Below are 128,241 nucleotides of genomic sequence, written 5' to 3'. Positions count from 1 at the left end.
TGTTTTAATTTTAACTCTCATGTCTCCAGACACACGGCCGGCAGATTGCTCAAGAACGTTGAGCTCCCACAGTAACTGGCGGCAAAATCTTTCCCAGAAATGTCATTTCTCATAAAGCATCAGAGGTATAAAACCAGGGATGCTAAAAAGTCTCACTCTCCCCATTGCATAAGCAATGCTGAGTTCATGCCCTTCTCCTAAGTGCAGAAAATCAGCTCATCCAAAACTGTCAGCAGGGAAACTTTTACAAAATGAGGGATATTCTGCCTAAACTCATGGGTTTTGGCCCAGTTATCATAATCAGTGGCAAGATGCTGGGGTAGCATGGGCATTCGCTTCTTTAGTGGCATGGGAACACTTGGTGCTGGTGGGAGCTGGAGCAGCAGCATGACTGGCATGGCTGGAATGAAGCCTTCCCTGCTGATTTTCTTGCCCAGCTCCCTCCCCGTGGCCATGCAAAGCACCCAGGTTGGGAAAACCTGAGAAAACTTGGGGAAAACCTTCTCTTGCCTTAGCTTTGGACTGTTTCCTCCCCTACCCAGCACCCCTTTTCTGGAGCAAAATAGGAAACAAGAGGGGAAAAGGAATGAGTCTGAAAATCCCAAAGCTTCCTCATAAAAGCTGTTATCTAGGCAGAGAGCCATGAGCTCACAAAATCTGCTGAAGGAAGAGGATTTAAACAGTTTTTTTCCCAAACTCCAGTTAAAATCAATGTTTCCAATACTGGACCTGGCACATCACAGATGAGCATCCCAGATGAGCTGTCAGGAGGATTGTTCCTTGTCTGTCCAGTGGCATGGCACAGGGGAGGAGAGTGGGAAGCAGATGGGAGAAGTATGTCGAGTTTGCAGCAGGCAAGGAATGGGGAGGTGATGAGTATGAGGCAGAGGATGGATTGTCCTGAGGGACACCCTTGAACTGTACATTCCAGCAAGGGACCAAGCTGAGCTCCCTCTTGAGCTTTCATCCCTGGCAACCTCTCCTCAGCTAATCCATGGATGCCCCTGCTGCATCCCTGGCTGATGAGGACACAGGAGATTTGCCCCACACAAAATCCCCACTGGCAGCAAACAGGAAGAGCAGCTCCAGCGGGGCTGGGGACCAGTGGGACATGGGTTCTCACGGCCATGGGAGTGGCTCCAGCCCATGAGCCCTGCATCTCTCCCACGCCCACTGCTTCTGCGCCAGGCGCTGCAGCCAAGAGCCTGGTGGGGAGAAACCAAAACAAATGATTCACTGCTGCTAAACTGCTCCCGGGATCACAGGGGCCAGAAGCAGGTGTTAACTGAGGCTTGCAAAACCTCACCTGCCTCCCAAAGCTGGGAGCTAACCCTATTTAGATCCCAATCCCGCTCAACCTGATATTCTGGCGTTTGGGTGCGGACCCATGGCTGCATGGAAGAGGGCAGCCAGCCCGAGTGAGGGCAGTGCTGCGAGCACACCTGGTCAGCTCTGGATGGCTTGGGTCATCCCTATTACCCCTATTTTCCCCAGGGGAAATTAAGCTGGGAGAGCCAGGGCAATGCTGTAATGGTCAGGCAGGCAGAACAAAGCAGCCTCGTCTCTAAGCTCCATCTACCAGATGTGAATCTATTGTCTCAGCCCCAGGGCCATCACACCCCCCTCTCCGTCACAGCCATCATGAGCTGAGCAAAAATTACACAGCAAGTTGCTTATGGCTAAAGGAAAACACTCTGTTTCAGGTAAAGCACTTAAAAAATAATTCACCCCACTCGGGTTTTTCCTCTCTCCCGGATTTCAGGCACATCCAAAGATGGATTGCATCCCAGCTACGTGTTTCAAATGCAAGTTATGCTTGTACACGTAATAGTTCTTGCTAAAATGTTTTCCAGGCCCCCTAATTGCCATGGCAGGCCAAGTGCAGAAGAGTGCAGCAGAGGCTTCTGCATGCATCCTGCAGGGATTAAAACTGGAACCTGATCACGAAGGAAACTTAAACTAGGAAAAAGGAATTCCTGCCAAACCAACTTTCTTATCCATCAAAAAGGAGAGACTTTTGTCAACTTGCAATTTCTTTAAATGAATCAAGTAATATTTTTTTAACCTATCCTAGTTATTTAGATGCAGTTGCTTGCACCACTGGCTGTGCCAGTATCCCGTCGCCCTCGCTCAGTGGGGCTGGCTGTGGCACAAGACACTGCATTCCCATTGCACAGGGTATTGGCACCTCAAAACTGTGCTGATAGCTGAGGCCAGAGTCAGCCCTGGAGCTGGCATGGCTCTGCTTCTTCCAGGCTTGGTTGGTTCCACCCGTGCTTGCCTGTCACCCTTGCTGTGACATCCTGGAGTGGGGCACAGTGGGGTGCTGGAGGAAGGGGCTTGTCAGGCTTTGTATCACCTTGTTCTGTTCCGTAAAGAAATGTATTGACTGTGGTGAACTCCACATCGACTTTGACATCACTCCCTTCTTTGGTGCCTGCCCATGTTCTCCCCAGCTCTCCCACCTCATGGCTGGGATGGACGCACACCACTTTCTTCCTGCAAAGCCCACTCAGTGAAGAGAGCTGACATGCTTGAGCAGGCAAAAGACACTTACAGCATCACCAGGCAGGTGTGTTGCTCACACAGGGGCTGCCCTGGATCTGTCTCCATTTTGCTGATAGGAGTATCTGCCTGTGTGCTGTGAGGCTCGGCCCTCACAGTGTGCAGGGCTGTGTGTGCACGGCGCAGGAGCAGTTCCTGTGCAATTAATCGCAGAAGGAGCAGGCTGGAGGGCTGCGTGCTGTGCCATTCAGCTCAGCACATGCTGCAGAAGCATTCATTCTGTAGCTCTGACTGTGCCACAAGGCACTCCTGCCAAAGGGGAAAAGGAAAGGTAAATCATCATACAGTGAATAAAGTCCCTCTGATTCCCTCTGGCCTGGACATACTGGAGGAAAGCTGGGCAGGAACATGGAGATGTGCCAAACACGGGGCATGGCTGCTGCATGCTGGCACGATGGGTCAAAGTCAGGGATGGGAGGGTGGAGGAGCAGGACCTTTGCACTGGCATGAGGCTATCGCAACAGAGGAACTGAGGCTGGCAGCAGCAGCCAAGCTGCACAGAGGCTGGAAGTGTTCCTGCTCCTTTACCCCCACTGCTGAAATGGAGTGCCATGTTGGCACACATTAAGACTTGCCATTGGTAGTGAGGGTAGGCACGGGGCTTAGATGTGCTTAGAAGCTGTCCGGGGTCATATTCACTTCTTTGAAGGCAGAGGGGAAAGGACAAGAGAGAGGATAGGGGTAGGGGAATCGGAGAGAAACCAAATGGTTTCATTTTAATATATCCAAGTCCTAAAAAATAATCACTGCCCAGTGCTCTGGGACAAGGCATAGTCGTTTTTCTTTGTGAGTTGGAGACGGGAAAAACATTACCCTGGGCCAGAAGGCAGCATGGAGCTAGGCTCCATACAAGGATTTGTCAGGTCCAGACCCTTTCTCTGTACCCTTGTGCTGGTTTTTCTTAGGCTGCTCACCAGTTGCTAGGGTTTTTTTTGTTTTGCTTCAATCATTTTCACTGATGAGAGCATCTGCTGCCATCTGCCTCCCCCTCCTCCCCCCAGCAGGACTGCACACCGCCGTGGTCTGCCTGCAGAGCCAGGCGCTCTTCAGTGTCCAACCTGCACACAGATGAGGGGATGGAGAGGAGGGAAGAGGCAGCTCCCTCGGTGTCCAGCTCTCCCCCAGTGTTTGCCAACTGTAGCTGGGCTCTCCTGCAATTGTACCCATCACAGGACACCCACAGTGCCAAGGTCCCAGAACTTGGAGGCTCTGAGCAAGGCTGCAGTTCTGCCTTTGAGAAACCCTTAGACAGTGTTGGAGGGGAAAACAGAGATGAAAGGGCCTTGGTAAGGTCACTCAGGACATCAGCACATGACTGGGAAGGGAGGTGAGAGTTGCTACTTGCTGGCAGCGTGACTCTGCCTCCTGGCCCATGGAGTACCTGGGAAGCAGGACTGTGATGCTACAGCATAGTCGGCTTTGCTGGAGGATTACACACCTCAGAGCAGAATAGAGGTTGCCATTTGCATCTCTCTCTGACAGTTAATTTGGGTATCCAAGCTGATGGCTGCTCCAGGCCTGACTCACCATGCTCTGCCTGGCAGCTCATCCCAGGCAGGGGAACCGGTGGATGTCAGCACTGGCCCGGGAGGTCCTTACCTGAATGAGCTCCATCACATGTTTATTACTGTCGGCCCATAGATAAAGGAGAACTGTGGAGTCGTGTTTACCAGCGAAACCCAAACCACTTCACCCCAGCTTGGACTCGATGGGCTGCTCGATGTGTTGGTGGCACTTGTGCAAAGGAGGTATCCCCGATCCCGGCGTGGCGGTGGGGACAGAGGCTCGGCCGGGCACTGAGACTTGCGTAAGCACGGCAGGGTTTGCTCACGCACTGCCTGGCTCCCAGCCACCTTTCCCTGCCAGCGTGGAGAGTAAATGTGCCCCACTGCCCGGGCCTGACACACACCACCTCCCGGCTGGCACGGAGGGGCACATCCCTGCCGAGTGATGGGAACCCGCTCCTGGCTGGTTTGGGGAGCCATCCTCACTTCACAGCCGCTTCCTGCACAAGCCAGCGCTTGCTCGGTGCTGGGGCTGTTGGCGGGGGTCCCGGAGAAGCGTGGATGGACCTGTGCTCCTTGCTAGGGGCAAGGCGCCCCAGCTGCCGGCTCCAGGAGGCCGCGGCGATGGGCGGTACGCTGCCTGCTGCGTGCAGCGGTGAGAGAGAGCCCTCTGCCTGCCTGCCGCAGCCCAGCAGCTCCAGCGGGCTCCGACACCCCGCTCCCTGCCTCCGGGACCTCCTCCTGGCTGCTGGCACTGCCCTCAGGCCGGAACGAGCCCCGTCATGAAGCATCTCCTCTCCGGACGAGGGTGACCCTCACCAGCCTCGGTGGCCTTTCCCCAGGCTCACCCCGAACGCCTTTCAGCTACCAGAGACACAAAATCGGCACAGGTGTTTTAGGCACAATTGCACGATGTCGCCTGACAGGGAACAATCGCTCCTCCCGAGCTAAACAAAAATCAAAAAGCAATCCTCATCAAGCTGTCAGGCTCAGTTTCCCGATGGAATACAATTAAATCTTTAAATGGCAACGTGACCATCAGTTCTTCCCCATCTCAAAAGATGCTTCTCAAGCTGCGTTCGGCTGTTCCTCTCTTCCACCCCCTCCTCACAGTTTTCCTTCCCGCCGCGGAGTGCAACAGAGGCTGCGGCTTCGCAGCCAAAAAAAAGTGCGATTTGGAGAGCGCGGCGCGACGTTGTGAGTGGCAGAAGTGAAAAGGCAGAGAAGCAACTCCTGAAAGCCTGCCTTCTGCCGCGGCGGGTGTCAGCCTTGGCAAAACCCGAACTTCCAGAATTTTCTTGCAAAATTAAAAGGGAAAAAAAAAAAAAAGCAATTAGAGGACCTGTCGGATTTGGCTGCTGCTTTTCTTTCCCTTGTTCCCTCAAAATCAAAAAAGTCTTTCTTTTGCTTAACAGCACAGTTGGTGCAATCTGGGATGTACTTGCGCGACAGTATATGGGGATGTAGTTTTGCTGTCTCAATTTGGGGTTCCCTGACATTGACAAGATGAGAAATGAATGCTGAATACCTTGATGTTGCTTCACTTGGAAGACCCATGCAATCTTTTTCTCCCCAGAAAGATTGGAAATCTACAGGTCCCCCTTATTTCCCCCATTTTGGAGGTGCTTTCCTTCTGCTGTGGGTTTGGAGTGACTCCATTAAAGGGGAGACACTAAGAGAGAGGAAGGGTTAGCACAGGAATTTTGCTGCCCCACAGCCCAGAGCCGCAGGTGGAGCCTGTGGTGGAGCTGAGTGTGCTGCTGAGCATCCTTCTTGCTACCCTGTTCTTGTCCATGGTGGGTCTGGGTAGACCTCCAAGCTGCTGCAGCAATTTCACCTCCTACAACAAGGGTAACAAACAATAAATATGATGGCTACTAATAGTAACCCTCCCATAGTATCCCCCATGGGTTATAGATGTAAAAAATGCTGCTGAGTCAGTTCAGTGTTCCCCCTAGTTCATTAAGCCAGCATCCATTTTCCTGCAGATAAGACAGTCCGTCAGGGGAAGGGATGATGATAACTCATTTGTCACACTTGTTAAGTGTAGAATAGGCTGGCTTTGGGTCACTTCCAGTATTGTGTCAGCTCTGCCTTTATCTGAACAGCCCCATGCCTGCACGCCAAGCAGGGCGGCTCTCTCCTGTGTAGCACAAGAGATGGGGACAGTGGCATTGTCCCTGCAAGATTTCCTAGAGCTGGGGGTGGTCTCTGAGTGCAAAAGCACTTGCAATGTGGCTGACATGAGTCCCAGCTCATAGAAAGGAATGCACTCATTATTGCTGGAGATGCCACTGGTCCCACGGGGATCTAAACCTGCAGCTTGGAACCCCTGGCACTACACACAGGGTGACCCTGCCTGAGTCAGCCCCCGAGCCCACCCAGCTGTGATTGTGTTTGAGCTCAAAAACTTGAGAGGTGTGATGGAGAACGATACCAGGCCAAGGCCTCAGACTTAGCCAATGTGAGCTTGGTGCAGGTACAGGGGGAGGGAAAAGGGGATGCAACTTCAGCTCTGTGCCCCTCCTCACCTCGGAGGATCCTGGGATGACTGGTCTGGGTCTTGCCTAAGGTAGCACTGTCCCAGTGGATATAATTTGCCAGTTGAGGGTGGCTGCAATGTGAGTCATTTTGGCTGTACCCTCTTTGGGGGCATTGCCATTGTGACAGGCCACCTCCTTCCTCAGCCTGGGATGAGGACTGGCTACAGCCCCTACATATGGAAATGCCTACGGCCATGACCCCTCAGGTCTTGCTTCAAGGAAAGGAGCAAGAAGTACCCAAGAGAGGTTGGGAAGAGTATTGACCTCTGAATGAGTGATTATAGAGCTGTTCATGGCTGAGATACTTTCAGGGCATCATACACTGCACTGCCAACTGAAACTTTGCTGCAAAACAGACCCCTGATCTGGTCTGGTATGGAAATGCTCTCCAGTCAGTGGGGGCAGGGAGGACTGCAGGCCTTTCTGCCCACAGCTCCCCTGATAAGTGAAGCCTGCGACAGGATGAAGGTGTGGAGACCTGGGCAGGAAGGAGGTGACAACTCATGATGCTTTCAGGGAAGCATCTTCATGATCTGTCCACACATCTCACTATGGCACATCCCTCACTAAGCACAGCTCGGAGACAGCCTGCTGATTAAATCATGCATTCAGCAGATGATGAAGCGTCCCATGACAGCCTGTCTGCATTCCCCATCTTCACCTCTGCTTTCAGGGTGGGTGCAAAGGTGTATCCTGATGCCTTCTCCCAGCTCCATGGCTGGTCTGCAGTGATTAGTGCCCCTTGGCATGAGGTCATCTTACAGCTGGAAAAAGATGAGGCAGCTATGGCATATGAGATGAGATGAAGGGTCAGAGGGACTGATAGGCTGTAATTTAGTCCTGGTCTTGTCATTCATTTATGTGTGTTTTCAAGTCAGGGTGTGTTGATTTGCAGCATGACAGGCAGCTGCAGGCAGCTATTGGGCAGGGCTCTGAGCTCCTGCCTGTTTCAGTGGCAAACACACGTCGTCTCCAAAATCCACCTCTTCATAATGACCCTGGGAAGTGCTGCCGTAGCAGCAGGTTCAGACTGCTGCCATTTATTTCCCTCTTCATCGTTGGTCCTAGCAGGGGAGGGAGCCCTGCCCACTGGGCTGCCTTTGCCTGCTTGCCATAGATCTTCCAGCAAGGAGTCACTGAGGTCTCTGCTCTTAAATCTGGGTCTGCGCTCTCCTTCACGGCTGCGTGCGGCCCCGACCTGCAGCAGCATCCCTCACTCCTGCTTTAAATCTCTCCCAGCAGCTGCTGGGGACATAAGCATTTTCTCTAGCCAGCCCATAGAGACCAGCCCTGCTAAGGAAGGAATTAACCCAGCAGCATCACATATCAGAGGTATCTTTTTATTGACTCTTTACAGAAATACAGTAGCACTCTGATTAGGTGGCTTAGGCGAGTTCTCCAGAAGGTGCCGTCCTTCTCAGCACTGCTGGGAGATCCCAAGGAGAAACCTGCCCTTTAACACTTCGGGGTTTCTATGGAGGCTTTGGGGCTCCCCAGCAGAAACTTCCTAACACCTTCAGCTCTCCAGGGGTCGGGAGTTGTTTGAACCAGTGGATGAAATTCAAGAGAAAAAAAAAGGAAAAGAAACCCCCACAAGCTGGGGGTGGTGGGGCGGTCTGAACACACCTGATATGTTGTAAGCCAGTCCTGCCATGATCCCCATCCTTCACTGTGTGTGTCTCCAGCTCCACAGGACCCCACTGCTTCCTAGAGCTCAGCTGTCTGCCACTACGTGTGTGTAGCTCTGGGCTTCGCACGCCCTTTTCACACAGTTTCTTGGACATAAAACAAATATTTCTTGGTCTGTTTTTCTTCCTGTACATGTGTAAGAGTGAGACCCTTTCCTTCTGCTGTTCACATACCATTTCAGGGCAAAATAGGTATGCTCAGCTGGGCTGATAAACTAATTTAACATTTATTTATGTATTTAATTGACTTTTTTTTTTTGGCAATCAAGGTGTAGTGGTTGGCTTGTTTTGTGTGTCCTTGCTACAAGAAACTGCAGACACTTCTGGCATAGAGGCATTTTGGCGGCAGCAGCTGCTGTTGGCCTCACTCAGTAGTCAGTGAGAGGGTATCGCAGGAAGATGAAGATAAGGATGATACAGAAGGTGGCAAGGGCTGAGCTGGTGATGTTAAAAAGCCGGGCTGTCTTGGCATCTTCAACTGCTCCATTCAAGTCATTGAGGAGTTTCTTATCCCGGACCTGAGACAAAAAGATTATTAAATAAATTAATTGTAACATGTATGAAAGACATAACTTGTTTCAAGCAACAGCCACAAAACCCAGTGCACCTGTACATGGTTACCTGTACAGGTGCATTGTGAAGGCTGGGCTGGGCCTCTGTGTTTGAGCACTTGGGGTGCCATAAAACACCCTGAGGTAAGGTTTGCACCCCATCTCTGCTATGGGTTGAGCCTGTGAAGCCAAGCACTGTAATACTTGTGGGTTGGAAATTCTTGGAAGCAGAGAAGACCTGAAAGAGTGACTCGTTGCTATTACCAGCCAGGCAAACCCGAGCCCCGCGGTCCCCAGAGTGGGGCAGTGTCATTTGGAGCCTGAAGGTGCACAAAGGAACTGAGATGCCATTGTACACCGCAGACACACAGGCACTAAAGCACACTTCCCACCGTGTCACAGCGCTCTGGCCCCGCAGTGCCAGGTTGGGCTCACCCAGCCCACAAGGGAGAAGGCTGCAGGTCTGGTGTGCATCCCTGTGCCTCCATCCGCACTGAGGGGCCGAGCGGGTGAAAGCTGGCACGGCATCCTACTGCAGCTCCAGGGCTGTGCACGAGCCTCCAGCATATTAAGTAGTCCTGGGTTAATGAGTTCCCTTCCTTTTGCAGGTCTTATGCGGATTGTGTAGCATCTCTGCCACAGGCAGTTTTCCATTCTGACAGCACAGTCTGCTCTCTTCATTATCCTGCAGGCTTTATGGGACTTTATGGGCTTTCCTTGGGACAGCTCTGCAGTGGGTGATGAGTGTGCATGTCCATGTCACTGTCCTGTCCCCACCTCTTCCAGGCTGCCAGGCAGTGCACCGTACTCCCAGCAGCAATGCCACTAGCGGGCATTGCTGATGCACTAGCGACAGCATTACCAGGCAGCAGATGGCACTGCAAGGCAGCAGATGACACTGCCAGGCAGCAATGGCATTACCAGGCAGCATGTGGCATTACCAGGCAGTGGATGGCACTGCCAGGCAGCAGAAGGCATAGCCAGGCAGCACATGGCACTGTAAGGACACGATGGCATTGCACGGCAGCAGATGGCCCAGCCAGGCAATGATGCTACCAGCAGGCAGAGATGGCACTACAAGGCAGTGGATGGCACAGCCAAGCAGCGAAAGCACAGCCAGGCAGGCAGTGATGGCACAGCCAGGCAGCTGATGGCACTGTCCACCAGCAGCAGCTCTGCAGTAGGATCCCAGCAGAGGAGGGGTCAGACTCCACTGCTTCCTAGCAGAGATATGTTCCTGTCCCCAGGCTGCCCCTTCAGCCAGCACTCAGCAGATTCAGGCAGCTGGAGCCACAAGGATGAACAAAAGGACCTGGACAAAAGGACCAGGACACTTGACCCCTCATCCATCTCCCATATCCAAGCAGGGTGCCCAAGGTGTGGCAGGGCCTGCCCCACTGCCCTCTCTTGGGTGGGGGTTGTGGAGACTGGGGCTGCAAGCCCTTGGCCTGCCCTGCTGCCAGCAGTGAGAGCCCCACTGGACACTGCTGGCTGGACACCAGATGTGGGTGGCAAGCTGCAAAAACCAGCACCAGAGGCAGACCGAGGAATATTAAAAGGCTTTTATCGATTAGGAAAAGGCACTGCAACAGATTCAGACCACATCTTACAGACTTTTCTCTCTTCCTCCTGCAGTGCTTACCTGCAGGGCTGTCCTGAAAGCCTTCTGCTGGACATGGGGAAGGGCTGCTACACCCCTTGTTCTCACTGACCTGTGCTGGTTCACAGGTCCTCCAAAACTGCATTTCAGACCCTCAAGCAACATTCTTCCTCTCCATGACACCACTGAGGACCTCTCTGCACAAGCAACCCGTGATCTTCTGTACTGTGGGTAGGGAAGCTGCTGTTGGCATGAGACCCACAGGATCTGGTGCTGGCAGGCACATAGGCAAGAATGAGCCTATTTTTCATACTTGTATTAAATCAAACTGTGCCATGTCCTCGGCCTCTGATGTGCTCTGCTCGTTGGAGCCTGGAGCTGAAGCTGGGGCCATGGCCCTGCTGTGGAGTGCTCAGCTCAGCATCCTTCTGGGACTGGGAAGAGGGACAGTCTCAAACTGCATGTGTCTTTGGGGCACACTTGGCTGGAGCTCTCAGCAGAGGAGATGATCTCTGGGAAAGCATCAAGCCGGCAGCTTGGGAGCCCACATGCCTTTCTGTGTCAGCTGAATGTCCGGGATGACTCACATTTGAAATTATTCAGTAAGTTTAACATCCTCCCAAAAACCCCTGGGTTCAGCAGCACCAGACATTTGGCACCTCCTCACGCACTGGTGAGAAGCCCCAGAGGTGCTGGATTCAGGCCAGAAATCCCGCTTGCTGCTCCCAGCAGACTCTTTGAAGCTCTCACACACTTTCCTCTTCCCAGTGGTGGGGCTGCCTCAGGCAAAAGCGACATGGAGCACATGCCTTTTGCCCCTTCCTGCACTGTAACCCGCTGCTCTCTGCCGCAGGCAAGCTGGTGTTTGCTGTCAGCGTTTGCTGTCAGCCAGAGCTTTCTCCAGCAGACCGGCACGGCCGGCACACCGAGCTCTGCAACCCTCCCGCAGCCAAGCCGCTTTACCTTTGTGAGCCCAGTTCCTCTTGGCCCCAGGAGCTGTCTCCTACTCCTCACCTCCTGCTCCTCCTCTCCCTGGGGCGCCCCACGAGCCTAATTTCCATGCTCAGCCTTCTCCAGTGCTCCCAGCAGCCTCTCCCAACAGCATTCCCACCTGGCAGCAGCTCACACTCGTGACTGGTGCCTTAGCCCATTCCCACGACACACTTCAGCAGAACCTCTCCTTGACTTTCCCATGGCTCTCCCTTTGGCCCTGCTCCTGTCATGCTGCTGCTGCTGTGGCGAGGGGTGCCTAAGGCTGCCCTCTCCCTAGTGACACCATTTCCCCACAGTTCCTTTTTTTTTATCCCTTCCATCTCTTCTCTTTCCTGTTGTTTGAGTCCAAACAGTGGCCGCCTTTGACTCCTACCAAAAGGTACCCAGCTGCCTCCTCTCCCTGCACCTCCAGCTGGTTCCACCCACACACTCCTGCTAATCCCTGTGGCTTCAGTGGTCACCCTCATGAAAATCATCCTGATTGCCCATAATCATTTACACTGAAATGGAGCCTCTAAGCACCAGACAAGTACAAGGACCCCCATGGCATGAAAGTGCAATGAAAAGGAGTTTCTCCTTACAACACCACTCACAGCTCCAACCTCCCACATCTCTGCAGGGCAGCCTTGCTTCCTCCTGCATGGCTTTGCACCCCCAGATGCTTCCAGATGTCTCTCTTTAATGTCCTGCTGTGGCAACTGAGTCAGGCTTTGGAGGAGCTCTCCTGGAGAGCAGATAAATGTTTCAGCTCCTTCCCTGTTTTGTCCTTAAGGAGATGCTGGTGTCTTATAGCCCAGCTTCAGCTTTTCCTATTTTCATGCTCCTGTGGTCACCATCATCATAATGTGCTGGCAGCTGGTGCATGAGCTTCTAGGAGCCCTGGAAGCTGATTCTTTCTATAGCCAGAGAGATGAACATAGTGAGGGACAGGTCCTCAAGGTCACAAGGCTGAACCCCCACCCAGACCAAGGTGTGGTGTTTTCTTAGCCACAGGCTTTTCTCATCATCCCTTTGACCCTTCTCACCTTTCCTAAAACTAGATGGGGACTTTTGGCCCTGCTTTGCACTGAGATGACTGGAGTATGAGGATAATTACATCTGCTGACTGGGGTTTCCCTGGGCACCTCCAAGCACTATGTGGTGGCATCTTTGGAAATCCCTCCATGAACAAGGCAGAGCTCACCTCTGATCCAGGCTGGGAATTTACACAATTTCTTTCTTCTTCCATGCCTATCCTTACGTGGAACACAGCCAGCTTTCGTGCTCTAACATGCAAGCCTTCCTTCTCTCCTTTCACACCAACAAAAGGTGGTGTGGCCTTTCCATCCATCCATCCATCCATCCATCCATCCATCCATCCATCCATCCATCCATCCATCCATCCATCCATCCATCCATCCATCCATCCATCCATCCATCCATCCATCCATCCATCCATCCATCCATCCATCCATCCATCCATCCATCCATCCATCCATCCATCCATCCATCCATCCATCCATCCCTATTTGCCTGTCACCTCCCTGCTGCTCACCTTGTTTTCCAATATCTCCATCTCACTGTGTCCTCCCACACCTCCAGCGTGTCAGTGCCCAAGGGTTCTTTCTCTCCTCCCTCTCCTCACCATTCTCTGCCCTTTGTTTCCTTGGGGTTTTACATTCTGCTTCCTCTCCAAGTTCTCCCCTTGGCTCCTACCAGCCCCAGCAGTCACTTCCCCTCTCTCAGCCCCTCTCATTTTTGGGAGCAGCAAACTTGCTGCTCTAGTAAAAAGTGCTGCCTCAGCTTGCAGAAGGAGACAAATGGTTTGTTGATAACGAGTCTAATGAGGCTGTTTTTAAGGCAGCCTGGAAGCCCACAGCTGGTTGTCAGTAAACCCATTTCTATTCAGAGCTCCATGTCCCTGCACAGAAGGAGCTCTGGAGGCGATCCTTGGATTTATTTGCTCTGTGAATTGCTCAAGAGCTCTCCAGCCCACGTGCCTCCACCACACCGGCACTGGCATCACGGGACTGTCACCCCTGCATTTCACCCACGTCCATAAACCATTGCTCCTTCCACAAAGCAGGAGGAGAGCCTGCCTGAGAGGCTGGGTGCGGCAGCCTCTCAGGTTAATAAATAGCTGTGGATTTGTGCAGGTCTGCTTCCACTCGAAACAAGGAAGATCAACAAGTGGCAAGAGAGGAGGGCAAACAGTTGTGCCCACAGCTGTGTGCTAAGGGCTGGGCAGAGAGCGGGCAAGAGAGCTTGGCATATTTCCATGACCTCAAGGGGCAAGAAAACTCTGCAAGCAATGCTGCGGGCTGCTGGTGAGGCTTAAAAAGCCAGCAAGGCTGCTTGGCATCTTCATCTCTGTAGAGCCACAGCGAGGCATCCATACTGCAGCTCATCTCAGATCCCAGCTCCTCTGATCTACTGCCTCATGGCACAATGGGTACAGAGGACTTGGCTCACCCCAGCAGTCTCCAGAGATGAGGCTCTGAACAACTGAAGTGAGATCTCCTGCCACCAGGCACTGATGCATCATTCATTACCACTTGGAGCTGGGAAAGGGGAAGGGAGGGAGCTGCTGAATATCAGACCACAACATTTGCTTCTGATCAAAATCAACTGAATCCAGAGCGTTGCTGTTGGAGTGATACTTTTATCTCTACTGGGCTGGGGTTAGGGTTACTTTAGGGTTTTTCTAACTTCCCTGGTCCTGGTGTTGATCTCTCCTCCCCCAGCGTCCAGCACATATGATTAGATTCAAGTGCCTTGCTTGCACTCTGGGAGGCTGACCTTGAGAAGCCTGACATGCTAGAAATGACCCCTGGAGGGATCCATGAGTTGTGTGATCCCGCTGTAGCCCAGCAAGCTGTGTTTGCCAAGGATCTGCTATGGGGGTAAATAAAGATGAGGCATGCTGCCACACTCCTGTTCAGAGTACTTGGCTGTGACATCTGTCACACATAGAACCTGCCTTGTATGTCACAGTTTCAGCCCTCACCTGAAAACATGTGTTTCTTTCTTCACAAATTCTTTGGTGCTGGGGTGAGAGTTTTGGACATTTTTTAGTAAATGGTTATCACCACAAAATAGCATTTCTCTGCAGAAAGAAACTTAGAAGGCTGTAGCTAGCATGCAAAAGGCCAGGCAGACATGCCTGTTTTCCCAGATGTGGCTGAAAGCAATAAAATAGGGCATGAGGAAGGAGACAGCTTCACAGTAATATTCAAGTGTACCAAGGATACAGCTGTCTTCCAGTGTGGGCATTATGCTGCTGAAACCAGAGGAAATGCTAGGGTGTGCTAAGATATATACTGAAACATCTCATGGACCCGGGTCACCAAGGAGATACTGCTTTATTAACATCATGAATCTGTCAGAAGCAGATGACCTTTATGACAGGGAATTGAAAATGCTATTTCTGATAATGAAAACGATAATTCCTGAAGTTGCTAGAGGTTTCAGTTATTTAAAGGAAGTGTAAAAGCTATAACCCAGGAACCACTTAATGGTATCAGTGCACTGATGGCTCTTGAGGAAACCTGTGTTCTGGCTCTTGAGGAAACCTGAGGGCTCTGCTGTCAGGGGTCCCAGAAGAGGCTCAGAGAGAAGAAGGTGCAGCTTCATTCTTCTTCATGCTACCCCTTAGTCAGTCCCTTCAGAGCACAGACATCCTAGAAAGGCCAGACTGAAGTGCCTACTGCTCAAATGTCCTTACATTTAATTGCAGAAGAACAAGAGAAGTCTGTTTAAAGGGATATCTGTTCCCAGGGCATTTCTTGCCCCTGTTTTCTCTGAACTTCTGGGAAAAACATTATTGACAGTAAAAGAGAAGAAAAAGTGTTTCTGGAGAAATAACCATAACACCCAGCCTGGCTAGGGTGTTGTGAAGATTCCTGCAACAGCTGTGGGTAAGGAACACTGCTGCCTTTCTGAACATCCCAGTCTTCCCCAGGACACACCTGCTACTGCCCCAGCATCTGCATTGCCTCTCACCACCCACCCCAACAGCAGCTCATGAGAGCACTCGGCATCCCTTCAGCCACTTGCTAGCTCTGTCCTCTTCCTCTGAGGGACATTTTGTTTCTATTTTCCCTCTGCCACAGAGTCACAGCCACTGGGGAGCTCCAAAACCAGAACAGAGTTATTTCTACCCGCTCAGCGTTACCTCTGTTTGGGTACCGCAGTTACATCCCATCAGCTACCGCCTTCTCAGCCCGAAAGCCAAGGCTGGTTTTTGACAGCCATCTTCCTTTCTCCTTTCTCTGATTTGGAGCAAATTTGCCCATTTGCCTTCTCTCACCACTGCCTCCTTTTTTCATGCTTGAGTTTGTGTCTTTTAGGTCTCTGCAGACAGATGCCGAGCCCACGCCTCTGTCCCGGTGCAAGACCCCTGGTTACTTCTGGGCTTTGCCCTTCCTTCCATCCCATGTCAAGGATAGGGAAGGGTCCAGCCTCTAAAAACTCTATGGGGGGCAGACACTACTCTACCTTGTCACCAGGGGATGGGTCAGCCCTCTTCTCAGGCTGTCCTGCCCTCACTGCTGCAGCAGCAAGGAGCCACATGTACCCTGACACCCATGGTAGCCTCTTCCACGGGAAAGATGTCAATTGTTAAAGGCAAATACAGACAAGGAAAGGCTTAAAAAAACAAGGAGGAAGCCAGTTTTTTCTTTCTTCCCTTGCTGGATCAAGGTGTAGGGGGTGTTAAGGGACTTGCTCCCCCACTCATACTAGCCTGCTGCTGACTGGATTTGCCCTTTGCTTGTGGTGATGCTTCTCACCCGGATGATTTAGGTTATTAAGTGCCTCACCCAGGCAGCAGCAGAGCCTTCTGCACAGGCAATGGATGAGAGCTCACCTCCCATCCTGGGGAATGAGAAACTGAGGCAGGCACCACCAGGCCAGTGAGCCCAAGACAGGGGGCTGCAGACTTCTCCCTGAGCCTTTCTGATGAGCCTGACTGTGTTGGGAGCAGCCTCCTTGCAGTGCTGGGTGCTCACAGTCCAGCTCACAGGAGCTGTATGGGGTTAATTGATCTGCTTCTGTGACGAAGCCTGTCTGCACCCTGGCCTTCCTCTAAATGCTGCCTGCCAAAACAAATCAGCCAGCTCCTCTCCGGGCCACCCAGCCGCCCCGGGCTCTCTGCACATCCATTCAGTTAGTTTTGCATCTGGCAGGCAGGGAAGGGGAGGGCAGCCCAGGCCCCTCTCTCCTGGCAGCTGCCAAGGTGCTGCCTGTTTGCCAGCCACCATCCCTGCCGGGCTGCTCTCCCCTGCAGCTATCAGGAATAATAACCTGGTCCCATTCCCATAATGGGCTGTGCTCCACGCCATCACCCTCTCCAACAACACAGCTCTCTATCCCCCCAGCCCTACACTGTGGGAAGCCCCCTGCACTCTCTTCCACCTTCCCACCATTCCCATGATGCTGGCAGGTCTCCAGGCCCTGTTTTGGGATTTATAGGACTTGGGCTGGGGGAAGCTGGCCACAAGCTCTGATGTTTTAATTATGGAGAGGGCAAGAAAGAAACAGGCAGGATTGCCCTGCACTTTGTAAGCTTCTTACCCCCTGCAACTTGCCAGCTGATGGCTTATCCTGGCTGGCTGCTTCTTACCGTTCCTGCCTCACCATCCAGTGCTGCTGGGTCCTATCCTGATGATCTCTAACAGCCAGGATCCCGAATAAAGGACCGAGTGCCGGCGTGCCTGCAGGTGCAGCGTGAGCCAAAGCAGCCCGGTGTTGCCTGCCTGTCACCCTGCACCGCGGTAGAGACGAGCCTCTGAGGGTACTTGGAGCAAGTGAAAGCACCTCTTCCTCACCTGAGTAACATGCCTGGCTCCTCAGCTCTTCCCATCCCCATCCCCATCCCCATCCCCATTGTCTGCAGCCTCTCCTTTGGGTGGCAAAGTGGGATTTCACACCAGCACAACCCCCGAACGCTTCCCCCCTGCCTGGTCACCCCGCAGCCCGAGCCCCACGCTCAGTACTCACTTTCAATGAATAGGCCAAGGCGATGAAGCCGAGGCAGCAGAAGTTGAGGTATACAAAGTTGAAGATGGACCAGAGATAGTAGTCGTTCACCTCGGTGGTGTCGGGGTAGATTTCGATGACAGTGGTGGGGTTGGTCATCGTCTTTTTCTCCACCGAGTGCTTGCACGGGACCGCCGGCCGCAGGCTGTCCCCTTTGCAGCTCTTGCTCTCCATGAGATAAACGGCAGAAGAAGGAGACAGGACGGGCGAAGCTTGCCGGAGAGCTGGGGGCTTGGCGATGCAGGCGAAGCAGCCCTGCGGCGGGCCTTGCGGGGGTCTCGGGGTCCAGGCCACCCCCTCAAAGGGGCATGGCGGGCCCAAGGGGGGGTCCTGTGTCCTCTCCGTGGTGGCTGCCGCGGCGTCACCGCGCTCTGCCCTGGCAAAGCGAAAAGCCCCCCCGTCAAAAATGGGGGTGAGGGGATGGAAAGGCCGGGGGCAGGGGGAAAAGAGAAAGGGGGGAAGGAGCAGAGAAGGGCAGACGTGGGGAGAAGGCAGGAGAGACAGGAGAGGGACCGGGAGACCGAGGAGAGAGCAGGGAGAGGAGTGAGGGAGTGGGCAGAGGAGAGAGGGAGGAGAGTAGGGCAGGCAGGAGAGGGAGGAGGGAGCACCGCTACACCCGGGGACCACGACGCCGCCGCCTCGGCGCGGAGCTGCCGCCGGCCCCGGCCCCGCGGCGGGGGCAGAGGCGCGGGCAGGGCGGGCAGCATCCCTCCCCCCTGCCACGGCCTCCCCCCGCCGCTGCCCGCTGGCCTGCGTGACCCGCCTTCCAGGCACCGCTGGGAAAATCATCTCTTTTTAAAAAAGGAGACAAATAAAAGCAGAAAGAAACACTTGGGAGGCGCCGGGGGGCTGCGAGGGAGTTGCCACCCGGCCGCGCTGCAGCCCCCCGCAGCCCTCCCCTCCCGTCTGTCTGTCTGTCGGTCTGTCGGGGCCTTCCCCTTTCTGTCCCATGCCGGGATGGGAGCCGGTGGCTCAGCTGCGGGCGGAGCGGGTCTCCCGGTGCGGCAGAGCAGCCCGCCCCTCCGCCCTGCTTCCCTCCCTCCCTCCCTCCCTCCTTCCTTAGGGGGGTGGGCATTTTGGGGGGATTTTTTTCCCTGAGTCCTAGTCTGTACGGTGATTCCATTTCCAGGTTCCTTCCACCTGCCAGCAGGTCTCCCATACCCCCCTCCCTCCACCTTTTTTTTTTTTTTTTAAGGGTATCATGCCTGAGGAGGTGGAGGAAGAGGAGGAGGGGAAGAGGGGATGAAGACAGAGGATGGGGAAGGGGATATTAGAAGTAGTTCCCCTCCACCCTAGCTTTGCAAATAGGAAAGACTAGTCCACCTCTGGCTGCCCGTCCGTTCCTCCATCGGTCTCCTCCGAAGGCATCAGGAGGAGCGAGGGATACTCACAAGGAGGGATGCGGGGAGTCGCTGCATATCCGGCTCAGCACAGCCTCCGGCTCGGCTTCCTCGGCGCTGGAGTTGAAGGAGGAGGGGAGGGCGGGGAGGGGGGCACCCATGGACTAGGAATGGGCAGGGAGGGAGTTAGAGGATGGGAAGGTCAACCTGCAGCCCCCCGTCTTCCCCCGAACATGCTTCACGCAGGAGAGCTCCTCTGTGTCTCAGCCCTTCTCCTCGTGTCCCCCCCACTGGGACGTCACCTCCTGCTTGGAGCATCCTGGTAGCGCCCCGCTGGAGAAGGGCACCTCCTGGGCCCCGGCCGAGCGGCTTCCCCGAGCAGCAGAAGGGGATGCTCGGCCCTGCTCTCCCCAGTGTCACCCGCAGAGACATTTGCAGCGGGGACTCGCTGCAGCCTTGTTTGCGGGTTCTCCGCTATGGACCTGGGTGAAAAACTAAAATAAGTGTGGCAGGAGTGCGTGGGGACGAACGGAATTAACGAGGGGAGGTGGTGGTGATGCAATGCTGTGGGGAAAAACGGGCTCTGGTGGTGAGGGGATGAATGGAAAGGGGATAAATCCTGTGTGTGAGGTAAGAGATCCTGCTGGCATGGAGCAAATCCCAGCGCAGGGAGGGGTGGGAGCACTCCGGCAGCAGGATGCACGGCATGTGGCTGCTTTAGGGGAGGGGGGTGGGGGTGTCACGAAGGCTGGTCAAGCCCGGGAGGATTTGGCTGTGCCCAGGCTTAGCACAGGATCAGGGATGTGCTTGCTGCCACCCATTGCTAACACTCTGGAAGCTGCACTGAATCCCAGCTCTAGGGTGCTGCGGTAGAGTACCCCCAGGGACATGATGATGGAGAGCAGCTGGTGGCGTGCAGGGACAGCTTGCAGGTCATTCAGAAGGATGCACAGGGAGGGTGAGGACACAAGAACACGCTGTGTCACCCCATGGTGACATAGCCTGGTGCAGGTGGCCTTGTTGCAGCAGGCAGTTCAGCTGCGGCGCTGGGGAAGGGGAGCAGAGAAATCCCCAGAATACTGAAAACGGGGTGGGTAGAACAAAAGTTCATGTGAGCAGAAACTGCAAGGGAAGGGAAATCCTCTGGAAAAGCCTTAAGCCTACACACAAAGTGCTGAGCTAAGAAATAAGGATGGTAATTCACTCAGCTCTTCACAGGCAGGTTTGGCTTCAGTGTAGGGGCACCCACCCTGTGTTCATCCCTGTGGGCTGGTCTGATGTGGGGGAACTTCTTGCACATCCACAGGTCTCTGAGACTGGAGGAAGTCCAGTTTCCATGAGACCAACTTAATCCTTCTGAAGCCTGCATTGGTTAAAAAAGGACAAATTGCCCTCTGGTTCAGGATTTATCACTGCTGGAGCAGTGTTGGGTCCTGCCAAAGTAAAGAAGGTTTTATTACTGCTACAGCTGCCCGTGATGAGATCCAGATCTCTCTCCAAGAAGCTGCTAAGAAACAGAGGCAGTGCTAGGGTGAGAGTGATGCTCCTGTGGGATTAAGAGGTTTGCAGGAGAGGCAGAGCCATGGCCAGCTGTCGTCAGCTTTTCTAGAGGGCTTGGACAAACTGAGCTGTGCAGAGCATCCTCCCTGCAGGCTCAGGAGGAACAATGAAACCCCGTGGGTGCAGACTGGAGCTATGGATGAGCCTGCTGTTTGTTTGTCTGGGAAAAGTTGTGTGGGTAAGGCTGCTCCTCTTAATGTCAGGCAGGGATGGAGGGTTAGCAGAGAAAAAGGTCAGAGGAGCTTTGGAGCAGGCAAAAGGAGGCAGCAGGGTGGTGTAGGGGAATGTGAGATCAACAGAGAGAGTCACATTCCCTGGTATGAATAGGACTGAAAGGTCAGGGAGGTTGAATGGTTGCTTTTCCTCTTCTCCAGGTACCAGGTCATCACTACAGTTTGCAGAACACTTTTTGGTCTTTGGGTGAGTGATTCATCATCTTCCTCAATGTTAAGTGCGAGTGGTGAGAGGTTTATTACGTGGACCACAGTGGCATATATGCAGCATCACTGGTTCAACAACCATTCATGTGACCCCAGGGAACTGACATAAAAAATGGAAGGAATAAGACCCCTCAATATTCTACATTATTTTAACCCTCCTCCAATTTTCTGGGCATCTTCAAAGGTCATGCATGCACACCCTCAACCATATGGTCTAGGACTACCTTCCTTTCAAATAAAAGGTGGGGTGAGTATGAATAATTGCCTGCATTACTGTGGCCAGCATCAAGGCTGGCTTCCCCTTGTGCTAAGCACAGGACAAACAGAACAGAAGGATGCTTGCTGCCCCAAAGCAATTCTCCCATAATCACATTAGAGACATGTGGGCTGTAGCATCATCAAGTGCTGTAAGACCTGTGAGAAAATCTTCTGTCTCAAATCCTACTCAAGCTCTTCAGAAACCATTAGCAGAACCTGACCCTTTTTTTTTTTTTTCATTTCTGAAGAACAAAGTCCACAGCCTCCTGAATGCTCCTTTCCTATTACCCCTACAAAATTGCTCAGTGGATTGCTATATTCCATAAGCAGTAAGGCAGCCTGAGATTTGGAGGGGTAAATCCAATCTTCCCACTCTCCCTTGATCTCTGTCTCCTATTCTCTGAGCTTTCATTCTGCACTCTGCTTCCCTTCCCTCCCAAAGAAACCTAAAAATAAATAAATCCAAAAAAGAGCGGAAAAAGGAAAAGCCATCAGCCCCCAAAATGATCTGCTTAGTCATTCAGGGTGAGTAAAAATAGTTTCCCAAATGAACAAATTGCTGAGCCAACCAGATGAGCAAGTCATCTCCATAAATGAGGGGTCTCATTTTCCCTCTCCTTGGGCAGGAGAAGAAAGCCACTGGTTTAATGGGCTTTTGGTAAAGCCCTAAGCTGAACTGGAGAAGGATCTAGCCCATGAAGACAGCCCTAGGGGTCAGTGCCAAGCCCCCTACTACTTAAGGGGACATGTAATGAAAAATTTGATGGTTTTTTGCACCAATGGAGACATTTAATGAAGAGTGAAATACCAAATTGTCATGTGCATGAAATTCTACAGAGATGGTGCAGTAAACAGGGGAGGCTGAAGTAAACCTGAGGACTTTCTGGGAAGATAGTGTAGGGCTGCATTCAGGCTGCTCCTAGAGCAGGAGGTGTGCTTTGCTCCCTGCTGGAAAACCATGGGTGGGCAATTCCAGCTCTTGGCTTCTCCTGCTCTTGGCCAAGATCAAGGCTGTGATTGTTCCCACTGGGATGTAATGTTCTGTACACAAGGCACGATTGAAGACTTAGGCAGAATCCCCCCAGCAGAAATAGGGCCCTCATATTCCTGTCAATAAGTATTTGGCAGCAGATGACTTGTTCTCCCCTTGGGCTATTGAGGAACAGTGGGCTGCATGATTGGTTTTCAGGATCCAGCCAGCTCTTTTGGGTTAAATCCATCTCTTTAACATAGGGGAACAGCTGATTGGGGAATTTAGGCATCCTGGGGGAACAGAGGCTCAGGACTTGCCAAAAGGGAAATCAGCTAAGCTGTGTGCTTAGATCTGTGCTCAGAAGATGGGATGGGACTTGGCTGCATCCATCTTGCTTATGTAGATGATGTTTTTCTCAAAGTAGGGATTAGCTCTTATCTTCCACCTGGCACATGGGGCCTTCATTCTGCTTGAGAGTCTCCAGCTCCCATACAGCAGAGGTAGGACTAAAAATTAACACAGCTAGGCAAGAGGGATGGATTTTTCCTACATTGTTGAAAAAACCCTACACCATGTTCATCACTGGGCTACATGCCTTCCCCAGAGTTCACACCTTAGTTGATTTTAGGCCAGACTTAGAAACTGAAGTTCCACTTTGGCTGCTACAGGACCACTCCAAATCCTAAGCAGGAACTTGTTCTAATCCTAAGCTTGTTCTAACGGGTCCAGATGACCAGAGGACAACCTGAGGTCCCTGTTAATGGACTAGCCTTGGCAATACTCAGCTGGGGAGGTGTGGCCCCAGGAGAAGGCTGTAGGCTAGCAGGGACGCTGGGAGTGCCTGCCACCCTGGTGGGGATGGGTCAGGCATTGTCACATCACCTTGCAGAGGCTGAGTTGTGTTTTAATCCATTGAAAAAGACAAATCCAACAGGGTCCTAGCATGTTTCCTTATCAGAGAGAAGGGGAGAAGCCCTTCTGAAACACACAGGAGTCCACACAAGAGGAAGAGAGGATGACCAGATGTCCAGGGACAATACCTCAGGGAGACACAGTCTCTGCACACCCACCCAGTCTGGCATCTCAAACTGCAAAAGGAATGACCACTCTCAGAGTTAATGGGGAAAATACTGTATTTTTTTTCCAATTTTCTATGAAGAGACAATTAATTCTGACAGCAAAATAATTTTAAAAAACCAGTCACACGATTAGAGATGGGTTTAAAAACGTAAGTAACAGAACAGGGGGAGGAGACCTATTTAGGGAAGACTGCAGTGAACTGGTCCTCCAGCCTATCCTACAGTGTGTCACTCAGGGCATCACTCTGGGCCATGCTCTCCCAGGCAGCTGCCTCCTGCCTGCTGACAGACCCCAGCCCCCCTGGAGTCACGCTCAGCACAAGGGCTCCATCTGGGGCTCTGCTGCACATCCCACTTCAATCTGATGCTGAAGATGTTCAAAAGCCACTGCCAGGTCCATGTCAAGCTTCCACCTCACATCAGGTCTGTTCAGGAGGTACCCAAGAGGCCAACTCTGTCTTCCCATGCTGAAGAAATCCTGCAGCTGGGAAAGGATGTAGCAGAACTTGGAGTAGCTCGGGGAACTTAACTGGTGTGAAACTGAAGATCTCTGGAGAGGTGCTGAATATTTGCTAATTTTGGAGCAGCTACTGAAATTTTTTTTTGGTAACATGCTACTGTTCTCTGACCAGTCTAAAACAGATGTCCTTTGGTGTTCAGATGCAGAGCTCCAGGTGAAGATTATGAGGAGGCAGAAGCAAGCTTTGGGGAGCAGCATTTGTCACATCTGGGGTTGTAGGGGACAATGCATGTCCCATGTGTGCCTATGCCTGTCCCCACTGTCCATGCCAGACCCCTCAAAGGTGAAGCATGGTTATAATGCCAAACTTATTCCACTGGGCAAAACTGTCTATTCTCTCACTGCCCAAAGACCTTTCTCAAAAAATTTATTGGCCCCACTGCTACTGCTGGCAGGGTAATCAACTATTTTGGGTAGCCTGGATTTTGCCATCTGTTTAGCCTGGTTTGAGGTCATGGCCGCCACTGATCTTATCTTTTTGCCACTCCAAGCTTTGTTCCTTATCTGCTGCCACTCCCTTAACTTCAAGACCTGATCCAGCACACTGGGAAAATGAAGAAAGTCTTTTACTCCCAGCACAGGGGCTGGGATTCTTGGCAGGCTCTCTTCTGCTTTCCAGTACTGCTTAAAACTAATTTTATCATCCTCCCAGCTCCACCAGTGTTTGCCTACCAGTGCCAGCCCAGCAAGTGGCTCCACATGCGCAGATCCCGACTTTCTGGGAGGATCTGTGTGCACAGCTAAAGCAGCTAAATACGAAGCAGGATTGTGCCTCACTCTCTCTGCAACACAGCTGGACATGAACAGACCTCACCAGTGTTAGTGAAGTGGAAAGCAGGTACAGAGGGTGTTAAAGGCAGCTGGATTTTGGGACAGGGCAGCAGGGAAAGTGAATATAAGTCCAGCAGCTACCACGGCATCCCTCTGCCCAGGAGGCTTGCTGGCTCGGCCAACTGTCTCTTGAGTTTTGGGCAGTTCAAAATGCTGTGAATCATGTTTCCAAAAGCTCTTATGTGGCTGACAAACACAGATTTTACCAGTATGATTTCAGCTTGTAGATCACTTAGTTGCTTCAGGAAACACTATTCTCAACTCACTGGCTGTGGTTGAAGCTGGGAAGATTTGCTGTTTGGGGAACCTGGGAGAAGGTCACTAAACTCAAGCGAACTTGTGCCACATGACTTTGCTCAGCAGAAGGCTGGACCTTCATGGCCCTGAATTCAAGTAACCTCTATTTTAACCTATCTTGACCCTCTTAATATTCATACTGACTGAAAAGCCCCACTGCCTAGAGCCCCCCTATAAACCTATGTCCCATTATGTCAGGGATGTGATACCATGCCTCCCAGCTCTCTCATTAATGCCATCACTAAACAAAACACACCACACCACAGCCCTTAGGCTCTGAAACTCATCCTCTGGGCACATTACCATGCTTTCCCATTGCTGCAGCCCAGGACATGCTCTCCTAGGACCAAGCCCCAACAAAATCCTTGAGAAATGACCTACTGGTTACTGCTTCTACCAGCCATGGAGAATCTGTCATAAAGACAGATTCTCCCAGGCTATCCACTCCCCCACCTGATGAGTGAAAAAGCAGTAAGAACTAATGTGCAGGACAGCCTTCCCTTGTCCCTCTCCCCCAGCACAAAAGACCAAACCCAAGAGCTGTAGCACAGCCTCTCTGCACGAACAGACGTGCCAGAGGCTGGCTTCAGCCAGCTGCCCCCCTCCCCCCAGGAAGGACACCAGTGCTGGGAGATGTGAGAGGGCCTTGTTCAGCTCTGAGAATCATTCTCAAAAAGAAATACTGGAAGACCTAGCAGTAAAGCAAGGGACTACTCCAGCTGGAGTTGTCAGCTAGAGACCTCCCAGCACCACTTACTCAGAGTGGAAAAAGTAGCTAGCAGGGCACTAATGACTATTTTCCATATAATTTTAAATCTAGTCACATTTCTTTTTCCTTTTTTTTTTTTCTTTTCTCCTTTCCACTCACTGGATTTCTAATACTGGTAACCTTTCTCTACGGCTCCCGTGTGTGTGTGTTTAGGTGTGTGTGTGGCAGAGGCAGTGGGGGGCAGCTGTTTAGGCACTTGTGGCAAAGCCAACACGGTTGTTATCACGGTCAAAGGCAGAGTAGTAGGGTCCAATAAAGACATCTCCCAGGATCCAGAGTGGGCCCCCGGGGGGTGGGATGTCCAGGCCTGAAAAGCCGCTCATGCAGATAGTCTCTCCTTGGGCACCAATCTAGAAAGAAGAGTTAGAGCTTCAATTTAAGCAGGCCATTCCCTTTCCTCAACCTTGCAGTCTTGGCAAGAACACCTGCAAAGCTGCCTTTGCTTCAGCCTCTCCCAGAGAGATCCACAGATTGCCAAAGTGACTCCCAACCCACCGCTTCTCTGCCTGCAAACCCAGCTGCCCCTCCCTTAAGCACTAAAGCATCAAGCAAAGCTGCACATGGCCATAAACCTCCCAGCCCACACAGCTCTGAATTAGAGCCACTGGTGAAGGTCTGTACAAGATGGTCTTTGCGAGTTGATTCTGACGGCTTAAATGACAGGCTGGTGGCCTCTGCTATAATAAGGCTGGCCACATGGCACCAGAATGTAGCAGAAAAGAGCTACATGTTTGTTGAAAGTGATGCAACAGCTTGCCTCCCCTTCCTTAACCATCCTTCTATCCCTCACGAGCACTATGCAGGGGGTCTTATTCCTGTGAGACTTTGATGAGGTTACCTGGATCCATCTGCAGTGCCACCACCCTGACATCCCAACCTTTCAGATTTCTTCCTGAGCACCAGCTCCAGCACTGCTTTGGCTGCTCTCATGTTTTGTTGCAGTGGAAGCAAAAGCCAGGCCTTGGGGAAGAAGCATAGGCTGGAAAAATCTGCTTGGACGTACCTTGAGGATATACTGGTCTCCTGTGAGGTTGAAGGACTTCCCTCCTAATTTCATTGAGATGACAGGCAGCGTTGGCACTTTTTCACAGGGGACCATGTACTGAAATTGCAACAGTAAAGGCTTTAGATTGGACCTCCCACAATCTCCCACAGTCTTCCTTGAGCACAGTCACATCTTTGCCGTGGCTTTCCCTAAAACCAGCTCAGCTCAGAGTGCAGAAGCTTGAGCTGGGATAAGTAGGCTGCTCCCTGCCTAGGGCTCCAAGCTGAGGGGAAAGAGGGCTTTATGGATAGGCATGGAGCCAAAGGATGTTGGATTCAGTTTTTGGCTGTGCTGAGTCTCAGGGTGCCACAGCTGATGTGGCATGGCTGGGGGCTTTTACCAGAGGAGAGGCAGCTGCGGCTCAGTACACAGACAAAGCCACTTTCATTAGCAATGGCAAGTCTTGGGGATGATGGCAGGTCTAAGCTAACTGTTGCTGCAGCTTGGGGTCTCTGACCCTGCAGAAAAGCCCAACAAATGCTCATGGCTCTGATTTGGGAGGGCTTTCAGAGGTGGCAATTTTTTTCTTAAAGAAAAGATTATAAAGACAGGGTCTTTATAATCTTTATAAAATTCTTCCACAATTTTAGGGAGGGAAGAGAGTCTTGTGAGATTAGCTTTAATGGCTGAAAACTTTCATGCAAAGGGTTGCCATTTGCATGAAATATACTTTTATTAAAGTGTCTCTGGACTCAAATTAATGTGAATCCTTCATCTCAGCTGCAACTCAGATCCCTTCTCTTCCACCTTCCAGAGATGGGTGGCAGAGGTGACTCTAAGTTTGCCAAAGTTCATGGGACCTGGGTTTTCTACCGTGAGCATGAGTAGGGTAGTGAATGCTGCCCAGAGTGAAAAGATGAAGAGGTCCCTGCTGTGCCAGTGGCTTTTCCAGGAGCACAGGCTGGGAACAAAGATGAGAGGGAGCAGAAGACTAGAGTCTCAACAAGCATTTGGGTACAAAGTAGGGTGCAAGCATAAGTGCTGTGATGGCCATAGACCCCCACATTTTCAGCCCAGCCTCACCTCGCCTTTTATGAGTGGTTTTGCACCAATGGCCTGCTGTATCTTCTTCACTTCTTTGGTGGGGCCAGTGATGAGTGAAGTTCCTGTGTCCACAATGGCTTCACAGCCCCCCTCACACACACTTGGCCCGTCGGCAACATCCACCCTGGGGAGAGATGCCCAGACATTAGACAACCCTTAAAGGCCTCCCAGAGAAGGCTGCAGGAAGCAGTATGCAGGCAGGCAAGGGAGGGCTGTAACAGACACCCAGGAAGGACAGATGTTCAGAAACACTGATGCAGCACCAACTCAATGCACAGACCCCCTGGCTCTCTGTTGTCTGCTTGTGACTGAGCAGGTGCTTTGAAATGTAACTGCGTTTCTGCAGAGAGCCTGGATGCTGCCTGCATACCCTGCCTGCTACCTGCACTCCAGAGCTAGAGTGCCACAGCTAATGGACATGGGAAACAGCTAAGGACAATGAATTATGGACTTTTATGGCCTGTGCTACTGCAGAAAAAAGGGTTAAAGGAGTGGTGTGACAGCTATGGGCAAGGGAAGGGTTCCTGTGCAGAGAAAAGGCAAGCCAGGAGCTGCTTGGCCTCCTTGTCTGCATTGCATTTCACAGCAGTGCAGAAAGACAAAGCCTACACAAGGGTCTGCCATACTTTGCCAACGCTGCAGCTCTGGGGGAAAATGAGAACTGAAATACCGCGCTGGGGAGGGATGCAATTCCCAGGAAAAGGACACACTCTGATCACAGGGCACTTTTAAGTTCCCATCACGTGGGAGAGCTCAGAATAGACCGTGGGGCTGGCGGCCGTCAGCTCAGCCTGCTCTCCTCCCCTCTGCCTCCAACAATGCACGCTGATTGCTGCGCCGTGCCCTTCAGTCAAGGGCTGGCTTCCTGAGGCCTCATCCTGCTCCTCCAGAGCTGTGTGCAGGACAGCCATGCAGCTCAGGCCTCGCTGAGAGCTCAGCACAACTGGGGTTTAACCTATCGGACTCGCCTTGACTGCCAGGAGGACATACTGGCATTCTTCTCCGCTTCACAGGGATGCAGTAGGCATCCTTTCAAAGGTCAAGGGTCAAGCCACAAACAAGAGGAAAGAATTTTGCAGAACATCTCCTTATGGCTTCTGCCTTTTGTCTCCTTCCAGCGACAAACAGCCCAGCGCTAGGGTCGGATTTAATCTGCTTTGTTTGGTGTGGATGTGTTGCAGGGATGATTCCTTTTCGAGGAGGGTCTCACTGAAGCCTCAGGCATGTGCTGTCAGCACATATGACCCCATGCATGTAGTCAGGTGGATGGGGAACTTACGAGTCCATGTGGATCTGCCAGTAGGCCTTGCGTGTCACATTAAACCAGCTGAACTCGCCCTTGTAATACTTGGGGTCGGTCCCTCCCAGGACCATCTCACCGCCAGGGACACCAGAGGGATCTCTGAAAAACAATAACCAAACCTGTGAACATCAAGGGCAGGGCGAGAACAACCTGCTTCAAGTGCCTCCCAAAACACATGCTGGGGTGCTTGGAGGTGAAGCACAGAATTAACAGTACTAGAGACAGATAACTTATGCTATGTTCTATCAATATAAGGACAGCTACTGCGAAATAGGCTGGGATGGGGCAATGGGGATATTTTGTCCCAGCCAAAGCATCCTGCAGCTTTTCACCTGGTACTTTCTCACAGAAACCCGAAGAAACTCATGGCAGGGAAGGGGGATGGCAAAGGGGAACTAAGGACTGACACAGGGACTTCCTAAATCAGCTTGTAAAAAGTGACTGTGCAGGGCTGGACACAGCTGATTCAGGGCTAGGTTATCTGCACTCGACTCTGCCAACCAGCAGCCTTGAAGTGAATCCTCAAGGTTACCATCAGATAAGAGCTCACTGCTGAGCAGATGGAAAGAAATATGGTGATGGGGGAGGGCTGATGCTTGAATGGCCAGCAGCAGCCCTCTCTGCCCTACCTGCTCTTGGCATGCTACTTTTTGGGCTGAAGTAGTTCAGAGTGACTGCTATGGTGCCAGAAAAGTGATGGGGTGTTCTGCAGGGAGCAGCAGTGGGTGGGAAGGTGCTGGCAGCTGCAGAGGAGGATTTCCCAGGGTGGTGAGAGAGCACTGCCCCCCTCATTAGTGATGATTGATGGGGGGCACCTTTGCCAGAGAGGCGACATGGTGGTGACCACATGGCTTACAGATTTTGGCAGCAGTCCAGGGCTGTTTACTTCTCTAAAGGGGACAGCACTAATATCAATCTCATGAACCCTGTTTATTTTTATTTCTCTTTCCTCTGGAAACATCCTCTGTCTATTCATCAGTTAAGAAATCTGGTCACAGATCCACCCAGCTTTTTATCAGTAAAAGAACTGCATTTCTACTTCCCTTCTCTTTACTTCAGATCAGCAAATGTAAGAGATTTTGGCCTGACTGCTCCTGCAAGCAGAACTTGCTGTGACTTCCCCAACTGGGAAGTGCTGCCCAGAGTGTAAAACAGCAGATGACAAGAGGTGCTGCTGGAAAACAGAGAAAAGCCCACTGGGCTTGCCCTCGCAACCAGGGATGTGCCACCAAACCCAACACTACCTGTTTAGGTAGAAAGAGAACATATTTTTGTCAACCAGCTTCTGTTTCATGACGTTATCGAAGAAAGGCTCGGCACCCTCCACAGAGATCCTTGGGAATGCCAGGCCCAGGATGCCATCAAACTTGGCAGCGATGAATGTCATGCCTGGCTGCTTCGTGGCCTCCCCAAAGGTCTGATCCAGGATTTTCAAGTCACCAAGCTGCGAGGAGATGGGGAGGGAAGGGAAAACCAGATTGTAAAGAAAACTGACTCAGGGGACCTGGGTGGTAACAGACTCTCACGGAACATAGGCTGTAGCACATCCCTCAATATGCTGCCACACTCCTTCCTGCTTCCACCATTGCATTTGTAGGCAGCTGCAGAAACCAGATACCCTGGTGCCACTCTTGTCAGGGGAAGAGACTGGAAACTCTGGCACAGTGGAACCTCCCAAGTCCCTGCAAAGCCCAGCATACTTTAAGGGCAGGAGAATCCCTTTAGCTTTTTGCAGCATCCCAACACTGGCTTTGCTGTTCTGCAGCCCCTCCTCTTTGCACAGAGGACCCATATCCATTTGTCCCTCCTCCATTTCCTCCTCTATCACCTACTTCATAATTTCCTCTCAGTTTGAAAAGCTCTTGTGCTGTTCCTTTTTTCCTCTTCTCCACTCTGGACATCTTCTAAGTCATCTGTGTATCCTACCTCCTTGGGTATCCTACCTCCTGTGTATCCTACCTCCTCCTGGCTGCTGCACCCATCCTCGGATGGGAGCACAAATCCCTCCCACCTCTGCCCACAACCTCTGTGATCTCCCCTACATAAGAAACATCCCTGGGATATTGCTGAATCTCTTGGAAGAGCCACCAGCCTGCAGAGACCTCCCGTGAAAGCAGAGAAGACCTAGCCAAGAAAGTGAGGTTGAGCACGAAGCACGAAAATAGCAAGCAGAGTACTGAGAATTCAAAGGTCACCTCCCTTGCCAGCCATGAGAAGGACTGGCATTCCCCACTGGAAAGCTGAAACGCCTCCCAAGGGCAGATCCCCAGAAAGAAGATGATCAGAGAAAGGAGGATAGCTCTGCTGATGGGGAGCAGGGTACATCTGCTGGCTTCTGGCTCTAGCAGTTCAGGAGGCTTGTGAGCTTCTGGCTGACCACAGGCAATTTTAGCATCCACACTAGGACAATTTCAGCCTCTCAGCCTGCAGCTAGCAGCCCTGTAGTGAGCCAGGCTGGACTGACAAGCTGGCCTCTCCTACCTGATGGCAGATAACGATCCCTGTAAATTACTAATATCCCCCCAGGGTTAGACAGCGCAAGGCTGGGACAGCAGTGCTGCCTTTAATGGTATTGGAGGACTGCACTAGGAAAGGGCGATCGAGCCTTGCGAAAGATGAAAGCCACAGGGCAGGATGTGGGGGAAAGCGCGCACAGCAACGCATCCGCTCGCCAGCGCCTGCCCCACTTGTGCACTCCAGGTTTACAAAAGCCACCCTTGGCACCTCTGATCCTCAGCGGCTAAGGAAGTTCAGTGAAGCTTCTACTTAAAAAAAAAGTAAAACACAATGGACTGATAACACCGAGTGTCAGGTTTGTTTGAATATTGCTCTGCTTGCACATCCCAAGGGGGAGGCAGATTTCTGCCCAGTCATGGATTCGCAACAGACCCTGCCTGCACTTGGTCCACAGCAGGGCTGAAACACGAGATCATCTTTAGCTGAGTGCTCCTGCCAGGTCACAGATCCTTTGTCTCTGTCTCTTGGCTGGCTCTTGCCTGACACTGAGCAACCAAAAATCATGACCAGTGGATGGCTGTGTGGTGGCCACCCTCCAGCACTTTGCAGACGGGCGCCAGCACTCCTCAGCTCGCCTGGCCTCCTTGTTAGGAGCCTCAACCAGCAGTAAAGCACTGGATGGCAAAGGCAGACCAAGAGGTGAGGGCCTCTAAGGCACAGCTTGGCACCAGGACTTGGGACGTAGAGGCACAAGGAACAGGCAAGGTAAGTAATCTCCTGTGCAGTGTATCTGCACTGCAGTCACAGGAGAGACACTGTGCCCCATGGCCAGCTAAGTTTCTCTGCTGTTCTTGAAGGACATCCCAAGGTTGGGCTGTGATAAAGAGATGAGATGTCTGAGCAGCAGAGAGCTGGCTGAACCTGCTGCTCTTTGGAGAGCAAGCATCTCTGCAGAGTGCAGAGCTACAGGGCACTGCTCCTCCACAGAACGAGAGATGATGTTTGACATGAGCCCATCACATTCTCAAAAAACCATTAGGGCTGAGGGACTCTGGACTACCTGCCAACAAGCATCCTTTGGTCACATGTCAGTGCTACCAGAGGTTGCTGTGGCTGCTTCCACCCACCAGAATGGCTGGAGCCAAGAGGGCCACCCTGAAGGTTATTTCAATGTCTTTCTTTCAAGACTATACTGACTGGGAGCTTGCCCACAACATTTTGTGCATCAGAGGATGCATCCTTGTGTCCAAGCTGAAAGTCCCTGACCTTCAGTCACCCCTGGTCCTGCCTACTACAAGTGGGACATTGCTCAACTCCATGGAAGAGGTTTCCCTTCTTGTAGACAGAAACCAAACAGTACAAGCTGTGCTATCTGACAAGAGCCATCCCCATGTCCCGAACAAACTGAGGCACAAAATCTTTCCTCTTAGCTGCTGGGAAATGGAGAACTAATCAGCAAACAGGCATTAGGGTGACAATTACAAACCAAAAAAAGGGAAAAATGGCAATTTTCTTTCTGACTCATTTCAGCCCTTGCATTAAGCCCACACTTTCTAAGGACAATGAAGTTTGCCATTTGCCTTACTGCATCTCTGGATGCAGCACAGAGGCAACAGCTGATGCTTCCAGGCTAGCCTGAAATCTTCATGCTGTAAGGATGGGCTAAAGAGCGCATCCTGCAAGAGTCACGCACTTTAAGCTTTTCCTGGATACTTTTTGATTCTGATGAAATTGGTAAGCCAATACTTTTCAGCTGAACCTAAACAGAAACCTCCAAATCCCCAGATTTATGTGCTTATTCAAAACTTTTGCTTTGTTTCTCCCCCCCTGCAAAGCAAACATATGCTCTTATCCCTGCCAGGAGAGCAAGTAATCTGAGAGCACATGCACCCCTGACGTTTGGCAGCTGGCAAACTCTCCCGAGCATCTGTACCTGGGAGGAAGTCATGAAAGGCACTTGTCCTTCACAGGACAGAAAGCTCAGGCTTTGCTTGTGAAAAGCAAACTGTGAAGCAACCACCACAAGCTAACTCAAGCTGCACACTGAATACCCCCAGGGTGTTACCCAGCCTTTATAAGCATAAGCACCAGTTTGTGACGTGAGACTAGGACAGGGCAGTAAAGAGACCTTTTCTGGTCTGTGTTTGGGCAGCTGCCCAAGTGGGCACCCACTAATGTATGGATATTGGCCAAGAACAAGCTGGGTACCACCAGCAGTCTGTGCAGTGGTGTTGGCATATATTGAACTGGTAAATTTTTGGGATCACCAGGAAAAGGGTTGGAGGGATGGCTAGAGACCATGTCTGCAGGGGCACCGTGTGAGCAGTCCCCACTCCCAGCCTGCTGACCTGCAGATTAATACCTTCTCTCTTCTCATTCTGCCATGGTTATTGCTACCTTAACAGTCATCATTACCATGTCATTTCAAAGGACTTGGAAACACAGCACTGAAGGATGTTCTATATGAGTAGGACACTCAAGAAAGGAGATCCATTGAAATCTTACAGCTCCAAGCACTCTACTGAAAGCAGTCTGGGGCAGTTGTGACTCACCGTGACTACGTCTTGGCTGAGGAACCCGGAAAGGCTCCCTGTCCCATAGCGGATGGCAAACTTGGTGCCGTTCTTCACATAGGTGCTGGATTTGGCAGAGTCATACTTGTGGTGCACCACTGCAGTTGGGAAAGGGGACACAAGGGGACACATACCATTAGTGCTCCTTTATACCTACGGTTCCCCAAAATCTAACCCCACACCATCCAGTTTATCCAGACAAATGGACATTCAATGATGTGAAGGTGGGCCTGAACCCAGGGTTTGCCAAGCCCAGATTGCTTAATAAAGCATTTCCAGTGTCTGGGGAATTAGGTGGGCAGATCCAATTCAGGCTGTTAAATCCGATTTGGCCACTGAGTATTAAAAGCCTAGAGGTTATGTGGTTGGTGTGGTGTGTTAGTCAGCAGAGCAAAACATATCCCTCCACATGCCATGGAGAGCCACGGTGGCTTTAAATAGTCTGCTCTGGGCAGGAACGTTTTCACCTCGTGGACTTACCTGCTTCTTTTACTAGAAGTAGCTGAAAATTTTTCAAAAATTGTTTTTAGTACAGAAAGAACTCAAAATATTCCTTTATTTGCAGAGGAGAAGGGCTTTCCCCTAGCCTAAGCTGCTTTTCCCCTTGGCTGGGTTGGAAGCTGTAGGATATCCCCGGGTTTATGGGCAGGCAGATTCCTCCTCCCGAGACTCCTCCCGAGTCACGAGCTGGCCAGCGCAGTCCCATGGCTGGCTGCTGAGTGGTGCAGACAGCAGCTGAGGATGAACCAGCTGAGCCCTGCACAAAGTGACAGAGCTACACAAGGAGTTTCCCAGCTCGGCTGTCTGGGTCCCAGTTTGGATTCCTGTCTGGCAGGAAGTTAAGCTCCTTGTATATTCATAAAATGAGCCCTTTGGTCCCAGCACCTCCCGAGGCACTGCCTTGAGAAACCATCTCCCTGCTACAAATCAGGAACCCGCTAGGCATACCAGGTCGGAACCTCATCACCCTGTCAGTGTCCTAAATCTCGTTTCACATATGCAAAGAGAAGGTGTCTGCACAAGAAGTCCAAATTTCCACTCCACTCCCAATGAGCACTGTGGAATGTCTTTCATGGTTGCATTTGTTGACTCCACAGGTTTCTCCACTTTGCTAAAGCAGCACAACCAGCGGCTTCTGAATGGCATTTTGCCGTAGCCTGGTTTGACATCTTCAGCTGTGGAAGTTTATTGCATAGGAATGCCACAGAATTACAAAAAAAAAACAACTTGTAGTCCCTAAGACATTCTCATTTCATTGTGCCTACCTGGCTCTCGTTAATTATAACTCCATAAACATGCACACACATGCTCTGTGCAGCAATAAACCAGAAACTAGGACAGTTTGTATCAGATCTGGCAAGAAGCTGACTTAAAAAAAGTCAGCCTTGCGCAATGGGATAACAGCAGCATTGGTCTATAATTTGGGGAGAAACATCACAGCCGATGATGCTGCTCCCCTGCTGTAGGGCTGAAGCTGTTGGAGAAGATTTGGCCCTGTATAGAGGTTATTGGAAAAGAAAAAACCCAGGAAAGGACTAATTAAGGATGAATGCAGGAAGCTGGAATTGTATTTCCAGCTCTCACCCTAAAAAGCCCATCAGCCTCTATTAAGTCCTTTCATGCTGCTGCCTCAGTTTCTCCCCTTGCAATGCAAGGCTCTGCATTTTGCAGGGAAGGAGAGCTCTTTAGCAGCTTCTGGCACCGTGACACTTACTGCAGGCGATGTCCAGCAGGGAACAGTGCACAGATGGCACCCAGAGGTTGGAGGAGCCAGTGTCAAAGATCACAGTGAAATTCTGGGGGGGTGTTCCGATACCGATCACACCGAAATACTGGGCCTGCAAAGCAGAAGAAGGGAACCATGAGCAGAGGCAGCTGGCTAAAAGCAGGGATTAAAGATAAAAAAATCTCTTAGGGTTGAATAGAGGATCAGCTTCTTATCTAGACATTGCCCTCCTCTTGGTTTTGGCACTGATGGGTTCCCAGCCTCTGTCCTCTGGAAGGGAGGTTCCCCTTCAGTGTTCATTACAGCGGGTGTGAAAAGGATAAATTGAGGACAAGTGGGATGGGTGTGTGCGGGGGAGGACATTTAGGTTATGGAGACAGAGAAGAAGAGAAAGGGGGAAGGTCTGCAGGTTAGCATGTAGTTCACTACAAGAATGAGAAAAAATGATGGAAGGAAGCCAAGCAAAACACCTGCGTTATTGAAAAGCTGAAACTGGTGAGGAAGCTGCTTTGCTCGTGGGTTTGCAGAGAAACTGTGGGCAGCAGCGAGCAGCAGCACTGCCCGCTGCAGGTGGAGGTACAGCTCCTGGGGGTTTTGGTGCTTGCTGGTGAGCTCTGGGAATGGGGGGGGCAATAATCAAATGCTCAGTCTTGAGAGGTGGAAGACTGGAGGAGTGGTGGGAGCAAAGAGCATGAGCAGCACCACCAGAGATGGATTTAGGCCTCCAGGGTGAAAGACTGGGAGAATTCCCTGCAGCACAGGTATCTCATGGATACACCTTTGCTCTAAGACTACATTTCTGTTGGGATTGGAAGAAACCTGAATGGCTGAGTTGTTGGCAAAGTATCCCTCTCTCCACAGAGGAGAGGACAAATGGAGAATGCTAGGCAGGTGCTACACGGACTCATTTTTCCCCAGTCCTCCCAAACAGCAGGGAGCTGTGTCCTGCCTGGTGAGCAGCTGGTTCAGGGTTCTGGAGAGAAGGCTGCTAGCAAGGGAAGTCAGCCAGTAGCCTTTCCAAACCCCACGTGTACTTAATAAGGAGGGGGGAAAAGGGGGGAAGGGAAGAAAACAGGATTATCAAAGCTGTTCACCTCCTGTGCGCTTAGTTTGCAAGGCTTGCTCACTAAGTAATTAACAGTCCATTGCAACATAGCAATTAGCCATAATGGAGAGGCAGCACTTGCTTCCAGTGGTTCTGTAATTATTGCTGGGGCTTGAAAATTAACCCCCGGTACAGGGGCTCCGTTTCTCATATACACAGATCCATGAAGGGTCCCAGTGCAGGAAGCACACAAGGGGCTGTTATCCCAAGATTTCACTTGGCAGTGAAAGTATTCTCAGCCAGGCTGGGAGGGACCCCGTGGTCCCTTATCTGCCACCACAGGTTGGATTGGTGCCTCTGTGACAAGGGAAAACAGTGGTGCCCTGAGTGGCGGTCTGAGCTGTGGCTGCAAGAGACAGCACCGTGACACAACCGCTCACCCAGGCTTTCAACACTGCCAACTGAACACCGGTGGCCCATCCCAGGACAGGACGGCGCTGGCTGGGTGACAAGAGCTGCTGGGGAAGGGCAGCAGGGGAAACATATGCTGAATTAATGCCTAAATACCTGGGCCCAGTTTGTGGTGGTTTTTTTTTTTTTTGTTTGTTTGTTTGTTTTTTTATTCTGCCAGCTCATATGCTCATATCCTACACTGCCTGGTAAGGAATCTTGAAATAGTAAACCCCACACGTGTCTGGCAGCAGGGCAAGGGCAAACTTCATGCCCTTTATCTGGCTTCTCTTTCCGCCACCACCCAGGTCACTTTGCTTCCTAAGTTGCTGACAAGAAAGTGGAGATAAAGGGTGGTTTTTCCCAGGACAGTGCAAAAGATAGTGAGAGGAAGGGTCCTCCATCCCCAGGACCATAGTAAGCTAATGTCCTCAAGGAGTGGAGCATGATTTTTATGCCCCTGTCTTGCCAGAAGTAGAGTCCAAATGGCCAGAAGATGCCGGGAAAGACTGTAAGTAAGCAGGCCCCTATTTATGATTGTTAATTAGTGACAAAGGGGAAAGGAAATAGGTCACAAACCGAAAAGCTCCGGCTTGGGTTGCAGTGGGTTGTTTGTTGTTGTTATAATTACTAGTATTAGTATTTTTAGTTTAGTAACAATGGGAAGCACCTTTTGGTACCCACTCACTAAGCCACGGGGGTGCATGAATCTGTGCTACAGGATCAACATCTCTCCCTCCTTTGCCTTCCTGGCTGATGGGAGGCTGGCATGTCTCACCCATCCCCCGGGATGAGTACCCCTGCAAGTGACATTGTGCTGGGGTCTGCTGCAGCACAGGGGATGGTCTGCAGGGGGGTTGTTACTCACATCCATGTAGTTCTTCAAAATCTCCGGAGTGGGCTTACCATCCCCGGCAAAGCCCAGCTTGTACTTGATGGCCTCGGTGACGGCATACATATCTGGGATCTCACTGCCCGCCTCTCTCAGGATCCGCCGCATGGAAGGGAACTTGGTCAGGGGGATCCTGTGTGGGGACGGCAAACACACACCTGTTAAAGGGGGTGTGTATGGCAGGGATACCTAGGGAAGGGGGGCAGCAGGGCTCCACTCAAAACAGGGAACGCGCCAGTACGAGGTGGGTGAGGTTTGGGCTCCTGCCAGCACTCTATGCTAGATCCCCCGCGCTGCGTTCAGTGTTTTTCCCAAAGCCAGGGGATGGGGGAAAGGCCGGCGGGCTGTCAGAGGGTCACCAGGTGCAGGGGAAGCTGGGGCGAGGCAACTCCATGCGCAGTATGGGGGGGATGTTCCGAACCTTCCCCTCCTTGCTCTGATGGAGGGGGAGCACCCGCTATGGAGGGCTGTGAGAGGAGCTCGGAGGCCACCGCTGCAGCAGCACCGGGGGTGCTTTTCCCATGTCTCCCCCAACCCGGGGGGTTCAGCAGCCCCTGAGGAACCCCCTCCTCTCACCTGATGAGGGCGGCGCAGGACCCGGCCAGGGCGAGCAGCAGGAGGAGGCCGCGGGGGCCCATGGCGGCGATGGCGCTGCTGGCGGCGGTGCCGAGGGGTCAAGAGGCTAGAGGTCCCGACGCTGAGAGGCCGCGACGCCGCTCCCGCTTTCCGTCCCTGTTTTTGTAGGCAGAGCGGCCCCTCTCCACGGATTTCTGGAGTCAGCTGACGGTCTAAAATTGCAACCAGCGGCGTCACGTGAGGGCGGGCCGGGGCGGGGAGCGGGGAGCGGGTGCGGGGCCGGGGACGCCGCCTCACGGCTCCCCCCGAGCTGACCCCCGCGCCTCGGGCCGTGACTCAGCCCCCGGGAAAGGGGAATAAACACCATGAAATCAATCACGAGATGCCTGCCCGGCCGCGCGTGCCCCGTTCTGGACTGCCTTTAACTTCCTTCTGCTGGCTGTTTAATTTTGTTCTTTCCAGGTTATCTGCCGGTTTTTCTCCCAGGGGAGTGGAGGGGGGGGGTGCAGGACACACGCACAGCCCCAGACCCTCAGTTCCTCCCGGGGCTTGGCTGCTCACGGACCTCGGCCACCCCGTCACCCGCTGTCACCACGGGGCTTTCACTGTGCACCCCCGCCCAGGGGGCCGTGGCAGACCCACAGATCCGTGTTTCTCCCTGGCCCCAGGATACCTCCAGTTTGGGGCACTCATCCCTCCAATCCCTCCGAGCTGGGTGTTTCTTGAGAAGACGGGCATATCCTAGGCCACAGCTCTTTTGGGAGGTGAGGGTCTGGGAGGGGATGTCAAGCCATATCTGCCACCCCTCAAAATGCACTATGGTGGTACTGTGCCACCTGCAGCCACCGAGAACAATGCTGGCACTGGGCAGAGCCCGGGGGGACACCAGCCACCAGCAGTCCCTGAGGTCTGCCCCTTCCTCAAAATGCAGACTGAGCATCGAGGAGTACCGGGATGGGCTCTTCACCACCACCAGAGTGTTGTAACAGAGTTCAGAGGTGTCACCCCACCAACTCAGGAGGCCACAGCTAATCTTTGCCCACTTTGCCCCGACAGAGCTCCTACAGAGCCACGAGACCTGATGGAAAAACAATAAAAATTAAATCGGATTTACAGACATTTTCTGTTCGAAATCCTGAGGGCCAGGGGGGCTTGTTTTCTGCTCTGCCTGTGCCTAGTCGTGTGGATGGGAAAGTAGCAGTCTGTGGGATGAGCTAGGCACTGCTGGAGTGGGGGACCCCTAGCTTTGCGATGAGATTCCTATCCCTCTCCCATCACGTTTGTGTTCATGAAACTTCTGTAAAATTGCTGGGTCATGTCACTGGCACCTCACTTGCACCAACTCCTTCCCACACTCCGTCCCTAAGCCTCTTCCATCCTCCCATGGCCTCACTGGCAGCATCCTCCCCCTGCTGCCCTGGGTCCGTGCATGCTACCCCCCCAACCGTGATCCATCCCGAGTATTTTCAGAGAGCATTTCTGCCCTGGGCTGTATCTTATCCCACAAGCTCTCCAAAGTGCCACGTCTTGGTCAAGCTTGATGGGATTCAGGAAACCTGCCGCCTGTTTGTGGGACACAGCTGCCATTGGGATGAGGATTTCTGAAATGATCTCTGGAGGCACTTGTTGAACCTGGTGGGTCCCGTTATTTCGGCCAGCACCTGCTTCCCTCCTGCCCCTGCGGGTGTGTGGTCAAGCTGAGTGCCACTGACCATGAGTCAGCAAAACCCGTTGCCCTCCCGGCCCCGAGGCACTGCATGACTCAGCAAAATTCCGTGTGGCTCATTCGGGCAAGGGGCCAAGGCATAGCGGGTCCGCAGCACCGGTAGCCTGACCCCAGAGGCATCACTGCCGCTGCTGCTGCTGCTGCTGTGGGCTCCAGCTCACAGGTCTCCTCCTCTCATCTCCCTGGATGCTCGTGGGCAGGAGTGGGTCAGACATAAACCAGCCCCACTGTGGCCCAATTCAAGCAAACCCACCCTCACGAAGGGCTCTAAACCCCTTTACAAATGTGCTTTGCAGACAAAAAGGACAGCCCTGACTCCAGGCCCAGGCGTCTCCTACGTCCCTTATAGGCTTTCCTGGAGCCTGTGGCAGAGCAAGTGAAGTACCAGTCCTCCTCCCTTCTCTTTGAAGTGGCTGGGAAACTGTAGCTGGCCAGAAAACCTGCACCTTGGCCTCCAGGCTGGGGCACCTATGGTAGCTCCTCCTTGAGCGTTTCCAGTCTGGCCAGTCTCTGCTAGAATCCCATGGCTATGGAGTGGGCTCCAGTGTGCAGGGATGGGCCAGTGAGTACAGCGTACTAGTCACGTACCATTACACAGCAAAGTGCTTCAGCAAAGAACTCTGGACCCAGGCTCTCTGGTTTTTTTGATTCCAAGGGATTAAAGGCAAGCTTTGCCGTTATGAATGAGCCTTTGCTTGAACTTCCTGGTAACAAAGCTTGTGTCCTCATCTGGGACTGTTCTCATACAAGTGCAAGAGGGTCGCTGCTTTTTGAGCTGTTCTATGTGATTTACATGTCCCATGTTTCCAATGGTTTACTGGGAAAAAGGGAGAGTGGGGCTGTGTAAGGGAATGTTCCAACAGTGATCCTCTCCTGGGTTCTTGCAGGATGGAAAGAGACTGGGGGTCTTATCCCCCGAGTTTTTAATCTCTCTGTCCCTTGGCACCAGTAATTTTGGAGCTGACACTGCAATGCCTGCATGCTGGGAGGCCGGTGGCTCTCGCAAGGAGACAGGATTTCTGCATTCAGGCTCCCTCAGCACCTCTGTGGAATGTTTGCCCTGATGTTAAAGCTTTGAGAAGTACAGTGGGTATGTTTAACCAGGAGCTGGGAGCACGTCTGGGTAATTATAGGCTGGGACGTGAAAGTTGCACCATATTATCTTAAAAAGATAAAGTAGCACAAGCCTGGGCTTAAGGTTTTTTACACACTTTTCCTTGTTTGTGGAGCAAACAGGGAGTGCCATGGCTGAGGTTTTTAGAGAACATTTGAGACGCAGTGGAGGGATCTATCCCTCCTCACTCCTATTTTTGTCACAGTGGATGAACCCCTTTCCCTGCTGCTCTGTCTCCCTAGCCCCCTGCATCCCCCGTGGCTCCAGGGGTGAACCAGCACATCTTCCCCTGCAGCCCCAGCTGTGGGTGTGGGGTGACACGCCCCTGGGGCCCAGCCATGCTTTCACAACCTCCCTGCCTGCTTGAGAGGATTCCCAAGGTGGGGTCAAATGACTCAGCTCCAATAGCTCCAGTTGGGAAGAGCACCCCAGCCCTGGGAGATTGGGGTCTCCTCTGCAAGTGACACTTGGCTGTCCCATCTGCCCTTTGCCCCACAGGCAGGGACCTGATGCAGCTTAGTTTATAAACATAGAATCCTTTAGGATGGAAAAGACCTGCAAGATCAGCGAGTCCAACCAGTAACCCGGCACTGCCAAGTCCCCCACTAAACCATGTCCCTAAGTGCCACATTTGCATGACTTTTAAATGCCTTTGGCAATGGTGGTTCCACCATTTTCCTGGCCAGTCTGTTCCAGTGCCTGATCACCATTTCAGGGAATAAATTTTTCCAATATCCAGTCTAAAGCTTCCCTGGCACAACTTGAGGCCATTTTCTCTCATCTTGTTATCTGTTATCTGGGAAAACAAGCCCCCACCTCACTGCAGTCCCCTTTCAAGCAGTTGTAGAGAGTGATGAAGTCTCTCCTGAGCCTCCTTTTCTCCAGACTAAACACCCCCAGTTCCCTCAGCCTCTCCCCATAGGACTTGTGCCCCAGACCCTTCACCAGTTCCACTACCCTTCTCTGGACATGCTTCAGCACCTCAATGACTTCCTTGTAGTGAGGGGCGCAGCACCGGACACAAGATTTGAGGTACAGCCTCACCAGTGCCAGTACAGAGGGACAATCACTGCCCTCACCCTGCTGGCCACACTATTTTTGATACAGGCCAGGATGCCACTGGTTTCCTTGGCCACCGGAGCACACTGGCTCACGTTCAGTTTCAAATGCCTTATTTTTGGGGGGCTCTAGCAGGTCTCCCATTTACAGTTTGGCAGACCTCTGCCAGGGTTGCTACAGTGGCCTCTTTGTCCTTACACATGGCTGTGTGTTTGCCTCCACCCTTTCCTCAGTGTTTTTTCCCTAAATTTATTTATTGCAGCAGCACCAATGTTGTGAACTGCAATGACCTACAGGGCAAGGAAAGCTTCAGCTCAGAGATTAGGATTATATTTTTGCTCAGCTGTGGGTGGGATTTTTAGAGGGCATCTTTAAATTCAAGAAAATGAATTTCTGATTTTGAAACTCGTTGCTAAAAGAAAAGAAAATCATTCTCCTGTCTGAGCTGAGCAGAGCCTACAGGTGCACAAGCCTGGGCAAGTCTGGTTTCAAGCAGCCTGCCTCTGCTGGTGCTGGTGCTGGTGTGAAGGTGCTGGATGCAGCTCATTAGTGGAGCCTGATTCACCATCCCTGAGATCCTGAGGGAAGCAGTAGTAACTTTTTCCCGGCACGGTGCCAGGACTTCGCCCACTCCCTTCACCGTTTCCTAAACTGATGTACAATTCACAAGGTGAGGGTGCGTTTTGCAGTGGCACTGGCACATCCCAAACTACACCCTTTTTCAGGGTAACACCCACAAAAGCAAGACTAAAAGGTGGTTTAGTAGCAGCTCTGGGTGGTGGGAAACCTGGGAGCAGAGGAGGGGTTGCACTGAGCACAACAAGGTGACTCATGGAGGCCTTGGCTATTGTGTCCCAGTGCTGTGGGCACTGGGGAAGATGTCTTTGGCATCATGGGTGGTGGCAATCCCCAGTCCATTCATGCTGGCTGGCTGGAGCTGGTTTGGAGGCACAGCTGGCCAGCGGCCTGCTGAAACATGTTCTGTCTGCCATCATGGGCTGCAGTGACCTTGGGGAAATGCTAAGTGGAGTTGCAAAAGGCCAAGGCTGGTATTTTTTTCTTTGGTGTCCCTCACTCTGCAAACCCTGATCCTGCTGGCAGGTGAGGGGGGCTCACTGGTGGCTGTGTGACACAAGTGGATGTCATAACAGGCATGAGCCCTGAGCATGGCTCCATCCTCATCAGGGCCATTTGCAGCAGCCTCCAAACGTGGAGTGTTTTCATCACATCTTGCTCTTCCATCTTTTTCCTAGCTATTTAAAAACAAAACCCAGAAAGGATTTCATAAGTGAAGTATATTTTAAGATTCTGAGTTGCTCTGGTGTCTTCACTAGGGTTTACTTACACACTACTTTGTCTCAGTGGGCTGTTGCCAAGCTTGACATTGCCTGTCCCTGTGTCCCACACATTTCATGGCCCTGCCCAAATCCTTGCCACCCCCACACCACCTGCCCGCTCCTGACCCTGCTCGGCATTGGATGTTCTTCGTCATCGCCTGGCCCATCCTCCCTCATGGCTAGTGACACACCTGGCACCCAGCTTGGGGAGGAAGAGACCTGCCTCTCCCTGGCTGCCGGCCCTGTCTGCTCCTCAGGGCAGGGATCTCATGTTGTTTGCCTCACCTGAGTTATTTTGCAGCAGGCTGAAATTGTCAGGGATGGGCAACAACAATCCTGGCAGACCCTGGCAGCAAGGCAGCGTGACCTGTGGCTGACAGGATGGGGGTGATAAGTGACAATGATGGTATTGATTCATCCCCACCCACGCCAGGATGTGATGGGGAACACAGGGACCCAACTCACCTTGTCACCATCTTGAGCAATTCCTGCTTCTGTCCCCCATGTAAGCCTGACTTGGGACAGGGAGTATTGGCATGCTGGTGGGATTTCCATCATGATGCAGAGAAGCGCCTCCAGCCACATCCAAGCACACATTTCATTTCCTTTGCCAGCACTGGATGCCATTTAATTATTTCCTTTAGTTTCCAGCAGAAGCTGCCCTAAGACAACCATCATTTATACAATCATGTCTCTTCCATGTAACAAAAAAACTGAAGCAATTGACACTTCTCATCCTGAAAGGAGTGTGGGCTCAGAAAGATGAGGGTCAACACCCCTTTGCAAGCCAAGAGTCAGCTTAAAAGTTGCAATGTGTTTTTTGGAGTGGGAGCAACCAGCTCTCACTGGTGATTTGGTGAGTCAGTCTGGACCTCCTGGGGCAGTTTCTGCTGTGTCAATATTTCCACAAAGGCTCTGAATTCTAATTTATTGTCACCTTTCTGCTAAGCTCCATCTTTACTTGCCACCACAGACACTATTTTAAGTGTGACTGCCTGGGGTTAAGATTTGAAACCAGTTTTAAGCACGTTGGCAAACACAGTCTGTGGCTTTGCACACCCTCTCTGACCTTCTACATGAACAACAGCCTGTTAATAATTTTTTGCAGCGTGGGACGTGGCATCTCGGCCTCTCTGGCTGAGAACTCCTGAGTGTTTCTCAAGGTACACTGCCACCAGGGTGACTTAGGGTTAAGGTTATGGTAAAAAATGTAAAGATGCCTCGCTCATTGTGCATGATCAGAGGTACTTGTAGGTTAGGGAGGTGTGGGAGCATCCTTGGCAGACATTGCAGCTGCGCCCAGGTCCTGCAGCCTCCAGCATCCTCTCCCTCTGCTGCCAGGAGTCAATGAAGCTGAACAGCTCGGACACTGCCACTGCAGATCTCTATTAGCAGATAAATACCCACCAATCTTCCCTCCCTGCAGCACCACCATTTAATAAAACCCTTTCTCTTGCTTAGCACTGAGTTGTTTTGTTTTTAGCATTGCAACCCTAAATTGAGTGGTGCAGTGAGAGAGGGATTAAGGGCACGCTCCTGGGCAAAGGTCTCCCATAACTCCTTGGGGCCAACCAGCTGCAGCCTCTGATCCCTGGGGTCACGCGCCCCACCCTGAAACAAGGGCCACTTGTTTGGCATTGCTGGCAGAACTGGGCCCTGCAGAGGAGGCAGCTGGCCTGCCTGTGGCTGAGAAGAGTAGGGGCCCACTTCCTTTTCTGGACCAGGAGGGTGTTTCAGAGGGGAACCCAGACACCAGGCAGCTTTGGCTGGGGTTGTGGGGGTTTGTTGGAAAGCAATGGTCAGAATCAAGTGCAGGTCCTCAGAGCCCCCTGTGTACTTCTCTTCCCAGAGGGCAAAGGTATGAAACCCAGCAGGGTTCAAATGGAGCCTATCTGTGGTGGTGACATGGCAGTGAGGTCTGCTCCTGCCTTGCCCTGGCCAGCAAAACCTGAGATGGGTATCAGAGAAGCATGCCATGAGCAGCCCCACCAGCTAAACCCTCTTCAGGTTGCAGCAGCGGCACAAGACCTTGGAGCATCAGCAATCCCTTGAAAGAGGGAGCTTAAGATGCCTCAGAAAGCCAAAACCTGAGGAGCATCCCAAGCATAAATGAACTAATTACAGCTGCCTCTAAGACAGAAACAGCAAGTTTGTCCTTGCAGCAGGACATGAAGCTGCAGCAGCCCTTGACAGAGGGTGTTTTCGATGGCGCATCATTGGAGCAGGGCAATAAGGGCAGTTTTGATGCTACAAGGTTGAACTATGGCCTGAAGCAGCTGTACTTGGCCCTATATGATGCAACCCCACAAGCCCCGAGTTTCCTTCCTTTTTTTTCCTATTTTGGTCACGTTTTGCCCTGTCATCCCCCACTGTGCTGACGGTGCTGGAGGAAGGCATGTGGCACTTTCCCGCTGCCCTAGCATCCCACACACTGCAGCGGCTCACATGGGCCTGTCCCCACCACCCTTGACTCAGCTAATTTCCTCTCGCCCAAGGCGGTGACCAAGCTCCTGCTGGCCCCGTCCAGGCATCAGCAAATGTGATGGGTCAGGGTGGTGGAAGATGCCCAGGACCACCGTCACCTCCAGCACTGTGTCCGTGTCCCCAGCAGCAGTTGCCATGGAAGCAGCTGGCTGTGTGTGGCAGGCAGGGCTGGAGGTAGGGGCTTGGATCCCTGCACTGAGCCTGGTGGTATCTGACCTGCACAAAAGTGGGACAAACGTCTGCACCTGCTTACTGAGCATGTTTGGAGCATCCTGTAATTAATGTTTGCTCAGCTGACGGCTGCTTAGCATTATTAGCAAATGATGAGTGGCTGATGTTGTTGATGTTGCTACCTTGAAACATCTAATTTCAGCATCTGCACTGAGCAAAAGGGCCATGGGCCAGATGGCTGATGCCAAGACCCTGCCAGGCTTTACTTCTTTGGAGACGGCTTCCTATCAAATCTGTGCACATTGGCATCCATGCCCTGCCCTAGCAGCCCCGGGTTTGGACCCAAACGGTGACCACGAAGGAAGGGACAGAACCTCTGTCAGTGGCATGTCAGGGCCAGCAGTTGCCCTTGCTAAGGCAAGAAGTGCAGAATCTCATGCTCAAGGTAGCAAGACTGGGCTTGGAGACAGATACAAGACGACATTCAGGGACCTAATCTAAAGCCCTGAAGGTTTCTTGTGTATTTAAGCCATTTTGATGAACATGCCAAATGCCTGATAAATAAATGAATGTATGTAAAGGAGCACTGAGTTATCTCACCCCTCCTCCCACACTGCTAGACACAGGCATGAGGAACAAGCACAGTGGGATGCTTGTTTGTTTATTTATTTATTTACTGGGGGAAAAATAAGTTTTGGTGAGAGCAACACTTGTGAAGCCCTTTAAATAATTATTTTCTCATTACACTGAGATTGAAAAAACTAAGCCAGCATCGTCTTTATCTCCTTGTCCATAATCCCGCTGCTGCCTGAGCAGCCAGTTTGTGTTTTTTTACAAGGTGTTTCTGGACATCTGGCAGGGATTTGAGGTGCCATGTCCCCAGGCAGCACAGTGGCCTCTAGTGGCAACTCACATCCAGCCCTGGGGAAAGAAACCTGCAGATGAGCCTTGCAGGTTCCTTGTTCCCTAGGAAAATTGAGACCAAACTGCCAGAGGCGAGGCATCCCTGTTTGGGGTGTGGTGTGATGTCAGGCAGGAAACCGAGCACACCCACGTACCCCATGTGCAAGGAGCGTTTGCTCCTGAGACCCCCACCCATGCCCTCCACCCATGGCTCTGGAGATCCATTTAAGGTTGGCCACAGTTCCCAGTCCTGCCCCAGCCCCCGTAGTGCCGCTGCAGGCAGCCTATCTCCAGTGCCCTCTCCTGGTGGAACCTCAGTGCTGGGCTGTAGCCTTGTCCCTGTCCTGCAGCTCCAAGAGCTGTGTGTCCCACAGGTCTGTCTCCTAAAAGCATTCTGAGCAGTATGCATGTCCAAGGAAATCTGTCTTGTGCTATAATCTCTTTTATGAGGAAGAATAGCTTGGGCTTTCTTCTTCAACCCATTCACCCATTTCTAAAAGGTTTGTAGGTACTTTACAGTTTTGAAGCCTTTCTCCCTCTTCTGAGTTTGGCTGGAGCTGCCTGAAGTGCTCACTAGCACATCAGTCTCCTCAGGAAACAAAGATGAGTGTGTCTGGTGAGGCAGGGTCTTGAGAGCTCCCTTTAGGCAGATGGGAATAAGTCATAGAATCACAGAATAATAGAGTGGTTTGGGTTGGATGAGACCTTAAAGATCATCCAGTTTCAGCCACCCTGGTGTGAGCAGGGACATCTTTCACTAGACCAGGTTATGCAGAGCTCCATCCAACCTGACCTTTGACACTCCCAGGGATGGGGCATCCACAACTTCCCTGGGCAACCTATTTCAGTGCCTCATCACCCACACAGAAAAGAATGTCTTCCTAATATCTGATCTAAACCTGCCTTTGTTCAGTTTGAAGCCATTCCCCCTTGTCCTGTCACTACATGCTTTTGTAAATAATCTCTCTCCATCTTTCCTGTAGGTTCCCTTCAGATCTTGGAAGGCCACAGTTAGGTTACCCTGAAGCCTTCTCTTTTCCAGGCTGAACAATCCCAATTCTCTCAGCCTTTCCTCACAGGAGAGGTGCTCTGTCCCTTTAATCATCTTGGTCTGCCTCCTCTGGACTTGGCTCAAGAGGCTGATGTCCCTTCCTGTGTTGCTCAATCTTGGAGACCGTCTGAGCACAGCCAAAACTAGTATTTTTTTTCTTGCTTCTTTCATCTTGTGTGTGTGGCATTAGCTTCACTAATTTCTTTAAGAAAAGTCCCCAGGCAGGTAGGTGTAGTCCTCAGTGTCACAGCAAAGGTGTCCTCCCATCCTGGAGCAGTTGTGTCTTTTGGCTTTATCGTAAGACATAGAAAACCTCTTACGAGGAGCAGAAATATGCATCAAGCTTTGCATGAGAGTCCATGCTCTCGTCCCCCTTCCCTGAGATTTGCTTGCTGCACATTAGGAGATCTTTCCTTCTCCACCAGAAGTTTTGTCTCCAACTGACCCAGTACCCTGTGTTGCTGGGAGGGAGGACTTGGCCCACAGCCCATCAGCAGCAGGAAGGGACCCAGGCAGAGGGTACCCCCACATTTTGGGCCCCTTGGATGTTATGAAGCCCATCATCAAAGAAAATGTGAGGCTGGATCTGGGCGAGGATGGGGCCTTTGGGAGCCCCATCCATGAAGAAAGCCTCGTCGATGGGCAGACCCCATTCCCGGAGCGTTTTGATGGCTCGGACGCCCATGTCCCGGCCGCTGCGCGCTGTCACCAGGTAGGTGCGGATGGGGGATTCTTCCTGGCCAAACTTCTTACGCATCTTCCCAAGGTGCATGGCAAAAGCCTTCAGGGGACCCTGGAAGGACAGCGAGACAGATGGGAGTGTGTGGGAAACAAGGAAACACCTACTCCGCCTGTACAAGTCACTTGCTCCTCCCCCAGGCTTTCTCAGGGCTCTGCAGAGCGCACAATGCCTGTGGGCTCCAGGACTGGGCAATGCTGGGACTGGGGCTGTGCACTGCAGTCCCTGGGAGGAAGGTGAACCTTGTCGTGCTCATCCTAATCCCAAAGTGACCAGCAAGGTACATCCCAGCAAGCAGTGCCTCTGGGTCTGAGTCCTGCAAGAACTTGGATAGCAAGAGGTCATAGCCTACAAAAGGTGGCGTTGGGATTAGCCTCAATCCTAGATATTTCAGGCTTATTTACAGGAGATAACACATCCATTTCTAGTGAGATTCCAGATCAGGCCCATACCAGGGACTGAGTAGTGGATGCATAGGGACTCTGTAAAGATTTCTACTTTTGTGACTGTTCATGCCAAAGCCCTAGCAGGCAAGATGGCAGAGCCTGTGGATGCCCATGGAAGCGAGATGGCATGCTCACCTCTCCTATGGGGATGGCCTCCATCACCCGCTCGTACTGCACTGCCCCCTCCAGGCCCTGCTCCTGGAAGATCTGGTCTGTCTCGTCCGAGAAGAGCACGGCATCCCCGTCAAACACCACACGGAGTGGGGTGCTGGGGGCCTGCACCTCTTGCTGGAAGACGAGCGCCGCTGAGACCCCTGTGAGGCAGAGCAAGCTGGGGTCAGGAGGGACACCCCTCCCTGGGGCAGCTCATGCACTGCCAGCTGCTCCCCACACATCTGCTGCAGCCCTGACCCACATTACCATGCCAGGCATCCAAGCCAAGGAACTTTCTGGGGGAATCAGCCCAGCCTTTCCATGGCTGTGTTATCCCTTGAGAAAGTGCTGCTGATCAGAAACCAAGGTCTGGGGAGATACTGAAGTGTGGTAAGAGATGGTGGGTGGTTGTCAAGGCATGAGCAGCCCTCCTCCTGGTACTTGCTCACCCTGCCAAGCTTCAATCTTTAATGCCCAGATTTAGCACACTGTGGTGTGAATAATATGGGCTGGCATCTCCATTGATTGTGGTAATTGGCTTAATTACAGTCTCTCCCTACAAGCTGCTCCCTGCCCACCCTCATATGTGGACCCAGGCTCCCAGATGGGAGACACTTGTCAGAGCAATGATTCTCTCAAGAAGGTTCCAGGAATGTGCTGTGTAGTGAAGGAAAGCTGCAGATGGCATGCTCCTGACCTTGAAGGACGGTGGCCAGCTGATGTGCTCATACCCAAGTGAATTAATAAGAAGGTGATTAACCCCATTAGAGGAGTTGGGGAGACTGCACTTCCTCTGATTGAGGTCAGACACATGTTTACTAAGCACATAGTAACTCTGCATGTACCAAGACAGCAAATTTCTGTGGCATCCTCACAGAGTCCTGGGAATCACTGATAAACTCTCATTGATGAATGGAATTGCATTTTTGGTTAGAAGGGCTTAAATGTCGAGCAGGGAATGACCAGCCCATGGCAGAGCTGTGTTCAAAATGATGCATAATGCACTCAGTGACTTGTGAGAGCATCTGAGCAAGCCTGGTGTGTTTGCAGGCTACTGGTAAGGACAGAAAAGGAGATTGAACTGTTCAGGACTGTACTGGTAATCAATGTGCCATTCTCCCCTTGTCCCTATGAAATCACAGGCTCTGGTGTTGTCTCTTGGTACTGAGCTGCTTGGAAAAAGTGTGGTAGATTTGGGGACATGGGATGGAGGGGAGAACATACCTCTCTGGAGGGCATTGCAGACATCTGTCCTGTCAGCTGAGAGGAACAGCTTGACGCCGTGGGACTTCAGGTACTGTGTGGAGTCCTCGTCACTGACGAAGCAGAACTTGGAGATCTCCAGGCCTTCAGGACAAGGGATGTGAGTGAAGTCTTATAGATCAACATCCTTGTCACAGCCCCTCCCTTGTCTCCCTGCTCACTCCCTCTCTGGGTTTCAGTGTGCTTTTCTATAAGAGCTCAGGGCAATGAATTTCCCAGTGATGTCTGGGGAACCTGCCTGTGTTCTTGCTGCATCTTCTTGACCTGTTGTTGCTCCAATAAAACTGCAAAGTGCAGCTAAATATTCCCTCCATCCCTCCTTTAAATGAGCATTCCTCCTGACAGCACTTTGGGATTTAGGGTGGTTTTTTTATACAATTCTTTTTATTTTCAGTACCTGCCTGAACATGCCCGGGCCCTGCAAAATGCTGCGACTTCCTGGTGTGAAAGATATGGCTGAGGGGAGCTGGGCTCCAAGAGAACCCCTTCCCCACTTCCCCTTGTATCCCCTGGCTCTCTGTTTGCCACTGATGGTCCACTGTGGTGCCTGATCTGCCCTGCAGCCTCCCAGGGGCATCAGGCACTGCCAGGGATGGGTCCCCCTTACCGTAGTGCTTGGCACTGTTGATGATACGCACGCCGCTCTCTGGGCTGTTGTTGGAGAGCACCAGGATGTCAAAGAGGTCCCTCTCTGCTGGGTTGCTCTCCAGGATCTTCTTGTTAACATACTGCACTGCCTGGGAGGAGATGGGACTCTTTTAAAGATCCATGACTGCAGTACCTTTGCAGGGGTTCTTTTGCAGTTACAGTTAGTAGCTTGTGCTGCATCTGTCAGCTATGGCAAGTCTGGCATGTTATGGAAGCCAGACAGAGCAACCATCCTGGAAAAGCCAGGGGGAGATGGACTGGTCAGGAGAACTCGTCTCAGTGCCCTGCAATGAGGCCAAGAGATCAGCACTGGCATAACTACACCCTGTGATGGCAGTTGAGACCTAAAGTTGGGAAAACTGAGCTTTCACCCCAACCTGTGAAGTGTCTGCATGCCTCTAGCTAGGTGTAGGGCTCACCTGGATGAAGGCAAAGGCTGTGCCTGGTGGCAGGGGCTTGTCCTGGTTGGCCTGCTGGTGCCTTGTGTACTCCTCCTTGCCTTTCTCCAGGTACAGCTTGTGCTCCTCCTCCAGGTTGAAGATGGCTCTGGTGGTCACAGCAATGACCAGTGCCGTGCTGGGGTCCTTCTGCAGGACAGGGAGGAAAGAGGAGTCAGGGGACAGCAGAGAAGGAGCTCAGGGAGGTGGGGTGAGGAGGGGGCACCAAGAAAAGTGGTAGGGTTGGGTGCTGGAGGTATCACCCCTGTGTCACAGTTCCTGATGCCAGAGGAACCACACCCAGTCTTCATCTTCAGGCCACCAAGGATGGGGCTGGCAGTTGTGAAACTCTAACCTGTCTGATAAGTGCCACATGCTCTGAGGACAGCTCACACAGAGGGAATTGCTCCATAATTTTGTTCTTTGTGGGGACAACAGAGCCACAGTTATCTGTTTGTGCTGGGTTTCTCTGCACATACTGGTGGTACTACCCTTCATTTGTGCCTGTTCTGGACAGCTGAATAAAGTCTCTGTGTATGTAGAGAAGCTGCTGCTTTCTCCCTGGCTGCTCCAAAATTCAAGTGTGAGCAAATGTACCTGCCCAGTCCAAGCAAGTGGACATCACATGGACTTCACTGGGACAGCCACTTCTGCTGAAACCCAGGCATGAGCAATTCAGGCCACGACAGTTCTGGGTTGTGGTGAGTCCTCTTCTGTGGTGGCATTTCAAGACTTGGTGTGGAAATACAGGATGTGTGTTTTGTAATGGACAGCCTTTTACCTGCTTTACAGTGGTGTTTATGACTGTGCTTTCCAGCTCTGCCATCTTCAACTCTCAGCCTTTAAGAGAAAATACAAGATTAAACAGACACATTATAATGTAGCCAATCTATAGTCATTCTTGAGAGGGGAAGAGTGGAAAGGAGACAGAAAACATCCTACCCATCAAGTACAGCAGCTCAAATGAACCTGTTTCTGCTGACAGCAGCTTTGCTCCGAGAAAAACGGTTCTAATAGCTCCAATTAAATATGATGGAAATGTGGCTTTTCAAACACAGATCACTACTTTATTTTTTTTCTCTGTATTTTTACTTTACTTTTTCTCTGTAAAGAGTATTTTTTCTCTGTCTGGAACTGCTGAAAGCTGTTGTGGAGCTCTTTTCCAAGCAAAATAAGGCTGTCTTTAAAAGCCCAAGTAGGTTAGATCTTACAGTTAGGTTTCTAGTTCACATCCTTGTTACCTTTTTGCCACTTTTGCTTGAATGGTGAATTTGTATCTACAAATGAAGGAGTTCACTGCATCAGCAGCTCATTTGCAGCTGTAAAAGGCCAGAGTAAGTTGAAGAGTATGGTGAGGGCTTGGATAAAGGCTGAGACCCCTGTGATGGGGTTGGTCTGCCCCTCCACAGCCCTGTGAGCCAGTCAGGCCCTACCTGATTACTGTACTGGGGGGCTGGGCAAGCAAAGAGCAAACCCAACATGTAAAGGACAAGTCAGGGTATCCACAGAGACCTGCCTTGTGGCCCAGTTGTATTTAATTACTGTTTATTGTTCAGGGACGGCAAAATGTTGCCTGGGCCAGTAGGCACCACTCGCTAATGCCAGCCATGAGAGCCACAGCCTTGCCATGGGGGGCTCAGAGCTTGCATGTGCACTGCCCGACTGCTCGAGGAGTAGAAAGTCCTGCAGCAGGGCTATTCCACCAGCCAGGGCTGCCTGGAAAGCCAGGAGATGCTGAGCATCCCTCTGCTTCCTCCACCCCCTGCCCCATGCTGGGAAGGGGGTGTCCTCCCAGAGAGGGGGGCAAACACCAGCCCAGCGCAGGCAGAAGCTTTCCTCTGACTTAATCTCAGCTAAGTATTCTCTGAAAGTCAAAACTAAATGCAAGGAGGCAACGGAGCTGAGAAGCCCTTCCTGGTGGGAGAATCCACCTCTAATTTCTGCTTCGCTCTTCCAGTGCAAACCAAGCCCGACTTCTCCTTTCCATCTCCCTGCCCCGACAACCCGCAGCGCTGTTCGCATCCAGGCACACGGCTCCGCACAGGCACACGTCTCGCTGCGAGACCCCAGGAAAACATTCCAGGAGGGTGCTGCTGGTCCCCGCAGCTCTTCCTACGGCTGCCTAGCAGGGAGCAGATGTTTCCCCCTGCACAGAGACAGGGTTCTGCCAGAGAGAAAAGCCCACACTCACTCACCCCGAGCGCTGCCTCTGCTCCCCGGCCCGTCCAGCGGCAGCATCCCCTGGGTGCCCCGGCGCCGCTGTTTATATTTCCCCCTGCCGCGCTGCAGGAAGCAGGCGGGAGCCGGGATGGGCGCAGCTCCGCTCCCCGGCGCGCTGGGATTTGTAGGCACAGCTGGTTGGCGTCGTGCCCGAGCCAGACTGCATTTCCCAGCTGGCATTGCACAGGATCACGGTCACCTGGGCCTGGCTTCGGACACGGCCGCGGTCACCCTGGGAGGGGACTCAGCGCTGTCCCTGCTTCCGGAGCCTTCTCGGCGATTGTGCTCGGTGGCTGATCGCTGTCCGCAAGCCGTGATGTCTTATTTCCGCAGCTGCAGTATTAATAGCGTGTCTCTAGTCCTCTCATTTCCCAGCCCCTGAATGGTTGTATTTTTGACCGAAAAAATTAGGGGTACCTGTCCAGAGCGACTCGCGGCGGATGCAGGGATGCGGGGAGCAAAGGCAGGTGCAGAGTGTGGGTGGCTGCAGCACGCTTGCAATTTTACTGTAATGGTCTTGGGTCTCTTTTCTCTAATTTTCTGAAAGCCATGTCTCACATGCTGTCCTGAGCAGGGTTGATTTTGGGGCTAGGATTTTACTTTTCTGAGTAGGCTCTGTGGCACCCAGCCCTGTGGGGCTCATGGTGTCAGGACAGTTCAACACCCCTTTTGTGTCCAAGACTGACTGTCAGGGATGTGGGGGGGAGAGGGTGAGGGGAGAGGGGCTCAGGGACCCAGGGCCGTCCTGCAGCTTTTCCCTTTCCTCACTGCTGGAACAAGGGGTCCCTTGTACCTTCCCACTTGGTCTCCAAGGCTGCTGCAGCCTGTCCAGCCTTGGAGACCAAATGGAAACCAAACTCACCTGCACTAAGGCTGAGCAGTTGTTCACCTGCATGACATCAGGCTATCACCAGGATCACCAAATCTCCTCCCAAATGTGGGAAGGCACCAGGGTCCTGTGCAGCTTGGTCTCACTGAGAGCATAGAATCATGGAACGATTTTGGTTGGAAGGGTCCTAAAGATGATTTAGTTCCAGCCCCTTCCACCAGGAGGGCTGGAACTAAATCATCTGGTGCAGGGATGCCATGCACCAGATCAGCTTGCTCAGAGCCCCATCCAACCTGGCCTTCAGCTCTTCCAGGGATGAGGCCACAACTTCTTTGGGCAATGTGTTCCAGTGCCTCGTTACCCTCTAAGTAAAGAATTTCTTCCTAAGATCTGAATCTCTTCTCTTTTAGCTGTCTCTATCAAACAACCTGTTGAAAAGGCTACTTACATGCTCAGCTTTTAGTGTGCATATACAGACCCCCTTTCCCTGGACGATTCTAATATTCCTTATTCCCCCATCCCCATAATGCATTTCTCTTGGGCATCCCTTGGGACTTCCAGTTTAGAGCAGAAAGTTCCCCCAGAGGTTTGCTGCAGCATCATTCCTGCATCTCTTGCTCCTGGAGATAGTGCTTTTCTGAACAGCAGGAGCGCAAGGCCCTTGTGAATGTGGCTATTTTTTGGGTGGCTGAAGGGCAGCCCTAGCTCCTCTCCTGTGGCTAGGCACCCACTGTGGAACACCTTTGTGGCTGTGTGAAAATCTGAAAATTTGGTGAATCAGGGTGGTGGGGCAGAGCTGGGACAGGTCTGGTTTCTGGGGTATCTCCTCCCATCTCTAAATCAGCCACTAGACACTGGCAGTTTTGCAGTATGGCTCCCTGCTTCTGACACCACCCCAAATTTACGTAGCAATAAGGCAGGTTTTGGGCAGACTTTGCTGAACTGGCAGCAAGGGAAGAAGGCTACAAGCGTAAATTTAATGCAATGGAAGCCTGTGAAATTGCTCCTGGCTGTGTGCCTGGTGTTTCTGTTGGTGCTGGAGGATGAAACCACCCAAGCAGTATCCCTTTGTCCTGTCTGTCCTCTCTGCCATGTTGCAGCAGAGCATTCCTGTTCATTCACATACGTTTTGCTGGCCCTCACACAGTGCATACCCTGTGGGCTAAGGAGCTGGGCTCCCCAAGGGCAGAGCTCACCAGGGATGGATGCAGTCATGCACCCATCCCCTTGAAAGAGTCCATTGCCTTGTGCTAAGTGCCTGCAGTCACACAGTCCAGCCCAGCATTGCTGCAGGGATAACTTGGAGGAGCCAATTTCGCAGTGCATGGAGCTGGGCAGCAATGCCCTCCAGCTTCTTGCAGGCAGGAGGGCAGGTTTTGCTTCCTGGTCCAGCAGGGAGTTCCCTGCTAGCTTTTCACCTGCATGAACGCTGCTTGGGTCAGCAGCAAGGTGGGGCCGGTGGGGCTGCTGGGGCCACCTGGTTCCTGAGCTGGCAAAGCAGACTTTCCTGTTTGGGCTGTGCAGTGCAGCCACCATCCCTTCTGCACCCTCAGCTGTGTGCCCGCTGGGCTCCCATCTCAGCCCACAGCATGCCCCTGCCACACGTGCTGGCTTGACTGGAGCCTGGGCGGCAGGGAGGGAGGCTGACGCTGGGAAGGACTCTTGTCGGTAAGTCTGGATTTGGGAACCCAGTCAGAGCAGGGTGGGAGCAGGAGTCAGGCTTCCCCCAGCCCCTTTTCCAGGAACTTGGATGCTCGATGCTCCCAGCAGACTGCCCACTGAGACTATGCCTCCTGTGCCAGACCGCGGCGGGGCTGTCCCCATCGTTCCCAAAGTGGTGCCTTAGTTCGTTCTTCGGGGTCAGGATAAAGGTTTTTTTTAAACCAGGGTCAATGTTAGACTAATATGACACAGCCTGTGGCAGGCAAAATGTACTGGAACTCCTAATTCTGTGCTGGGTGGATGCCTGCCCCCCTGTGCTGTCCTGTCCACCTTTCACTCCAAAGCTGCAGCCTGGCACCTCTAAAATACCTGAGCGATGCTTCGGGTGTCCAATGACACAGAAGTCCCAGGTGGCCCTGGACAAGTCATTTAACCTGCACCTCATTGTCCAGCAATGACAGCACAAGGGTGACAGCAATTCCCACGTTTCTCCAGCCCCCTGCCCACATGCAGGAAAGCACACTGCTGGAGAAAGAAAGGGTGCTTGCTGGCTTTGCAGGCTCAGCGAAGGGAAGTGCAGATGTGGTTTCCTGCTCCCAGGGAAGATCCCCATGCAAGGAGCACCTTGGGATGGGCAGAGCAAGGTGGAGTTGGCTGCTTGAGCAGGGACCCAGACCGGGCAGGAGGCTGGGCAGCCACAGGCACACAGCTGCCAGCTCGGGCACCAGGGCTGGGTGCCACCCGCGCCGTGGTGGCTGCAGACCCGCTCACGGTGCAGCACCGCTCCGGGCACACCTGTCCCGCTGACGCGAAAGGAACTTGGCTATGAGGAAGTGTTCACGCTAGAATAAAAGCTCTGCCATGGGGAAAGCAATGCTGTAAAACCATCCTGCTTTAAATTTGAAGCCTTCCCTCAGGCTGTGTCAGCGCTGCCATGTGCACAGGCCGAGCTCACGGAAAGTTTCCGAGCTGGTGTGGCCCCAGCCTGGTGGCAACACTGCCACTGGCAACGAGGGCACTAGCCCTGTTGCAAGCCCTGGAGCCAACCTTACTGCTCCTCAGCCCTGCGACAGGAGGGAAAATAGCCCAAAAGGGGTGTTAACTGATGATGGGGCTTTCCTGGAGCTGAGCAAACCCTTCAGCTCACTCTGCCTGGCCGGGGAGGAGCCAGCACAAAACAGCTCTTTGTTTTTGTACCCTACAGCCAAGTGATTCCTCTTCTCAAAACGCCCTGGACCCCCAGTCTCTCTGCTTTCAGCAGGCAGACTTGCAAGGATAGGAAGGAGAAGGCTGCATGGGAGGGGCCGGCTGGCACAGAGCCCTCCATGCCAGCAGCTCCCTCCCGCTCCATTTCACATCTCATTGTCAATGTGGCCAAGCTCTAATCGCTTACCCTGAGCTCTATATTTTAATTGTGTTTGCTCTCATTAGAGCCCTGGGCTACAGGCAGCGCACGTGCTACCGGAGAGGAAATCCCCACCCTGTTAATTTTGCCTGTGTTCCCAGGTCACCCCAGATTAGCCATGGCAGTGGCAGCCAGGAAAAGCAGGACTACAGCCTTCCCACACACCAGCATCACCACCACAGCTTGGCCAGGCTCCCTGGACAGCTGGCTTAGCTGGATTCCATGTGAGTACAGCATCTCTTGCCCTCCTTTCCCAGGCAGCATTACCTGGTGGGGCTGCTGGACTCTGAGGCTGTGTATTCACTTCACCCTCCCTTCAAATTCCATTTTCTAGTAGGCTCTACTACTGCACAGTAGTACCACACTGCCTCAGGAGCAGAGGGTATCTTTGCTACCTATCTGGGGAATGGTTTTCAGCCTCTGTCTCCCTGCATGGGGCCTGTCCAGGATTCTAGGGGCAATTTTGAAAGTACAACTCCTTAATGCTGAAGGACCAGGAAGAGGTTTACATGTACTCTGTATGTTTTGCTTGGTTTTAACTCTTCAATCCAACTCCACTCCCTGAACATCGCACCAGTACCCAGATGGGCTCTCATCACCGTGGCTGTGGCAGGGGCCATTCTCCTCCTTCTCTTCCTCATCTGCATCATCAAGTGCTGCTGTACCAAGAAGAAGCCCAAGAAGAAGGAGAGAATCGGCTTGTGCGCCATCAGCAACCCCACCATGATCAACCTTGTGCGTCCTGCCTTCCCCTCAATCCCCCCTCCCTCCCCCCTGAGGGCTTTGCTGCTACACTGCCTAGCCCCAGGGATGGTGGGAGCACGGCATGGCAGGGACATGGCTGTGTGTTCCTCTCTGCCACAGGTCCAGCCTGAGATGGAAGACCTGGAGCGGGAAGTAGAGCAGAAGCGGCGAGGAAAGCTGCAGTACTCCCTGGAGTACAACTTCCGCATGCAGGAGGTGGGGATGCCGATGGCCATGGCACAGCAGGGAAAAAGCCATTGCATGGTCAAGCTCTTGCATGGTCACTCTCTGCTGTCCACTGAGGTGGACGTGCCCTCTCCCACCTGCCTGCAGCCCACTAGCTCTCATGCCTGAATGGTGTCAAGGTGTTCCTCACTGTTGCACTCACTTCCCAATGTGCCCCCACTGAGCTGCCTGACCCCATCCTTCTCCACCCGGTGACCTTGTGCCTCACTCCTCTCCAGCTGAAGGTTGGCGTGAAGCAGGCAGTTGAGCTGAAGGCCATGGACAGCGGAGGCACATCTGACCCATATGTGATTGTCTACCTAACATCCGATAGGAAGAAGAGATACGAGACCAAGGTTTACCGCAAAACCCTGAACCCCATCTTCAACGAGAGCTTCACTTTCCAGGTACAAACCAAAGCCAATGATGTTTTTCTGGTCCCATCAAGAGTGTTGCATAGACACTGCTCCCTGGGCAAAAACCTCTCTGTTCTAGGAGATGCTTGTGCAATCAGGACTGGGAAATGTGAGAGAGGAATACCCTCATGGGGCAGGGCTGCCACTGAGGAGTGAGTCCAGGCTTTTGGGTCTTCCCCTGCAGGTAGCCCAGTCTGAGGTGTCTGAATCCACACTGGTGATGCAGATCTATGACTTCAACCGGTTTTCCAAGCATGATATCATTGGTGAGGTCCGGCTGCCCCTGGCCAGTGTCGACCTGCAGCATGTCATCGAGCAATGGAGTGACCTGGCGGTGGCCAGTAGTGTGGAGGTTGGTCCTGGTGGGTGGGAAACTGCTGGGAGGGATGTGCCGTTGCTTGGCTTGCCACCTCCCCAAAAAGCAAGCCCTTAAGGGCAAGCATGAGAGTGGGGTAGACTCAGGGTAGAAACCTCGGGCCAGCCTGGTGCTCCAGCCTCAGGTGAGCTGGCTCCTCTGCCTGGTACTAACTACTGGCATCCCTCCATCAGGAAGAGCATCTGGGTGAGATCTGCTTCTCGCTGCGCTACGTCCCCAGCACTGGCAAGCTGACCGTGCTCATCCTGGAAGCCAAGCAGCTGAAGCGGATGGACTCTGATGGACTCTCAGGTTAGTGGGGGCTGCTTGTGCTCAGACCTTCCTACTCCTGCCCAGGCACCTAGAGCTGCAAAAACTTGAAAACTCTTGGTGTTAAGACCTGCTTCCTGCTGTGACCACCGTATTCAGCCCTTGACTGACTCCCAACACAGATACTCCAGCTTTGGGCAGTACTGGAGGTGTCTCCCAGGAGGAGATGTCATGGCTGGATTGTACAGGGAGCTTGGCAGGAGGAGGCGAGCTCTGAGGTGGCTGTCTCACCATGAGGAGTGACAAGTGGGATGCCATGGTCTCCTTTGAAATGGCTGAGGAAAGCTGTTTTGTGGCTGAATTCTTCAGTCAAAAACTGCCACTTGTGCCAGGTGTGCCCTCTCTCTCTTCAGATCCTTTTGTCAAGGTGCATCTCATACTGAACAGGAAGAAATGGAAGAAGAAAAGGACAAGTGTGAAGAAAAACACCTTAAGCCCTTACTTCAACGAGGTGTTTGTTTTTGAGGTGCCTTTCAGTCAGATCCAGGTGGGTTTCCCTGAAGTTCCCTGAGCAGGTCCCCACTGCAGCAAACCTCTTCCCACTGACCCTCTTTATTGTGCCCCCCCCAGAATGTGGATGTGGTCATCTCCGTCTGGGATCATGACAAAGTGACCAAGAATGAACCCATTGGCAAACTCTTCCTGGGCTGCCGAGCCACGGGCAACCAGCTGCGGCACTGGTCCGACATGCTGTCCAACCACGCCGGCCCCTCGCCCAGTGGCACATCCTGCAGCCCCCAGAGATGGTGGACAAAGCCCTGGGACTCAAGTCCCACCTCAAGCTGCCCCTGCACTCCAGATAGTGGGGGTCTCCTCCTCCACCCAGGGAGCAGGATGGTGGGCTTGTGGAGGAGTGAGGGGCTTCTGCTCAGCAAGCTCTAGACATGTTGGTCCCAGCTCATTGTCAGCAAAGAGGGGACTGGGACTCCTTCTGGCCAAGAGATGATCTGGCTGCTGGTGCAGCTCATGCTCTGTGTTACACCTGGGACAGGGCAGCTCGGCATCCCAGGGCAAGGCTGGATGTGGAGCAGAGGGTGCTAGAGGGGATGTCATGGGCACAGGAGCCAGCTCATCCCAGCTGCTCGTGGGCTGGGGGGGGAAATACACAGAGCTCCAGGCTCATGCAAAACAGAGTCCATTGATATTTATAAAGCAGATGGTTAATGTGCTGGTGGCATGGGTGGGAGATTTCTTTAGTGGTGAATAACTTGGCAAGAAGTGTGTTCATGTTTCCTGTGAAGGCTTTTAAACAAGACCAAGATATTGAAGAACATAAAGGGCTTGAGAGAAGGAATACAGGTGGATGAAGAAGATGTTGGAGATGTTGGACTAGTTCTGTAGTGCCTTTGCAATGTGTGCTGCTCTTTGTCCTGGCTAGAGGCTAAATGAGAAGCAATGTGGCTTCACACTTAGCCCCTTCTCAGCCCATGATGATTTGTGCACACTAAGATGTGACTCAGGCTCTGGGACTCACCAGTGGCCAACCCCGTGCACCACATGGATGAAGATGCACAGTGTCAGCTCCTTTCACCTCACACGGTCCTACAGGAGTGGCACAGCAAGGTTTGCACCTCTGGCACCTGCAGGTCCTGCCAGGGTGGAGGGGCTGAGGCTCTTGCCTTCACACTGTGATCACACCACCCTGGTAGAGGCTGGCTTGCAGCCCTCACATCACTTCTGGGCAGGTTTCATGTTTAATCTGGGAGGTTTTTTGTGACCACATGTCCTGCCCCACCCTGCTTTGTGGGGCCTTGGTGTTGGGGCTGCGTAAGCAAAGATCCATCCTAGAAGGATGAGGGCATTGGAGTGGTGCTGCTACATGCCCTTGAGTATGCTGCAATTTGGGGTGACTCCAGAGCAGCTTCTCTGAGCCATCTGCAGGAGGAAGCTCCCTGCTCTGGGAATTCCTCCTGTTCTAAAATCCTTCTGCTACAAAGCAGCCACAGAACACAAGATCTGGGCTCATGCTGTGGAATTTTGGCCCCAAAGAAAAAAGTCCTTTTCACCACAGGGAGCTGCAGGCTCAGTGCTAATAGCTATTGCTTGGACTCTGGAGGGGAGAGAGCCTGGCACATTAATGAAAAGCTATTAATATTAAAAAGCACTTAATCTGTGATTACCCAGAGCTCCACAGAGCAACTATCCAAGAGTTAAACAAACATGAAGCTGAGGAAGATTATGAAAAGTCTTGATAGAGATTAATGACCTGAGCTTAACCATAAAAAGCTGCTGCTGTGTCTGCCTCTTGATGAATATTCTCCAGGCTTCGCTGTGGCCGTGAGGAGGGAAGAAATGTCAGGGTGGTTTTGAGATGACTGTAACAAGTGAAGTGTGGCTTCTGCTGGGGAAACAGCATCTGCTGGCAGCTGCTAATGAGATGGAGGAGGGAATCAGTCACCTGAGAAAGACTTGTAAAGGGAGGTTTTAAAGCCTTCAGTCTCAACATTAGAATCAGCCTAGAACGGGCTGTGCAGAAGGGAACATCTCTGAATTGGGTTTGAGGTTCCAAATCTATTGCCAGGTTGGTTTTTGGTGATGCTGTTGTGGTGATTTAGGACCATGCAGCATCCAGAAATGGCTTTTGGAACAGGCAGTTCTTATTTTTGTGTGTGTGTATGTGTGCTTTTTCCAGTCCCCCTATTTTGAAGTCATAGCCTTGAGGTTCACTGCATAATTTATGGAGCTGGGCATAAAAGTATGTGCATATTAGTCCCAAAACAGATGCAGTTGAAGGAGGTGCAGAGACAGCCCCTCCTTGAGAAACTTTACTTACTCCCCATACCAGTGCCTGCCCCTTCTCTCTCCAGCTCTGGCCTTGCTCAGTGCCTGGATCGGCAGCGCAGTGCTGGGTGAGCAGAGCTGGAGAGGGAGCCCATGGTGCTTTTAGGGGAAAGGCCAGGGAATGTGGGAGTGAGCACCCAGCTGGGCTGGCTCTGAGCAACCTGGAGTGAGCCTTTGTGCAGTAAATCTCAGCAAACCGAGTTGTTTGTTCAGGAGGGAGAGGCGAGCAGGTGGGGATGTTCTCCACCCAGCTCCAGTTTTTAATGCCCTGCCAAGGCTGCTTTTTCCCTCTGTCATCATTTCTCCTTCTCAGTAAGCCTTGTGTGCTTACAGCACAGCTTTGAGCACTCTCCTCTTCTGGCAGGATCCTCTTAGTATCTGCTGGCAGCTGTTTGAAGCAGGGCTGGTGGATCTGGGCTTCATTTCATGCCTTATTTCACCCCAAATGAACACAGCCTGCTCGGGAGCCTGTTTGCAGGAAGGCAGACAGCCCTGTCTCGTGTGCAGGCCATCTCCTTTTCACCTCCCTGTGGCCTTGGCGGGGGTGGTTGTCCTTCATTGATCAAAGCCAGATGTCTGAGCATCTTCTGCCTCACCAATGCTCCTCCTGCACTCGGAGGGTGGAAGATGCGACCAAAAGAGAAGTAAAGGAGGGGGAAAAACCAGCTCCTCCTCAGCTTTTGTCTCTGCTGTATTCCCGTGTCTGCATCTAGAGGGCAGGGCAGTACGTGCTCTGAGCTGGGTCTCTGGTCTGTGGTCCCCGTACGAGCCTCACCAGCCAAGATTTCCTCTTCTGAAGATGGAGCCCGTGCTCAAGAAGGAGAGAAAGCAGCGATGCTGTGCAAGCCCGTTCCCATGGCTGCACAGCCCTTTGGTAGCCATGTGGCAATGCTGGAGGTGTCTGAGCGGCTTTTTCCAGGAGGCAGGAGCCAGCCCTTGCCTGATCCTGCACCACAGGGGCAAAGAGGGTTTTGCTGGTGGTTAAGGGGGGAAAAAGCAGGTATCCAATCCACCCAAGGTGCCCAGGTGGTGGCTGGGGAGTTTGTCTTTCTGCATTTAATTAGCAGCTTTGCAGGCCAGTGGCAGGGTAAAAAGCAGGGCTTGGGCCAAGCAGAGGTCTTTTAAAAGAGACAAGAAGCACTGAAAATTGAGGTGTTTGTTATTAAGATTTATAATCTCAATTATTTACATCCAGCTCCAAGACTTCTGACCTCCAGCAGCCCCTCCCAAAGTTAATTATTCCCTCGTTCAGTGATTTTTTGTTTTGTTATTTGTCCCTGCACTCAAGGAAATCAAATGGGAGGGCTGCACAAGGAGAAGGCTGAGCCTCATATGTGCTTGTCACCAGTCGTCTGCAGTGAGACAAAAATGATTATGGACTGTCATCGTTCGGCCTGGGGATGGGCTGGCTGTCCTCCAGCCACAGATTTTTTGGCTAGTCTTAGAGTTTTTGAGAGCTGGAGAGCATCTAAGCTCTTCTCACTAGGAGCAAGCATGCCTGCTTTATAAATACTCCTTAGCTAGCATCTTTATGCCTTGCAATTTTATGGGCAAAATGTGTACTTTTGTCATGCATGGGCTTATTTTTTACAAGCCCCAGCTCCTGGATCCTTATCCCTAGTTTCCTTTCTCTATCCTCATTCTCCTACCTTTTCTCCCCCTTTTTCCTATTCCCTTTCCCCAGCCCCTTTCACCTGCTCTGACTGCTGTTGGGGCTCTTGTGGGGCTCTGGGAGTGTTCCTGCCCCTAGTTGGGCTTGTTTTGCTTCTGGATACAGAAATATTGTTTGGACCACTTTACATCTCAATGCACCTTGCCCTGCATGGGCAGGAAGGGAGGGGTAGAAGCCCCGGACAGTCCACTCTGAGAAACAGGAACAAAAATGGTGCACAGAGGTGCTTCCCAAAGTTCCAGTTTGAACTTTGTGGGAAGACCTGGAAAAAACAGGCTTCTCATTTCTCCAGATTTCAGGTCTAGATAGGAGGAAACTGAAGGAGAAGCAGCATGAGGATTTCATAGCTTTCATGCTGCCAGTCAAAAAACGCGCCCTGAAGAAGTTCAGCATGCTGGGTGAAAGGATACCCATCAGTGATGACTTGTTGCATGTCAACAAGATGGGAATTTCTCAACCAACTTTGCTGACTTCACAGAGAGGTGATGAAACCCCTGCAGGCACTTATTGCTACTCAATTGAATTGCAGAAACAAGCACAGAATCAGTTAGGAAGAGGAGTTTAACTGAGCTGAAAAGAGGCCTTGACCTGCAAACAACCCAACCCATATCGTATTTTACGTTCTGTGAGCAGCATCTGGGATGATGGTGGGTTTGCAAACGAGTGTTTCATCACCCTGCTCATGAACATGGGCATTGCAGATGTCCTTGTCTGAGCCTGAAAAACTCTCTGTGGGAAACAGGCACTTTGAGTTGTGAATCAGTCATTGCTGACTTAGAAAAAGAAACACTGCCCCTTGGAAGAGCCAGTGAAGAGTTCAGTGCCCAAAGAAAGAGATGCCTGTCTGTGGAAACCAGCCTAGTTGGCATCTAGTTTTGCCCTGGGTAGAGAGCATTTTCCTCTTAACTCTTACACACAAGTCAGAGCAGTTTGGACATAGAAGCATGAATCTTGGCATGAAGGTTTTAACTTAAGACAGTGCAGTTAAAACAATTGGCTTTTGTGTTCACTCTGGATGTGACAGAGGATGTGTTCATACCTGCAAAGGCCTCTGCTGAAGGTTTCTCAGCTTTGGATGCACTCATCCCACACCACCCCCAACTTCTGCACATGTGCTAAACTCAGGTCTGCCTTCATGAAAGAACATTCATGTCCCAGGCACTCTGTGAATTAATTTGCTTTGGGGATGTTCTTGAGAGATGCTCAGTGGGGCTGGGTGTTGAGTTTTCCTGGTGCAGCCCTCTCCTGCTCTGAGCTCATCCCCTCCATTGCCAAACCTGAATGAGCAGCACCTCCAGAAGAGCTTCCAGAGGCCCATCTCCTTGCAGCTGTCTTCTCCCAAGGCTGTCTCAACGTGTGCAGGTAGGTGAGGCTACCAAGGGTCTTTGCAGCTGACAGCTTTTTTTGTAAAATGAGGTGTCTGGGGTCACACAGCATTTAGAAAAAGCCAGTGTGCTTGGAATGGATAAATTCTGGAGAATCATTCCTTCCATGGCTACTGGTTTGTAGAGCAATTGCTGACCTTGGGGAGAGAAGAGCTTTGTGATTTATCAGTTTTCTTGAACTCTGTGGACTTTTTTTTTTTAACTAACACCATGTTCTTGCTTTGTCTTGGCACAGAGAGCCTGAAAGACCTTTTGAGAGCAAAGACATGTTTCAGCCATACTCATTGGAGCACACAGAGGTCTCAGCTTGTTCTCCAGACACGTTCTGGGTCATACCCTGGTCTTAACCAGGCTTTGAGGATGTGCATACACATGAAGGATTGTGATCAGGTGTTGGGTCACTTCGGTAATCCTATCCAGGGGCAAGCTGGGTGGAAATTCCAGAGGGATCACCTCCTGTACACATTAAATGCTGAAGGCCTGGGCACGGACCAGTGCCTGTCAGAGGTGTTCTCTTTCCAGGGGGCTGCCAACTCAGCCTGGGGTCATGGAGGAAGGGCCACGCTGTGGAAGAGTCCAAGGCTTCTTGTCCTGGGCAGAACAGAGAAAAGCTCCTCAGAGGAGTGAGGTTTGTGCCCAGGCCTGTGCTTGGAACTGTGTGATCCTAACTCTGGCTATGAATACAGACTCTCCATCACTGGACACTGAAGCCCCTGTTTGCTACCAAGGTCAGAAGGGACTTTATCCAGAGGAGTTTCCTGGGTTTTGCCCTCTCCCTCAAGCCTCTCTTCACCCTTTTGTGTTTTCGTTTTGAAATGCTGCCTTTCCTCCAGGCTCCAGCTTGCAGTGAGCTGCAAACTCTTCTGGAAGCCCACACCAAAGAGTGTCCCTTTGGAGTGGAAGGGATCATTAAAATTCCTTGTTTCTCTTCAAGGCCAGTGTTTATATCGAAAGCAGCCATGTGTGAGTACTGTGTGTCCATAGGGAGTTGTTCTGTTCCTACAGGCCCTTGTCCAAAGTTGGTGAGTATAAAAGCGAGGTGAATGAAGAGAAGGGTGGGGATGTGGTGTTCATAGTTCTGCAGCATGGCAAGATACCCTGGTCACTCTTCTTAGCACCCTCAGCAGGACACAATGACTGCTTCAGCAAGATTGGTCTGCATGTCTCCTTGCTCGTGCAGCTGCAGAGATGAGTCTTTGTGGTCTCACCAGTCCTTTTTTAAATACTCTTTGGCAGATGAAAGAGGCTGAGAGCAGAGGGGCAGTCCACAACATGGGGTCCCAAATGCAGGCCCACAGATCCCATCCCACTCCTGCTCCTCCCCTGCCTTCTCCAGCAGACTCCCCTTCAAGGCCAAGCTCTCCTTTCACTTGTCCCTCTTTTTGCTGCTGTTGTGAGCCCAATTTCAGCCTCCTGCACCACATGTCCAAGGAATCCCTCAGGAGGAACAAGAAAAAGCCACATCCCAAGGAACCCACTGGTCAGACACCTGTGTGTTGCCCCTTCACAGGACCCATCATCACTCGGGTAACTGACTGCATCCCCCTGGGGAACATCAACAGTGGGCAGGGCTGTGCCTGAACAGCAGTGACAGCTTCAGCAGTGACAGCTTCAGCAGTGACAGCTTCCCTGACATGAGCTGCCTGCCAAAATGGCAGCCTGAGTGTCATCCCCTACCTCTGCCACGGAGAGGATTCCACTCACACCTCTAGGCTGACATTTGGGCTCTGCTCCATGGGGACTGTCATGGAATGGGGCAACTCTGTTTGTGGACATCAAAGTCTCGCCAGAAAAAGGGAATTGTGTCCTCATCCACTGCTGGGATGGTTTCTTCCAGGGTCCTGTGTGCATCATTGTGTAGCTGATAGTCAAACACAGCATGAAGCAGCTGTCAGCTCATGAGTTTGTGATTTATCTGCTGAACATGAAGAGGGTCATCAGGACCTGCTGGTGGGTTTGGAGCCTAAGGGCATCAACATCATGCGCCTGAAGCACTCCCTGTCAAGGAAGATAGCATGGACAGGGTGGCTGTTGGTTGGCATCTGCCCTGCACAGGAACAGCCAAAAACCATAATCCCATTTCATGGGCAAATTAGGTGACTGTAGCTGTGGGATGTAGGACAGCACTGGCACAAAGATGTAAAAGAGATGGTGGAGTTCCTGGGGGTTGGTGTCAGCAGAAGCAGGGAAATGGGGAGCTCTTTTAGGGACACACTGCAGGGGAGTGGGTATGTCCTGGGCAGGATGGGAGCCATGTGCTTTGCTTTGGTGCAATGGGATTTTGGGAAAGCAAAGGGCAGTCAAATACAGGTTTCCCCAGTGATCTTGCCTGAACTTTTACTGTGATCACCATTGCTGCTGAGTAGCATGCTTGTGTTTTACTAACAGTGTCATCCTTGGAAATAAGGCATAGCATCATCTGGTGTCATAGTGCCTTCCCACTTGATCCTTGTGGGATGCTGAAAAGGAGGCAAGGTGTAAAGTGTAGGAGAATGTCATGAGGAATAGCTCGCATGGATTCATCAGCCTCATCCTTCCAACACGTGGTTATTCTGTGGAGGAGCCTGGCCCAAAAAAGCTACACCTGAGTCTCTAAAACATTGTGCAGAACCTCCTGTGTGTGACAGATCTTCCCTCTGTCGGACCTCACAGGATGGTGGAAGTGCTCTGGGAGTGGTGGCCCACACCCATGGTGCATTCCTCTAGCTCGTGTGGGGGGAAATGAGGGAAGGGAACAAGGTCAGATGCTCCATAGGAAAGTACCCAAGTATGAACAGTGCATCCATTCCTGGCTCCTGCCTAATTACCTAACTAATACCTAATATTCAGAGCCAAACACCTCTTTGAAGGATGTGCCTGGAGCTTCCTTATGCCTTCATTGAGCTTTTCTGCAAGAAACTTGTTCTTTCTTTACTCGAACACTTAAATAATTCCTTTGGAAACTTCTGTCTTTCCTAATGCTAACCATGGCTTTTAACTTTGACACGGATTTGTTTTTCTGTTCTTCCTCCTCCTCACTGGGTTTCTTCCTCATGCCATTTAAGTCTGCTGCTTCTTTCTTTTTCTTGGAGAGCTGCCTTACAGTTCACCCCTGTGGAAGGCAGCTCCATGGAAAGCCTTCTGCAGACTTGGAGACTCGACCTTCTGCTCATGCTGTTATCACACTTCACCATCCACTTCTGTATCCTACAAACACTCCTGTTGGCCAATATTTTGGTCATGAGACTTCTTTCTTTGAACTTCATTCTTCCACTATATCAGGCCAACACTTTCCTGACACAAGGTGATAACCACTCCCTTGAAATTCTGAGCAGATCTCTTTTGTTGTGCTGCATGCCTGGACTCCAGGAGGTCCAGGATGCTTCCTCTCACAGAGCTAAGGAAACTCCCTGCCTGTGGGGAATTTTGAATGGAGAACTCCCCCAGTTTTGATTCCTCCACCAAGAGCTGAGGGGCTCTCTGCAGGACTGATGGGCCAGCAGGGGCCAGAATGTGTAGCTGCAGCATTCCAAAGGGACATTTCCCAAGTGGGATGTGTAGGTCCAAGCAGAGCCAGCCTTCCCCATGCCAGGGGTTTCTCCCTCCTCCACCCACTACCAGGCAAACCCCTGCAAGACACCAGCCCCATACCAAGGACTTGCTCGTCCTTCAGCAGCACCTGCAGCACTACTTGTGTGGTGCTGAGCATGGTGAAACAGGAAGCCTGCAGCAAGGATTTGCTATCTATATAATGTCTGGGAGGCGCCTGCAAAATATTGTCAGGGCCAGGTCTGAATCAGCCTAAAAAGCCCTGGCTGGAAGAGGAGGGAGCGCCTGGCCTGGGGGAGGAGAGCCGGAGCTGTTTGGGTCCCTGTCTCCATGGGATCCCCTACACACACGCTCTACATGTGCTGTGACAAGAGCTGGGGAATATTTCCAGCCACGTTTCCACCTGCTTCTCCTTCAGATCCACGGAGATATGGGTCTGGGTCATCCCACAGAGGGGATTACCCTTCTTGCTGTCAGCATGGGGCTGCTTCCCCATGCTTTGCTGCCTCTACCCAGCCCCTGGCTGGATTTGAGGCTTGAGGCTACCTGCAGCAGATCCACAGCTTGTTTTTTAAAAAAACCTCTGCATTGTGTTGAAATATTTCACACAGGGAAGAACTACAAGTATTTACTGTGGGAAATAATTGAGGTTGAAAAAGCATGCTAGTGCTGGATGGCTTATGAAGGGATTGTTCTTGCCTGTGCTGTCAGCAGTGGATATTTGGGGTGCAAGCTCTTTCCTCCCTTCCTGAAGGGCAGAGCTGCTCCCAAGCCCTTGAAGGCAAATTGAGTCATGCCCTTGCCCATGGATAAGCCACTCTGTGTATCTAAGGGGAAATTTTAATTAGAGGCCTTGCAGATGGATGGCTGTGTGCAGGGAGCCTGGGCTCCCCACAGATTTGAAGCCATATCTATTTTGACTGGTTGGTGGCAGGAGGAGGGAGAGGAAGGCTTCCTACTTGGCACTTCTGAGGAAAAACACCTCCCCAGCTCCTCTGGATCCCACGGGTAGAAGATGTTCTCCTCCTCCTCCCCACCCCTCCTTCCCTGGGGGCTGCCCTCTCCTATTCTCCTGCCGGCCTGGCCTGCCCCAGCCAAGGGAGGTGCACAGCGGACTCTTGCACATCATTGGTCTGAGAAGGTCTCCATGCCCTTAAAGAGAAGGTGGATTTTCTGCTGAGCCACCCGAGTAGCCCTTTTATACCTCCTTACACACCCAGCTGCCTGCGGCTCGTCTGTCCATCCCATCCAGCCAGCACGACTCTGATTTTCTCCAGTCTTGGGTGAGCCTTTTTGCATATCTCTTTACAATCCAGCTTGCTCTTAGGGAGTGATGGGGGAGGAGATTTACTTACCTGAGTATTAAGGAGACAAATACCAGGTGGGGGTGGCCTGCTGGGAGAAACAGGGGCGGGAATAACACTTTCTCCATCCTTTGCCTATTGGAGAGGCTCTGTGCGTTGGAAAAGTTTGCTCTGTCTCTTCCAGTGAGCTTTTCTCTTTCCGATTTCATGCTTTCCCCTGCCTTGGCAGGTTCTCTCAGTTTGAGTGGCGAGGGCAAGTGGAGCCTAGCGCGGACCTCCGCAGGGCTATAGGATTCAGGATCCTTGCCTGCGGTGACTCGGCTGTGCTCGCTACTTATAGCCCTTCCTCCAGCTCCCTACGCGGCCCTCGCAGTGCCCTCCTGCCCAAAAACACCCTCGGACACGCACCGACATCCAAATTTATGGTGTCCTCCCCGCAGAACAGGCTATTCTAAGCCCACGTCGCGGGCAGCGAGCTGCAGCCTGGCGCTGTCCCCTTTGACTCCCGACGTCGCTGTGGCCGGAACGGGAGCGTATGTGCGGGGCTGGGATGGGTGTCAGCGAGCACAGCCCGCGGTGTGTGTGCGGGGCCGGGATGGGTGTCAGCGAGCACAGCCCGCGGTGTGTGTGCGGGGCCGGGATGGGTGTCAGCGAGCACAGCCCGCGGTGTGTGTGCGGGGCTGGGATGGGTGTCAGCGAGCACAGCCCGCGGTGTGTGTGCGGGGCTGGGATGGGTGTCAGCGAGCACAGCCCGCGTTCCTGGGCCGCCCCGGCCGCGGCTGCAGCCCCGCCACCTGCGGCGGCCGCTCCGCATCGCCGCCGCCTCCCGAGTCACGGGGCTGGCACCGCGGAAAGGCGGCCGTCCCAGGAGACAGCTGCAGCTCCTTCTGCAGCTCCCTGGCCATTTTTAGAAGCACTTTCACCCCCCTCCTCTCTGAAGTAATGTGATGGGCCCGCACATTTTCCAGGATAAAGTTTCCTTGGCCCTGCAAGCTGTGCCTCCTGCCTCGGGCATGAGCCCCCATTAACACTTCCCCTCCTGACAGAGCCTCCCAGGCCTTGTCTGCTCTGCAAAGGACAGGCTTAGGAGATGCAAGTAAATATTGCTCTGAGAGAAAAGTAAAATTCTATTTATGTGTAAATCATTTATTGCAAAACAAAGGTGCTCTTCCATCTCTTCCCTAATACGCTGTGTTGCATGTGTAAAATTTCCACTTAAATCAAATACAAGGGATTGCCTGGGGAATTTTTTTGTTCTTGTATCAACTCAACCGCAACTTCCAGCTGTGCTGAGGCTGCTGCAACAGGCTCACCTGTCCCACAGGATGAGTGCATACACTGGCAGCAGCATCCTCTGAAGTCCTTCCTTGTCACCTGGCTTCATTGCCAACCCTTTGCAGGCTTTGGGATATTTCTTGTTTATGAAGTGAAGTAAGGTTGAATGGCAAAGTGAAGCAGTAAACTGAAAATAGTTTTTGCCTTTTCTTCCCTCATTGAATAAAATGGTTTTGTGGGAGTCAGATAAGAAACGTACCTGCAGGAATCACTGTCACAAATCACTCTTTTTCTGGCTCAACCCCATTTGGTCTTTCCCGAAAGTCCCTTGATGCTGTGGTTGGTGTTGCTGTGAGGAGATGTTTGCCTCTTGTCTACAAACTGCAGCTAGTTCCCTATATGATGAAAAATTGGTGAAGTTGGGAAATAAGAACAGACCTGTTCCTCTTTTTATTTTCTAGAGGAGTCATGCTTTGTTTTTAAAACCACCAAAAAAAGTGTATTTAAAACTCACAAAAAAAGTGACCACAAGATGAATAATTGTGAACTTTTTCTCTTGGTTTTCATTTCAGGCTGACAACCATCTAAACCAAGATGTCTGAGTAAGTTCCCATTTTTCTGTCTCTAATACACTGCTGGCATTTAAAAACTTTTTTCAACCACCAACTTTTATGCTTGTTAAGATTCTTCTGCTTGTTTCCAGTTAGGATGCTAACTAACTGCCTTTTATCCTCTTTCCCCTTTCTCTTCCATCCTTTCCTTGTCCATCTGCTTTTCCTGAACAGTGAAGAGGTAAGTGTGTTTTGCTGGGGTTTTCCTTTAGCAATGCTTATGGCAGCAGTCCTGGCTTCACCATTCCTCCTTAGGAAAATCAGCTGCTGAGTGTGCATGTGGGAAGAATGGCTCATGCTTATTTTCTTGCTGACTCCTCCTGGTAACACGTGAAGGAGAAGAAAAATCCCTTTTGAAAGACTTTTTTTTGTCCCCTGGCTTGGAGTTAGATGCTTTTTCCCCTCCATTCCTGCTTCCCCAGCCGGCCACGAGATGGTGCTGGGAAGGCAGTGGTCCAGAGCTGCCTCTCCTCCATCATCCATCCACCATACCGCCCTTGGCCTAGCATCCTCTCCTCCTTCCCAGCATCTAGCCCTTCATTTTCTACCCACTGAGCACTGACAAATCCCTTCTCAAAGGCAATTCAAGGAGACCTGGATCCGGGGGAGTTTGAGCAGGGTGGAAGTTTCATCTTAGCAAGTTTTCTCTGGCTTCTTGGCAAAGCCAGGTGGTGTTGGGGGTGTCTGGAGAAATGCAGGGGAAGGTGTGGGAGGATTGTTTGTGGCTTTGTCACTCCACATTTCCTCTTTGCAAATTGCTCCATCCTTCATTTCTGCTTGGCATCTCCCCATATGTCTGCAACACCACAAGCTCCAGCTTGTTCTCACTGAGAGAAAAGAGGATGTCAGGGACACACAGAAATGCCACACAATGGTGCCGATATCAAACATGTTCTTTTACTCCTCATCAAACCCAGACCTCCCAGAAGAGGCTGGGAGGGCACTCTTTGCTAAGGTACTGGTTTTCAGATGGAGAATGAGCCCTGGAAGGACTGGATTATCTGATGGTTAATAGTGTGCTGCATCTCTGGGCTGGGTGTCTTTTTTCTGCAGAGCCCTCCAGCCCTGTCAGGAGGGCCTTGGCCTCATTTACATGTGTGAGAAGTGTCAGGTTTTGTTACATTTCACTCTGCACATCCTTATCCACTTCCTCCTCTCTGCAGCACAGACCCACACCCGAGTGCTGCTTTCTACTCCCTGCCCCTCAGCATCTCAGATGTGTTTCCCCTGGGCCAGCCCAACTCAGCCGTGCCCTGTCTTCTGGGTGAAATGCTCAGGAAACAGCTGAAATAAAGAAGTTGTGGGTTTTTTATAAATTGGAGTCCTGTGGCTGCTGATCCAGCATGGCAAGGACAGAAGGGCAGCCTGTGGTTGGGTCTGCCCTCCAGCTGTGATGAACCTCTGCTTCAGCATCACTTGGTCTTTCCAGCTCCAGCCTGGAAATTACACAGCCTTCATGTTTTCACCTGCCTGGCTGTCCTTGTCACCAGAGTGTCAGAAGGACATGTGCCCTGGACTGCTCAGAAAGACATCCCACAGCTTCTGAGTGCCCAGGAACATGGGGGTCGTTAGCTTGAGCACAAAGTAAAACACATCTGAGTGAAGAGGAAATTAGAGAAAAGGCTAAAAGTCCCAAGAAGCCAAGTTTGAAGCCATATTTTATACATATATTTTCAAGTTCATTACCCTTGTTATCTTTTCCTCTGGGACTCTGTAGTTTTAGCTACCTGAGGCTGGCAAAGCTGGGTTCAGCAGGGAGCTATTTCCTTGAGTGCTGCTGGTTTGGAGAGAAACTGTGTGTTAAGATGGATCTCCCTGCAGGTCCTTGGTGGACTGTGGCATTGCATGGGGAAGGGCAATGGAAAGGGGAATGGGCACCTGATAACCTTCTTTTCTCTTTTTTCTTCCACTTGCAGAAAAAGAGGAGGGCAGCCACTGCCCGTCGGCAGCACCTGAAGGTACGTCCACTGCTGGGGCTGTGGGATCTGTGTCCTGACCTTCCCACCTCCCATCCCAAGCCAGCCAGCTCTCAGCACTCTCCCTGCTAGAAGAGGCCATGATGCACAACACAGGGGCCTCCCACCCCTCTCCTTACTGGGTCTCTATCTTATCCCTTGCTTGGAAATGGTGGTATTTATGGGAACTCCCCTCTCCATCAGGACTTCCACTCCCTGATGACCCCCCCTACCCTCCTTCCTTGCTTCCACCCTGCACTGACGCTTCTCCTGCTGCCTTCCAGAGTGCTATGCTCCAGCTTGCTGTCACTGAAATAGAAAAGGAAGCAGCTGCTAAAGAAGTGGAGAAGCAAAACTACCTGGCAGAACATTGCCCTCCTCTGTCGCTCCCAGGATCCATGCAGGAACTTCAGGTACAGGCTTCTTTCTGTGCGGGAGCAGAAAATATTTGACTCCATCAGTCAGCCTGGTGAATCTAGACTGACCTTCCCATCTTGACCCTCTCCTCACCTGAGTTACCCTGGAGCCAGATGAACATGCAGCTGGCTTGAGAGGCAGGTGGGGTCTCTCTGCAAACAAAAGGGCTGGAAAGGGCTGGCAGGAAAGATGTGTTTTAAATGATGTGTTGAGGCAGCATTTGCGCGCAGGCAGTAGCAGGGAGCTGGCTGACAAGCCCCTCTTCACCTTAGTCCCATCTAATCTTCAGGACTGAGGGCTTTCAGAGCCGGAGCGATCAGGAGAGAGGAATCATGTCTGGATCCTAGCAGTCAACGTCCCTCTTTGCTTTCTTCCCAGGAGCTGTGCAAAAAGCTTCATGCCAAGATAGAGTCAGTGGATGAGGAGAGGTATGACACAGAGGTGAAGCTACAGAAGACTACAAAGGAGGTGAGTTTCCTCTGGAGACACCCTTCTGGGGAGTCTGCAGCCCATTCCTCATGCCTCCCTGCACTGCTTGGGTCCATCTCATTAAACCCATGCCCTTCTCTCTCTCTACCCCCTCCTCATTTCATCCCCCCCAGCTGGAAGACTTGAGCCAGAAACTCTTTGACCTGCGTGGCAAGTTCAAGCGGCCGCCGCTGCGCAGGGTGCGCATGTCGGCTGACGCCATGCTGCGGGCCCTGCTGGGCTCCAAGCACAAGGTCTGCATGGACCTCCGAGCCAACCTGAAGCAAGTGAAGAAGGAGGACACTGAGAAGGTATCCTTCCCTCTTCCTTTTTTCCCTAACAGGAGTTGCCCCCATCCTCCAGGGCTCACACCTCTCTGTAAGATAGACAGGGTTGAGAATGACTCTTTCTCCATAATGTCCTTCTTCCTGCTCAGTGTTTCCTTCTCTGGAACCCATGATGTTGAAACAGGAGGGTGCAGTTCAAAAAGATGTACAGCATGGGTGGAACTGGGCTCCTCTAGCTGACATGGGGGTTTCCATGGGTGGACTGGTGTGGGGCTGGGGCCAGGTGTGTTCTTACCACGGCACCATTCACACCAACACAACCATCCCTCCCCCAGGAGAAGGATCTGCGTGATGTCGGTGACTGGAGGAAGAACATTGAGGAGAAGTCCGGCATGGAGGGCAGAAAGAAGATGTTTGAGGCTGGCGAGTCCTAAGCACCTATGTCTCCACAGCTGTCCTCCTCTCCCCGCTGTCCCTGCTGCCCTGCCAGGCTCAGGGGCACTGACTGGGTGCCCTTTCTCTCTAGTTTTGCGAAGAGCTGCATCATGGCAGCAGTGATGTAAATAAAGCTTTGGTGGGAGAGGTGGGTGTTGCCTGCCTGGGTGGCCAGACCCCGACTCATGCCATGGTGCCAGCAGGGACTGCCTCACTGTGGCAGTCCTGGTGGGGATGGGGAGGCTTTGGCAGGGGGTGTGCTGAGGACGTGAGGGACCTCTCTGCTGTTGGTCCCTGCCCAAAGCTGCAGATGCCCATGCCCTTCCCCAGTGGTGAAGACACAAAGAGACAACAACCCAAGCCCCAGGAGGCATTGCAGAACCTCAGCCCATGATGGCATCAGCAGGAAGCTGTGGGGAAGAGCTGGGCAGGGGGAGTGGGGTGGCATCTGCAGGGCAGAAGCAGACCCTTTGGCTCCGGTGGGATTTGAGAGGTGCAAAGTCAGGAGAACCTTGGCAGCACCTGCAGCAGCACCCCGGGACTGGTATGGTGTAGGGTGCTGTGGTTTAGAGATGATGGCTATCACCATGGCATGGGAAGCTGGGGGAAACAGTGGGTCACTCCTTTCCCTGCCATGGTGGGGATGTCCATTCCACCCACTTTTCTTTTGGGTTAGCCCAGGACTTCCAAATTTTTAGCTGCTGGCAAGTAAAATCTTAAATCAGTCTCAATGGTTTTTAAAAGAGAACAAAACAAACCCTAAAATTCACCTTCCTTCTGCCCCCTCCCATCCCCCCAAACCCTCAGCCCATGAAGTTTCCGGCACAGCTCACTTCTGCTGAGCACAGGAAAAGCGAAACAGTGGCAGCACCCTGGTGCTGGAGCTGTCTGTGGGGCTGCTGTGCCAACCAGGGGAGAAGATGTCAGACTCGGAGGGGTGCCAGGAGGGTGCAGAAGGAATGAGCCAAGTGGGAGATGAATCCCCTGAGGAGAACGAGAGGTGAGGCTTGGGGACAACACAGCTGCTTTCCAGACCCAGGATACTGGGAAGTTGGGAAGCTGGGAGGTCACAAAGGGAAAGGAGGATGTGCAGCCAGAACAATGATGACCCATGAGGCTGAAATAGGTCAGATATTCCATCAGGCTTTTGACAAGCTTCTCCAGCTAGGATGAGACTTAGATTTCCTAAAGGTCTCATCCCCTTTGAACTTCAAAGCCCTTGGGAAGGGGTTGATCGAGTGGGAATCCCAGCTCCAGAAGCAGGAAAGCTCAAGTGAGAGGTCTGGTGACCTGGACCTTCTCTGCAGCTGAAATCAGCCCCATCTCTAAGACCTCTCTAATCTGGAGATCAGCTGCCTTTTCTCCTTGCTGGGCACATCTGATTTCTTGCTGCATCCTCTACTCTCCAGCCGAATTAACCTGGCAATGTTTCAGGCTGGCTGCTGTAAAATTATATATCTCCCTGTGCCTCTGCTCTGCTTTATTGCTCTGTCAGCAGACACTGCAAAATTTGGGGTCTTTCACTTGAATACAGACAGCTTTCCATGAGGGCTAAAAGAAGACAGACCAGTAGCAGAGACCACATCTGCAGATAGATAAGCTTGGCCAAAGTGCATCACCCAGAAGTGCTCAGATTTGGACTGGATTCAGGCTGAGCATCCAGGGAGCTTAGCAGGTTGCCTGATTTTTCACCTCCAGCTTCAAAGCTCACATTAGCATTTCTCCCCAAGGCTTCTGAGAGCTGGCACAGCTAATGTTGGTGGGGGAAAAAAACCCCTTGAGTGACAATGAGAGGAGAAAGGTGTGTCATCTCCTGTCATCAGTGGTTGCAGTGAGTGCTTCGGCTGACACCTGACAGCAATTAGCCCGGGCTGAAGATTTGACTGGAAGCTTCAAAAGGTGCTGGAAGGCTCTGTACATGACTTGGTGCTGAAACAAAGGGGAAGCTTTGGCTGCTGGGGGAGCACAGGGGTTTCCTCAGCACCGGGATCGATGTGATTCCCAGCACTGCTGCTGCCTGGCTGTGCCTGTGCTGCAGGCTCAGCTCACCTTGCAGCAGCAAGGAGCAGGTGCTGTGTGTGGCCCAAGGCAAGCAAACCTTCCTGCTCCCCTCTTGCTGCAGTGATTGCAGGTACTTTGGTGCCTGCAGGGCCACCGCTGGGGTCTGCAGGTGGGGCTGGGTCATCTTGTTCCCTTTTCTGTTTCCTGCTGGAGTTTCAGCTAAATAAAAGGCTGTTTGGAGGAGTCTGTTCTGCGGCACGCAGACCCTTACAGCCTTGTTTAAAAAGAGTGTGAACGCTGACAGCAGGGTGGCACATCCTTTCCTCTCTAGCTGTGTTTTAGAATTTTAATGAATTATGAAAATTGATGGCAAAAATAGTGAGCAGAAATGAGTTCCTCTTTGTTTCAAAAACACGAAGAATTACTTTCCCTTACAATTTGTATAATAGTTTCACGTGCACCTCTAAACTTCTCTTGCTTTTCCTTCTACTGTTTAAATGCTTGCTAAACTCTGGTGACTTCCACTCCCAAAATGGAGGATGGAAGTGTTTATTTGCTGTTTGGGTCTACCTTTTCTCACCCTGTGGCTAGCTTATCTCCCTGATCTCCTCTCCTTGATGAAAAAGCTCTTTTCAGGCTGACCCGTGTATGGAAGGAGGCAGGACAAGGCTCTAAGGACAGCCTAAAGCATGATGGATGTCAGAGCAAACAGTTTTGTGATGGAGCTGCCAGGAAAGCAAATCCCAAGGCTCCTGGGTGTATTGCAGAGTGGGAGATGTCAGGAGAAAAATATTGGTGCTGAGTTTCTGTAGACAATGAATTTTGTCTATTTAACTGTGCCCAGTGTATATAGAAGTATACATTAGAAAAGGTCCTAGAAATATTAATTTGAACACAGCCTTCTCTGTTTCCTCATACAAATTGGGACATACTGGCAAAGTCCTGCTGATGCTGGTGCAACTCTGCTTAAACCAGACCTCTGTTCTGTTCTCTTCCATGAACTGGAATTGCTGTATGGGAAACTGCTGTGGTGTGAGCCTTCCCGAATAAGTGAGAAGCTGGGGGGAGCTCTGGAGAGGTGACTTCTTGAGTTGTCCTGCCTTGATGGGGAGGGGTTGGGAGCCCAGTATGCAGCACAGGGTCTGTTACTCAGAGCTCTCTGTAAAGCTCTGGAGGCTCCAGGTAACTCCTGCCCTTAGTTCCTACACCCATGGCCAGGCATGTCCCTTGGGCTGTGATCTGCAGGATATCTGCACCTGGGAGGCAGATTGGATTTGGATTTTCCCAAATTCCCTGTCTCTGTCCTCCTGGGGCTTCCCTCCCCATGAGCTGCAGGGCAGGCAGCCCATGTATGGTCACTGCCTGGGGAGAGGCTCTGCTGTGCCAGCAAGCCCCAGGCTTTTCCTTGCCACGTCCATCCCCAGCTGTCTTGAATTCTCCAGATCCTTAGAGGAGTCTCAAGGGTCTTTGCTGAAGTGACTGCTGTTGCTAAGTATACCTATGGTCGGAAGGAGGTTGTTTGGGAAAACTGATACTTGGAGAGTTTTTGGACCCCTCAGTACACCAGATTCCTTGGGGGTAGAATGGAGGGATGGCTGATCCCTGCTCAGGAGTAACTGGTCACAGTTTGACCCAGCTGGGCTCATTAAAGTGGAAAAAATAGTAGGGAAATTAACAGGGGAGGACCAGATGGATTATTTAATGAAGCTGGGTTATACTTCTGGTTTCCAAATTGGGTATAGGTGGTCTGGCAGTGGCATTAGGGATAAAAACTGTCTCTAATTATAGGAGGTATCAGGTGCCTTCACTGTCCTTTTCTCCTTGAGGAAAAAAAAATAAATTAAGCCTGGCTTGCCTCGCCTTGCCTCCAGGCTTCTTTTGCTATGTAAAGCTATGGGTTTGGAGGAGTGTGTGTTAAAGCAGGGGATTGCCCAGCAGCCTTCATTTGAATTGCACTTTTCTTTTTAAACACAGAAGACTCTCTGCTGGCTGAAAGGCTGGCTTTTTAAAATCTCTTGGTGTGAAGTCTGGCTCTGAAGCTTGTGGGAATCCCTTGCCCCTGGATTTTGTAAGGTGAACTTACTTCAGAGGGTTTAGGGCTTTTCCCCAAATCTGAAAACCCTGTGATAACTGGAAGGGCTGGCTGTGGAGCAGGGAAGTGCTTAACCTTGGTATGTCCTGGGGATCCTGGGCCCCTCTGCTCTGACCTTCACTGACCTTGCTAATCCAGCCCTGACTGATGCTCTGCCTGCATCCCCCTTTGCATCTGTCACCCCTGTGACCCACATGCCCAACTGTGGGCTCTGCCTGGGGCCTCAGCTGACTCCTTGCTGCCCTGGTGCTGTCTTCAGAGCTGGGCTTTCTTCCAGCTAGGCACTCATCCAGCCTGGCTGCTGCCTCTGTCAGGACACTGACTCACATCTGGATAGACCACCTGGCCAGGAGGTGCTCCAAGACCTCCTCAGTGTCATGCTTTTTGTTGGGAACAGCTTTTTGGATCTTCCCGGTGTGGTTCTGTTCTAAAGCCTTTCATGAGAAGAAGCCTTGGGGATGTACACCAATGGAAGGAAAACACAAGGGTGTGTGATAGGGGCTCAGGCCTCTTTACCCAGGTCATGTTCTGGATCATGGCCATCTGGTATAGGTCAAAAAACATGTCCTAGGAGGTGCTGCACACTCTGGGAAAGCAGCTGTCCTGCAGGTCAAGAATTTGGTGTGATCAGTGCTAGAGGAACACCCATGGTGCCCAGCCAAGGTCAGGGTGTCACCATGGTGGGTGTTCTGTGGCTACAGCCTCAGGGATAGAGGACAGGTTGTCTCTACTGCAAGGCCAGACAGCTGAGGTTGAGATGGTCAGGGAGGGGAAGGGATGCCCTGGCTGTAGAACTTGCCCACTGTGGGTTTGGTACCCAGAAGAGGTGTTCCCTACTGGACCTGTGTGACATCTGCCAGGCCAAGGCATCCCACACTCGACACCTGTGTTCAGGCACCTGACTCGCTCCCTGATTTCCCAGAACCAGCTAGGAAGCACAGGCCACTTGTGAGACTTGAGCCCAGCTCTCCTGAGGCTGGGCCAGGTGTCTCGCAGTCCTGCCCCCATGTTCCACAGAGGCTCAGTCACGAGTGGGTTAACCAGTCCCAGTTGGAGCCCATGTATGCTTTCCCTGCCAGTGCATCCATCCTAACACACACCAGATGTGTGAGGCAGCCTTTGAAGTGTCTTAATCCCAGGTTTCAGCACTCACTCAGAGTTGTCTTTCTCACAGGCAGGTCCCAGGTCCTCGGTGCCTTTCTGGGGGCTCCACTCCTGCAGCTCCCATCCCCTGCAGGAGAACTGGCAGCAAGGCAGGACAAAATATCTCCTGGTTTTTGCTACTTTAAGCAAGTCCCTCCTGGGATGGGCTGCTGGGGCTGGCAGCAGAGCTCCATCTTCAGTCACACCTGGGAATGTCAAACCCAGGAGCTACTTGGGTTCAGCCTGTCTCACATGAGCAGTGGTGGTTCCCAGCAGCCTGCTGCATCTGGTAACTGTCCCAGAAATACATGGATAAAGAGGAAGATGCACGAGCAAACCCAGCTGGATTTATTTAATGAATGGAAATGGCAGTCAGTGGGCTTCTATGGGCTTAGCTGGTGACTTCCATCCAGTGGTCTGAAAACATGGGGCAATCTTCAAGCAATTGATCTGAGAAGTGCAAGACTCAGGTTAGCTGGAGCTCAGTTCATTTGGATTTCTCTTGCTACTGAGCAGACATGTAGGCCCAAATGCTTTTGTCAGTGCATGTCAGCACCATCCCTCTGCCTGCCATAGAGAAAGCTCTGCCAGTTTGCATCAGCTGGAGCTCTTTGGTTCTTTTGCTTATGTGCTCATTTTGAAAACAGATTTTTTTTTTGTTTGTTTGTTTTGTTAGGGATTCATTCTGCATTACCAAGGAAGCCTCTCTCCCATCTCTAGGTATCTGTTGCTTGCTGCAGCTGACTAGACAGTTTGTGCAGTGCCTTTTATCAAGTCTTTGCCAGATAGCTTGGAAAATATGATCTCTTCTTCTGTGCTTGTGCATGCTTGTGCTTTTCTGCTGCAGAAGCAGTTTCCTTTCCAGTGCAAGCTTGCTTTGGAGCCATTAGCATTGACAAACTCTGAATTACTGACAGACCCCAAACAATCCCGGCTGCCAGCTATTTAGGAGGGGCAGAGTTCTCTCCCAATAAAATTGATGACAATAATAATTCCCTTTTGAAATAAGTGTCTCCTTGCAGTTGTCACATAGCTTCCCATACCAGGAGCTGGCAGCACTGTGCCCAAGCTGAGCTGTCTTGAAGGGCAGACTACTGTGATAAACAGGCTGTGCACTCCTGCTCTGGTGGGACCTCTTCCTGGGGGTGGCACTTGTCTCTTCTGCTGCTTCTGCATCCCAGTTGCCATCTTCCTGCATACAGCATTAGCTGCCCTTTGTGCAGAAAGGCTCCTCAGCTCTTTTTTGGGCCTCACTCTGGAGCATTAATGACTATTCCCCCTTGATGGAGCCATGTGTCTCCAAGCTTCCTGAATACAAGATGATGTTTTGCGAGCCCTGTCCAAACAGCTCCCGTCTTTTGCCCAGAGTAGCAAGGGAAGCATGGATGGATATGGGCAAGCTGATATCAGATGCCTTTCCCTGGGACAAGGAGCAATTTGAAGTGAGGGATGCAGGAACTGTCTGATGGTGCTCGGGGGTTCCTTCTTATCCACTTAGTGTCCCCTGACCCCAGCTGGAGTGACAGCCCAGCGGTGTAAAGCGGAGATTAATGGCTGCTAAAACTGCTTGTGTTGCACAACACGGTGCTGCATCAGAGCCTGGAGCCAGCTGCAGATGAGCTAATAAGTTTATATTGGGCAGAAGCTGTATTTTACTTCTTGAAAGCTGTGTGGTCAGCTGAGCAGCACGGCTCGACACAGGGCTGCACTGGTGCAGTGGAGCTCACCTACAGGCCCATCCACAAACCATGCTGCAGGGCTTTGGGCACTGCCTAAACGTGTCACACAGATGCCACCTGGTGAAGGAAGGTGGTGCCTCTGTTACTGCTAGTGCACCTCTTATACCCAGCCTGGGAGGTGTCTGAAGGTGTCTTCAGCTGCCCAGTGCCTTCTAATCCACCTAAGCAAAGCAAAGACCACTCCATTTATTTTGAATAGAGATTAAAAATTCAAATTCATTCAGCAGCTGTCCAAACCTTGGTGAGCAGAGACTTGTGACGAAGCAATGTGATGCTATAAAAAGGCCTTTTTAAGATTTTTCCTACAGTGTCTGCTGGGGGAAGACAATCTCTTGGCAGCAGCTGCCTGTGTCTTATCCATCTTGGCTGGAGTCCTTTGTCCTGCCTCTTGGCCTTGCAGTAGACAAGCATCCCTTAGAGATGGAGCCTGTCTCCTTGGGGCCAATAGTTCTCCTCTTGTCCTGTAATGACCCTCCTGTGTGGGATGGGAGTGTCTTATCTGCAGCCATTGTTTTGTCTTCCTGTCTCTTTCCCAATGGCTTTGTTGATTTAACATAATATATAGATAGCAGTGCACAGTATCAGCGATGGTGCTGGCTCGGCATGCTGGACCAGCTGCACTCCTCCAGGGCTTGGCTCAGTCCCTTGGCCTTGGCCCTGCTCTGGGATACCTGGATGGTGGCTCACTGCAGTGGCTCAGGGGGTCTCTTGCTGTTTGCCCAGCCCTTGGTGCAACAGGAGCCCAGATCTCCTTTACTGGGCTGGGCTGCCCTGGTAATGCTTCTCTTCTTCCTCTGCTTTTTAAATCCATCCTTTGTCCTTGTGTGTATCACCCCTGGGGCAAAAGCATCTTCTCTTACAAGGCTTGTGAACTTGCATCTTGCCCTCTCACTGATAAGTGAAGCAAACTTCACAATGGAACCTAGTGATTTTAGTGATTTTAGGTTTCTGGATGTACCCCTTATGTTCCCCAGGGAGTGTCCATTTTCCATTCTGTGTGACGGTGAGAGGTGGCCGTGGGGTTGAGGAAGAAGAATGCTCCTTCTAGATCCAGCTTCTGATTCCCTCTCATTTCTGCCTCTTTGGATATCAGAGGAAGAAAGTCATCACTGATCCCATGCCAAATATTTCAGACTTTGTATGACACAGTGTTTGTTGGCTGTTTAGACCCACAATTATACATGTTTTTCATGGTGCTCCTCTGAGCTCCTCGGCCTGGCAACAACTCTGAGCCAATCGAGTTGGCTCCCGCCTACAGCACCCCTCCCTGAACACCCATGGGGTCGTGCACTGCCCTGGGAATATCTTCTCCTGACTCATGCCAGGACAGAGGAAGGCTGGCTGGGGAGCACCACTGGCACTGGACTCCTTGCCCTGCCCCCTGAGCTAATTGCAGAGGTGGGGCGCCCTGCCCTCCTGGCAGCACACTTTGGTGCTTGTAAAGAGCTGCTCTGGTGGGAAGGAGACAGTGTGCTGCTTTTGGCTGCTAGTCCTGCAGTCTCCTCAGGATTATCTCTTGTTTGTCTGTCTTGGTCTCTGTATTTGACTGCCTGAAAGTGAGTGCTGGCAGAGTAAGGTGGGCTGAGTTAAGTGGGAGTTCAGGGTGAAGGTGAGGTGGGCAAACCCTACTCCGCAGTCCAGCGTGTAAAGCACACCATCTGTGCAGCTGATGGACCAGTGGGGTGCCCTTTTCCCTGAACTGGGGCTTCTGGGGAGGAGCTGGGCAAATGCTGATGCCTGCCAGGATGGTTTCAAAGAGGTGGATGCATGTGCCTGGTGAGGAGAGGCTGGCAGGATGTCAGGATTGTGGGAGAGGTCTGGGATGGCAGAGTTTAAAAGGGAAACCAGACTACCTGGTCTAAAAGTAGTTCAAAAGGAAAACCAGACCTACCCCCCATTATTCCATTGTCCTAAGGGCTGCTGGTGGAGGCAAAGGGTCTCCAGCTGAGACAGGGCTCTTAGTCCTTGCTGAAAATGGGAGGCTGTCCCTGTGAGAACATCTTCTCGGGTGGGATCTCACCACTGACATGCAGGCATGGACCTCTGGGAACCACGCTGGCACATGGTAGCACTTGTAAAGGACTGGCCCTTTCAGGGACTCTGCTTTGGGCCTTATGCTGACAGTGCTTACCATTCCAGCAGTATTGGAGAGAAATGCTTGAGCTGTATTTAGCAGGACTAGGGTATTTTTGTTTCTTTTTTTTTTCTTTCCCTTGACCATGTGTGAGCCTTCAACTGATTTTGCAACTAGTGCTACATAGCAGAATGATTGTGTAATTAACGGGAACTGGTGCAGCCCTATCTCTCTGGGACTCCAGCCCTCCTTCCCACAGGGATGGAGGCAGACCCACTCTCTCTCACTGCATTTCACCTTCTCTGCCTTCCCTGCTGCTGGGAAGAGCTTTGGGGAACTCCAGTGCCACACCATGTGCTCCTGGGTGCTCCAGTTCCTGTACTGGGCTGGTGTTTTGCTGCAGAGATTTATGGTGGTTCTCCTAGCTCAAACTGTGCCAAAAAATAACAGATGAATTAATTATTTTCTTTTTCTTCCTGTGTCCACTGTACTCCTACCCACTTCCTGGTGGGACCAGGGGGGTTGTTTCTGTGAAAGGATCCAAGCAGCTGTGGGACTGATGCTGACCTTACTGTTCCTGGACACATGGTATGACTCACACTGATGCACGTGGCAGTGAGGGGCAGGAGAGGAGAGGGGACCCAAGGTGCCTCTGCACTCCAAGGCAGTGGTGTGGGATTTCTCCTGCACTGCTCTTTCTCTGTAGACATGTCCTTTGTGCCTTTGAGTAGTGGGTTTAAATGTTCCCTGCCCCACAGAGATGGGGATAGTGACTCTGTCCATCCCCTTCTTGCAAGCTGTGGGTCCTGCCCTGCTCTCTTCCCCCTGTGGTCCTGCAGGACCCCGCTGATGCGGGAGGAAGGATGAGTTTTCCTGTCATATTTAATATCTTTCTCAAAGATGAAGGGCAGGAAGCCTTCCCCAGAGGTCAAGTGGCCCAGCCACCTTGAAATATTTTTCCAGGCAGAGTTCAGTACTAGGAATTTCTCTCCCTGGGAGCAACACAGAGCTCAGCCTGCTGCCTGTTGCAGTTAAGGGACCCCCTTCCTCACTGCCTCACTTTTGGTGTTTCTAAATAATCTTAGCACCTTAGACCAGTAAGAGCTAATGTCATGACCTCTCCCCAGTCCTGCATTTCATCATCCAAGCATGGTTTCTGTCAGCTCTGTTCATTGAAATCCCCATCTCTAAGAGGCAGTCAGTCCTGGAACTGGGGTGGAAGTCTGCCAAGTGCTTTCAAGACAAGGAGCTCATGCTGGCATCCTCTGGGAGTCAAAACCAGTGTGGAGCCAAGGCTGTCTTGCTGGGGGAATTAACAGCTTTTCCTCTGCCCATTTACACAGAGACTTTCACCTCCCATAGGCAGCAGCATCCTGTTACCTCCAGAGGCTCCTGCCTTCTCCTGGTGACAGTGGCTGCCTTCCTCCTTGCCCCTCCTCGGCTCCCTGAGGATTGCCCGGCATCTCTGCCTGAATGAAGAATGCTTGCAGTGATCTCATTCAAGCCCCAGCTGCTGCTGGCCCATGGCTGCTGAGCTACATCTCTGCCTGCCAAGGCTCCTTCAAGTTGCCTCCTTGCCTGGCTTGGACCATGGGAGTCAGGGGCAGGTTTGGGCTGATTCTCTCCAAAACGAAAACCCTGTAGGTGCACACTTCATTTCAACTCTGGCCAACTGTGGTGAAGTCAATAGGAACGCTCACATGCTTACACCTAATTACTCCTGCAAGCACTTGCAGGGCTGGGACAAGCTTTTTTTTTAGCAAGAAATCTTTTGTGGTAGATCTCTTGCATCTTCTCACTGAATTTAGAAAGAAAAATATGCAGTGTGATATCATCTGAGCAGCCCACAGAGCGAGGCCAGCATCAATGTCTGAGCTTTGTGGATTTTGTTGTTCATAATCACTTAGGTGATGCTTAGTAAATACCTGCAGGGGAAAAAACCAAGCTGTTTTGAAATGAAGAGACAGTGGAAGGGAGGGCAGGTACTTCCTTTTTTTATTGAGATTTCTTGGTGTATTTCATGGGCAACTTCCCCATTTCAGCTTATGAGGAGTCAAGAAACATTTGTGCAGAAGAGATCTAAAGGAAACGTGTAAATGAGATGGGAGGGACTGAAAGGAGAAGGAAGGTGAGGGTTTCAGCAGAGTGGTTCCATCATAATTGCTCCCATTTTGCAGGCAGCCAGAGGAATATTCCCACTTACCTTGGGCACCCTGGGCAGGCCATGCCATGAGCACCATAATGTTCAAGTATAAGGCAGGGCTGGAACTTGCTAGGTACAAGTCCAGGCACCTGTTGGTTTGGCATAGTAGAGGTTCTCTTTTCACCCAAAAAGCACACGTGGACCAAGAGATGCAGTTTAGGGAGAAAGACTCTTCTGTTTTTCCTCCCAAGACTACTCCCATGAGGAGGCAGCATGAAGAACAACCATCTGAATGTGTAGCAGATGGGCATTTTGTTTTTGCAAGTGACAATCTTAGTCCTTCATCAAACACTCTTGCACTTCTTTTATCTCCTGAAATATCAGTGTTTCATGGAGGCAAGCCAGATTTAGCCAATTTTTTTGCCTTTTGCCCAATGTGATGGCTGGGAAAACTGAGGCACGGACGACTCAGTGACTCGGTGAGGGGCAATGTTTGAGAGCAGAAGCAGGGTGTAGGCTGCTTGCCTGCCTGAGACTGCAGCTCTGTGGCTTCCCCCAAAATCTTGCTGCTGTCTCCATCCCAGGAGAACATTTTCCTCTGGTGTGGCATTTCCCAGTGCTAAGCTCCTTTTGTGTTAATCTGACTCTTGGCTCACCTTCGGACGTGCAGGGACTGTTTGGAGGCGAGACCTTCACGCAAGACTTCTGCTGTGAATGGAGCAGGAGTGATTTACAGCCCGTCGAGTGCAAGTTGCCAACCTGGATGTCTGCTCCCTAGTTGCTTTGTGTAATCAGAAAAACAGTGGTAAAGGTGCGAAAAAACAGAAGGGAAATAAAAAAAAAAAGAAAAGAAAAAAGGGCGGGGGAGAGGAGGGGGCTGGAGAAGATGAAGGAAGGAGAGAAGAGTTAAAGGCAGGAGAGAATCCCCCTGGCAGGGGAGTGGGGAGCGCCGGGCTTTGTGCTGCGGGGCCCGCCGGCGGCTGCGCCCCCAGAGATTCTCCCGTGACTCTTCCACGAGGCAGAGGGGGAGGAGGAGGAGGAGGTAGAGGTGGAGGAGACAAGCCGGGGGTGTGGAGCAGGGGGGGCGAGCAGAAACAAAAGGAAACCAGCTGCAGAACTTCCTGAAGGCGGAGAGGGGGCCGCGGAGCGCGCAGTGCCGGGCGGCTCCTGCGGCGCTGGGGAGGGGGCGGCAGCGGGACCCTGCCCGCCGCGGCTCCGCCACCATGACCAGCGCGATCCTGAGGCGGAACTCCAGCAAGCAGGGCCTGCAGAACCTCATCAGGTGAGCGCCCACCTGCCCGCGGACCCGCTGCCGGCTCCGGCGGGATGTGCCCGCGCCCAGGGGCGCGGAGGGGGACGCCGGGGGGAAAGGGAGCGTGTTCCAGACCGACCGTCTTCGTGTCCCTTTAAATCGGCGGAATTTCGTCCTTACCCTGGTTTTCCAGCAGACCCCGTGCATTGGAAGGAAGGATAATAGATAACCCTCCCTCTCCTCCCCTAAAGCTGTATGAGAAAAGCAGATTTGAACTTACTGATGGCTTTTCCAGGAGCTCCCAACTGAAATAACTGAGCACAACTGTACTGTGACACTCACCTGAGCCGCTGGTTTCCCCTCTCCCTGCAAGGGATGCCTCAGTACGTGGCTTTTTGTGTCTCCCGAGTGCTGAACGCTTCTGCCTAGAAAAAGGATTTTTCTTTTTTCCCCGCAGGATCTGTACGTTGTGCACGCTGTGATGCGCGTTTTTAATTCAGAGATCAGTGCAGGGCTGGATCCTCCCAGGGCTGCAAGCTGACACCGCTCTTTTTTCGATTTAATTGATCACAATAGTGCTTTGAACCTTTCCCTCAGAGCATAATTGCCAGGGCAGGGAGGTGGATGGCTCAGTTGGGCTTGCTCCCGTTTGTCAGCCGGCGCTGAGCCCGGGAGGACGGCTACATTGTCTGCTGGCTTTGAGATTCCCTGCCATGCGGCCACTGTGCTCTTCCCTGGGGGCTGGAACCGCTGCTTCCCTCCATGGGTCTCTGGGATCCATCCCTGGGTGATGGTGGTGTGCCACGCTGGTGGCCCTGACTGGGCTGAAGAGAGGCACTTCTCACCTTTTCCTATGTAGTTGAGCAGATGGGTGGGTGAGAGGTGGGATTAGGCAGAGCTGGACTCACATTTTGCATCTCGGGTGCCTCTTGGCTCCCTTGTGCTCACTGTGACTGCTGGTCTCCAGCTGAGAGGTGGAGGATGTCACCGTGGGGTTTATTTCACAGGCATTTTCCAGTCAGTTTGGGATCTCCTTGATTGGTAACACAGCCTCTAAACCTCATCTCTCAATAAGTTCCTTGCCTTGGAAGGTAAATGGGCGCCTACAGCCCGTCCAGTCCTTGCCACTTTCTGCCCTTCTGGACCCAGGGAAGTTGGCAGGAAAGCTCCCAGTGGTTGCACAGGCCCCTGGGGTGGAAAATGGGCAGGAGGAGCTGACTCCTCTCGGTTCATCTTTTGTTTGGCCTGTTGGACCCATTCCCTGGTCTCAGCCCAGGAGGCTGGGATCTGAGTTACACGTCCCTGTTTCAGAGCAGGGCTTTGTCAGCAGCTTGCAAGGGGTAGGGAAACCTCCGGGGTGTGCAGAAGGCAGGGATGAGCTCAGATTTGGGGCCAGCTGGTACTGAGGAGGGCCAGGGAAATGAACTGGGGTGGGAATTGCCTGCTTACAGCTGGGTAGCAATTTATTTTGCAGGGTGACAGATGGGGGGGAGCGAGGGGAAGCACATGTGCTTCATTCAGAGAAAAGGGGTGCCTGAAGGACTGTCCTCAGCACAGCCTAAACCAGGGGTGTTTTCCTGTCCTGAGTGACATCTCCAAGTTCCTCCTGCCTTGGATAAGGGACTTTTGGTGTCCCTGAGACTCGGGGACTTTTTTTACAAGGTGACATGTTTCCTGAGTAGGGTTATTACACTTAACCTGATTGAGGTTTAGCTTTGTGGCTGTGTTTTTCCAGTCCTGCTTACAAACAAGGAACGGAGTGAGGGATTTCCATGGTTTGCAAACAAAAAGCCTCACTTATGCTCACAGGATTCAACAGTGGAACACCACAGCCCATTTTGCAGCTGCATTTTTCTCCTGGAGCAGTTTCTCCTGGAGTTCCTGAGATCAGCTGTGGGGCTGGCTCTGCAAGTCCTGCCAGCTTGGCTGCAGGAAGGAAGGAGCTTCTTTAGTGAATGGCCCGAGGCTCCTGCCTTGAAGATACGTGGCTGTCACGATTACTGTGCTCTGCTTTTTTCTGTCCCAAGGTGGCTGCCACAGAGTGGTTACACTGTGTAGGTCCTGGGCTCTTCTGGTGTGTGTGAGTGAAAACAGCTGCTCAGAGCCCTAACCACGAGCCCTGGGGAGATCAGTGTGGTGTCAGGATTTAGTTTACCTGGCTGCTCCTGCTGCAGGGCAACAGCAGGGAGAACCAGGGAGTTACCTTCTCTGAGCACTGCTCAGCTACAGGAGCTGCCAGCCAGCTGTCCAACAGCTGGGCTAAGGGTTCTTGAGCTAAAACCATTGTAAGTCTTGTGGATTTTGGGTTTAAGAGCTGAGTCCCAATGCTTTAAGCATCCTGCCTCGTGCTTGATACAAAACCCCAGCATTTCAGACAAAGGGGCCCTTGGGTGAAGCATCACCCAGATATCAGTCCCAGGAGTCAGATTTGCATTAAATGGTTTTTCCACTGACTGCTGGCAGGCTTAGTGCACACAGTGCTCCAGAGTGGTTTGGTGTGCTTGGGATCACTAGGACACATTGGAGACACCTGGAGGCTGAAGCACTGAGTCAGTACTCAAGGAAACATCTTTCACCTCTGCCCAGCCAGGAGGTGGGCTGGAAAAATTAGGCCTCTTTCTTCCTCACTGGCTTTGCAGAAGGCGCAGGCAGGGATGTTCCATTGACATCTGGAAGGCTGGAGGCTGAAAAGAGCCCAGGGTGAGGCTTTGCAACTGCAGAGCACGAGTGGCTGAGTAATTACCTGGGAATGAGAAGAATGGGCAATTGCAGGGCTATCTAGCTTCCCTGCTTTGGCCCCTGTGCCCAGGCACTCCCCTTGTCCAGCATAGTTTCTCTATCAGGATATCACTGGGGAAATATTCCTCCCTTTGTAGCTTACAGTGATGATCCCTCACACGCCCACAAGGCTTTGTATTTTTTCAAAGTCCTCTCCAAACATGAGCCACCTTATCTTGTTATCACGATCTCTTTCTCTTTATCCTTCTAATGAATTCCCATAAATAAGATAGGGATCCAGCACCTGTCATGTCGATTCATTCACTTCATTATCTGCTCCTGCTGGAATTTTACTCTCCCTCTATTTATCGAGCCTGAAGTGTTTCACAAAAGAATATGGCTGTTTAATTAACCTACAAATCAGCCTCTCTGTAAAGCAGCTGTGCTGCTCCTTGGAACTGGATTATTGGGCCTGCTACACCCCTTTGCTTCCCAGCACAACAGGGACCTGGTCCAGAGCAGGGGCTCCAGAGCATGGCTGCTGCAGAGCAACAAATAAACCAGTGTCTCTAATTGTATGTCTTTGCTGTGCCATGGAGTTTGAAGTACAAATAATCCTGTGGGAAAAGGGGGCTGGGTCTTGAGGATGTAAAAGCTCAGGGGAAGAAAACAAGTCAGAAAATTTGATCACGGGATAGAGCTAATTATTTACTCTGTAGGATGGGATTTTTGCTTTGTTATCTTCTGTGGAGTCATTAACATGGGAAGCCAGAATGTGATATCTGAAATGAATCTTGCACAGTGCAGTGTTTAGGCCTGCTCTATGAGATGCCTGCCACCTCCAGCACTCGTGTCCTGGCACCCATGAGGTGCTGCAAGGCCCCTTCTTTCTCCCTACAACACGTTACTGCATTTCCAAGCAATGCTCTTGGTGATGCTTAGAGTTCCTCAGCACCATGGTAGCTTTAAAATTCCCTGAACTTGAATTTTGGTGCATGTCATGAGTGTAATATTTGGTTTGATCAGGATATGGGGGCTCTGCCCAGCTCTGTGGGAAGCCTTCCTTTCTGCCTGCATTCGATGTTTCCCAGAGCTTGCCAGGATGTGTCTCAGCAGGGAAGATGCTACTCCAGTATTTTTGTCTTGACCTCCTGAGTGCTGAGCTGGGAACAAGGAGCTGGAAGCACTTGGGAGGGCTGGATGGCACTTTAAAGGGGAAGAACATTTTTTGTGGGGTGGGGGAGTGTGTGGTTGATGCCAGGACGTGGTCTGGGCACAGTTTGTTGCCTGGGAGATAGCCACTGCTTCCAGGGGCTATTGCAGCACCCCTTTGCTTCAACTCCCTGGCTCCCAGATAGGTGTAGGGAGCAAGGAATTCTTGCTGTGAAGAAGTGGGCAGCTCTTTAGGGAAAGATGGGGAAACTGAAACGTGTAGGAACGAGCCAGTAGCAGAGCAGTTGTGTGGGAAGAGGAGGAAGGGATACCTGCATGGGGACACAGGGCCTCCATCAGTGGGATTCATGCTTTGCAATGCTGCCTCAATGTGTCATGAGGAGCCTGTGTGCTTCCCTTCTCAAGTATTCCCTATTTTGATGTTTTTATTAGTGGCATTCATTTCTTTATCCCTCTGTGCCCCATTGGCATGGCCAGGGCAGAACAGATGGGCACCTTTGTGGACCCCAGAAGTGGAGGGCAGATGGAAAGGGAGACACGAGCAGAGGCTGCTGGCAGGGAGGAGCATCCAGGAGAGCCCTTTGGGCCTGACTGATGGCATGCCTGGGGGATTTCCACATCCCAGGATGCCTTCTGTGGTGCCAGCTGCTTGCAGGGTGATGCCACCATGTTCTGTAACCCAGGAGGAGCCTGGGGATTTGCAGCCCAGCAGAGCTGTGGGGCAGGATGAGGGTAAGGGCTAAGCCAGTGCGTGGTGGGTAAGTCCCTCCCTGGGTGCCTTGTGGGTGCCCACCCTCAGCTTTCACCCCAAGGATAACAGCTCATCCTTTCCCTCCAGTGGAAGCAGCTCATCTGTCCCCTCTGAGTACTCTATGGATCCATTCCCAGATTTTTTCCAGCCCTGGGGTTTGCTTTGTCAGAACTCCACCTACCACTGACCTTTCCCAGAAACCAGTGCATGGGTTTTGTTTGCCTTTAGCCTGTCCTGACCCAGATTTTTACCTGCTTTCAGGCAATTGGATGTTCAGGGCCTGAACTTTGAGCCCATGGAAATTTTGGGAAGCTGTAGCGAGCCTTTGAGCCCATCAGGGCTGCAACCACAGGTCACTGGCCTCCTCTGATGGTGTGGAGAAGGACAACCATGTGTATCTGAGCGTGGCTCAGCTAGGAGGAGCACTGTTGGAGAAGCTGAGGCCTGAGACTGCAGCTGGGATGGTGTCTAAAAACTAATTTTCAGCTTCCAGATTTTTTTGATTTCTCCTTCTCCTTCTCCCTCCACTTCTAACTCTTCTGATGGAGCATCAAATAGCCTCAGCACCATCCCTCAGCTCTATGGTGGGCAAAAGGCAACTGGGGCTGCCAAGTGCCTCAGCAAGAAGCTGGGGTGCCATGCCCTCAAACACAGGATTTTGGGATCAGTATTTTGGGGCAGACTCTTTTTCCTCATGAAGATGCTCTGTCCTAGAGCAGCAGGGAGCGAGGGCTTGCTGCTGATGTGGCTCCTGCTGCAGCACAGCCCAGCAGCGATGGCCATAGAGGAGGAGATCCCAGCGCTCCCAGGGCATGGAGCAGCAGCGTTCTCACGGCCTCTCAGTCAGCAAACTCCCTCCTGCTGCTGGGGGGACCGCCTGGCCCCGGGGCTGCCTAGGGAGGGCCGAGCCAGCTGTGCTATAAAAAACACCACACTGATACAAATCTTGCTCTTAATCCCGGCTTGGAGCAGGGATAAGGCAATTGCTCACCTTTCTAGGCTCAGACTTGTTTTCCAGCAGGATGCTGGAAGGATGCTGGCTGAGTAGCCGAGGCAGGGAGGCTGTGGAGTCTTGCTTCCCTCTTAAGGAGGAGAAAAATAAAATACAAAAGCTGTGTAAGGCAGTCTGCATCTCTTTGGCAAGTCTATTTTCTCCTCTGACATGCTTCTCCCTTGAAAAAACAGAGGCCAGACTTCCTGCCCTGTAGAAAAAACCTCAAATTCCTTGAACGTTCGGGCTGAGATGGAGAGACCGTGAGAAAGAGCCATGGTTGGAGGTCGAACCCAGCACTGATTTCTCACACCTACTGAATGCAGAGGAGTGCTGGGAGGGCTCTGGCTCCAGCCCTTTCCTCCCCCTGCCAAATTCCTGGCCGGTGATGCTGATACATTTTGCACCAGCCTATCTGTGTGCTAAGGACCCACAGTCCTGAGGGTGCAATTCATCACCTTGGAGGCCATTCGTTTGGATTCTGTCTGCCGTGATTAAAATCAATAATAATAAAAAGAAACAGTTGTTCCCCCTGGTTGCCTGGTGCCTCTATGAGGGGTTGTGCATCACCTATGGCGTCTGGAAGCATGGAGCATTCCATGTACTTTGCTGGAGCCACAGTCCTGTGAGTGGCAGGAGGGGACAGATGAAGCTCATGATGAAGGACCAGCCCTGCTTTCATCCCTCCTCCAGGGTCTGCTCCTGCCATTTGCCACCAGCTTTCTCAAGTGTGTCTTGTTTTGCTTGTGGGAGCAGTAAATTACCATCCTGGGGCTTTCCCTGCCTGTCATGCCACAGTGACAGGTCAATCTTTGCAGGGGATTTAATGAAGGCTAAACTAGGCAGAGTTTTAGATGTGGCACATGTGATGCGTGGCTGTACATCTGCACATCCTTCTCATGGCAAAAAAGGGATGTGCTTGTGCAGAGGAAATCCAAGATCTGTTTAAAAAAAGAAGAGTTGCTTTTATTTTTATAAGGGAGATAGGTCTCTGCGATGCTAAATGTGGTTTTCCTTCTATTTCTGCTTGATGAAAGTTTGGGATGTATCATGTTCTGTTCAGATGCCTTGGTGTGTCCTTATCACCCCATACGTGCTGCCTCTCCACAGCCCCAGAGTTCCAGCAGGAGGTGGAGATGGGCTCTGTGGCCACTCCTGGGTGTGAAGCAGCTCTGTCCTGCTGTTCACATCCTGAAGGTGACCCATGATTTAAAGGAGCAATGGGGAAACGTGGCCAAGACTGCACAGCTCCGTGCGGGGTGGGGAAGCTTGGTATGAGAACAAGGCTGAGGGTGAAGCACATAGATGCATTTTTTCCTCTCCCCCTGCCCCCCTTCTTGTTCAAACTCTGTAGCCTGGACTCTGAACGGAGCAATGCAGCTGAGGAATTACATGAATGTATGGGAGGGAGAGGCTTGTGGAGTATCTCTGGCTGCCTTTGACTGACACGCTGTTGTTTCGGAGCTAGAATAACTCTCCTGAGGCGAGGCTGAAATAAACTTCAGGATGTGACATAATAATTCTTGATTTTATTTCTTTTCTCAGTCTCCCTGTCTTGTGCTGCTATCCTCACCCCATTCCTTATTCAGTGGGATGATGACCCAGCTGTAATCTTTGCTATCCAGCCACGTTACTCCTAAGGCATGGAAACCCATGACTTCTGTGGTGGCCTGACACCAGTGGTCCTGAATGACATGAGTGGAGGCTTTATCTGTGGATTTCAGCCTACTTGACTCAGTCACACAGAGCCATTATATGCCACTAATAAGTGATTAATTTGTTGGCAGAAAGTCAAGTGGGTGAGGGAGCTGTAGCCTTCAGAGGGTGTGCTCTTCCCTTTCGTGTGACAGGGTGAGCTGCACATCTCCTGCCAGCAGTCAGGGCCCCTTATAAATGTGTGATAAATGCAATATGAAATAAAGCCTGGCAGCTCTGCTCGGCAGCAAATGAACTTGTGGATGGTCCTAGGCCATGTTCTGCACTGCTGTGTTATCTGGCACTGTGACAGGGCAGTGCAGGCTGCCTGGAAGGGGAAGGTCCCTTGCATTGCTTCTGGCATCTCCCTTTCCCAAACCTCCACAGAGAGGAGATGGGATGGCTGCCCTTCCCAGTTCTCCTCCAATTCATACAGCCCCATGGCTCCCAGGGGATATCTCTAGCTGTGGTGGACACTGGGTTTTTCACAGGTGATGGGGTAATTTATGTTCTGGGACTGCACATGGCTCCTCCTGCATCCTGTTCCCAAAACCTCTTCCCTCTTGTGTCCTGGCTTTGTGGCGGCCACCTACCCAACAGAGGTGGCAACCAAAGCCAGCACACTCCTGGCCTGGTACCCCAGTGAGCTCAGGAGACAGGAATGTCCAGTGTATTGGTAGAGGGTTCCTGAGTTTTTCTGGCACTGCTCTGCAAAGCCCAAAGCCTCTGGGAGGCATTTGATTTTCCTTTCTGGAATTAGCTTTAGTGCTGAAGGTTGGGCTTGGGCCAGCAAAGCTTCCTTTGAGCCGTCAACCATGCAAAAGACTCCTTGAGTCTGCAGAGTTTCCCTTAAACACAGCTCATCTGCTGCCAGAAATTTCCCTTGCCTGAATATTAAAACCTCCTCAAGTGCTGGTGAGGAATTGCCCGAAGGAAACGTGACCTTCCCAGCCACGCTGGCTTGTTTGGACTGGGCTTTTGTGGCCATGTGGAGCGGGGCAGCCAGAGTGTGGGTGCCTGTGCTGCAGGAAGAGGTGTTCTGTAGCACAAACAGAAATAAAGCCCCTCCCTTGGCTGGGGGTCCAGAGGGAGGTGAGGTCAGGAGCTGGATCTGAAAGAGGCAGCTGGCCCTGGTCAGAGCAGAAATCTGAGCATCCCAAATGCTTGACAGGCAGGGTCTCTGTGGGCACAGCTGAACCAAGGTGCTTTCAGCTCATCCTCACGCCTGCAGGATGTCCTCAGGAAGAGAGGAGCCCATTCCACAAAGTGTGTTTGGCTCAACCAAGACATCCAAAAGCTGTTGGCAGAGATGTAGGGACCGTGTAAGAGCAATGACCCTGCCCTGTGATGAGCTCTTGCTGGAGCAAATCTTGCCACAGCTCTGGGCTGCTGGGGCCACTGAGGTCTCTCTACCTTATCTCCTCCCTTCTCCAGTCACACTAAAGTCTTTTTAAGGGGGTGAATTTCCTTTCACATTGCATGAAAATCTCTCTATAGAGGGGTTTTATAAAGGCAGATGGCTGGATTCAGGAGTGTGGCATGCTGTAGATCATCTTGCAGCTCCTCAAGCTTCAAGCCTTGCTTGCCATTTCCCCATTCTGTGATGGGTGAAATGAAGTTTTGGTCCCACTGGCAGCTATGAGTCTGCTTCTTCCCCAAACCTGCCCAGCCTGGGACCAACCTGGGGCAGTGCTGGCTGGAGGTGAAGGTACGTGGGATCAGCCTGGTCCTGAGCACTGGGTAATTATTTCTAGGACTGGGAAAGATGGTTGTGAAATACCACTGTGGGCTGAGCACGCTGAGTTACTGAATGGGGTTGTGAACAATTAGAGCAAATGGGAGACCGTGGCCCCGTTTTAGTAAATGGAACCATTTGGAAATTAAATCTTTCCACTTTTTTGCTTCGAAAGGCAATTTAACAGCTGACCCCCTGCTCACACTTGTGCTTGTCCAAATTGAAATGGCACATTTTGTCTGGGGTCCAACAAACCCCTGTAGCTGACCCAAACACAAGGACTTTGGCAAGGCTTAGTTTCTTATTTGCTTGTGTTTTTTTGCTTCATTTTGTTTTGTTTGTTTTTCACTAAAGACAAATATTTGTGCTGCTCGGTCAGTCCAAAAGTAATCATCCTTTTTCCTTTGCTTGTCAGTGTGATTACTGAACCCCAGCACATCACTTATTAAACCTCCCTCCCCTACCAGCCTATTTGAGCATGACAGAGAGCTCAGAATCTGAAAATAAATTCAGTTTAGGTGTTTGCTGGAGTGTGCTGGTATCTTTGAATCTGTGGGGGCTTTACCTGCAGCCCTTTTTGCTGAGCAGAGGCATGGTGTTCCCAGCATCGCAGCCCCCCCAGGATGCTCAGAGTGTCTGAGGCACATCCCAGCACAGCAGCGGGCAACCTGGAAGCTGGGATTGCTCTGTGACAAAGCTGGATTGCTCTGTGGCAAGGGGAGCTGGGAAAGTTATTTCTCTGCTTTTGCAGAAAAATCCTTCTCCCCAGAACGGTCGCCCCCGGCTCTGTCCTCAGCCTGCTCGGAGGATGCAGGGACAGAATAGCGAGCCGGTGAGGTCATGGGGAGAGAGTTAGTCACATCCAACTGGGAAAGGGAGAGCGCTGCCAACCAGTGTTGCTCTCACAGTGTGGAAAGCTCATATGGTTCAGAAGGGACCCCCCCCTCCAGAGAGAGCACCCTGGCCAAGCTGGGGGTGTTGGTGGAGCACCGCCTCTGAAGCAGCTTCCCAAGGAACTGGAGGAAGGAGTGAAAGATTTTAATCAAAAACTTTTTCTGGCATGAACGTGGACTTTGCTTCTCATAACTGGGGCGATATGGGCGAGAGGGGGTTAAGAGCCTTTCCGAATTGGAGACTATCTGGAGCTGTCGCACAAGGGAGGGAGATCATGGCAGAGTTTAATGAATGATTTCATTTATATATTAAAAAAAAAAAAAAACCAACAACAACATGGTGGCTTCCTGCCAGGTCCACAGACAAGGGTTTCTATGGGAACCTGAGGAAAAATAATAAATAGGAGTGTGGGATGAGTAGGGAAGGGAGGAGGGGAGCTCAGGCTCGGGTCTGGGTCTGCTTTGTTCCTCATGGAGACCAAGGTGGCAAGGGGCGATGACAGGGTAAAAAGGGAAAGAGCTGAATTTGGTGCTTGCAGAAAGACCCCACCCAAAATTAGGCAGGCAGTAGCTACACTGCAGTGGAGCATTCTCTTGGGCGAGTCCTGGGGTCTGCTTTGTTCCCTGCTCCTCTGTGGGCACAGCAGGCACGGGCAACCTTTCTTCACTGGGCTCACAACCTGGCTGTGCTGCCTTGGGGCAGGTGAGAGTTTGGGAGGGCAGTGATTTGGAGTCATCCCCAGCTTCCTGACAGGGTGGTGATGGGACCACTGTGCAAAGAGATGCTACTGGGGCTAAGCTCAACAGTCCTGCTCACACTGCAGAGGAAAATAGGCTCTGAGTGAGTCTTCCATGGAAAGGCTAACAAGGTTCACAGTGTAATTAGAAAGGCTATGTTTTTCATCAGTTAGTCCCAATGGACTTTCCCCCCCACCATTGCTGGGATAGGGAGGTATCTGCCCTGAACTTCAAAAGAAAACAGCTTTTTGGCGAGACCCATGGAGAAGTGAGGCCCTCTCACGTGCTTCATAGTCCAGAGGGCATAGCCAGGCAGGCTGGCAGAGTGGCACTCCTGGGGCCAGCTGAAACCTGTCCCTCATTCACTCAAACTGGGCTGAAACGCGTCTCAACTAAGGCATTTCTGTTTGGATTTTTTCCCTTAATTTTCTCTTCCACAGGCTCTTTGTTCCATTCTGAATAATGTATCTCCCATTGAGCAGGTTCATCCTCAGAGAGCTGTGGTCCTCAGGGTGTGCCTGAGGTGGGGAAGTGCAGGTTGGTCTGGGTCCGGCTGCTGGTGGGAGACCAACTTCCCAGCTCGCATGTGTGTGCCTTCCTGAAAGACATTTCTGTAAACAGGCTTGAAAATGCCGGGGGAAACAGCTTTTGTGTCTGCTTTGGACCTGGCTGAGCCAGGTGTGAGTGGGGTGAAGGAGGCATCAGCCCCAGCATCAGTCCTGCGTACCACAAATCAGACCTGCCCAGCTCCAGCTGCCATCACAGGCCCTTTGGGTGAGTGGTGGCCACCCCATGGCATGTCCCTTCCTGCCTGAATCTCAGCTGGTGCTGCCAGTGGAGCAGGAGCTGATCCCACGTGGGGGGCGCCTGGACTGGCGTTATCACCGGAGAAGGAATGTGGCATCTGCCTTATCGCTTCCTTGGGGATGCAGGAGGCTGTTCTGTTGACAGAGGCATTATTGTGCAGCAGTTGAGATGTCTGGGAGAAGCCAGGGCAGGTTTTTCTTCTCCGCAGGGTTGGCAGGAGGCCAGGCAGGGCAGAGCAGGGCAGGACATAGGTGCTGCCATCCGCCGCTGTTTCCGTGGCTCCTGGTCAGGCAGGAGCAGCTCAACTGCCTAAGGAAACTCATCCCCAGGGTACAGATCTTGCCAAAACTTGAGATGGTGGTGTTGGATATCTTGCAGCACTGCAAGACCCTTTACAAACCCTTCAGACACCTTGCAGAATTGCAGGACCACTTCCAGACCCTTCCAGAGGGGGGGTGCAAAGCTGTTTTTGCAGGGAATGGTGCTTTGCAGTGGGCTTCAGCCCACAGGCAGGTGGGAAGAGGATATGTACCACATCTTCCTTCTAGAGACTTGCAGGCTCTCCTGCACCCCTCTCCCAGTGCCTGTGTCCCACCTTGTCCTTGCCCATCAGTCAGTCCCACTGCGGAGCTGTGCTGGTGGAGTTGAGGATGCCGCTTGGAGGTGGCGGGAGCGCTCCTCTGCAGAAGGCTCCTGCTTGCTGGGGCGACCACAGACACCTCAGAGGATTGTTACCAGGTTTCACAGGACTGCCTGGTGGCATTAAAGATGGGTTTTCCCTCTGGCTTGGCAGGCTGACAGCACAGTGGAGCGTGGAAGATGAGGAGGAGGCGGCGAGAGAGCGGCGGCGGCGGGAGCGGGAGAAGCAGCTGCGGTCCCAGGCAGAGGAGAGCCTGAATGGCACCGTCCCCTGCCCCGAGAGCGCCGCGCTGGCACAGCAGAACCAGTAAGAAATGCCTGTGGATAAATCCTTCAGCAACACACGTTTTCCCTGCAGCAAACCCCTCCTGCAGCCACTGAGTGTGTGTCCCTGGTGTTTGGGGAAGATGGGGAAGTTCCCTGACAGGTTTGGGCTGGGGGATTTGCAGGCACTAGCAAATAGTGTGCTTTCTTTTTAGGGCAGAAAACTCCACAGGTCCTGCTTGGATTGTTTTCTTGGCTGGAGGCTGGGGGTTTTACTGCTCTGAGAGTTTACACTGGGACAGCTTGGGGCAGGCTGGGCTCTGGTAGGGAGTCCCCATTGACAGTGATTTCAGTGCTTGGGTAAATTTCAACTTGGGAGTCATCCTACACCAAAAGTAATGGAGTTTCCTGATACATGGAAAGACAGATGTGCCTGAGGAGGTGCACACAATCCCAGGCAGATCACAGTGCAAGCAGTCACCTATCCTGGCTAAGCTTCCCATTCCTTCCTTGGAGGATGCTGCCCTGGCACTGGGAAGCATGAAGCAGCACCTGAGCTGGTGCAGTTCAGAGTTCCAAGGGTTAAAATTGACTTTGTGCTTTAATGGGGCAAGTCCTAGATGGAAATAGCTCAGGAGGCATCTATGGAGATGCTGAGCTCTTTGCTGTCAAAGAGGAAACACCTGGAGCAGGGATAGGATGACATGCCCAGCATCCCAGGACACATCCTACTGCAGCCTCCCCACGTCCATGGTTCAGCAGTCCAGATGCTGTGCAGCACTGGGGCTAGCACAAAAACTAGTCTGCACTCTGAATTGCCAAATTCTTGTCTCAAAGTCCTCAGTCTTATCACTATTCATGTGTTATTTCTAAATCTATTGAACACAATGGAAAAGTGGTGGCAGGATTTGGAGTTATAGTCACAGAGAAGTAACATCTTCATTTTACTGAGAAAAAAGCAAAAGTTATTTATGAAAACCTATTTTTTTTCCATTAAAAGATCTTTTTTTTCCCCAAGATGCTTCCAAAATTATTCAGGACTTTTTTTTTTTTTTTTTTTTTTTTTTTTTTTTTAATATAAAGGCATTGCAAAACACCTTCACAATCTTTAGTGGAAATACACACGGTGATATTCTGCAGACAAAGCTGCTGCAGTCTGCTCTAAAAGCAAACAGAAGGTCTGGAAAGTAAGAATAGTCATTAGCTTTTCCAAACCCCCCACTCACGTGGGGGCTAGGAAATGATTTGAAAAGGTGTTTAAAACAGCAGATGAGATCTCTGGTCTCTGCTTTGCTGGTTGGTGCTGTGAGCAGGCTCAGGCCCAGAGCAGTGTGCAGTAACCCAGCCTGCAGGCTCCAGTGCTGCTGACCCCACAGCACCACTGGCATTGCCCAAATTCAATTGAGTGCTTAAGAGGACAATGACAAGAACAATGACAATGTCACTGTCACTGACATTGAGTGCTTAAGAGGACAATGACAAGAACAACTCCTAAAATGAAGGGTTTTGCTCCCTGCTCCATGATGCCGAAGCTTACTGGGCCAGGCTCAACCACAAGGATATTTCTTCTTCTCTGGCCATTCCCTGGTTTTGTTTACAGCTGCTGACAGCCACCTGGGCTTGCTCATGCGGCGAGGGTCAGCCCTGGCTATTAATCTTCTGAAAAGCTTCATTCTCTCTTGTGTAAATCCTGCCCCCTCCTTCCTGTGGCTCTTCCCACGCTGGGACTCGTCCTACCCATGTCACTCCCCTTAGTTCAAACCCACCCTTGCATTTCCTTGCTCCAAAGGGACAGAGTGAACCTCCTGCTCTCCCTTAGGCCCACTAGAGAAAGTCAGGAACAGCCAGGAGAACAGAGGGTTTGCAGGAAAAAGGCAGGAGTGTTCTTGGAAGCCAGAGGGATGGACATCAGCTAAAAGTGGTGATGATGGGGCTGTGCTGGCTCTGTGCTTCTCCTGGGGCTGGGTTTGCAGAGGGACACAGGGAAGCAGCCAGTTTTCTGACAGCATTCAGCCAGTCTCCCTTGCTCCCTGGGAGCTTTCCTGTTAGCCTGAGCACACATTTGTGGCCAGGGCCACAGATGCTGGAATGATTTTGCCATGGCTATCTTCAACAGTACAGCTCACCCGGAGAAGAAGGAGTGGAATAACTGAAAGGAGAAGGACTGTGTCAGGCTGTGGCTCTTCCAGACCAGGTTTAGGCCTTTTTGCACGCATCTCATGCTAATTTTCCTTCTTGCTGTGTTTCAGCTATGAATTTAAGCCATCTGGGCCTTCGGAGCTGGAGGAAGATGAGGGGTTCAGTGACTGGTCCCAGAAGCTCGAGCAGCGCAGGCAGAGGTGGGTCGGACACAGATGAACCAAGGGGAGGGGTACCCCTGTCCCCAGCAAAAGGACTGTCCTGAGGAGGGGTGACCAACCCCAGGTCAAGTCTAGCATGTGTAAGAATGAGGCCAGAGCGTGGAGCATCAGCAGGACAGAGCAGCACTGGGACAGATGCTCTCTGCCTGCCCTTTGGCCTGGCAGGGGGAATGGCCCAGGAACAGCCCCAGGCTTTGGGGATGTTTGGATTGAGCTTTGTGCTCCAAGCAGTGGCAGCCTGCCAGGACTCTTGGGTTTGGAGGAGTGACAACAGCAGATTTAAGCCACCTGAGCTGCTGCAGGGGCTGAAATGGTCTCTAACATAATCCAGGCCAGCCTAAAAAGCTGTTCTAAGTTATTGCTGCTTCCTGGCTCATGTCAGCATAACAGTGGGTGTTACGGCCCTAGCCCACCTTGTACCTGACTCCTCTTTGAGCAGGGAAAAACAGGCAGCAAAGAGCCCTGGGAGCCCTCCCATCACTCCTCCCTTACAGAGCTAGACCAAACTCCTGCCTTAACCACTTTCCTCGGATACTGCCTACCTGCACATGAACTCTGTGACTCAGCTCTCTTGGCAGCTTGATTTTGTAGGGAATTTTTGACATAGCCTCTTCTTTAGCCTGGAGAATTCTTTGCACAGAGAGGTGGTGGATGCCCCTTCCCTGGAAACATTCAAGGTCAGGTTGGATAGGGCTCTGAGAAACCTGATCTGATTCAAAAGGTTCCTGCTTATTTCAGATGGATTGGACTAGATGACCTTTAAAGGTCCTTTCCAACCCAAACTATTCTGTGACTGAAAAAATGCTTAAGATTAATATTTACTGCTGAATAAATAAAAATGAGCTCAAAGTTTTGTTACTTTCTCCAGACCTTGTGGTTGAACCACGTTGCAAGCTGTACCTTTGCAGCCCTGACCCCACAAGCACTTCTCAAGCACCTCCAAGGCCTAGCACAATGTAATTATAACATCTGTGGGAGCAATTAGAAATCATCTGCTTTTTGGTTTGCTGCCTCTTTTTCCAGCCCTCCTTGCAAAGAGCTTTTCTGGAAAGAAAGGCTACTGCTTTTCTCTCCTTGGCTTTCAAAAGGGAACTAGTTGGAATTGACATTATGCTCCCCAGGGATTTCTCGCTGTGTTTTTATGTGTTTATCCTGTAGCTGAGCAGGGGAGGTGGTGTTCATGGCAGGTGAAGCCCATCAGTGAGAGGTGGTACTTTAAAAGCGTGAGCTGTAGGTGGAGGCTGGTTGGGAGAAGCAGCTGAAGGAGCTCAGGCTGGTTGGGAGAAGCAGCTGAAGGAGCTCAGGTTCTGTGGGCTGGCTGGGGGTGAGCCTTTAGTAAAGGCTGGGCTTGCTCTCACAGCAGGGGTTGTGCCTGTAAGGTTCTTGCAGCAGCTTTCTGCCTGGGGAGCTGCTTCACCCAAGGGGCAGCCTGGAGTGTGCCGAGAGCCCAGGTTGGTTGTGTGTCTGCCTGTGCTGGGACAAGCAGTGCTGTGCTCAGGCTTTCCCAGCTCCCTTTGCTCCCATTTAACTGGAGATGGGGCAAATCCTGGGTTTTAAGTGGTGGCTGTGAAAGAGTGGATGGAGACAGCTGCTCTCTGTTGGATGGAGCTAAACCAGGTCCTGTATCCCCCGAGGGCCTTGGTGCTAAGGCACATTTTCTTTTTGGTCCTGGCTCTCCTCTTTGAGGTAGGAGATCCACGCTATTAGCTGTGTGCAAGGAGGTGAAGCTGTGCCAGCCTAGCTGCCTCCCATACAACATTGCTGTGGTGTGAAAGGCATCCTATAGGCTGCACTGTGTTTGCTGGCCTTAATTTTTCATTTGAGCTGGAGACATTGCTGCCATCCTGGTGGAGAGCTGCAAGCTTCCTGGGCCTTCAGAGCCTGTTTGCTCTTGGTGAGAGGATGATGAGAAGCAAGTCAAGTGAGCCAGCACATGCATCATCTTTTTCCCCATGAGGTCAATGTGGAAGGCTGGATGGGTGCTGACCTGTGAGCTGCCTTCCCAGCAGCAGGGAGGCGGGTGGAAAGGTCTTGTTGGAACTTGTTTTTGTGTTTTGGTGCTGCCTGGTGAGGGAGGGGCAGTGAGTCAGCCTTGCCCTTTGGCAGCTGCCTGCTAGCCAGCTCTCTAGCCCTGCTCTCTCTAGCCAGGCAATTTTCTAAGAACTGGGTGGGAGGAGAAAGCTCTTTTGGCTGGGGAGAGTAAGATGGCAATAACAGCTTGGTGCATGGCTGTGAGCCAGTGAGAGTTCTGGGGCTCTGTACTCCCAGTGTCCTGTGCCCAAAGGCATGGGCTGCTCTGCCCTTGCAAAGCTGATTGCATAAACATACTCCTGGGTCTCCTCTTGCAGCCTTGGAGACCTGCAGCAATTCTCTTGTAGCAAACCCATTGTGGCTTTTAAACCCCTGAGCCAGAGGGTGACCCCATCTGCTTTGGAACTCCTTTGTTTTGCTGGGCTATGAGATGAGTGCTGTGAGAAGAGGTGGAATTTTTTTCCAGTGGGCAAAACTGAGGCTTGGGACCAAGTGTCAGTACAGCATTGCTTGTGAAGTACCGTGCCTTGCCCATGGAATGATTCCAGGGAGTGGCTCTGCAGCCTTGCCCTGGAGTTCAGCTTCAGAAGCAAGTTCATGTGTTGTTGGTTGGGCTCTCCTGCAACAAGACTCTGCTAATGTGGAAGATGAGTTTAGGCAGAGAAGGGCTGTGTTTGGTGCCCTCTCGTATTTGTGGGGTTCCCCAGATGAGGAGAGGAATGATGCATCTGACTCCATGTTCTCAGAAGGCTAATTTATTTTTTATGATACTGTATTATATTAAAGAGTACTATTACTGAACAGTAGAGAAAGGATACTTACAGAAAGCTAAAAAGATAGTAATGAAAATCTGTGGCTCTTTCCAGAGCCCTGACACAGCTTGGCCGTGATTGGCCATTAAGTCAAAACAATTCACATGAAACCAGTGAAACAACCACCTGTTGGTAAACAATGTCCAAACACCTTCCAAAGCAGCAAAACATAGGAGAAGCAAATCAGATAATTATTGTTTTCCTTTTCCTCTGAGGCTTCTCATCTTCCCAGGAGAGAAATCCTGGGCAAGGGGATTTTTCCAGAAAATATGATGGTGACAGCACCCCACTTGGAATTAGTGCTTGGAACCATGGGAGCAGCATCAGATTTGTGTTTGACTGCAGGATGTGCACCTGCAATTTCAGCTGTAGCCAGGCAGGAAATTGAGCCAGCACCACATCATGGTAGCAGTGTCCTCTCTGCCAGGGGTTTGAGAGAGAGCTCTTCTCTGCTTTCCTATGGGCTTTGGCCATCATGATGCTGGTAATGGGCAGATTCCTTCAGCCCTGCCACAGCTCTTAGATGAGCTGAGTCTTGGACACTTTAGTGGGGGGAGTGAGATGTGACTGCTGTTGCATCTGGGTGCTTGGAACTGGCTGTGAGCCCTGGTGTGGAATACCCAGCATGCTGTAGGCTTGGGGAAGTGATAAAATTGGATTTCTAGAGGTGTGAGGTACCTCATGGTGTCTGTAGACTCATAATTTGCTTTTCTTCTTTGATCTCTCCCCATCTGTAGGTCTCCAAGGCAGTCTTACGAAGAAGAGGACAGTGGTGTGAGAGAAGCTGAAGTCAAACTGGAGCAGATCCAGCTGGATCAGGAAAGCCCAGAGGAGAATATGGTTATCAGAGAGGAAGAGAGGCTGTGCCCGCAGGAAGAAGAGGTTCAAGAGCTGGAGGAAGAGAAACAAGCTGAGCAAGAGGTGGGATCAGGAGGAGCTGACCTCCTTTCCAGAGGGTGATGGGAGAGCTGGTGCTGGGGGCTGGTCTCCCGTGTCCTGGCTCACCATTGCTGCTGGAAGCTGAGCCCATGCAGATGTTAGATGTGGTTTCATGGCATAACCTGAGGCTGGTGCCACTTTTGCCTGTGTGCTGTGCCTTGCTGTGGTCACTGCAGGCAGCCTCTGCCCTTTTGTGAGGGGGGGTGTGCTTGCTCTCAGAGTTTGTGGTGGCTTTGCCATGTCCCTGTTGTGCTGAGGAGGAAAGTGTTATTTCTCCTGTGGCTTTGTGGGCAGTGAGTAGCTTTACAGGAGAACTCAAATCTAAATTATACTGCTTGTTTTCCTCTCCCCAGCCTTTATCACACCTTTGGAGTACTTTGTCTTGATAGATCTCTTAGCCTTGCATTGCTCCCAGCTGAGGTTTTTTTGCTCTGATAACTCTTGGTTAAGGGGAGGGGGAGAGAGTGACAAAGCTGGAATTCAAGTGGTGTGCAAGTCAGGGGTTTGAGCTTCAAATATCATTTGTCATAAATGGACTTTGGCTGTTTGGGGCTAGTAAGACGTTTGCATTTGAACTGTGTGTTACCCTCTACAGCTCTTTTTTCTAAAGGCAGCTTCTCTTCCCTTTTGGCCTCTAAAAGAGGAATTAATATTTCCTATCTCAGTAGTGGTAACAGATCTTTATAACTGATGCAAGGACCCCTTTTCAAACCATTTGGGAATCTCGAGCCTTCAAAATTCCTGATTTCTGCCCTCCCTTCCAAATGACATATGAGCTTCTTCCTGAATGCTTCCAAATTAGATAATGTTAACTCAAAGCTTCTGTGCTTTTGTGTTTATTTAGTGTAAAGCAGGAAGCCTGGGAGACGGGAAAAATCACTGTTGTTGCATAATAAGCAGTTTGACCAGCTCACTTCCTGGCTTGTTCTTTTTCTGCACTCAGGAAAAGAAGAGAAGGAGAAATGATGGAGGGAAAGAAGAGACCCCAGAGAAACGCCAGAAGGCCCCAAGCCTTGCCAGCCTGGAAGAGGAGGAGCTGTGCTCTGACCACACTGCAGTGTGCTCCACCAAGGCTGGTGTTCCTGGGGCCCCTCTGGATGCGTGGCACCTGTCACAACAGAGCACCCAGCCAGTGATAAGGATTATCCAGGGTTTGCAGCAGTGTGGGCTGTGAATCCTGTTACCTGTCCTGCTGCAAGCTGAGCCAAACCACCTGAGCAGTTTGCCTCATCTTTCATGGCTGTCAGCCTCCTCTCCTCCTGCTTTGCCTGCGTGAGCTGTTGGAGGCTGTTGCAGTCACTCTAAAAGTCTAAAGCTCACTGAGGGCTCCAGGGGATATTGTGATACTCAGATACCTTTAACAAAATTCACAAGAACTTAATCTTAATGAAATTTCCCTTCCAAAGGGAAAAAGCCCCAATAACTGAAACAGTGGCAATTCTCTCTTAATTAGAACAGAATGTATGAGTTAAGTTGTTTAAACAAATGGGGATTTCTGATCTCTGAAGCATTGTCTCCTACCCAGTCACATCTGTTTGCATTGGTGTTTTTGTGAAACTCCCATGATTAACACCACCTGAATTGCATCTTATGATTTGTGTTGCATTTACTACAGATCCTCAGTTCTGTGTGTGTGCTTTTGAATACAATAGATACAGATAAGTGTTTCTGTACTGAATGGGTTTTTTCTGCCTTTGTAAGCCCCAACCTTTTTGATTGCAGCAGTGAGGGAGATGGTGAGGAGTCTGTGCAGCCTGTTAATCTGCTACTAGAGCTAGATTTGCTTTTTTTTAAAATTTAGTTTTGTGCTATTTGTGGCTTACTTAATATTTCCTGAGTAGGAATGATTGTATGAGTACTCTTTCCAATCACTAAATAGATGGCAAGAGGAAGGTTTCATCATCTGCAGCCATCAGATTCTTGCTCTTAGCAGAGAATCCATTTTATAGTCAAATTAAAAGAGGGGAGACAGAGTAGGTGTGGATGCAGGCTGGGTGCTAATGCCAGGTTTGAAAAGTGGTGGGGACAGCCAAAGCATATTCCTGAAGTGGGACTGGTGGGAAAATGTGGAAATTGCTTTCAGCAACTTTTGTGTGCTGATCCTTCTGTCATTACAACCCCAAAACACACATAGCTTCTCGACCTCAGCTTGACTGGTGCTGCTTGGATTAGCCCAGGGAAAGGTTTAGAAATGCAGTCTCTGTTTTGTAGTGCTGATGTCAGAGCTCACCCCCACACTCAGCTGGATGTAAAACTGTTCAGGAAAAATACGTCCTTGGAATCTTTCCAGAGCGAGGGTGATCTTTACACCCCAGCTAGCAGGGCTCTGTGAACACTGAGAACTGAGCACACTGGCCACCAAGAAGGTGTTTTGGCACAGGAAGCTCAGCAGAAGCCCTGCTTGTAGTGGAAAGGCAAAAGCACCTGCAGTCAGGGGAGTGTGCCCCTGCCAGATGTGGCTGGTGGGGGCTGGGTGCACACCTGGGGCAGGCTGATGCTGGTGGGGTGTCAGGGCTTCAGAGGGCCAGTGTGGCCTCTGGGCTGAAATAGGGGGAATGGAGGCAAGGGGGAAGTCTTGTACCAGTCCTGTTTTGTCACAGGCTGCTTGTGAGCCCTGAACTTTGAGGCTGGCTGAATGAGCAGCTGTGGTTTCTTCTGGCCCTCACAAAGTGCTTGGGACCAGAGAAATGCACAATTCTCACTGCAGAGAAATGCCAGGGATAGCGGGAGATGGTCTCCAAATAGCACAGTGAAAGTTTGTTCCTACCTGTCATACTGAGTTACATTGCTGCTTACAGCTTTTTCTGGCCTCTCTGTGTTTAACCTGGTGCTTGTTCATAACCTTTCAGAAGTGCCTCTGTGTGGTTTGCACCTGCACACCATCTCCCTGGCAGGGTGGGCAAGGCTTTTTCCTATTGAGATGTAGTTGTGTTTGGGAAGCTGAGGCAAAGATCTACCAGGTTCCCCTTTCAGGTTGGTGCTGTGCCCTGTCAGGTACCAGCCCACCCATCAGTGAGCAAGGTGAAGCCTCTGAAGTCGTGGCTCAGAGGCAAGCAGCAGCTCCTGCAGAGGAGTGAGCTGGCAGCAGGCAGACAGCCTGCCCTGCAGACAGAGCTGGCTGATGGGCTTCTGTGTTGTGCTGCTGTGGGGGGACCCTGCAGAGTGGCTCTCCCCAGGTCATCTCTGTTAGCCAGGGTTGCACTGTTTGGTTGTTCTCTAATGGGCCTCGTGCTCCTGGGCACAGATGGTAAATGTGTCCTCTATGTGACACTGTCTTGTCTTTAGCTGAAATTTAGCACTGGCATCCTGAAAGCATCTTAAAGGATCATTTAGTGTTGTTTTTTATCTGCTAACTTGGTAGGTGATGTTTCCTGTGGCACAGGCAGCAGTTTTACAGGGGGAGAAGGCTCCTTTTTACTTGGTTGCTGCTCCTTGACTCTGTGGGAGCCTGTGTTAAGAAAGCCCCCCCTTTGGCTTCAAGGTGATTTTTCTCTCTGTATGCTTGTTTTCTGGGGCATGAAAGAGTCACAAGGTTTAGCAACATTTCAGCTTTCCTTTCCTGCAGTGGTTGTGAAGGGTTTGCTTGCCTTCCTGTCTTGGCCAAAGAGTTATTGCGCAGGAGCCTCTGGTGCAAAACTCTTTCTCCCTATGGCTTGACATGAAGAGCTGCCTCACTGGTGGCTCCATGTGCTGATCTGCCCTGTCTGTGTGCTTCTCTGGTGTGGATAAGCTGACCTAACCCATGCCTGTGCTGCTCCCATGCTTGGCTTCTCTTCTGCAGATGTGGTCTCTAGTCTTCCCCCTTGTGTTTCTGTACTTGGAATTTCCCTTTTTGTGTCTGGCTCAGAAACCAAAGGTCTGAGAGAGGCCTTCTCCTTCACCAGAGGGAGTGGAAAAAATGGTCTTGGTTGGTGTTTCAGCCGTTAGTCAATTTACACATGGTTGCTGTGCCCCTGAAATTGGTTGGGATTCTCTTCCCCTGCTTGGAAAGAAGGAAGAAGGGGAATGCTCACTGTCTCTCTGATCTGTAGGGCAACATGGGGGCTGAGTGAGTCATGTCTAACCAAAATATGGGTGAGAGATGAGGGCCAAGAAACGGTCAGCAAAGGTGACCTGCATCCATCTGAGGCCCCTGGACAAAAGCCATGTCTTTGTCTTCTTTGTCCCCTTTAGATCACGGACAGAACTGAGTCGCTGAACCGCTCGATACAGAAAAGGTAATTCTGGGTTGGCCTCAGGGAAAGCAGCTCGCTTGCTGCAAAGGGAGATGGTCAGCAGGTCCTGCTGTGGGATAGGGCAGGAGTGACAGGCTGCCTGTGGCTCACAAAGTCCTCCCTTCTGCCTGAGACCCTGGGGGAACACCTTAATCCTCCTTTCTGTTCTGCAGCAACAGCATAAAGAAGAGTCAGCCTCCTCTGCCTGTGTCGAAGATTGATGACAGGCTGGAGCAGTACACACAGGCTATTGAGGTGGGTTGCTGTGCTGTCTCTGCCCCCACCCTCCCAGGAGCCCTCTTTGCTGGTGTTGCTCCCTCACCATGCCTCTCAGCCTTCCCACCTCTGAGATGACAACTAAATTGTGGGTGTTCCCTTGGGTGGGAGCACTCCTTGCTCCTGTCTCTATGTCCCTCCGCAGCATAAAGTGGGTTTCTTTGGCAAGCTGTCCCGTGCTTTTTTCATGGTCTCTGCTTAAAGAGTGGGAGTATCTGACAGGAACTTGTAGGACTCTACAAGTCTCCTTTTACACCCCCTTATCTCCAAGGACCTTCCAGGGTTAAAAACAAGAGGCACACTCTGATGGCAAACTGTCTCTGTTTATTTTCCAGACCTCCTCAAAGGCTCCAAAACCTGTCCGGCAGCCCTCTCTTGACCTTCCCACCACGAGCATGATGGTGGCCAGCACAAAAAGCCTCTGGGAGACTGGGGAGGTCACAGCCCAATCTGCTGTGAAGCCCTCAGCCTGTAAGGTACGGCCCTTGGAGGACTTGCCTTGCTTGTGCCAGGGGCAGGGACTGGTCCCTGGGCACGAGGTGCATTGTTTATCCTGTTGGTACATCTTGTATGTGGGCCTTCCAGACTCCAAAGGCATAGATGTTAGAGGTCTTCCACCGTGTTGTAAGGCTTTGCACCTTGGAGATGCAATTTTTCTGACAGGGTCCCCAGTTGTTCCTTGGTGGTACGTGCAGGAAAACCTCTGTGTTGCTGGTTGAAGCTCTGATTTGAAATGGGAATAAAATCAGCTAGTGGGGAAGAATGCATGTGTTTCCTACAGGGGCTAGGGCTGAGCTCCAGTTGTCAAGCATGACCTTGCATCTAGTACCAAGGTGATAAATCTTGTAAACTTGGAAAATGCAAGAGAGCATTACGTATTGCTCTCAGTGATTTCACTTTCTGGCTGCTGTGGGCGAGGCTGGTTCTGTAATATGGTGGTTGCAAGTCTGTTTATGAGGGCAGAATTCCTTTTGGTTGAGAAGCCTTGATGTTTACATGTCCTAAATAGTTAACAAACTTAAGAAAATAAACATCTTGGAGCTAATTCAGACTCTTGTGGAAGAGTGATAGGAAAACATAGGGTGCACTGGGAACAGGGAGACATTTTCACAGTCATGGGTTTTAGTAGCAGCTGTTTTAGGTCAGATGTGATATTATAAATAAAAAAAGGAGGTCAGATGTGTGGGTTGGAAATGGATGTGAACAGAGACACGTTCAGCAGCATTAGCAGGGAAGGGTAATGGAAGCATCATTTTCTCAGGATATCGTGGCTGGAGACATCGTGAGTAAAAGAAGCCTTTGGGAACAGAAGGGGAATCCCAAACCTGAGAGCAGTGTCAAGGTGAGTTGGTGTCTGTGAGTGTTGAGAGCACTTGATCTGCTGAAAAAGAACAGAGCTGGTGGCTGGGTTGGCAGTATTGAGAAGATGATGTAAGAACAAGGGCTACGTGGATCTGTCAATGCAATGGCATGCTTAAGAGCTCTTCCAAACAGTGAATTGCTATTGGTTCAGCTCTAGTAAAAATGGGGGCAAAAATACTTTTATATCCACTAATTCTGAAAGGTCCCTTGAGTACATGTTATTCTCAGCCCGTGAGCTGGGAGTCCCAGCCTTCTAGGCTCAAATGGAGCTGCAAATTTGAGCAGTTCTGCCCTTGTTATGCTTTTTGGCACTGAGAGTAAACAAAATGTGCAAAACTAAGTGGAACTGAACCTAAGACAGTATCACTTGCAGATGGATCTGGGGTTTTGTGGGAATGTTTTGGAAATGTCTTCTAAAATGCAGCAAGCAGCTACTGCTCAAACTGTCTAGGCTGGGAGAGGAAGATCAAAGTGCCTTGTCAGTTCCTGTGTTGAAGCTGCCAGTACCTGGTAAATCCCACAGTCTTCTGTCATGGATAAAACAACCCTGGCTTGGGGGTCTGGGCTCTTAGATGAGCCCTCTCTCACAATGCCTGCATTGCATCTACTTTCCTGTTGCATATCCTGTTCTTGTGCTGCCTCATGCTTAAAGTAGGTGGTGCTGGATCTGTGCAGAGAGTTTGTGTGAAGGGGGCAAGAAGGCAGTACAGAATGGGCTGTCTCCGAGCCCTCTGGGATTAAAGGCAACTGTATCATCTGCTCCTCTGGCTTCAGTTACCTGATTTTTGACTGCCTATTTAACAGAGAAAAATGCTGACTTTGGCTCTTCCTTTCTCTCCTGTTCAGTCCATTCCTTCTGGCAAAAAGTACAAATTCGTTGCAACAGGCCATGGCCAGTACAAGAAGGTGTTGATAGACGATGCTGCAGAGCAATAGTATGTCTGGAGAACTCATTAACCAGGTAGGTGGGATATGGCTCTGCTCTGTGTAACAACCTCCTGGGCTGTTCTGGCAGCATGCTGGGGCTGTGTCTGCCAGCAGCACTTTGGGTGAGTTGGAAGGTGCTCTCTGGGAACAGCTGGAGCCTGGCTTCTGGGCCTGACTGTCTGGGCTGGAACAGAGTGGGTACACAGCAGGGCTTTGTTTTGGTCTCTGCCTTTCTGGTGCTGCTGGATACCTCTGTTAGTTTAATCTGCAGGGCGAGTCCCTTAGCTGCTGCTGTTTGGGTGAAGATGTGTTTGCCTTTGCTAGTTCAAAGGGATGGTCTCTATCTGCTGTCTTTGCTTATGCTCTCTTAAGTTGCAAGGAGCAGAGAGAGAGAGAGCTGGAGATCATTCTGGCTGAGCATGGGGGCTGATGTACTTCTGAAATTCAAATGTTTCTGGGGTTTAATTCCCAGATTTACTGAATTAATCAGGTAGAAAACTTTTAATGACCTCAGTAACCTCTTGGAGCCAGTCTGTAATAAGGTTGTAGCAGGAGGGATGTGAACATCTGCTGTACTGGGTAGAACAACAGAGCAGAAAGGACCAAGGGCAAGGCAGAGCTGGGTTGCTGTCTCTGTGCTCTCCTGAAATGGCCTTTGGATCTCATGTTCCTATTGCGTTTAGGCTCTTAGATATCCTGGTGTTATCTTGAGTGGATGATAGTAGAGGGTTGTGGCAATAAGGAGGAATGTGTAGAGGGGAGGTGATAACTGCTTGGATCCAACTGGGCATCATCTGGCACCATGAGTGGAGAGGAAGTTGAGGGTGAAAACAAGCTCATTCTCTTTTTTTTTTTTCCTACTATAAAAAAAAAAAAAAGCTTTATTTCATTGCCAAGGTTAAAATAGCTCTGCCTGCTACAAAACACCTTTTGTTTCTGAATTCTTCTGGGACTTGTGTTCCTTCTTTCCCCTCCCTCCCACCCTCAAGGAGCTGGCTTCTGAGTGTTTTGTTTGTTTTGGCTTGTTTTTTTCCTTTTGTAGTGCCCATTTAGAAGAGATGCCCTTTTGAATGCTGTTTGAGATGGGCAGCAGTACAAGCCCAAGACTGCCTGAAGCTGTGTTTTTAGTCCACGGAACTTCCATCCTCAACTTGCTTCTCTGCCTGTGACTTTGAGAAACCTCTTATAAGGTCTCCCCTCTGATCAGTCTCCTCTTTCTCCTGAAGTCTGTTTCATTGCACCAGGTGGAACCTACTGAGCTTCAGTTCTCTGCAGCAAACAGGTTTTGCTAGGTTGTCAGCAGGTTTTGTTTGCCCTACCTGGGTTTCTCTGAGCAGCTCAGATGAAAGTGCCTTTGGCTCTGGTCTTTGTCCAGCAGCCTTTCTTCAAAGGCAAGGCACTGTCACAGGATGTCCTCTAGGATCCACCCAGCCCTCCACACAGCCATGGCATGACACTGTTGCTCTCTGGGTTTGTTCACATGGAAGTATTGGGTTTTTTCTACTGTGAATAGCAAAATGGCTGTGATAGCTGAAGGAGCTTGGCTTGTTTCTGTCCTTAGGTTCTTAGCTGTCTTGTATGCTCTGAGCAACCTGGGGAGCTGCTCTCCAGCTCCTCTGCACCCCTTGAACTATGTTCATCCTTTTTCCCTACTGCTGGATCACTGTCATGACCTTCTTGCTCCCAAACCCTTCTGGCTCACCCTGTCACTTGCTTTACACCACCTTTGCAGCTTTCTAGTTGCTTAAACACAGGTGTGGTGTTTTTTGGTTTTGTTTTCTTTTTTTTTTTCCTCTCTTCTCTCCTTCCCTCCCTTCCTGGGCTGCAGGACCTCACTGCAGGCTATGGAAGAAGGGTTTTTCTGTAGGTGTCAATTTGGGCATTTAGCACTGCCTGATGCCATTTGGCATTGAAAAATAGGCAAATTCTGTGCCCAGTAGCATTCCCCTTCTCTTCTTCAGCACAGCAGCTCAGGCTAGAACACACCACAATGACTTCCAGTGAGCAGCCATTGTTGCCTACAGGGATATGTCCTCCTGTCTGTGGTCCTCTCATGTCAGGGTCTGTCTCTGCAGGATTTGCCATATTTTCTGTGTGCCTCTGCCCTTTATGGGGTAAAAGAGCTAAACCATGCACCCAGACCTGCCTTCCTTCTCTCTCCTTCCTTCTGCTTGTGAGAATTGCTCTCCCCAGTGGTATTTCCCCATCCTTCATCCATGTGCAGTGGGGCTGGGGTGTGAATGCTGCCAGACTGGAAGCCTAGCAGATGCAAAACCTTAGCCTTAGGTGAGGTTGCTGGATTGCTCTGGGTGGTTGCCCTTGGTGCAGGAAAAAGCTGTTTTAAAGCACAAGTGCTTCTCAAACCACCTTCCCTTGAGTCTCCCAAATGTAATTGATGTTGGCTGCTCTGCTTCATGCCACTACTGTGGCCCTTGTGCATCCAGAGCTTTGTGCAGAGGCTGTGCTGCAGTAAGGTGCCATTTATCACTCTCTGGTAAGGTTGCCTTTATCTGCTTTACACGTTTTATGCTGCACTATTTAAATTTTTATGGCTGTGCTGCTGCATGGATGTTTGTCTGTAGCCTTCTTCTCTGTAGCCTTCTCTTGCAGTGATGTTAAGTTATCCTGCAGAGGCTTACCTAGAATTCACTTGTGATTGTTGCACATTTCCAACCTCTTGTTACCTTTCTCTTTGAAAACTGGGGGTTTGAAGAAATCCCCACCTTAGATAATTGGGTTATTCTTCCTACTTGCTTTTTGCCCTTTCAGTAGGGAAGGGGTTACACAATAGAGATAAGTTTTCAGTTTACCAGTCTTAAGTGAAGGTTTGCTAAATGAACTGGTCTTACAGCATCACTGCAAAATAGGAAGACTTCAAAAAAGCAAAGGGGACTCTTTGTTTCTAAGTCTGTTTGTAGTTTGGCCTGAGGAACTGTTGGTCAGTTCTCCATATCCTCTGCACATGTAAAAGGAAACTCTGTACACAGCTCTTTATATTCTACTTGGGCTAAACATAGCAATCCTATATTAGCTGTGTAGGAACACCCCAGCACATGACCAAAGTCCCTTGTGAAACAGAAATAACCAATCTCCCAATGCTCACAAGCCTGCAGCCAGTGGAGTTGCAGAGGGCAATACTGGAAAGCCCAGTTGTCTCTGAGTGGGCAGAGTTGGGGATTTCCTTTAAATGCCCCTTTTTCAGGACATCAGGGACAAGCAGGTGTGCAACTGTCATGATGTTCACCCTGAAAATGAGACTACCTGTGGTTAGCAGAACCCCTCAGAAACCAGCACCTTGTTACATACAGAGTTGGGTACCCACATGTTAAAGCAGGGTCTTGTTGGTTATTGTGGAAACATTAACCATCAGCTTTTGTGGAGAAAACATGGTAAAATACATAACAGAACTTGATTATTGAAACAAAACTATTCTTGTGTGCATTGTTATTTAGTAGACTGGCCAAGGAGGCTGTCAGACGGTGCCCATTTTGATAGGCAGATGAATTGCTTGGTGAGAGCAGGATATCTTTTGTCTCTTGTCTGTGCCTTGGGTGAAAGGATGAGTTTCCATTTTGTTCTCAGCAAATGGGTGTGGGGTACACTTTCAGTGGAGGAGTTGGAGGCTATATGTATCCTCTTTGAGTTTGGTTTCTAAGACACTTCCTAGAGACATGGAGCAACCCAGATGCCTTCATTTAGATGCAACTGCTGTTGTTCCTAGGATCAATCTCTTAGATAAATGCAACAAAAAAAAAATCAGATTCCATTATCCTACTCTAAACTGGTCTTTTTTCTATAGGCAGCTTGTCCTCTTTGCCATGTGCCTTCACTCTTACTGCCTCCAGTGATTGCTGTTGACTCTTCTTAAAACAAACAAGAAAAATGTTTGTTTTCTGTGACCTGTGGATGTGGTAGTTACGCATTTGAGCTTTTAAATGTACGGAGAGTAACCCTTAAACCTGCAGCATGGGGTGCTGGCTTGGAGGAGTTTTATTTAATCCCTTTTTTCCTTACGCTTGGCTCCACTGGGCTTGGTCAGAGGTTGGTGCACCTCCAGAGGCGTGCAGCAGCCTGGCTTCAGTGGACAGACCACCCTGATGCCGTTCTGTTAAAGCTCTTGGTGTGCTCCTCAGCCCCTTTGGGCCGGAAGTGGCGCACCTCAAACATGGTGCTGATCTTTGTCATGGGCTTGGCAGCCAGTTCCTTCAGCTTCCGGGCGTCAAAACGTGGCTTGTGCAGAAGGATGGGTAGGCGGCGGGGAAGAAAGAGGTTTTCTTCCTTCTGCGGCTTCTTCTCTTCTGCCTGCTGCTTCTTCTCCTTGCTGAGTGCCACCTGGTATAAAATGGCATCCCACATTCTCATGGCTTTCGATTTAACCAGCACGCAGTCTTGCTTGATGACTGCTTGAGCAGTGTCCTCTTTATTCCCTTCCTCCTGTCCCAGCTTTTCTGGCTTGGACTCTGGGAAGTTGGTTGCTTCTGGCTGCACCATCAAGTGTTTCTTGAGGCGATGCCAGCCACTGGCACTGCTTCCAGGAGGCCTTGGTGCTTCTCCTGGTGATGCTCCTGGTGCTTCTCCTGCTGGCTCAGCCTTGGGAGGACAGCTGGTGTTGGGTAAGCTGGGAGTCATCTGGGGTTCAGCGACGTGTTCTGCCTTGGTGTCTGTGGAGGTGGACCCGGTACCATCAGCTTGTGCTGGAGCTGCTGTTGCTGGGCGTGCTTGCCTCCAGGGAGCACTGGATGTTGATGGCTCTGGGATATCTCTGACTTGCTCTGGTAATTCAGGAGCTGTCTTGCATTCGGTGTCGCTTCCATGGGTTGTAGGCTTATTGGTGTGGGCATCAGAGGTGCTGGGCTTCTCAGTAGGAACAGGCTTGGGAGCTTGATCAGGAGGCTCTGTCTCTGCAGCAGGAACGAGGGGAGGTTTTGGCAAAGGGGGAGCGGCCTTGCTGTCCTTAAGTGAGGTGGGTGTCTGCTCTGGAGGTGGCTCAGAGCTGCTTGTTTGAGGTGCTGGGGAAGTAGGCCTTTTGTCTTCATGGCTGACAGTTCCTTGGGTCGGGTTTGGTGTGGGAGTCTTAGCCCTGGGTGGCTTGACGCTGTGGAAATAAGTGTTCACCTTGGTGACATAGGTAACCTCCGGTGCCCTTTCTTGGCTGGGTGTACCGGAAGGAGGAGGCTGGGGGAAAACAGATTCTGAAGGGTCAGATGGAGAGGGAAGGTGGGAGCCCATGCCTTCAGGCTGCTGTGGAGTCTCGGGAGCTTCTGGCTTCTGTAGCAGGGGCATGGCCGAGGAGGCCGTGAGCTTGACGTGCTCGGCGATGCGCCGCTGCTCGGTGACCTTCAGCGCGAAAGGCTTCCCCTTTCGGAACGGGGAGAGGGCGCGGTGGCTGACGGGCCTGATGGAGAGCTGGGGGGGCAGGGGGGTGGAGGGGGCTGCTGTGGCTTCAGGGGTCTCTGCTGCTGGGGCAGCACTCTCTGCACACTCCTGGTCGGGGCTGGCTTCGTTCACAGGCGAAAGGCTGGAGCGGAAGGACTTGCCCTGCTCCGAGGTGAGGATGGCGTTCTTCCTCGCTGCCTTCTTCAGCAGCCGCTGCAGCCGCAGGTTGTCCTTCCCCGGCTTCGGTAGGGTGGGAGGGGGAGAGAGGGGGTGGTGATTGGAAACAGGCTGGGTGGAGGATGATACTGTTATCAGCATTGTCATTTCCTGCAAGAAAAGACCAAGTTTAGAGTTGGTGTGGGCTTAGCCCTGGGCTGGATTCTGAAATATTTATATATGAGTCCTCCTCTTCCTCTCTCTAAAAGGTATGAGTGTGGAGTTGGTATTGTGGGGGATGAGCATCAGTCTTTGTTTTGTTACTCTCCTGAGGTAACCTCAGCCAGTCTTGAGGGTGGGTGTGGCAGGGCAAGAGATGTCCTGGGGGGAAGCTGTATTGCCAAACCTAGAGCCCTTCTGCTCCTGGCATTGGCACAGTGAGAGCTCCTGGGGACCCCAGATGTTCGTGTCTTGGCAAGTCCTAATGGGATTTGGAAGGAAATGTCAAGGGAAACAAAGTGGGTTTGAAATTTTGAAGCTTTGAAACAGCTCCAGAGGCAAAAAGCAGGAATGTTTCATGGCTTTCCAAATTTTGGTTATTAATTCTCTGATACAATGTTACATACAACAGAACAGCCATAAACTACATGTGTCTTTTGAATCAAAGTCAGGGCTGGCCTTGATTCATTTCAGCTGGCATGAAGACACCCCTGTGAAATACAGGGCTTCTCAGAAGCTCTGTTTATCAGTGAGGAAGTGCTTTGTCACAGCACTGACTCTGGCTGGTCTTCTCTTGCTGCATGAAGCCCAGGGACAACATTTTCCTCCAAGATAAAACCAAGTTTTCTCTTTCCCTTGGGAGGCTTTGCCCCCGTCTTGCCTTTATCACTCATTTTTGAATGAAGCAGAAATGGCCTGTGCTCCGTGTCAGGTCTGATCTCCAGTGGCAATTGCAGCCCTTTGGCCAGTGCTGGGCTGCTCCTGCAGGGATGCATGGCTGCTTCTCCTGCTCTTTGTTGCTAACTCATCACTGCCTCCTTTTTGGTGGGTTCTGGTTGGTGGAGCTCAGTGACCGCTGGTCAGGTGAGCACAGTGGAGCTAAGGGTTTGTGTTGGGGATACAAGGATAAAACTCCTCTCAGTTCTCTCTTTTCTCTTCCTGAGCAAGCTGGGGAGCACCAAACAGCCTCTGACCTGCAGTGACTCTTTGGCAGCCCCAGGAAGGAAATCTGACTCTATCCTGGCTCTTGCTCAGCACAGAGTTGCTGAGTTTTGCTATGAAATGAGGCATAAATCACTGAGCCCCTTAATCCCTGGTGCTGGATGCAACTGAGCATCCTGAAACAAGGAAGAGGAGGGCAGGGTGATGTCAGGCTTGCCCGGGGGGCTGTTTATTTTGTGTGCTGTATTCTGCTCCTGGTGGTTGCCAGCCTGCTCTGGTTAGTGTGGGTGTGTAATGTGATACCTACTGTGCGGGGAAAACTATCCTGAATAGAACTCTGGGAAGTGTGGAACAGCTATTTGTGCCCAGTGCTGGCTTTGGGCTTGCAGTGCTGCTGTCAGCACTGGGCTGGGAAGGTGATCCATACCCAGCAAGCAGGTGGTGTGTCTGCCAAAACTGGTTGGGCATGGAGGGGGAGAAGGATGATTTTTCGTTTGTTTTTTTTTAAGCTTTTTTTTCTAAAGGCAGCAGCAAATAAAAGCACTGAGGAGGTGGCATGTTGAGCTCAAAAGCTTCAAGGTCAAGCCCTCAGTGTGGTGGATGAGCTGCCCTCCAGAGCAGAGGCTGTGGTGGGCAGGGTACAGGCAGTGTCCATCCTGTGCATTCAGTACCAGAGAGACATGGATCTGTTGGAGCAACTCCTGAGGAGGACCACAAAAATGAACAGAGGGTTGGAACACTTCTATGAGTATGAGGACAGGCTTGAGAGAGTTAGGTTGCTCATCCTAGAGAAGAGAAGCCTTTGGGGAGACTTTATTGTGACCTTTAAGTATGTAAAGGTGGCTCATAAGAGAGATGGGGCAGAGGCATTTTAGTAGGGCTTGTTGAAATAGGACAAAGGGTAAAGCTTTTAAACAAAGAGGGTAAATTCACACTAGATATAAGGAAGAAGTTTGTGATTTTATTTCTTTTTTTTTTATGATGAAACACTGGAACAGGTTTCTCAGAGAGGTGGTGCATGCCCTATCCCTGGAAACATTCCAGGTCAGGCTGGATGGGGGTCTGGGCAGCCTAATTTAGTTGCAGATGTCCCTGTTCATTGCATGGGTGTTGGATTAGATGACCTTTAAAGGTCCCTTTCAACTAAAGGTCCCATTCAGGCTATTCTATCATTCCATGATTTACTTTAGCTGTAGGCATGAGAGACCTGCTGTTTTCTGTGAGGGGGCTTGGAGGGGATTTGTGTCAGCTGGGGGTGACAACTGTTGGACATTCCCAGTGTCTTATCAGCTTCATTCCTTAGGCACAAGGCTGTCATTAGGATTTGCTTTGTTCCAGGAGCTACTCTTGGGGGCAAGTCTGCACTGTTCCAAAAAAAGGCTGAGAGCCCATTCCTTTGTCATGTACCTGCTTTCCTCCCCAGCCTCGTGGGTGTTTTAGATTCTTCTGGGTCAGAAAGCCAGAATGTCTCAGTTGGAGGGACATGTAGGTACTTCTGTGTGACACTGCTCTGGCTCTGTTTGTGTAGGAACTAGTAATTGCTTGTGGGGTTTTTTGTGCCTTTTTAAAGTCTGCTGAAGGGTGAGCAATACCTGCACTTCATGGTAGGATTTATGGTGGAAGGACTTAATCTGCTCCTGTTTAATGTGGTCCCATGGACAGGCTGTACTACAAGATGAGCTATGGTCCAGCAGCACTGGTAAACCAGATTTATAAGGTTGACCTGCTTCAGGCTTGTGTAGGGAATACTAAAGAGGCAGGGCAGTGAACTTCCCAGCTACTGATCAGCTCTCAGAGTGTTTTCCTTGTCCTATGGACTGCTGCACTCTAGAAAAATGCAGCTCCCCACATGAGTCAGAGAAGGATCTTGCCTGGGATTTGCTGCAAGCTGCCAGATGCTACTGAGGAGGGCACGGGGGCTCTCAGAGTTTAGTATGCACACACCAGGAAAATCCCTCTGCTCCCAAAGTTAGATGCTGCTGTATAAGCTCAAGATTTGTTGTCTCTTACAAATAATCTGTGCTTTTAAAATCACTCTTGCTGCTATCTCAGCATCCCATCTGACTTGAAACCTGCTGTGCTGTGGGTCTTGGGGTCCTTATGGGTGGTGGCTTCCATGGCATGTGACTGTACTGGAATCTGTGTGCTTGACTAATGGAGCAGTGAGATGCTGAGAGACAGCAAAAGGAAGTCAGCTGTTAATTTATTTGTCTTCCCTGTCATGCCTGGCTTTGTTTTGAGTCTCCTTCAGAGCTTTGTGTGCTCAGGAGAAATTCTCAACAAGGAAGATTTGTCTTCCCCCTTGCCACCTAATGAAGCAAAAATAAAGGGGCGGACAAACTTGCTTTATTGCCAGTGGAAAGGCTGGAGCTGAAAGCCTGGGGACAATAGGGGAAGCACTGCCTGAGAAACTTGTGTGGGTTTGTGACAAGGAAGGAAGTGAATCTAGAAGTCAGGAGGCTTTCAAAGGGTTAAGTTTCTCTGCTGCTGGTTGAGCCCCCATGGGTGGATGGGCGCTCATCCACTCTTGGACCCCAACTGTTCTCCTGACTTGGCTCCATTTGCAGTCAGCCCCCAATCAGGAATAGTGGGGAGAGTGTCAGCATGCAGGAGTCATTTATCAAGTGATGGAAAAGTCATTTGTGTGCTGGAGCCCCTTGGCTGCACCAGCTGTCGTGCGTGGAGCAGATGGAGAGCTGCAGGAACCCAGCCCTGCTGCAGATGGTCCCCAGCAGAGCTGCAGCTCTCAGGGCTGTGGGGGCACTCTCTGCTTCAGTGGCTTTCTTGGGCTTGGGAGGAAGCCTGAAAATCTCCCTTTTGGTAGGAGACAACGTGGCAGGAGTGCAGCCATGGCCTCTGTGGGGTGTGCAGCCCTCAGCATCTCCTCTGCCATGGGCATGGGCATTCCCAGCATGGTTCACTTGTGCCAAAGCCTTACGGATGGGCTGATTCAGGGGGCTTTGTGAAAATGGGTGGGAGAAACCCACCAGACAGAGTTTGTGTAGCTCAGGGTGTTGCTCATGAGAGGCCAAATGCTATCTGTAACATTGTTTTCTTGTCTTGCAGCTGAGCTTGATCCCGACTCATTGCGACCCTCCATGCCACTGTTTCCTCTGCTCCACAGAAGATAATTGAAGGATGTTTCTCTTCTCTTGACTGCTGTCAGTCTGCTTTGGGTACAGCCTGACTCCTCTTGGGGTTTGAGCAGTACCCCGCACTGCCTCCAGACGGATGAAAGGAACTAGATCAGCTGACAAAACTCATCCCTGTTTTAACTTTCTATGTGACTCTGGCTTTTTTTTTATTTTCTCTTTTTTCTTTAATCTGTCTCTGCTATGGAGATGAGAGGCTCTGTTTCCTCACCTTAAGTGTTGGAATAGAGGGATCTGCTGCCCTGCTGAGCAGGCAAGGCTTTTGTTATGTGATTAGGAATTTCTCTTTTGTGACCCTGGGTGGGTGGTGTCAGAGAAGGGAACTCAACAGAAATCTGGTGAAGAATTGATGTTTGAAAGGAGGGCGGTGGGCAGGTCCTGAGTGTAAAAAGACTGCAAGGAGAGTGTGATGAGAGTGCAAGGACCACTTGTCACTCTGCTGGTGCCAGCTGTGGGTAAAGCCTTGCCCTGTTTATGATGCAGCCTCTGTCCCTCTACATTGTCTGCTTGGAGGGACTTCCATCTCTGGTCTGTGTACATCAAATTGCGTTCAGTTTAGTCTTGGTTTTTTTTTTTTAGTTCCCAGATCATTCTTTAATCACAGTTATGTACCCTTGCCAAAATGTTCCTGCCACTTTTCTGTCTTGGGGCAATGGCAGCTTTGTTTCAAATAGCTGCTGCCTTCCTCTCCTAAGATGGATTGGAGATCTCCTTTCCCAGGTGAGGAGCACTGGCCCTGGTGTTATCTCCCTTCTCTGGGAAAGTGATTTGCTTATTCTCTGACCTGTGGGCTGCGGTTCCAGTGACTGAAACACTTCTAAAAGTCAGATGTGGTGGCACCATGATATCCTTGTGAGCTGTGTTCCTGGAGCTGAGCAGGATATCTGGGAAATGGCTGCTGCTGGAAGCTGTCTTGGTGAAATGGCATCCTAGTGAATTGTTTGGGGAGACCAAGGCTTGCTGTGAACTTGAGGAAACTGAGTCCCTCAAGAGTGGCATTTCTGGCCTTGGGCCTGAGGTCTTCAATTCAGCTTCTAGGGTTGTTTCTGAACTCTCCCGTATCTTCATGGTGTTAACATGTCCCTCATCCCCTCTTCGGTCTCATTCCTACTGTCTTCCCATGTCAACGTAATTTTGCAACTTGTTTCTACCCTCCTGGAGCAGGGAGGGCATCTTGTTTTTCCTCCTGCATCAGTGTGCTTTCTGCTTAAAATTTTCTGCCCCCTGGATTTTCTTTTTGGTTTTTTTTGTAAGCATTTAATAAAATTTGAAGATGATGTTGTAATGATGGCAGCTCTGAGAATTTTGTTCATGTAGGAGTCTGCAGCAAAGCTGTTTTCCTTGAAACTCTGCTTGAATGTGAGATGGAGGAGAAGAAGCATCAGTCTGAGTGACAAGAAGAAAAGGAGCTTGACGTGTGCAGGAAAGGGTTTTTCTGTGTGCCTGTCCCATTTACATCCATGTTATTTTGCTGTACTTTTCATTGGGAGTAATTGTCATTCCCCTCTAAGAGGGGAAGGAGTAATGCCTGGGTGAGCAATGGAGCAGCCTGCAGAGACTTCCTGGGGAGTGTGATCAGCTAGAAGAAGCACAGAACTCCCTAGGTAACAGACCTGAGCAACATCACAGGCTTCAACCAAAATCACTGGTGATGTCAGCAATAAAAACATGAAATAAATTCCTCTGTATCCTGCTCATCCAGCTCTGATAAGGTCAGTATAGCTGTCTGTGCTGGAACCCAGCACACTAATGAGCTGATGGCTCTATCTGGAACCATCTACCTTTTTATGGAAAAACCTCTTTATGGGGGTGACCTTCCAAGTAATAACACTTTTATGGTGTAGAGACAATGAAGAGTTTCTGCTATCCTAACACTTTAGGGAAGTGTAGGTGAGGAAGGAGATAATTCCAAATATAACTTCTTGCTTTTATCTTTCTGCTGATTGTACCCTTGTTCTCTTCATCCTCTGCTTCAGTTCTGGGAGGTAGGAATTCAAGGAGTCCTCAAAGCACTGAGCAGCATGGCCCCGTTTTCCTCCCTTCGGCCCTTCCTCTGCTGTGCTGGGATTTTCAAGTGGGGCTGGAGCAGTAGCAGTGTGGTGCAGAGAGATATTCTGGCTAGAGGTGAAAAAAACACTGCTTTGCCTGTGTGCAAACTGGTTGCACTGATTTTTCAACACATTCTGCAGCTGGCTGGTAGAAAGGATGGCTGAAAACTTCTCCAGTTACTATTCCTGTGCCCTGCCAGTTTGGGAGAGGGCAGAGAAGGCCATAAAGGCTGTTTGTGTGAGATTCCTTCTGTAAGGAGGGTTAATTTGCAGAGTATATTTTCTCCACTTAAAGCCCACGGGGACCTAGATGTGGTTTCAATAAACAACTGCTGTAATTCAGGTTGTGGTGACAGCAGAGAAGTGAGCAGGTTATGGGAGACCAGAGCTCTCTAGTGGTGGTCAGGAACCTGGGAGAGAACTGGCTCAGAGAAAATGTGTGCAGCTCTGTATGAGGTACTTATATCTGCCAGGGGAAATGTTCCCCCAGCTAAATTAACTCGATGATGTGCTGTTTCTCCTGCCAAAGTAACCTGGTGTGCACAGGGTGGTGGGACTGGCAGTGGGGTTACCAGAATGGTGAGACCTTCCCCTACCTCCCCAAAATGAAAAAGGGATGCTGCAGCCCAGAAATGCTGGATATGCATTTTGGGCAATGCTAAGAGGGGATGAGGGCATGGAGGCTCATCTCTTCCCTCACCTGTGGCTGACTTTGTGAGTGAGGGAGAGCAGGCTGGTGCCACTCTGCAGCACTTGCTGGTCTGGGGTGAGTCAGTAGCTGACTGCTTCCTATCTTTCCTCTGTTCATTTTCCACAGCACTGGCATCTCAGAGGCTTTTGCTATGAGACCTTAGCTCTGTCTTCTCCTGAGACTGCTGCATTTTGAGCATAACAAGGATAAACTGTCACACTGAGTGAGTCTTGCAGGATTAGTCTTACTCTCAAAGCCTGGTGGAGAAGAGTATTGCTTTCCTGGTCCTTGTATCCACGTGCTGCCATGTTTCTCCAAATTACCATCCCCTTGGCAGGTTGGCAGTGCCCAAAAGAGGGACTGGGACCCCCTGTGTGGGCTCAGTGCTCTGAACTGGTGGCATACCTTGAGGTGCTGGTTCACTACAATTTCTTCTTTACCCATCTTGTCTAGATTATGCAGAAGGGGAACATCATTTTGGCAGCATTGGCTCTGAAATAAATCTGTGGAGGCTCCAGTGATGCTGAAATGTGCTGCTCATCTTTCTGTGGCAGGCTTCAGGTCTGTTTTTTTCCCCAACAGGGTCTAACAGATGAATTCTATGTGAATGTGTGCAAGATGGAATTGAAAAATGTACTCCATGACTACTGTGATGCTGTAAAACAGCATTATTTCAACTTGGGGGAGACTTAAATAATGGAAAACTCAAGTCTGTTTTGAGTGTCATGTCTTTATGGGGTACTTGTTCTGCCTCAAGACTGGGGGCTGGACTTCATCTGGTTCTCTTTCCAGGTATAGAATAATTACAGGCTCATTTTTACATCCATCCCAATGTATATGTGTGCATGCTGGTTAACAGATCTCTGCTCAACCCTTGTTTGCAGCTCTGCACTGGGTGGTAATGGACACCATTAGAGTCTAGAGTTTCCAAATTGTTGGACTTTGTTCCTTGAAATGTGTCTGCAGCTTCTGCTCTTTGAAGGAAAGGTCAGCCTCAGGGACACCTGAGCCGGAATATCAGAGCTTTGCCTCCTGCCACCACCACCTTTGGGAAGGAAAATAAACAAGCTCAAAGAGCAGGGTGGCTATAAATACTGAGGGGGCAGCTGATATGCTGCTGAACAAGGCTCTGAGGTTGGTCTGTTGGTAACTCCTTGCCAGCTCAAGACACTTTCCCTGATGCTGCATTTTATAGATATGGACTTATCTGTATATAAGCAGGTTAAGAGACAAAATGTATTTCACATTGACAAAAGTGCAGTTGGAGCTAGGATTTACTTTAGAAGTGGAACCATTCCAAGGATCCTGGTGTTGAGACAGGTGATTTCCCTGGGATTTTGCATTGGTTGCAGTGGAGTGATTTGATTTAGATCACAAATTTTCAGGAAGGTGCTTCATCTCTTCCTGATAAC

The 128,241-nt window shown here is 51.2% G+C and overlaps 6 protein-coding genes across 7 annotated transcripts; 3 read left to right on the top strand and 3 right to left on the bottom strand.

The window, feature by feature from the left end:
- Window positions 1-7,939: 7,939 nt before the first annotated feature.
- Window positions 7,940-18,121, bottom strand: IFITM10 (interferon induced transmembrane protein 10). The gene is made up of 3 exons (XM_050975736.1): window positions 18,072-18,121; window positions 17,425-17,839; window positions 7,940-8,819 (listed from the first exon to the last, which is right to left on the bottom strand). The coding sequence occupies exons 2-3, from the start codon at window positions 17,635-17,637 to the stop codon at window positions 8,670-8,672; spliced, it is 363 nt and encodes a 120-aa protein (XP_050831693.1). The 5' UTR covers window positions 17,638-17,839; window positions 18,072-18,121; the 3' UTR covers window positions 7,940-8,669.
- A 5,028-nt stretch (window positions 18,122-23,149) lies between these two features.
- CTSD (cathepsin D) lies at window positions 23,150-38,868 on the bottom strand. The gene is made up of 9 exons (XM_009102185.4): window positions 38,642-38,868; window positions 38,042-38,198; window positions 35,667-35,790; window positions 33,932-34,050; window positions 30,167-30,366; window positions 28,899-29,021; window positions 27,599-27,743; window positions 26,534-26,632; window positions 23,150-25,880 (listed from the first exon to the last, which is right to left on the bottom strand). The coding sequence occupies exons 1-9, from the start codon at window positions 38,701-38,703 to the stop codon at window positions 25,719-25,721; spliced, it is 1,191 nt and encodes a 396-aa protein (XP_009100433.1). The 5' UTR covers window positions 38,704-38,868; the 3' UTR covers window positions 23,150-25,718.
- A 9,891-nt stretch (window positions 38,869-48,759) lies between these two features.
- LOC103826746 (cytosolic 5'-nucleotidase 1A-like) lies at window positions 48,760-55,078 on the bottom strand. Its single transcript, XM_009102186.4, has 7 exons — window positions 54,368-55,078; window positions 52,954-53,012; window positions 52,155-52,322; window positions 51,695-51,824; window positions 51,049-51,171; window positions 49,807-49,985; window positions 48,760-49,279 (listed from the first exon to the last, which is right to left on the bottom strand). The coding sequence occupies exons 2-7, from the start codon at window positions 52,996-52,998 to the stop codon at window positions 48,977-48,979; spliced, it is 948 nt and encodes a 315-aa protein (XP_009100434.1). The 5' UTR covers window positions 52,999-53,012; window positions 54,368-55,078; the 3' UTR covers window positions 48,760-48,976.
- Window positions 55,079-55,131: 53 nt separating this feature from the next.
- On the top strand, window positions 55,132-62,958 carry SYT8 (synaptotagmin 8). Its single transcript, XM_009102187.4, is given in 10 exon segments — window positions 55,132-56,889; window positions 58,390-58,512; window positions 58,866-59,023; window positions 59,153-59,248; window positions 59,497-59,664; window positions 59,858-60,025; window positions 60,223-60,340; window positions 60,712-60,845; window positions 60,929-61,055; window positions 61,058-62,958. Coding segments are annotated over 9 exon segments (1,179 nt in total). The 5' UTR covers window positions 55,132-56,889; window positions 58,390-58,406; the 3' UTR covers window positions 61,162-62,958.
- A 7,821-nt stretch (window positions 62,959-70,779) lies between these two features.
- Window positions 70,780-76,625, top strand: TNNI2 (troponin I2, fast skeletal type). Its single transcript, XM_030240224.2, has 7 exons — window positions 70,780-71,007; window positions 72,876-72,905; window positions 74,831-74,872; window positions 75,154-75,282; window positions 75,665-75,754; window positions 75,889-76,065; window positions 76,377-76,625. The coding sequence occupies exons 4-7, from the start codon at window positions 75,160-75,162 to the stop codon at window positions 76,473-76,475; spliced, it is 489 nt and encodes a 162-aa protein (XP_030096084.1). The 5' UTR covers window positions 70,780-71,007; window positions 72,876-72,905; window positions 74,831-74,872; window positions 75,154-75,159; the 3' UTR covers window positions 76,476-76,625.
- Window positions 76,626-77,307: 682 nt separating this feature from the next.
- Window positions 77,308-125,375, top strand: LSP1 (lymphocyte specific protein 1). 2 transcript variants are annotated; one of them, XM_009102189.4, is made up of 11 exons: window positions 77,308-77,476; window positions 101,215-101,367; window positions 103,574-103,663; window positions 107,265-107,448; window positions 108,410-108,538; window positions 111,640-111,683; window positions 111,854-111,935; window positions 112,292-112,432; window positions 113,218-113,298; window positions 114,165-114,279; window positions 124,005-125,375. In XM_009102189.4, the coding sequence occupies exons 1-10, from the start codon at window positions 77,397-77,399 to the stop codon at window positions 114,252-114,254; spliced, it is 1,074 nt and encodes a 357-aa protein (XP_009100437.1). In that variant the 5' UTR covers window positions 77,308-77,396; the 3' UTR covers window positions 114,255-114,279; window positions 124,005-125,375. The 2 variants fall into 2 exon arrangements, with proteins under 2 accessions (XP_009100437.1, XP_018763381.1); XM_018907836.3 differs by lacking the exon at window positions 77,308-77,476 and adding an exon at window positions 88,722-88,950.
- The last annotated feature ends 2,866 nt before the right edge of the window (window positions 125,376-128,241 follow it).

This window comes from Serinus canaria, chromosome 5 (assembly GCF_022539315.1).
Source record: "Serinus canaria isolate serCan28SL12 chromosome 5, serCan2020, whole genome shotgun sequence".
NCBI lineage: Eukaryota > Metazoa > Chordata > Aves > Passeriformes > Fringillidae > Serinus > Serinus canaria.
The sequence above is the reverse complement of the archived record's forward strand: the minus strand, read 5'-3'. Positions and strand labels throughout refer to the sequence as shown.

Coding starts and splice junctions, on each gene's coding strand:
- IFITM10 (XM_050975736.1), bottom strand. CDS start 17,637: ATGGAGAGCAAGAGCTGCAAAGGGGACAGCCTGCGGCCGGCGGTCCCG. Junction 8,820..17,424: donor CCTTGGCCTATTCATTGAAA/GTGAGTACTGAG, acceptor TTTTTGTCTCAG/GTCCGGGATAAGAAACTCCT.
- CTSD (XM_009102185.4), bottom strand. CDS start 38,703: ATGGGCCCCCGCGGCCTCCTCCTGCTGCTCGCCCTGGCCGGGTCCTGC. Junction 35,791..38,041: donor TTTTGAAGAACTACATGGAT/GTGAGTAACAAC, acceptor TCTGCTTTGCAG/GCCCAGTATTTCGGTGTGAT. Junction 30,367..33,931: donor TCAGCCAAGACGTAGTCACG/GTGAGTCACAAC, acceptor ATCTCCTCGCAG/CTTGGTGACTTGAAAATCCT.
- LOC103826746 (XM_009102186.4), bottom strand. CDS start 52,998: ATGGCAGAGCTGGAAAGCACAGTCATAAACACCACTGTAAAGCAG. Junction 52,323..52,953: donor TAAACACCACTGTAAAGCAG/GTAAAAGGCTGT, acceptor CCTGTCCTGCAG/AAGGACCCCAGCACGGCACT. Junction 49,986..51,048: donor CTGCAATGCCCTCCAGAGAG/GTATGTTCTCCC, acceptor TCTGCCTCACAG/GGGTCTCAGCGGCGCTCGTC.
- TNNI2 (XM_030240224.2), top strand. CDS start 75,160: ATGCTCCAGCTTGCTGTCACTGAAATAGAAAAGGAAGCAGCTGCTAAA. Junction 75,755..75,888: donor TACAGAAGACTACAAAGGAG/GTGAGTTTCCTC, acceptor CATCCCCCCCAG/CTGGAAGACTTGAGCCAGAA. Junction 76,066..76,376: donor AGAAGGAGGACACTGAGAAG/GTATCCTTCCCT, acceptor TCCCTCCCCCAG/GAGAAGGATCTGCGTGATGT.
- LSP1 (XM_009102189.4), top strand. CDS start 77,397: ATGTCAGACTCGGAGGGGTGCCAGGAGGGTGCAGAAGGAATGAGCCAA. Junction 103,664..107,264: donor CTCGAGCAGCGCAGGCAGAG/GTGGGTCGGACA, acceptor CCCCATCTGTAG/GTCTCCAAGGCAGTCTTACG. Junction 108,539..111,639: donor CTGCAGTGTGCTCCACCAAG/GCTGGTGTTCCT, acceptor TGTCCCCTTTAG/ATCACGGACAGAACTGAGTC.